The following is a 144179-nucleotide window of genomic DNA, read 5'->3' as shown; positions in this document are numbered from 1 at the left end:
CATCAGAAGACTTAACAAATAGTGTAATGTCAATATAACAAGATTTAAAACCAAGTTGAATTATCATACTATTGAAACGATCATACCAAGTCTTAGGAGTTTGCTTTAGGCCATACAAGGTCTTTCACAAGTGAAAGACTTTTCCATGTGCCAATCCTAATCATGAGGGAGTTTCTATATAGATTTTTTCATTAAGATTAACACTTAGAAAAGTATTTTTAACATATATTTGAAAGATTGATTATTTTTTAATAGATGTTATAACAATGAGAGCTCTAACCGTGGTCATTCTAGCTATTAGGGCAAAGGTTTCTTAATAATTTATTTAATATTTTTTACTATGACCTTTAACCACAAACTTAGTTTTGTATTTTTTTAATATTTCATCACTTTATAAACTCATTTACACCCTATGATTTTCTTTTTTAATGGTAAATATTGATTTTATTAAGTTTTTCCTTTTTTAATGCTTCTAATTCATTGTTCATAGTTTTAATTCATTTGTAATGATTCTTAGCCTCATTATAAGTGAATGGTTCTATATTTAATGAATGTCCACAATATATGGGTTATAATTAGATTCAAAAGACTCATATGAGACAAACCTACTAGATGTTTTGGATATTCTCATGAACCTCCTAACACTGGATTGATCCATGTCTTGAGTTTGAGAATATATTTCTAATGCATATAGAGGGTGATCGTTGGTATAATGAGTGTAAACTTGTATCTCATTGTAAGGTTCAACAAGATTTTCATGGACATCATTGTCACTCTCATGCACATTACGAATATTAACATCACCACTCTCATGCATATCAACGTCATCATTATGTTTACTAACTAAATTAAAAAGGAAGGAGTTCTCATAATATCTCTTGGACTCAACCTTATTAAATCCTATTTTTTTTTAAAAGTGACATTTAGAGTTTGTCATTTTCAATTTCACAACACCTATATCTCTTTTGATTTTTGGCATATCCCAAAAATATACATGGAATAACTTTCACGAAAAGTTTATCATTTTTGTTGGTATGAACAAAACATTTACAACAAAAAACTCTTAATCTTTTATAATCGGGAGAAATTTTAAATAATTTGTTTATAAGATAAATATTTTCAAGAAATAGTTGAAGATTTTTCATTGATTAAATAAACCATCGTAAGAGCGGCTTCAACTCAAAAGTTTTTAAGAAGATTTTTTAAAATAAGTAAAGTCTTAGTGATTTCAATAATATGCCTATGTTTTCTTTTAACTAAACCATTTTGTTGTAGAGTGTTGGGACATGTTCTTTGATATATAATTTCATGATGATTAAGATATTTGACAAGAATTCTCCTCCAAAATTAGATATAAAAATCTTGATGGTTGTTTTAAATTAATTTTTAACATAGTTATAAAATGTTTGAAAACAATCAAATACTTTAGATTTGAGTCTAAGAAATATATCAATGTATGTTTACTATAATCATTCATAAATATAACATAGTATGATACACCCTTTTTAGACATAACCGGTTTAACTAAAACAATTATTTAGAAAAAAAATAACTAGATGCAAAAGGTAAAGATTTCATTTGACCAATGATGCAATATTCACAAACAAAATCCTTTTCATTATAATTTTTAATAAATAAAAATAAATACAACTTTGACAAACTTGGATGTCCTAATCTCCTATGTCCATTTTTTCAATAAAATTATAAAAAGCTTGATTTGATAACTCTAGATTGTCCATGAAGTAGAGATCTTTACTTTTATGACTTCTCCCAATTGGCCTACTGGATTAGAGATCCTGCACCAAGCAACCACTAGATGAAAAAGAGATCCTACATCCATGATTAGTTATTTGGGGAGCAAATAAAATATTCACATTTAATTTTAATACTACTCTAATATTTGGCACATAAATTTTTTGAATATTTTTAGAAAAATCTTTTAAAGTTTTATAAAGAAGACCCATTAATGATTAAAATATAGGAGTTGTTATAGTGAATATGTCATTTGAATAATATGAACTTATTAGGAATCATATGGAATAATGCATGAAAATAAAAAATGCAAGAAGTCGTATCGAGATCAACACATGAAAATGATTGCATCGGAGAGGAAAGAAGATTGATTCTTAATTAGTGGTTGAAATGCCTCCATTAGTTGAACACGTGACATAGACCCAACACTTTTGAAGCTTTCATCTCCACCATTTTTTTCAAATGATGGTCCCACGAAAACTACCTTATTTTTTTCTCTTCTATATTTTTTCTCTTCTTCAGGCAAAATGGCTTGATGTGACCTTATTTATTGTAGAAGTGGTATATGATCTTATTTTTAGATTCATAATCACTGAAACTTCTTCTAAAATGGGGAGGCTTGTAGCACAAAGTCTCCATCTTTGAAGGAAGTGGACATTTTTAATCTATTTTTTCTATAGTTAATTCTTCTAAAGTTTCAACTATGAAAGTAACACCTCCTCTATGAAGAAGAACAAACTTAGTACCCTCAAATTTGCGTCTAAAATCATTAATAAATTGATAAAATACTTTATTTTTTATTTGTTTTTATTGAGCTCTATATTCATAGGATGATGGCTCTAAGAGAGATAGCTCATTTCAAAGGAGAGATAAAACATTATAATATTATCTTATGCTCATGTCGCCTTGGATTATGGTTCTCACTTTATTTTGGAGATTATAAACATAGGTGGAGGAAAAAACTGGGTTTTACTTGTGCTAGCAGGGCACTTCTCCGTTATGATGTTTAGGGAGGTGGCTCATTAAGAGACCTGATTCTCGGCCAAGGGTTTTACTTCATCATAAAAAAAAAACATTGTTTTACCCACAACAATTTTCCAGTAGGCTACATTTTGGCCTCATGGAGTAGAAATAATGACGTGTGCGATCAACAGGCTGGGAATGACCCGTTCCTCACCCAGATTAGGTCCTATAGGACCTGGGTTTGATACCACTGAAGTAGGTTCGATTAATTAGTTGGGTTGGCCTCATAGGATTTTAGTGGCACATGGACCCGAGTCTGGTTTATGAAATTTTAAACGAGACTCATGTCTGACCTACGTACTGATTATGATTCACAATTTTTCAATGTACAAAGCATAAAAACTTGACTGGATCTGATATATGTCATCTACATCCACACCCAGGTATGGTTCTGCTGAAGTTAGGTACCGGAACCACACCAGGTATTGGTAGGAGTGGGCATCGGACCGGGTCAGGCCCTTTTAGAGCTCAGCCCACCGGGCTTTAAGTGTGGCCCGGCCCGGAGATGGCCGATCTGATTGCTAACGGGCCCAGGCCTAAAACCTTGACCTAAATTTGGCCCACGGTGGGCCGGGTCAGCTTGGCCCATTGCCCACCCCTAGGTATTGGTACTCCATTGTCAGACCCAGTTATGGACCCACCAGGTCCAGTGCAAGTCCAACACGTTGACAGGCCAGTGGAATTTACTCAGGTGTATCCGAACAATATGGTTAGAGTCAGGAAGTCTGGTCAGCTGCACCAGGCTTTGGATAGGTTTAGTAAGCCACCGAGTCGATCCGATCCATTCAGCATGAATACTGGTGATACTGTTTAGCTTGACAAGGCCTATAAAATGGATTCTAGTGGCCAACATTTTTTTGCCAATTGCCCACCCCGAACAAGTATCTCTCATGGTTTCCCATGAAAGCTCCATTCAATTCATCGGGTAGGGGAGACCCATGACCAAGTTGAAAGGACCTCACAAGTTTGAAACGCATATGTCCATCTGTTGCTTAAGGGTGTCAATGGGTCGAGTTTAACCTGGACCTGACCTGTACCAAACCCTATATAGTCAAGTCAGGGTTCGGTAATAAAGGAGGTCTGATTAGAATCCGGGTCGAACCCAAAGGGTTCAATTAGCATATGAAGCCATGTATGGTTTGTGAAATTTCATACGAACCCCAGGTCCGACCTGAGTTCCGATTAAGATCTATGATTTTTCAATGCAAAAAAGTAAAAAAAAAGAAATATTATTTTTGTTGGTGCTGGTTCATTTAATCATTTTATAACCTGAGTATGGTTTTTCTTATGGAAGACCAGAATGGACTTGGGTCTGGATCTGGTACCAGCACCATAAAGCCTGATCTGGGGTTAGACAGAGTTAGGTACCAACCAGATCCGACCCGTTGACACCCCTTGTTGTGTGATGGAAGCCCGGTATATTCTTAGGTGAGCAAAGTGGGGGAACATGGGGTTTTTACACCAATGAGCTTGCGAGTGAGTGAGGTCGTTTTCTAAATTACCTAAAACACAAAAATATGTCTCTCCCACGGTGGAGGACAGTCCAGCCAGCTTCAGTAAACCTCCAAAAGGGTTCAAGATGGAGACCCGATCCGATGGTATCGTATCCTCTGGAGTCTGATGCTTCCTAAAAACTGAAAGAGGAACGCTTTAGTCATATATAGAAAAAGATTTTTTTTTAAGTCATATATGAAAAAATATTGGTCGCTGATTTGTTCCCTTTCCTCCGAACGATATTTGCTCTTTCCTGGTCAGCCAATGACAGGCCCTACAAATTTAATTTAAGGGTCAACCTTTTGCCTCTAATTTCCAATATAGAACAAATGTTTTTGAAATTCTAATTATGGCTAACTTTTTCTGAAAACTGTCAAACAAGTGCTTGCATTTGTTATTGTTTTTAAACTCAGGTTTAGATTATAAATCAAATTACAAAGTGACCTTCATCATAAAAACTTCACACTGTTTACTTTTTTTATTTTTTATGAGGATAAGTACTTTTCAGTTTTCAAGAGACACAATACAAGAAACCAAAAAAAACTCACGTTTTCTAGTATGATAGGTGTTTGACTTGAGGTCCTTATTTGATAATTTTTAAAAATAATTGGTAATATTTAAAATTTCAGCAACGTGTGGCCGATATTTGAAATTAGGGGTAAAAGGTTGCCCCTAATTGAAACTTTCCCATATCCATAAATCCATGAATAAGGGTAGTTGTGAATTCCCACCAATCGCTGAGCCTTCCCCCATTCGCTCGCTCTTCCTCCTCCTTAGACTCGCCCGGACGCCATTCTCTCTCTCTCATGGCAGAGAAGCATTTCAAGTTCATAATTCTTGGGGGAGGAGTCGCAGCTGTACGGTTCAATCTCTCTCTAGGTCTTGATTTCGTTTTGGTTTGGGGCGGGGGGGGGGAGGATTCTTTTGCACTACTGTGGTGATGTCTAGTCCATTTTTTTTGGCTCGTAAAACTAGTTTTTGTTTGGTGTTATTCAGGGTTCCTGTTTATGTGAGATCTGATTTATGGGGAAGGTTTTTTTTAATGCTCCAAATTAAATTCTATGGATGTTTAGCCATGTGATCTGGAAGAATGTTTTTCCTTTTAGTCCTTTTGAAAGGTGATGATCTTTGTTTTTTTTCTTTTTATTGCTTTGGAAATGTGATGATTGTTCTGAGTCTTTCTGCTGTGCTAGTCGTGTCATCACAATGGTGTTGATGTTAATGCATAAAAATTGTTACTGCTACTACTACTACTACTACTACTACTACTACTACTACTATGAATTGGATTTTGTGCGGAGCTGCTTCGCTTGCCACTACTGTTCTTCAGTTTCCATCCGCGCATATCCACATCTTTGCTAGACACCAACTTGCTCAGGGTCAGACTCTTAGCTCGCGCAACATAATTTAAGTTGCGTCCTTCACCAAGATTAGATTTTAAAAACTTTCCAAATTTTAATAATGTTTTCGTGTTAGTCATGTCATTGTAACGGTTTTGTTACTAACACAAAGCTTGCTAGTTTTTATAATTGTTTACAACTTTATAAAAGTTCAAATGCTTTAAAGGTGCAGATCAATGTTTAAGGGGGACAACTGCAACAAAAAAACAACAATATTGATGTTCTGGTTCTTTTTTTTTTCCTCCTTTTTGTTGCTATTGTTAATATGGTAGTTTATGTTGTCATTTGGAGGTGGTGGTTATTATGGTGTCGATTCACCTTCACCACTAGTTCTAACAAACAATTTGTTGTTCGTTAATGTGTTATAATAGCCATATTAACCTCCCTGGCATGGAATCTTTGAAAGTTGGAGGATGATAGTGTAAAAGTATCTTCAACATGATACCAAGGACAATATTACAATATTCTTGGAAACAAATGTGAACACACACGCAAAACAAAAACACTTGTGCACAATACAAACTCACAAATGCGAACCCAAAAGTCATAAGTTCCACTAAAAGAGCTTGGGCTATAATCCCACAAGCTTACAAATACAAGGGAAGAGGCCCTCATTTATAGGGCAAGAGAGAGCCTTGGGAGGGGCTCCACTCATAGTCGTTGGAGCCCCTCCAACGGTCACAAATGTGACCGTTGGAGGGGTCCAACGACTAGTGTGTTGGCCCCCCCAAGGTAAAGTACATTGTACTAAAAAGAAATAAAAAGATTTAAAAGAAAAAGAAAAAGAAATTGCAAAAATAAATTACAATCATATTCAAGAAATTGAATATGCGTAAAAAGACCAAACTACCCCTACGACTATTATTAGAAAATATATATATTATATATATAAAAAGTATATACATATACATATATATTAATATATGTATATGTATTACCTTATATATATAAAATATATATAATAGGTTACATGGTTTGAATACATAATTTAACACCCCTCCTCAAACTTAGGGCAGGATGACCGAGAGTTTGCTAAGGAGGAAGTTGAAGCGAGAAGCACACAAAGCTTTAGTGAAGAAATCTGCCAATTAGTATTCTGACGTGACATATGGAAGATCAATGATTCCTTTGAGATACGCTTCACGAACATAGTGGCAGTCCATCTCGATGTGTTTAGTCCGTTCATAAAAAGTGTGATTTTTGGCAACATAAATTGCACTTTTGTTGTCACAACACAGCTTGGTAGGCCCTTCTATTTTGATTCTCATGTCTTCTAGCAACTGATGAATCCATACAATTTCCATGGTAGTAGTTGCCATGACACGATATTCAACTTCAGTCGAAGATAGGGAAACTTTTTTTTGCTTTTTACATCTCCACGAAATCAGTGAGTCTCCTAAGAACACACAAAAACCAGTGGTGGAGTGACGGTTATTTGGGTCACCTCCTCAATCACAGTCAGTATAAGCAATTAACTTTAAATCTGAAGAAGAGGAAAGAAAAACTCCCTTGTTTAGAGTGCCCTTTATGTATCTTACGACTCGCAAGATGACACTCATGTGAACTGAAGTTGGTGCATGCTGAAACTGGCTTGCAGTATGGACTGCATGAGAGATATCTAGTCTGGTAATACTCAAATACATCAAAGATCCTACAAGCTGTCTGTAGGGGGTAGGATCTGAAAGGGGAACACCATAATCAATTTTCATTTTTGCTCTACTATAGCAGGAGTTTCACAAACCTTTTCATCTATAATGCTTGACCTGTCAATGATCTCAAAAGCAAGCTTAGTTTGAGATAAAAAGTACCCTCTATGAGAGTAAACTACTTCAATACCCAAAAAATAAGTTAGAAAACCCAAATCGGACATTTCAAATTTATCTTTTAAAATTGACTTTATACTCTTAACTCTACTGGTATCAATTTCGGTAATGAGCATATCATCCACATGCAACAACAAAATTACAATCCCTGTATTGGATTTTCTAACAAACAAAGCAGTGTCAGTAAAACAAGAAGAAAAACCATTTTCCAACATCACAAAATTAAACCTATCATACCAAGCCTTAGGGGCTTGCTTTAGGCCATAGAGTGCTTTCTTAAGACGAAGCACTTTCCCTTTGGGAGTCTCCATTCTAGGTGGAGCATCCATATAAACTTCCTCATTCAAATCACCATTCAGGAAGACATTCTTAACATCCATTTGATAGATGTTCCAATTGTTAATGGATGCAACAATAATAAGACATCGAACAGTGACCATTCGGGCCACAGGTGCGAAAGTTTCTTCATAATCAATCCCATACTCTTGACTATAACCCTTGACAACTAATCGAGCCTTATATCTCTCAAGAGATCCATCGCTCTTAGTTTTAACCTTAAAGACCCATCTACACCCTATTATTTTTTTTACTCTTAGGAAGATATTGAAATTCTCATGTCTTAGCCTTTTTTAGAGCTTTGAGTTCATTTTCCATCACAACTATCCGTTCAGGGCTTTTACTAGCTTCCTCAAAGTTTTTAGGTTCTACATAAGAATGAATAGCACTAAGACAGACTCTATATTTGGGTGAAAAAGAGTCATACAATATGAACCTAGATGGAGCCTTTCTGTGTCTTTCGGTTCTACGAAGATTTTCCTCTTCATGAGGAATAGTCTGACTATCATATCTTTCAAGAGCACTTCTAAAGGTGCTTCTATCTCTATGAATATAGGTGATGAGATCTCTAGATGGTCCTTCATTGATAGGTTGTTGTGAGGAGATTTCCTTAATATCAATATCACTTGAGTCATTTTGATTTGACTCATCATCACCAGAATCATCATCTTTGGCTAATAGTTCAAATAAAAAGGAATTGTCAACATTTTCATTATGTGATTCGGAACTTTCAAAACCACTAAGATTTTTCAAAAAACTCACATTTCTGGAAACATATAGTTTGTCATTTTTAATGTCATAACACCGAAAACCCTTATGGGTTTCTGAATACCCAAGAAAGGTACAAGAGATGGCCTTTGGCGAAAGCTTATCATTTCTATCTGTAAGGACAAAGCACTTACATCCAAACACCCTTAACTTGCTATAATCAGGTTCTTTTTCATATAACTTTTCAAAAAGAGAAATTTTGCTTAAATTTTTCGATGAAAGTCTATTTATGAGATATACCGAGGTAAGGGCGACTTCAGCCCAGAGTTTCTTTGGAATGTTTTGCGAAATAAGCAAGGTTCTAGTAGTCTCTATAATATGCCTATGCTTCCGTTCGGCTAACCCATTTTGTTGCGGGGTTTTTGGACAAGATTTCTGATAGAGAATACCATAACTTTCAAGATAACTCTTGAATTCATTTGAAAGATATTCACCACCAGAGTCAAACTTAAGAATTTTTAAACTTCCATTAAATTGATTTAAAATCATCATATGAAATGTTTTAAAAGTTGAAAAAACTTCATGTTTATGTTTAAGAAAGTATATCCAACAAAACCTAGTGAAATCATCTACGAAAATAACATAATACGAGAATCCTCCTTTAGATATTACAGGAGCGGGACCCCATACATCGGAATGAACAATTTTAAGGGATTTTGTTGAAAACATGGATCTTTGAGAAAAAGGTAGACTTTTCATTTTCCCAAGAATACAATCATTACAAACAAAATCTCCTTTACAAAGATGTTTAACAAAAGGCAAATAAGAGATTTTAACAATGTTGGGTTGACATAGTCTCTTATGCCATACATGAATATCTTTGTTTTGAACAACATTAAAAAATTGATTCAAAATTGATTCTTGGAGACTTGAAGAAAGTCAATGTAGTAGAGGTCGCCTCTCCTAGAGCTTTCCCCACTCAATCTCCCAGACTTAATGTGCCCCGGTTCTTTACAAAAATGACATGTAAGCTTGCTATAGTCTTTCTTCAGTCCTTGACCACTTGAGTTTTGATTCTTGAAATGAGGAGGCTTGTTAGACTTTAAATTACTCCCCGGTCTTGATACGACATTAAAACCTTCATTCTCTTAAATGTGAGGAGTAGCAAGAACACTTAGATGGTTCTTGCTAATCTCCATGCGAGTCTCTTCCCCACTAAGTTTAGTAATTACATCTTCAAGAGAAGTGAAAGTGAAAGCTGATGGAAGGAAAGACCGGATTTGTTCAAATTCGGGCTTAAGCCCATTCAAAAAATTGAAGAACCTATCTTCTTCCAATTGTTTGTGGCGAAACTCTATTGCTTCTCCACTCCATTTTGGTTCGAGCATAGCAAACTCGTCTTAAATAGAAGAGAGCTCGACAAAGTACTCTCTTATAGACATCTCCCCTTGTTGAAGCGTTAACGCCTTCTTTTGAAGATAATATTTATGGGATAAATCTCTAGACGTGTACATCTTCTCAAGATATTCCCAAGCTTGAGAGGCATTCTTGAATTTGATGATATTTGCATTAATTTTTGTTTCTACGGAGGAAAAATTCCAATAGAGGATCTTAAAATTCCTCATTTCCCATTTCCCATGTTTTCATATTTTTTTTAATATTCTTCAGGAGCTTTGATTCTTTCTTCTCTATCGAGAATTTTGATTTCACCCTCATTAACAATGGTAATTTTTTGTTCCGGTTCGGGGATTGTGCCTTGCACATAGCCCCATAGACCCTTCCCCTTTATGTGAGCCTTCATGTTCCCGGCCCAAACATGATAATTGGATCCATTTAGCTTAAAACCGAGAGCAAAATGAGACTCTTTTTCATCCATTAAGGACTAAAGAGAGAGGGAGAAATACGCACCAACACAAAATTTAAAGCTCTTTCTTGCACAAGATTCTTCCAAAATATTTGAGAAGCAAGCTCCACCACTTCAATCTTCAAATATCCGAAGGCACGCTTTTCGAGGCACTCAAAAATCAAACAAATCCACGATCCTTTATCACTAACGTGGCTCTGATACCATGTAAAAGTATCTTCAACAAGATACAAAGGACAATATTACAATATTCTTGGAAACAAATGTGAACACACACGCACAACAAGAACACTTGTGCACAGGGAGCACAATACAAACTCACAAATGCGAACCCAAAAGTCATAAGTTCCACTAAAAGAGCTTGGGCTATAATCCCACAAGCTTACAAATACAAGGGAAGAGACCCTTATTTATAGGGCAAGAGAGAGCCTTGAGAGGGGCTCCACACACAGTCGTTGGAACCCCTCCAACAGTCACAAATGTAACCGTTGGAGGGGTCCAACGACTAGTGTGTTGCCCCCCCCCCCCAAGGTAAAGTACATTGTACTAAAAAGAAATAAAAAGATTTAAAAGGAAAAGAGAAAAAAGAAAAAGAAAAAGAAAAAGAAAAAGAAATTGCAAAAATAAATTACAATCATATTCAAGAATTTGAATATGCGTAAAAAGACCAAACTACCCCTACGACTATTATTAGAAAATATATATATTTTATATATATAAAAAGTAGATACATATACATATATATTAATATATGTATATGTATTACCTTATATATATAAAATATATATAATAGGTTACATGGTTTGAATACATAATTTAACAGATAGCACTTGCTTAATGTAAAGTATAAGTCCTTTTGACATTATGAATCTCATATCTAGCTTTCTTTTGTTTCAAGTATACGGAAGACAGTTGTCAAAGGCCTGGTTATGGAGGAAATTTTGTGCATCAAACATATTTTCATTCCTTTTCCTTTTGCTTTTATGGGAGCAAGAGAGAAGAAAAACTTTATTGAAATCATAGTCACAAAGCAATAAATTTATAACTTATTGATCTCCATACCGGATATTGGTTATTATTGGCTATATATCATAACATATTGACAAATAAAGGATAAAACTATTTAAGGCCAAATCAAAAGGAACAACTTCAAATGCACATTAAAATCTAGCCCCATATTCTAAATGTCCTTTTTTTTATTGAAAAGTGTTTTACAGACAATTATTCTTTGCTTTCCATATAGCCCACAAAAATAAATAAATGATTCATCAGTGATTCACTCACAAATGTCGGAAGACTACTGAATGTTCAATTATTACATTTGCCTCTTTTTTTACTCTAATCCGGTTATATCATGACCTTCTAGCTTTGACCTCATAAAATTCTATATTCATGGGAACATGCCAGTTTACTTTTTGTTTTCTTTTCATGTAAATTGGACTCAGATGTTCCATGCTTTCAGGGATATGCTGCCAGGGAATTTGCTAAACTTGGTCTCCAGGCTGGCGAACTAGCAATCATATCCAAAGAGGCAGTACGTGATCTTCTCCACTTTTTTCTCCTTTCATTAATGAAGATGTCTTACTTCATATAAATTTACTGCATATTAAGCATATGGAATTATGTAGTGCTTGAGGCAATTCTTTTAATGATACTAGCCTTGCTTTTTATTTTTCCTTGGAATTTTTTTTGGTGCATTTGAGAGTCTCCCATGTCAGCCTGGTCCCTAAAACATATTCTTGGCTCTTTTTACACAAAGCTATTTTATTTATTAGACTAGGTTAATCTATATGAGGGTGCAGTTTCTGCTGTGTGTGTGTGTGTGTGCATGGATAAACTATAAAGAGTTTAAGCTGCAGGAAATCAGGATAAATAAAAACTTAAAGATTAAAACATCTTTCACTTGTTCCACAAATGGATTTCCAAGCCCCACGACTGTAGAAATGTCTAGCATTCATTTGTGTGTCATCAGTCATATCTATTGGTAAATGTGATTGGTTCTGAAATTAGAAACCGACTAGTAATATTATGATGCATCTTTAATATATTGAAGCCTTCAAAGATTGTATCTTTAATATATTAAAGCCTTCAAAGATGAACTGCCATCACTTATGAAAACATGCCTTTCTAAAGGCTTCTGCTAGGTTGATGAATACCAGCTGTTGTAATCTTCATATACATGTACCTTTTCACCACAAGAAATCTTGAAAGAAGCTGATTCAAGTTTGTTCATTTGCAGAATTTGCATATTTTCTGTCTATCTTTTTTTGCTAATTAATATTATGGTAAAGCATGATTTAAGCATACTATATTGTTTGTTTTTCCTCAAAAAAATGATTGAAACATGCTAATTTGGAGCTTATAAGTGTGTTAATAAATGAGGTGTTCTTGGTATGAATTCAAGAAATAGTTCTGTTGCTGGCTATGTCACAGGGATTCGGCTAACCAGGTGCCGCACCTGCATCGACGCGACGCGACTCGGGTGCGCGTGAGGGTGCAGCACCTGGTGCAGTCAACCCGATATGTAAAAAGAAAAAAGAAGAAAGAAAACCCCATTGAGGGAGGCTCGCCTGAAGAAGAAGAAGAAGAAGAAGAAGAAGAAGAAGAAGAAGAAGAAGAAGAAGACAACGGGGAAAGAGAGAGGCGAGAGGGAGCTCACCTGAAAGGGGGTCGTCGCATCGCTGGCACGTGGGGCTTGCCGGCGTCAGGTGTCCGAAAAACGAACGGGAGAGAGGGAGCCTGCGACGGGGGGGGGGAGAAGGCGAGCGAGGAGAGAGAGTGAGCAGCGTGGGGAGGGTTTCTCGAATAGAAACCCTACCCTGCACGCTTTAAAGCACACAGTGATTGTTTTAACGGGTTTGGATCTGGGTTGGATCCAAATCCGACCCAGGTCCATTTTTTTTGCCGCACCCTCGCACCCATGTTTTTTTAAAGTGCCGCATCCCCGCACCCGCACCCACGTGACATATGTTGCTGGCTTGAAAAGATATGCTTATTTTCCTTTGCTTGAGTCATCTTATATCAATACATGTAACGTATAATACTTGTTTTGTTTATCTGCAGCTTGCTTGATCTTTTAAAGGAACTTTTGAGGCATTAATTGCATGATTAGTCTATTTTCCATTTCATCCACTGTAAAAAAGTTTTTGTTTGGGATGACACTGACTCCTAATCTGCTTTTCAGGTGGCTCCTTATGAGCGCCCGGCTCTTAGCAAAGGATATCTGTTCCCTGAAGGTATGCCATCACTTGAGTTTTTGGGCGATTGCATGGGCACTTCGTTCCCCTTCCAGAAAAATGTGCACATTCTCAGGCCTATATTCTGTGAACATGTTGCATCCCTTGTAAGATTTGTGAATATATGCATTAGGTGCATAAGCATGTAGAGTTCATTTAACGTTAATGCAAGATGTGGGCAGCATAAGTCATTCATTGAACCTGGATGTGTTTAATTGATCTAATAGTGGTCACAATGACCGTTAACCATATTTTGGACTTCAGAATTCATGTGCATAGTCATGTCTTTCTCTTCTTGAAATTTGCACTCTATAAATTCTACCAGTATCTTATTTTGCGTCCATAATAATAGTCCTTCACATGTTTTCATGATTTGTATAATTCATTATGTAGTATTCATCTATTACTGTTGCATTTTTATGACACAAAATGGCAGACAATAAAGATAATACATTAAGGGAATTTGTAGATTTATTTGGAAATTATGAGCTTGTGATGTTAAATGTGGATTTTAAGACCCACTTTGTTGCTTGGTTCTTAAGCATGGGATCCTTTTATAATGTCATCCTTGCTGCTCGTATTCAGAGTTTCCGACAAGGATTTTTGCAATTGGTATTTGTTTTAGTAACATTTTTCATCACTTTTAATGGTTTCTGTAGAAAGAAGCACCGGACCCTAGGGAGAGAGAGAGAGAGAGAGAGAGAGAGAGAGAGAGAGAGAGAGAGAGAGAGAGAGACGGCTGCACAATAAGAGAACTTGTCAAATGTTATTAGGGTTAATCTCTATGTTAAATAGAGAGAGGCCAAACAGCGAAATTACATATAAGCCCCTCATTAAACTAAAATATCAAATAACCTTTAATCTAGAAAAAACTTAGAACTTAAAACCTCTTAATCTCAACACTCCCCCTCAAGCTGGAGCATAGATATCAATCATGCTCAGCTTGTCACAACATTTTGAGAAATTTGGTCTCGCCAGGGCTTTTGTAAAAACATCAACTACTTGATCTTCGGAAGATACATGATCGGTGCAGATATACCCAGCCTGAACCAAGTCGCGAACATAGTGACAGTCAACTTCAATATGTTTAGTCCTTTCATGAAACACTGGGTTGTTGGCAATATATGTAGCAGCCCTATTGTCACACATCATCAACATAGGTAGGGATACTTTCTCCTGAAGCTCGGTCAAAACTGATTTTACCCACATAATTTCAGCTATAGTCTGGGCCATTGCTCGGTATTCAGATTCAACACTCGACCTTGCTACAACGGTTTGTTTCTTACTCCTCCAGTTAACAAGATTTCCTCCCACAAACACACAAAATCCAGATGTTGACTTCCTATCTTCAACAGATCCTGCATAATCTGCGTCAGTGTAAGCAACAACGTCCAAAGATGGATTTCGTTTAAACAACAGACCTTTACCAGGAGATGCCTTTAAGTACCGAAGAACCATCATAGCTGCATCCCAGTGAACTTTTGTAGGTTTGTCCATGAACTGACTGATTTACTCACAGCTAATGAAATGTCAGGTCTAGTAACAGTCACATATAACAACTTACCCACCAAGGATCTAAAGCTGACACTATCCACATAGTCAGACTTCTCATCGAACATGTGAGTTTTGGGATCCATTGGAATATTAGTTGGCTTAGCTCCTAGCATTCCAGTCTCTTTTAATAAGTCCAACACATACTTTCTTTGAGACAACACTAAGCCTTCTTTGTTTCTTGCAACCTCGATACTCAGAAAATATCGAAGGTGACTAAGATCTTTAGTAACAAAGTGCTTCTGAAGATGATCTTTTGTTGCAGAAATATCTTGGGCACTGCTCCCTGTTAATATGATGTCATCGACATATACCACCATAACAACAATTCCAACACTGGTTTTCTTGATAAACAAGGAGTGATCTGAAGCTGACCTGACAAATCCAAAACTCGACATTACCTCAAATAATTTGTGAAACCATGCCCGCGGACTCTGCTTCAGGCCATAAATAGCCTTCTTCAACTTGCACACCTTCTGACACTCCCCCTGAACCTCGAAGCCTGGGGGTTGTTGCATGTAGACAGTTTCATGCAAATCCCCATACAAAAAGGCATTCTTGACATCCAACTGAAACATGGGCCATCCATGGTGCACAACAACAGAAAGAACGAGACGAATAGTGCCAAGACGAGCAACTGGGGAGAAAGTTTCAAAAAAGTCAACACCATAAGTCTGAGTGTAGCCTTTTGCAACCAACCGGGCTTTGTACCGTTCAATCGACCCATCCGAGTTATATTTAATGCTATATACCCATTTGCAACCTACAATATCTGCATCTGTGGGAGGATCAACCAAGTCCCAAGTGCGTCGAGACCATAGGGCATCCATCTCATCACGCATAGCCTGCATTCAGTTGGAGTCGACTAGAGCTTGACTGTGATGAAGCGGAACAGAGGAGGCAGATAGAGCAGAAATAAAATTCTTCATAGATGCCCCAAGATTAACTTCTGATACAAATTGCGAGATGGGATAAAGAGTGCACTGTCTCTTTCCCTTGCGCAGAGCAATGGGAAGATCATCATAGAGGTGATGGCGGCATGGAGGTAGGAGGTACCCTGTGAGTGTATACTATGGGAGGGTTTCAAAAGCGAGACACACCCGACGCTGGAACCAAGGACTGAGGAGGAAGCGACTCTAACGGAAAGGGAGGAATCGGCAGAGGAAGGATATCACCAAGGCTCTCCTGTAGTCTTGGAGTAGTACTTGAAAAATAAGGAATAGACTCAAAGAAGGTAACGTCCGCACTAACATACTCTTTATGAGATATAGGGTCGTAGCAACGATATCCTTTTTGGTTCTTAGGATACCCAAGGAAAACACATTTAATAGACTGCGCAGCAAGTTTATCTCTATCAGGACCCAGCTTATGCACAAAACACACACATCCAAAAACTTTAGGGGGGATAGGGAAGAGAGGAGCCTCTGGATGGAGAATTTGAATTGGAATCTAGTCTTCTACAGAGCTTGACGGCATGCGATTTATAAGAAAACCGACTGTCAAAACCGCATCGCCCCAGTATGAAGCAGGCATATTGGATTGAATCATAAGGCACCGAGCAACATTAATGATTTGTCTATGTTTCCTCTCAGCCACCCCATTTTGCTGGGAGGTATGGGGACATGTAAATTGAGGTTGAATCCCATTACCAGAATAGAATTGAAGTAAGTCTTTGGATTTGAACTCAAGAGCATTATCAGTGCGAACAATTTTAACACATACATCAAATTGAGTTTTTATCTCTGCAATTAAAGATTTAAGAATGACAGGACCTTGAGACCGATCTTTTAACATGAACACCCACGATAACCTTAGAAATCATCAACAATAACTAGATAATAACGACACTGAGACCTATTCGGAATCCTACTCGGACTCCACACATCGACATGAAGAAGATCAAACAATCCTTGACTTGACGGACTCTGACTGGAGGGGAAAGAGCTTCGACAATGTTTTCCCAATTGACATGTTTCACACTGAAAAGAAACTGAGGGAGGTATATGAGGAATGACACGACGAAGTTTAGTCACTGGAAGGTGACCCAAACGATGATGCCACAATAGAGGACTTGAGGATGATGTAACAGCAGAATAGGCCGAAACTTCTGGTTGGTGTAGGTAATACAGACCACCTTCCTCATAGCCGCCACCAATCCTTCTCCCCGTCAGCAAGTCCTGAAAGGTGCACCCCATAGGATAAAAAATCACTCTATAATTCAAATCTTTTGTCATTCGACTGACGGATAATAAATTCTATGGGAACGAAGGAGCATGAAGAACATGCGACAATTGAAGAGTAGGGGTAATAGACATGTTTCCCTGCCCTACAATTGGGGAAGAGCTACCATCAGCAAGAAGTACCCCTTTTTGACCAGCCACAGGTTTTAAACTCAAAAAGTTACTCAGATTTCCGCACAAGTGACCAGAGGCTCCAGAATCAATGATCCACCTACCACCTTGACCAGATAGGCCATCACCTGCCGAGCACACAACCTCCGCAACAGAAGACTTCGAAGTAGATGATCGTAAAGCAAGGAGCTCGTCATATTCAACACTGCTAAGAGTTACATAATCATTGGAGGAATCTGCATCTGAACCACTTGAGCCATAATATAAACTAATGGGCTTGATTCATAAAATGCAGGAGCAACCACACGCGCACACCCACAATCAACTACGAACCCGACTATATCAAGTTTTGACTTCACCAATGAAATCTGAGAAACACGACCTTCGACTATTCAGATCCAAACTTCAAAAATAGTTTTAAAGAAACTTGACCAAAACCTTCCACCTCAACCAAGGATGGCTATAGGTTGCAAATCAGGATCACACATCCAACACGATATAGCGTGTGTTACCATCACCCATCAACCACTACGAGTAGCAGTACTCAACACAGAATCCCACGACAAAAGAAAAGGTTTCCACAAACAGAATATTTTTCAACACAACAGGGAATCACGCTTGCTGATTCCACAAGAAAAAAAATTATATTAACATGCAACTTTCACGTCTGCTGAAGAGGAGTCAAAAAGATCACGACACAACACCCAGATGCACGACCAACAAAAATATGAGCACGCAGAAACTAGAAATCATGACAGCTGCTCACCAAATAGAATCTGAGCTGAACTCAACACTCAGATTCACAACCAGCGATAACATGAGCACACAATTTTTTTTAACTCACGACAGCTCCTCCCAGCAAACCAGCTAATGCAACACCAACAGTCAGTCATATCTCAATCACGAACAAGAGCACAACCAGTGCAATTTCTGTTTCTCCCAAATAACAGGAAGTCACGAAAACAGAAGATACCAAAAACCACGACAAGGAGAGTGGCCCAAAACATTAGGATATCACGACAATAAAAGAACTCGGCAACAAAACAGGGCAAGAAATCACGGCATCACGACAAAGATGAAACTCGGCAACAAGGAATCACGGCAGAGAATCAGGGCAGAAAATCACGACAGGGATAAAACTCGGCAACAGGGAATCACGGCAAAAAAAAATTGAGGAGCTACCAGACCAGCAGCACGCATCCTGCTTCCTTAGATCTGATGACATATCTGGGCCATGACCTTGGTCAAATCCTAGATCTGTTATCAGATCTTAAACAGAAAACTAACCAGCTGACCTTATTAACAAAAGCTTTTCGTTCACGCTCCCACGATAGTTTGATCACGATCGATCACGCTCCCACGATCGATGGCTCTGATACCATGTAGAAAGAAGCACCGAACCCTAGGTAGAGAGAGAGAGAGAGAGAGAGAGAGAGAGAGAGAGAGAGAGAGACGGCTGCACAATAAGAGAACTTGTCAAATGTTATTAGGGCTAATCTCTATGTTAAATAGAGAGAGGCCAAACGGAAAAATTACATATAAGCCCCTCATTAAACTAAAATATCAAATAACCTTTAATCTAGAAAAAACTTAGAACTTAAAACCTCTTAATCTCAACAGTTCCTAATGTTTTCTATCAAAGTTCCTGATGCAATAAATGATATGATTGGGGTCTAATGAGATAGCTGGATGGTTAGGTTACACTATCATAACCAATGGGTCTCAGGTTCAAATCCCACGGTAATTATTCCCCAAGTTTGCCTGTCAAAAAACAAAAAAACAAAAACAAAAACAAAAACAAAAACAAAAAAAGACATGGCCAATGCGAAGAACCTGAAAACCTATTTCAGCACTGGCAGGACTCTTGGTTAAGCAGCTTGTGTTCATGTTACAGGATTTGATTGGAGCATCTTTGCATATAATACCTCTTCTTAACTTGAAACTTCTTGTAGAAAATTGTTTATTCAAGGAATAAGAGCCCATTGCTTTCATTTTCTTTTTTCACTATACACTATACAGCAATGCTTGTCTAACGATTTCTTAGCCACCACTGGAGCTGTTTGTCTGAGATTGTCAACACAGTAACACATGTTGATCCGTAATATTTGTAGCATACGCTAAATTGTTTGGTGCTTTGTATTCATGTGTAGAGGTAATTACAAAAGGTTGGTTGCACTGGTCATGTTTTAAAGCATGATTATGTTGATGTCTTTTTACTTGCTAGCACCTGTTGAACGAATCAGCTCTACCTCCATATAAATCAACTCTCTCCTATCTTTTGTTACTCCAGCCTCAATGGACTGAGCATTCTTTCAAACATTTTGTTGTTTCTTCATGAGACTTCGCATCCCACGGTTCCCACCATGTGGCTTAGCCGGTTGAGGCTTCAGTTGGCTTCTTGGATGAGTTTTGGTAATAGATTAATTGCAGGTTACTTATCTTTTAATATGCCTTTTAGGAATTCAAAGATTTGACTTTCAATGAGCTTTTTCATGGATCTTTTTAGTTAATCATTGGAGCATCTCAAAGGAAGTGCAAACTTCTCATTGTCTAGATGTAGTTATTAGCAAGTTGCATTGCCAAGGATCTATGTAGTCAAAATCCCCGACTAGTCCGCCTAGTTGGTCAGGCATAAGTAAAACGCCTAGGCTTTGCAATTCCTAGGTGGATATCTTAAAAGGTACCAATTTTGCCAACTAGGCACCGACTAAGGTGCTTAGTCGGCGACTAAGCTGCCTCCGCCTAGGCACGAGGGCAGTTTAGCCATTTATTATTCTTATATATGTTGTTATTTTTTTGTATATATATAATTATATATACGTGTGTATGTTTGTGTGATTTCTTTTGTGAAATCATGAAAACATGCTTAGTTATTATATTTATATATATATGTGTGCGTGCTACTTTGCTTTTGGGATTTTTTCCATTCACAGTTAATTTTAATTGATTATGTTTTTTATATATGTGTGTGTTTGTTTCTGATGAATATTTCTATAAAATCCTGAAAGCATGCTTAGTATTATGAATTATGTAATATGTTATTTATATATGTATGTGTTATTGTGTATCCGTGAAAGCTTGAAATCATATTTTGTTGATTATACTGAATATGTCATGAATAATTGAATATATATATATTTGTGTGTGTGTACATATGTATATTAATATATTTTGTGAAAGCATGTGTTATTTTGTACTTGTGTAATGAAAACATCTTATTAGTAAACGAATTAACCTTATTTTTATGTATATTTTGTGTATTTTTTTAATATTTTAATTGAGGTACCGGCTAGTCCTGCTTAGTCCTTGACTAGTCTTTTTAGGTGTCTACCGACTAGGCACCACCTAGCGCTTTTGACTACATAGCCAAGGATATGATTTTATGTATTAACTGTTCTCTTGTTCATTTTTTCACCCGCTTGATCTGTCAAATTTCTTGTGCATCTTTTCTTTGCATTATTAAAAAGAATTTGAATGTAGCTGTTTTATCTTGAAACACACCACCTTATGAGTTCATGTTTTTTAGACAGATTAGAAAAGGTATGTATTTATGACTTGAAGATCAATGAGTTTTCTAGCTTTCCTTTATTTCCTAGGACTGAAACAAGATAGACTATAAATATATGTATTTATTTCCTGTTTACCAATTTAGCGAGTTATTGCACTTTGTTGTCTGGTGCTGTCACAATCTTCTTCTTGTTTCATACTCTTTATAGATACGAATGTCAGGTGATGGCATACATGCATGTGCTGACTGTTTCTTCTTATTAACAGCTGCTGCTAGGCTTCCAGGGTTTCATGTGTGTGTTGGAAGTGGAGGGGAAAGATTACTTCCTGAATGGTACACAGAGAAAGGTTGTTAATTCCTCCGTTTATACAATTGAACTGATTCTTTATGGGCATATACTGGCGACATATAATTTAAAAGTTCTAGTAGGATCATATCTTTTCTATTAGAACCATTGAACATTACTTGATTGAATATAATTTGTTGGTCATATGCTGTAACCTGCTTATCCCCCCTCCCCTACATCCCCAAGCACCCCCAAAAAAGAAAATCCTATTAAAAGGATATTCTGTAACCAGGCTATTTCTTTTGCTGCAATGTCATTAATTTCTGTGAAATCTGAACTATGTAATATATTTGATGTTGGTTTATTGCAAAAACTTCTGCCGATTTTTTTAATGCTTTTATATATGGCTACAGGTATTGAGCTCATTCTTAGCACTGAAATTGTGAAAGCTGACCTTGCTTCCAAGGTCCTGATAAGTGCAATTGGAACAACTTTTAAGTATGACATTTTGCTGATTGCAACCGGCTCCGCGGTATGTATGAGCAAAAGGGATTTTATAAAGTGAAGTCCCTCTCTTTTGAACATGATTGATGCATTTGTTTTGGGACACGATCTCATGTTCTTTTTTTTCCTGCTTGTGTGATTTTGGTAAACTTCTAGTCCATTATCTTCTTGGTGTTAATTGCCTACGTTATCATTGTATTTTCATCACAGAAAATAATCCAAATATGAAGAAAAAGCAAAACTGTCTGTTTTCTTTCTTGTTTGGAAAGGCTTGTGGTCCTTTCTCTTTTGACAGCAATGGGGTTTCTTGTGTTAATTTACGAGCTCGAATAACTTAGTATCTTTATAAGGCCTAATTAAACCACTTTCTTTGTAATATTATATCGAGTTGCCTCTCTTTTCTTGACCACGCCAGGTATCCATTTAGGTCACTGAAATGCAAATGCTGATCCCTATTAATAACTTCATTCATAATTCCCATAACTTCCCTGTCTTCATTGTTAGATCCACCATCACCTTTTCTGCAAGCTCTAAGATAAGCAATTTCTGCACTGGAGTACTAATGGCTTGAGGAAACTCTTTTCTAAGCAGGGAGGCGAGCACTTGACACTTCTACCTGATATACTCTTGTTCACCATGGTTGTTACCGATCTTTGTTTGGAGACTCACTGATCTTAGTTTGAAGGGCATTTCTCCTATTCTTCTCATTGTTGATCTTTACTCTGCATTTTTCAAGAAAACAAAGTGGTGATCATGGTCATTTGATTTCTTCATAGCAAGAGTGAAAGGAGCAATGGGGATTAGTGGAATACTGGAATTACAATTCTTTCCTTCAGTTACAGAAGATTCAAATGGGCAAGAAAGAAGGGGAGAAATTTTTGAGTGGTGATTGATCCTTGGCCATGTGGGCTTCATGCTGCTAGAACCCTAGCAGTCCTGCAGGATGAAACTAAATTACAGAGAGAGAGAAAATTGGGAGCCATGAGTTGTGATGGAGAAAAGGAGATGACACTTTCATGCCCTTGATAGATCCTTTCTGTTCTTATTACTAAATAAGAAGCAAAGGGTTAGAGGGGGAATAAGAAGGAGAGCAGTGGAATGTGAATGCTCAAACCGACCAGGCCTAGATCAGGGTCACTAGATGTGAGGACTGGTTGGTGTATGATAGCATACTGCAGGTCCACTGTTTTCTACAGGGTTGAAACTGAGGAAACAATTAAATTGAAAATGCAAGGGTATTTTTCATTGTTTGATTGAACTAACTGTGATATGGCTAGGCAGATCTTTGTTACAATTGGTGGTGTAAAGTTAAAAAAGAAAAAAGTGGTAGGTTAAGTGTAATTAGGTTGAAAGCCGGTGGGGTATATGCATTTACTCCTTTTATTTAGTGACTGTCTCTTGCCACATTGTTTCAACCAAATCTTATACCCACATGCTTCAAGCTTTTTTTTTCCTTTAATAAATATCATTTTTTAAGAAATATAAATGCAATCAAGCTTCTAAATTTTGTAGATATGAAGTGTCACATTTAGGCACCTCATTCTTTTATGTTTGTTCCATGTGAGGATGTGCACAACAGAAAACGTATGATATTTTCAAATTTTTTATAACGTTTAAGTATGCACCATAGATAACAAAGATTCTTTTTTCATTTTATTGTTCGAAGCTTATGTCACATGGACACTTCATTTAGCCTGCATACCCCATGTTGATATGACACAACACTCCAAGACATTTCATGGACACGATCAAATCAATATTTAATATAATTGTCATTGTATCATTAACTTTATCTATTTATTTTTATGATCTTGATTATTACTTTATATTCATTTGTGTTCTTTATTTGTCATCGATTACATTACATTTCAATTTCAACTTAGTTTTATTATTGGGATGCTTTTAATATGGTGATTCGGAATTGCTATTTTATATAACGTCCTAAGTTTTGAGAATTGCTATCGTATCAAGGATATCCTATATCATGTCCTGTTTTGCATCTGTATTTATTATCTAACATAGATCAAAGGTTATTGGTGCATATGGCTCTAAGTCACATGGGTGCGGGTGCGGGTATGGGTGCGGGGATTCGGCACTTCCAAAAAACCCGGTTGCGGGGGTGCGGGGGTGCGGCAAAGTTTAAAAAAAAAAAAAAAAAATATATATATATATATATATATATATATATATATATATATATATATATTTAAAAGGGGTCCGGGTTCCCCCAACGCGGGTCCTGGGCAAGGCATATTTAAAAGTCGTCCCGCGTAATTACTCGGGCTTTAAAATCACCAGTCAATATTTTATTAGTTTTGACCTCTGTTTCCGTGACCGTACCGCCTCCAGCCATCTTTTCTACCTTTACATTTTTAGATTTCTTTATGACATATAATAAGATATTTGGAGATTTTTGTGTTTTGCGCTTTTTCCTTCTGGAAGTGGAGGTGAGACTAGTTGGGGGCAATTAGTTAGTGCATCACGTGAAGGAACTTTGGTTAGAGTCCCCAACCCTGGTTGGGTGCAACACTCGAGACATGTAAAGGGTTAGTGTGATGTGATTTGAAGTAATAAGGGGCAGCAGCGTTAGCTTTACTAATTTGTCCCAAAGGCCGAATGTTGGAAGCAGCAAAGGATGAAAGGGGGAGATTGGTTGCGCATCAGAGACAGGGGCAGTAGTAGTGCAGGCACAGCAGGGAGCTTTGCAGGCGCAGCAGCAGCCTTGGCCGTGAATGATTCCGGTGAAGAGAGGGAAGGTATTAGTCCGGCGCCTCAAAAGCTGTCTCGCACCGATGCGTTCCCCTTTAGGATGTCTCCCTTCTCCCATTGTAACAACAGCCCCACCTTTTATAACAGTGAGGGCAGGTCGAGCGATTTATACGATGTCCCTGTGGTGCAGTTGCAGCAGGAGCTACTGCAACAAGGACTCTGCAACCTTTTCCTATTGCCTTCAAATTCCCAGGTATCAACTCTAAAACAACACCCTTCCAAAACACCCTTTGCATTTTTCCGGCACCTCTGATTTGTCCAAAGAATCACCCTTGTACCATTTCATAGGGCAAAATTTAAAAAAAAAATCAAAAAGATGTATCAAAATGACCCTGGGTGCGTTGACCGCACCCAGGGTCGTGTTGACCGCACCCGGTGCCGCACCCGCGTCGCGTCGCGTCGACGCGGGTGCGGCATCTGTTTTGCCGAGTCCCTGTGACATAGATATGGCTTTGATTTAGTATCATGTAAGAAACACAGTGACTATATGATACTTCCCAATTGTGTCCTTTTTAATTCGCTAATGTGGGGGAGGATCGAGAATCATATATAGTTCAGGACTTCAGGCATCACTTTAAAGCATGTGGGCTGTTGGATTTGTCAATTTTCTGGTGCTCGATTAAAACGCATATGGAAGTACAATATAGAGCCCTGTTCAAGTTAGATAATCTTTTGAACTATATGACATTAAGAGTGGATCTACTATTTGTATGCCAAGATCTGATGGGTAAGGGGAAGATGGTTTGCTCCATGATTCTGGGGATGCATTTCTTAACATGCCAAGGAATGTCTTGGGTGTGATCTGGCATAAAAAAATGTGTAAAGACCTTGTGCAATTAATACACATGTTTAAAGTACAAGATGGTAAGGTCTTCCAAAATTACAGTTAAAGCTTTTTGTGACATGGGATACATGGCACGGGATATGGGAATGCTATCTTGATTTTCTTAAGAGGTTGTGACTTTCCATAATCAGAAGATTGCCAATTTTTGTATTGACTTTGTTGAGAGATTGCGAGTTTCCATGATCAGAAGGTTGCTGACTTTTGTATGTTTTGTTTCCATCTTCTTATCAAGTATTGCTCATTTAGATATTTAAATATGAGGTGAAATTTATCTGAATTGCATAAAATTGTAAAAGTTTTTGCTGTAGGACCTTGTTTTTTAATATTCTGCAACTGCTGCTGATTGCTCGTTACCATTTGCAGGTTATTAAGTTGTCTGATTTTGGTGTTCGAGGAGCAGATGCCAACAATATCTTCTATTTGCGAGAAATTGATGATGCTGACAAGCTTGTGGGAGCAATTCGAGCAAAGAAAGATGGAAAAGCTGTGATTGTTGGTGGTGGATACATTGGTCTCGAGTTGGGTGCAGCAATGAGAATTAACAATTATGACATTACGATGGTCTATCCCGAGCCATGGTGTAGTAAGTACTGGTCTTCTATTCTTCTCAAATATTAATGACATATCATTGACTGATTAATATCAAGGTTTTAAAACTCGTCGAGTCAACTCGATGACTCGGCTCGGCTCGGTGACTCGGCTCGGCTCGGTTCGGCCCTCCAGCGAGTCAACCCGGCAAGCTAAACTCGGTCTGCGAAGACTTGGCTGTGACTCGGCCTGACTCGGGCGAGTTCTGGGATGTTTAAAATTTGATTTTTTGGGTATTTCAGAATAAAAAAAATTGTAATATTATTGAGAATATTGTTGTTACTTTCTTACTTAATGTCTTCAATATGTAAAGAAGACAATCTGTGACTATGATCTAAGGTAAATGTTATTGGATATGAATCTATTTCTAGAAGCATCAGGCAGGACAATCTTCAGATTCAACAGCAGCTAATTAATATTTTATGATAAAGTAGATTGCTGCTTTTATTCTGTTCTACACAATTATATTTTTTGCAGTTTCTTTGCATAAATGCATTTAATATTTTGCTTTAAACTTTACTAACATAACTATATAACAAGGAGGAATTTGGTTTTCTCCTCACACCTTTCCTCCTTGCCCCATCTTTATGAAGGCATAATAGACAAGAAACTGGAACAAAGTCATACATAACGTTGGCCTTAACATCCATAGAGTTCCAACATCTACTTGGTGCTTCTTTCTTGTCCTTTCAGACTTCATATTTTCTTTGTATCTCATATCAGCTATACCCCTTTAATCAAGAACCAATTGTCCTCACCTTGCCTTATCACATCCAACAAAAATTTCTCTTTTCTTTATAGGCATGTGCATTTTTAATGCATAAAGGCATCTATGTAACTGGAATAAATTGTGCTATTTCATTCCACATTTCCAACTTATTGCTCATTCGTGAACAATTTATCCACATGCTACGATCTCCTTATTTCAGTTCAACCCAAGATTCTGCATGGAGCCAAAAAACATCTCTTGTTTACTGAAAAACATGGTTTGAGACAAATTATATATTGTTTTTCTTTTAAAATCAAAAGTTAACAAAACCCGGTCCGAGTCACCGAGTTGACCCGCCGAGTCACGAGTCAATAAAGAACGAGTCGAGTCCCGAGTCACTAGGTTTTAAAACCTTGATTAATATAGCATGTAATTGTTAATAAGATCATGTTTTCTAAATAACTGTATCATAGTTGCATTGGTACTCGATACACCCTTGTGTATCATGTATCAGGTGTATCAGTATCAGCTACGTCACCTGGGTGTGGGTACGGGTACGGGTACGGGTACGGGTATGAAGGGTACGACCCAACAATTCCAAAAAAGATGGGTACGAGGACACAATTATATATACATATATATTGGACTTTGACACAGGTCTGATTCAGACCTAGGTTGAAACAAATCCGGATCTAGCCTGGTCCAAGTCTTAATAAGACTTGGGTTTGGACTTTGACACAGGTCTAGTTTTGATCTGGGTTAGCTTACTTAGGTTGAAACATATCCGGATCTGGTGTGACCCAGCTAAGAGTTCCTTTCTCTCCCTTCAGCACCGACAGAAGAAGAAGAGGAAGAGTTCTTTCTCTCCCTCCAGCACCAATAAAAGAAGGGGAAGAGTCTCTCTCTCCCCACCACTTTCTTCTTCCTCCTTCGTTTCTTCTTCTCCTTCTTCACTCTCTCGTCTTCCTCCTTCGTTTTTTCTTCCCTCTCTCTTTGGTCTCGTTTTCCCCCTCTCTTGCGTTCTCCTGTCTCTATTTTCCTTTCTCTCTATCTGGTTTTTCCTCCCCTTTCCCTAACCAGAAAAAGGGGAAGAGGGAAATCAATAGAGAGGGGGAAATGAGAGAGAGGTGGAAGACGAGGGTTTTGGGAGTGAGTGAGAGAAGGGGAAGGCGAGGGTTTCGGGAGAGAGGGACATTTTTTTTTCTGTTTTGGGACTGAATTAGACCCTACTCGGACTGGCGCAGTGCGGGACCCAACCCGTGGCATACCCACACTGCGTCAGGTATCAGTACCCGTGTAGGCCCTTGTCGGCATGGGTACAACCGCTCAAATGGCGTGTTGCCATTACATAGGGTACCATATACCGGTAGAAAACTCATATCCAAAATCATTGACAGGAGTATCAAATGTTTAAGAAACTCGTCTCAAGTTGAGAAACATGTACCATCTTATATAGAAACAAGTTTCTATTACATCATAAATGAGTACCAAGTTCGTTTCTATTAGCATTTATGCAAACAAACAATGATTTCATTTTATAGATACACTATTTTTATTGATATTTTTAATTAATATATTTTGTAAAAAAATATTATAAATAATGATTGATTTACATGTTATGTTTAACTATTCTAATTTGTAAGTATCTTTATAAAAATATATACTTCACATCCGCTGTTTAGAAATTCGTATCAATTCTTTTAGGAACCATACCGATGTTTATTAGAAATTCGTATCAATATTTTTTGGAATTGTATCGATATGTGTTTCAAATAAAAATGTACCTGAAACTTTTCAAGCCCTCACGTACCCATAGTAGTACCTTGTGTCCATAGCAGTACCGCACCCTTTTCTGGCAACTATGAACTGTATACACTTTGTAAGTAAAAGTAGTCACTGCAAATTTTATGACTACAACTGCAGTTGCAAGTCTGAGGGGGAATTTCTGTTACTGCCTGACTTTTTTTAATGTTAAAAGTGTGTGTGTGTAAACTTCTCCATTTCTTTACTAAATGTCTAGCAATAGTAAAAGAAGAAGACCAAGGGCATATTTGCAATGCCTTTTGAATTTTGGATCTTCTCAAGATCCTGTGACTGTAAATCACAATTACAACACTTTCTCAAAGTTGGTGAAACATGAGAAAAGTACTTGTAATTGTGACTACCATCTGTGATTGTTCTTGCCTTGAATCTTGTGAAAGTTGGTCACAAGATTGACCTTGTGACCAACAATCACAACTTCTACTTTCTCAGCTGTGATTGTTCATCCCCAGTTCCCCACCTGTGACCAAAACAATCATGCTACAAATGTCTTACATTTCTTGTTTGGGTAATCAACCCAGCTAGTGGTTTGATTTCTAAAGCAGATTCTCTTGTTCTTCAGTGCCTCGCCTTTTTACTTCGGGAATAGCAGCTTTCTATGAGGGTTACTATGCAAATAAAGGAATAAAGATAATTAAGGGGACGGTGGCTGTCGGGTTTGATGCAGATGCTGATGGAAATGTAAGCTCTCAATTGCTGGATGTTTCTTTTTTCTCATATGTTGTAATGGGCTCAATGCTAACATTCTTGATAATCTTGAGTTTTCATTTTCCAGGTAAAAGCTGTGCATCTGAAGGATGGAAGGGTGCTGGATGCAGATATTGTGGTTGTTGGTGTTGGAGGAAGACCACTTGCAACACTTTTTAAGGGTCAAGTTGAAGAAGAGAAAGGTGGAATCAAGGTGATATTGGGTTCCTAATGCTCTTTAACACCTGATTTTTTCATATCCCTTCATCTCTTTTGTTATTTCAACCCCAGAAAAGGTGCTATATAGCTAGAATTCATTACCATTAATCAGGTATAAGCATGATGTTTGTATTTATGCCATAGCTATATCATATGATCATCTTTACTACAATTTGTCTCTTTATACAGTTGTGACTGTCATACTTCTTTATCCTTATATGTTTATTGTTGCCATTTTTATGCCTAATCTTGCTCATCACGTTATTTACCCATGTCACTGCCATGAACATCTCAGTACCACCCTGACATGTTTATGGCCATGAACATCTGACAATTGTAATCTTCTGCATCATCATTGTCATGCATCTTTATTGGTCACCATGTCGTTGTCACAGCATGCTACATAATGGAGACATCATACGAACTGTACAACCAATATGCATTTAATATTTGACTTGAATCAAAGGGTGTGCATGTCTCTTAAAATAAAGCATTATCACTTTGTATAAGTATATATCCCTTGATATTATATATATATATATATATATATATATCATAGTCACAAATATCGGTATCGGCTATATCTTGGCGAGGCTATTTCTCGCTATATTATAGGTTTGGTGATAAATCTCAGGGCTTAAAAAAAATATAAAAATAACAAAATAAAGTAAGAAAATATCATGTTTAGATAATAAAATTCATATATAATAAAATAAATAAGTAAAAATGCAAAATAAAGAAGAAAAACACATTTAAGGTGTAGAAAATAAATAAAAACAGTAACAATGATTGATAATATCACGATATTTTACCTATAATATCGTTTGCTGAAAATACAACGATAATATTGTGATATTTTGAAAATATCGCTGATATCTGGGACTGATATATATTTGCTACCCTTGTGGAACCCCCTAGTTAGAACGCATAGGGGGAGGTTGTTTTGACAAAATCTGACCTCATGGATAAGTTCAACTTGGTCAAAATAGTAGGAATCAACTTTTGGATCATAGTTTTTGGACATAAAAAAATGTTTTTTTGAGTTTTGAAAATTTGGTACATTATAGGCCGTTGATTTTTCAACCTTTGTAAAATCTGACATATACATCAAAAACCATGATCCAGTGATAATTTCTACTAAAATTGATATGTAGATCACATCCGGAGGGTCAGATGTGCAAAAAACTGAAAAAATGAAAATATTACATTTTTTCACTAGAGGGTTCCTTACCCACGAGGGTAGCAAACATTAACCCTAAATATATATATATATATATATATATATATATATATATATATATATATAAAAGGTAAATATTGGCTACTAATGAAGGAATGAAAGCAGTGTTGTTAAAAGCACGCCTCTCCTTGAGGCGAGGCCCTTTGCGCCTCAAGGCGCCAGGGTAAGGCATGAAGAAGAATGTCATGATTTTTTCAAAGCTACATAGTTATATAATCAATTTTCTTTTACTTTTTTATAGTTTTTTTAATTCTTAATTATATAATTAGTTTTCTTAGTTTTTCAGCTACGTCACACAGATTCTTCTAACAGGGCACCGCACCCGCACCCAGGCGGGTGCGACACTTGGACACAACTTCCTTTGTGTTACGTGAAGTCAACCACATTGAGGTCCATTTCTATCCAAAAGTAAATTTAATTAACACTAATCAAGATCATTTTTATCTATATTATATATATAAATACATAAATGCACACAAATACACGTAGTGTTAACTTAAAACTGTTAAAAATTATATATATATATATCCTCCCCACACCTAAGTTTTTTTAAAGTGCCGCATCCACACCCACACCTATGTGACAGTTTCTTAGTTATATAATCAGTTTTTTTGTTATTTTTTTTAATCTTGTTGCGTTGTGTAGTTTTTTTCACAGAAGAAGAATGTTATGATTTTTTCAAAGCTACATAGTTATATAATCAGTTTTTTTTTTACTTTTTTATAGTTTTTTTAATTCTCAATTATATAATTAGTTTTCTTAGTTTCTCAGTTATATAATCAATTTTTTTGTTATTTTTTTATAGCTTTTTTAATCCTGTTATGCTGTGTAGTTTTTTTTACCGCTACATAATTTGTTTCTAAGTTTATATAATTACTGTCTCAATTATATAATCAGTTTCTCAATTATATAATTAGTTTCTCAGTTACTTTTACATGTTACTCTCATAGTTTTTAGTATTTATTGGTGTTTCTCTCAAGTACATTAGTATAATTAAAGATATGTATGAAGGAGTAGTAACCAATGTCCGCACTTGTGGAGGGGTGACAACCAATTTCCCGATAACGGTTGGGTTACATCAAGGATCTGCTTTAAGCCCTTTCCTATTTGCAATAGTGATGGATGAGCTTACGAGATCAATTCAAGAAAATGTACCGTGGTGTATGTTGTTTGCTGATGATATTGTTTTGATTGATGAGTCTAGAGCTGGGGTTAATGCTAAGTTAGAATTATGGAGACAGACATTGGAAGCTAGAGGTTTTAAGTTGAGTAAGAGTAAGACTGAATATATGGAATGTCGGTTTAGTAAGCAACGAAGTAGTGATGGGAGTGTAGTGAAGCTTGGTGAGCAAGATATACCGGTGAATGATTATTTCAAATATTTGGGATCCATCATTCAAAAGTATGGAGAAATTGATGGAGATGTAAATCATAGGATAAAGGTTGGGTGGATGAAATGGAAAAGTGCTACTGGAGTGCTGTGCGATCGTAGAATGCCATTGCGGTTGAAGGGAAAGTTTTATAGGACGACTATTAGACCCGCTTTACTATATGGTACGGAATGTTGGGCTGCCAAGAGACATCATATTCAAAAAATGAGTGTAGCTGAGATGCGGATGCTTAGATGGATGTGTGGAAATACAATAAAAGATAAGATTCGGAACGAAGAGATACGTAAGAAGGTAGGTGTTGCACCCATTGAAAATAAGATGCGAGAGAATCGTTTACGGTGGTTTGGACATATTCGGCGAAGGCCTAATGATGCTCCAGTTAGAAGGTTGGAGAAATGGGAAAATATATTAGTTAAAAGAGGTCGGGGTAGGCCTAGGAAGACTTGGATGGAGATGATAGGAAAGGATATGAATGCTTTGAACCTCACCGAGGACATGGCGTTGGATAGAAATGATTGGAGGAAAAGGATTCATGTGGAAGACCCAAAATGAATTTCTTTTTTGGTTCATATCGCTGACCCCAATTGTTTTGGGATGAAGGCGTAGTTGTTGTTGTTGTTGTTGTTGTATTGGTTATTGCTTCATCAATAAAGCATTTATTTATTTATTTGTATTTGTAGATATTTTTTTTATAGTTTTTTTTAAGTTTGCAAAAAAATTTCACAGCTACATAATTTGTTTCTAAGTTATATAATTACTTTCTCAATTATATAATCAGTTTCTCAGTTTCTTTTACATGTTACTCTCATATTTTTTAGTATTTATTTGAGATTTTCTATTTCTTATTGGTTATTGCTTCATCAATAAAGCATTTTATTTATTTATTTGTATTTTTAGATATATTTTTATAGTTTTTTAAGTTTAAAAAAACAAATTGAGGCTTACGATTTATGCCTCGAGGCTTACACCTCGCCTTAGTTTTTGGTGGAGCGCCTCTCTACGCCTCAATGCTTTTCACAACATTGAATGAAAGTAAGAAACTAATAAGTAAAAATCACACTTTTCTTCAAACATTTCCAATTTTTTGTAGATCAAAAGTTAAGAATGTGATCTACATGTTTTGTTTATGATAGCTTCACATTGAAAAGACATGAGCTTGTAACGCCCCAAAATTTCAACTTGTGATTTCGAAAACATTATCGAAAAACCTTTCAAAGATTTAAAGTTTTTACTTTTAAAACCGACAGCGGAAGACATTTAGAAAGGAGCACAAGTTAACAAATCCTAGGTACGTTAGCTGAAAAACCATCATTTCACATGAACAACTGCTTAAAGGAATTGAGGAAATAAAGCACTAGATCATTAATAAAATCTGCAGTTTATTACAAAATGAACAATTTCCCAATGTCCAATAATCTAAAGAAAAACTCTAAAAACTCAAAGCCAAGACGCCAGCAGAAAGAAGAGAAATCTTGAGCCATGTTGCATCATGCCATCGGCCGCTTGTTAAGTCCTACTCATCACCTGCCCATGAAATGAGTCAGTTTCATAACAAACCAGTAGGTGCACGAATAAATAAAGTAGAATAAAATAAAGCAAGACAATCATGAGATAAGCAGTTTGACAAGTATAATTGTAATCTATTCTAGCAAGTGTAACATATGCAAAGAGCTATTGTTTGAAACAGGTATACCGACAACATTTCAAGCAGTATAAGTCTCAGTCATCTACAACTATTTAAAAAGATATTCTTTAAGTTCTGATATTAACTGGCCAGTGGGTACATAGAGACGCGAAACGTAGAAACAACCGAGTCCGATCCGGGGGTTTATTATGTCAGGTGTTTTCTTTAACCCGGATGGTTGACTGAGTTCGCTTCTAAGGGGACAGTCAGTGACCAAGAGAGTAAATCCCCAAAGGCATTCGTGGCCCATGGATGCATCCAACTTCTTCAGAAGTACCTGAGAGTTACCACCTAGGATAATTTATGGTAATCCCATTTTCCCTAACTCCGATGACTGGGGAAGCCGAGTCTTTTGCCCGTGGGGTGGTTGTTAACAACTTGTCCATCAGAGTTTTTGTACCATCCATCCTCTCTCTTGATGAACCGTGAAGGTCGAATGGGTATGACGGGGGTTTCTTAACCGCCGCCCTATTCTACATGCTCTGGTCTGTTAGGCCCACTTGAGCATATTGCCTGTGAAGGCGAGTTGTCACCTTTTATGTGATCTCAGCATTGTGCTATATGCACGCTTCGAGGTTGCTACAACCTCATCATCCAAACATCGTAACATACATGAGACGTACTTGTCCAAAAGTACGGTCGTACCTACCTAGAGGTACGACTACACTGAGAGGGCAACATTTAATGTCTTGTGATTCTTTTAGTTCGTACGTGACATGTATTGCTCTTTGAGCATTTGGCCTCTGGAGGCCGACATTATTTCATTTATATCAATAAAGTGTTGATTGCCCACCTCGAGGTACTCACTGACCTCTCATACTACTTGTATCGTACCTGTCTTAAAGTCCGGTTACGATAGCAAATTCATGGGTTTCTCGATGGATAACCTATCACAGTATTTCATTCAATCAGTAATGTACTTGGCATGCTCAAATACTAAGAAACAAGAAGTCTCAGACAAGCCCTGGAATCACTGTGGATCCAATCATTTCTTCCGAGTAACCGACTCAGGATACACTTAGTTGCATCTAGCAACACATAACTAACTCGCAAGCTTTATAAGCCGACATTCCTTCTCGAGGAGTCAGCCTTGCACGAGGAAACACCTCCTCCCAAGCTTTTAGTGTTCGTACCCCATTTCACACCTTTCCAAAAGGACAAAATGTGATACGTACACCTGCACACCCTACGAGGCTTGCCTGAGGGCGGCTATAAGTTTCATCATGAAATAACAACACGACATATATAGAAAAAAAATCACAATAGTGAGCAAGTACATAGACACAGTCATAGGCATTTCTGAAAAAATGAGTCCACCTGTATCGCATACATCAAGCATTAAATTCCACATGAATAAGAACAAGGACAATCCAAAACAGAAAATCACAAGTTAGATAATTCTACATGTAAGCAGGTATGAAAAATAAACCATTCTATCTCAGCATCCTTATATTTTATTTCATTTATACAAACTCCTCGTGCGACTTTCCCCTACCTCGGGATGTCGTGCAACTGCGTGCGTCTACGAGTGTAGATAATACGAGGGTCGGGCCGCGGAGCACGTACGGGACCCGTTGCGTAAATCTGCAAGAGTGTGAAATATTCAATTATGCTAATATAATTTAATGGTGCGACGAGGGATGGGTAGGATCCCTACCAAACGAGTAAGCCTAGGCAGCAGAGGTGTCACCTCTTTGGCCTGCTAAAAGGACCGAGGATGGCAGGGGCTCTACACTCGTCGATCCCAATGGTAGGTTTAGGCGATAGGGGATCTCGGTCCCTTCCTGACTGAACAACAAATGGCAGGGGCCTCAGCCCCTACTTGGCAAAACAACTGACAGGGAGTGAGCTCCTGACTGCCGACGACCGCGATGCGACAGCGGGCGAGCCCCTGCCAACAACAGCGAGACGGCAGGGGGCGAGCCCCTGCCGACAGCATTAAGGCGGCAGGGGGCGAGCCCCTGCATGTCGGGAACACTGAGGCGGTAGGGGGCGAGCCCCTGGTGATAGCAACGAGGCGGCAGGGGGCAAGCCCCTACCGACAACACTGAGGCGACAGGGGGCGAGCCCCTCCCGATTGCAACGAGGCGGCAGGGGGCGAGCCCCTGCCTGTCGGGAACACCCAGGTGGCAGGGCGAGCCCCTAGCCGCCGATGATCGAGCGATGGCAGGAGAACGAACCCCTGGCGGAGAGAGAGAGAGAGAGAGAGAGAGAGAGAGAGAGAGAGAGAGAGAGAGAGAGAGAGAGAGAGAGAGATCGGGGCAGCAGGAGCCACCAACCTCCTGCCTACCCCTTGACAGGTCACAGAGGAGAGGGGGTGTCGCAGGGGCCATTGCCCCCCCCCTACCGGCACTCTGGCAAACCTCCATAGAGAGAAAGAGAAGGATTAGAAGACCGGGGGGGGGGGGGGGTACGTACCTGGGAGAAGATCAACGGCGATGGTGACAACGAGGTTTGCAAGGGGCGTCGGTGCGAGGTGGAGGAGGCTCGAGAGGGAGGTGTGCCTCCCCTTGCCCTCCTGCGGTGCTCTTAAAGAGCTCGAGGGGGCAAAAAAATTGGGGAAACTCCGATTGGTTTACCTTATCGGGTTGAAGGCGCGGGTGGGGTGCGACGCTCGGGAAGGGGATTTCTTAAAATCCTCTTTCTGAGTCGGGTTTTAAAACCCTAATGAGGACGGGCCCGGGTCGGGTCCGGACCCAACCCGGCCCGAGTCCGATAATTTTTTTTTAAACCGTGGGTTTTACATCCTACATCTCTTAAAAGAATTTCGTCCGCGAAATATTTATCGCCTTCAAGAATCAAAATACAGGTCAGTATATTTTTCCCTGATATCGTTATCAGGTTCCCGAGTACATTCGTCAATTCCATGATGTTGGCACCGAAACTTTACAAAGGAAATGGTCTTTGATCTTAGCACTTGGTCACGACGATCGACGATCTCTACTGGTCTTTCTTCGAATGTCAAGTCCCCTCTAATGTCCACATCATCGTAATGAATGATGTGCGATGGGTCGTGAACGTACTTCCTCAACATGTTTATGTGAAAAATATTATGGATCTGGGCATACTGAGGAGGTAACGCCACGCGATAAGCTGCTTCTCCAATCCGCTCCAGGATTTTGAACGGTTCGACGTATCTAGGACTTAGCTTTCCCTTCTTCCCGAACCGAAATACGCTCTTCGTCAGAGATACCTTAACAAAGACCATCTCGCCAATTTCGAAGGTAAGCTCTCGCCGGCGTCTATCTGCATAGCTTTTCTGTCGACTCTGAGCGGTACAGAGTCGTTCACAAATCATTTGCATTTGTTGAGTATACTGTTGTAGAACTATGGGTGCCTCCGGCCTTCGTTCACCGACTTTATCCCAGTAGACAGGTGATCGGCAAGGCCTCCCATACAAAGCTTCGTATGGGGCCATCCCGATGCTCGCATGATAGCTATTGTTATACGCGAATTTCGCTAGACTGATGTGGGAATCTCACTCTCCCTTCCAGTCCATCATACAAGCTCGAATAATGTCTTCCAAGGTCTCAATCGTATGTTCCGACTGCCCGTCAGTCTGAGGGTGAAACGCAGTACTGAACTTCAACTTTCTTTCCAAAGCCAGCTGAAGTTGTCCCCAAAACCTCGAAGTAAATCTAGGATCACGATCGGAGATAAACGCAGTACTGAACTTCAACTCTCTTCTCTCTTTACCTCATCTCTAACCCTTGCAGGTGGATATTTCTGACATGGTATCAGAGCACAAGCGCGGAAATCAATCATCTAGAAGGCCTGTAAAGACCAACATGTGCTGCTAAAGAACGTAGGTTTATTTCTGTCCCTTCTTCCTTAATCAGTTTTGCTTCTTTCCTCCTTTTTCTTATAAATCTTTCACGTCATTCCAGTTTTTCTTTTTTGGTTCTTCTCATTCTCAATATTTCTGGTACGCACGTCTTAACATCTTGTTTCAGTCTGCCGAGTTTTTGTTTTCTCCCCAAAATATTTCTGATTCTTTCCCTTTTTCTGGTTTGCACGTTACTATTCTCTGTGTAACGTGTGTGCTGATATCTTTTTCAGCACACAGCAGCATTCTGCTTCCTTTTCTCTGTGTAACGTGTGTGCTGATATCATTTTCAGCACACAGCAACATTGTTGTTTCTTTTTCTCTGTGTAACGTGTGTGCTGGTATCATTTTCAGCACACAGCAGCATTGCTGTTTTCCTCTTTCTCTGAATAACGTGTGTGCTGATATTATTTTCAGCACACAGCATTGCTGTCTCCTCTTCAATACACTGTTAGAACAGTTTTGGCTTCTCATTCTTCATATAATCCATGGATTCCAAGTTGAACCCTAGTTTTCTTACTCACCTCATGACCCACAAGTTATCTCATGATAACTACTTACTTTGAAAACGTCAGATTGTGCCCTTTATTCGCAGTCATGGTCTTTATGGGCATCTAGATGGGCGATCACCCGCCCGACCTACACATATCATGCAAGAAATAACAGGTGAAGATGAGAAGGTGAGTCAACTTCGAACCGCCAATCTTGCTTATGACATATGGGTACAACGGGATCAGACATTAGTTGCTTACATAACTTCCACACTTTCTGATCGTGTTTTACAAACTATTTCTGATGATCAATCTGCTGCCGAGTTGTGGAATGGACTAGCTCATTCCTTTTCTCAGGTTTCTGAATCTCGGGCTTTGCAACTCAAGTGGCAATTCCAATCTATGCGAAAAGGAAACAAATCTATTACAGAGTTCATGGGGGATGTCAGGGTTATTACAGATCAGTTAGCTGCCATTGGAAGTCCTGTATCAGATAAGGACATGGTACAACAAGTATTAGGTAGCCTTGGACCTGAATATCGCATGTTTTGCACAACACTCCAGGTTGTCTCAGTTCTTTAATGTTTTGATGATCTTCAATCTAAGCTTTTGCAATATGAGGTCAGTTTAAATCAGGAACACGCGTCAGATGATACTCATCCTGTGATGATGGCACATACGCCTATTCAAACAGGAGCCTTATTTACTCCTTGTCCAAATGGAACAACTATAAACAAAGGAGGATTACTACCTACACCAGCTGGAGGAGGCCTTGGCTCAGGCAGTGTACCACGAGGGGGACGTGTTCCTACCTGTTTTCTATGCAACAAGCGGGGTCATGTTAAAGCAAATTGCTGGTACAATCCTCAGAACCGGAACAAAACAGGGAGGTCAGGGCAGAGGGCAACTCAGACGTTTGCACGCACTCCTCAGGGATAGGTTCTTCCACAGGACGTACAAAATATCCTTATGACTACTTTCAATCAGATGAACTTGCGTCAAAATGATGATGGTATATGGTATATTGATTCAGGGGCAGCAGCACATGTTACTTCTGATGCAGGTAAATTTTCTCACTTGACTCCTTACACTGGAAATTGCACTATAGTCATAGGAGATGGATCTCACCACCCCATCTCTCACACTGGAAATGTCTCCCTTTCTTTGCCTGAATCTCAATTACCCTTGTCAAATGTCTTACTCACACCTGCTATTCAAAAGAATATTCTATCTGTGTCTAAATTAGTTGATGAAACAAATTCTTCCGTTGAATTTACTCCTTCTGTTTATCTTAAGGATCTTCACACCAAGAAGACGCTCGCTAAAGGTGAACGGCGCGGGAACATGTACGTCTTTGAAGAATCTAATGTGCCTTTGAAGACGTCGTCTTCCGTAGCCGTGGCTTCTTCAGCTCCTTCCTTTCCAACATTTTTGAGTCGATCCACAGATCATAGTTCTTCATCTAGAGTCTTGAAACTTAATAAGTCAGACTTATGGCATCTTCGTTTGGGTCATTGTAGTCAAGTTTTTCTTGACAAGTTGTCTGCTAAAGGTCTAATACCCGCAGTCAGTTTAGAGTCAAAATGTCCAAGTTGTCATTTATGCAAAAGTCATGTACTTCCTTTTCATAGTATCAATAAAAGAGCAACAAAACCTTTTGAGATTATATGCTCAGATGTTTGGGGTCCTGCGCCCACTGCCTCTCTTTCTGGATCTCGATACTATGTACTCTTTCTTGATTCTTACACTCGTTTTAGTTGGATTTACTTCATGAAAAACAAACATGAAGTTTTCAAGTTGTTCAAACAGTTTCATGCACTAGTCCAAAACCAATTCAATACCAATGTTGTATATTTCCAGTGTGATGGGGGGGGGGAGAATACATATCCCATGATTTTAGTGAATATTTGAAGGAGCATGGCATTACACGTAACATTTCTTGCCCTCATACCCCTCAACAAAATGGAGTAGCTGAGAGAAAACACAGGCATATTGTTGAGACAACCTTGAGCATGATGCACACTGTGGGTATTCTCTTCTCTCTTTGGACCGAGGCTTTCCATACATCTGTTTATGTTATCAACAGGTTGCCCATGACCATCCTTGAAGATAATTCTCCATACTTTGTTCTTTATAATTGTCATCCATCATATGAAGAACTACATCCTTTTGGTTGTCTATGTTATGTTCACATTGATCATTCATTGAGAAATAAGTTTCAAGACAGAGCTGTACAGTGCAAGTTTCTTGGGTATGCAGATGAATATAAGGGATACAGGTGTTATGATCCTCATACAGGCAAAATTCGGGTATCTAGAAATGTTGTTTTTGATGATAAAAATTTTGACACTTTGGGTTCGTCTTCCACAGATACACAGGACAGTTATGATCCTTGGCTCAGTGACTCACTTTTATATGACTCGTTGCCTTATGAAGATTCATCTTTATTGACAGACAATGAACCCTATGCTTTCGATGTGGAACCGCATATGGAAGACATTCCTCCTACAACAACATCCTCACATTTTTCTGGTCTTGTTTATTCTCGTAGAGCCCATCCAGTCAATGATGAGACTCCTCTACGACGTTCCACTCGGATTAGACATCCTATAGATCGCTGGGTAAGTTATAACAATTTCTCTTTGGATTTTCAAACATTTCTAACCAGAGTGTCCAAAGAAACAGAACCTTCCTCTTTTCATGATGTTGTACATTCCCGTGCCTGGGTAGAGGCGATGAATGAGGAAATGGAAGCATTGCATGAATGCAATACATGGGAAATTGTACCAAGGCCAGATAACAAGAATGTTGTAGGGTCCAAATGGGTGTACAAGATCAAGCACAAACCAGATGGCAGTGTTGAGCGCTATAAAGCTCGTCTGGTCGCACGAGGCTTCACACAGCAGTATGGGCAGGACTACGATGAAACGTTCAGCAAATGTGTTTTATTGGGCACCGTCAGGATTATCATTGCATTGGCATTACAACATGGATGGTCACTCAGTCAACTTGATGTTAAAAATGCCTTTTTGCATGGTGAACTAAAGGAAGAAGTTTACATGGAGCAGCCACCTGGTTATAGTATGCATGATTCATCCAATTGGGTATGTAAACTTCGACGCTCTCTTTATGGCTTGAAACAAGCTTCTCTATCTTGGTTTGAGAGTTTTTCCACGGAGATCCAGCATCATGGGTTCACTAAAAGTGTCCTAGATCATTCATTGTTCATATTCAAAAGTGATTCAGCTATTGTTTGGGTGCTTATAAATGTTGATGACATCATTATTACCGGGAGTGATGAGGTTCACATATCTTGGGTTAAGTCTATGCTGATGGCTAAATTCAAGATGAAAGACTTGGGTCCCTTGCGATATTTTTTGGGTGTGGAAGTTGATAGTCGACATAAGACTTACATTGAGCCAACATAAGTACACCATTGATATTTTACTTGCTACAGGGATGGAGAATTGTAAACCAATTAGCACACCTTGCCTTCTAAATCATAAGCTAAGTGCAAAAGAAGGCACTACTTATCATGATCCTACTTTGTATCGTCGAGTTGTAGGGATGTTACAATACTTAACATTCATTAGGCCTGACATAGCATACTCTGTCAATCAGGCTTCACAATTTATGCATGCTCCTACAGATGTACATATGGAAGGAGTAAAAAGGATCCTTCGGTATTTAAAGGGTACGATTGGAGATGTCTTGATGTACACCAATGACACAACTTATATGTCAGGGCATCGACTATTCACCTACAAAGACGCGGACTGGGCGGGTGATCCTGACGAGCGAAGATCAGTTTCGGGGTATTGCATTCTTATCGGCAATAATATTGTAACATGGAGTAGCAAGAAGCAAAAGGCAGTGACGCGATCTAGTACTGAAGCAGAATATCGTGCAATGGCAGCAGGAACAGCCGATGTTACATGGGTGAGACATCTACTGCAAGAATTACAAGAACCAATCTCGTCCTCTATGCTTCTTTGCGATAATCAAAGTGCTATTAATATTGCCTTCAATCCCATCCTTCATTGTCGCACAAAGCATATCGAGATCGATCAACATTTTGTTAGGCAAAAGGTGGAAGAAAAAGAAATTGAACCTGCATATGTTCGGTCAGATATGCAAGTTGCTGACATCTTTACCAAGGGATTATCCACTCATCAGTTTTGGGCACTCAAAGGCAAGTTGAGTATGATCAAAGACCATACTCAACTTGAGGGAGGCTGTTAGTTTTGGATCATGGATCCAACCCACACCACATTCCAAGGATCCATCTTGGGATGCGTGGGCGGTGGCATGTTTGTAATTAGTTTTTACTTCTTGTGTAATGTCATACTATGTACAACACTTATAAATATTAAGTAAAAGAGGGAAAACCCTATTGCCGCCAACCCCTCTCTTCTCTCTTTACCTCATCTCTAACCCTTGCAGGTGGATATTTCTGACAAGAGAGACATGGTTGCTCAAGATCGTCGAAGTCGCTGGATTCCTTTAGTTGTCAGAGAATGAGAGAGAGAGAGAGACAACCACAAACCCAAAACACTCAAAAAAGCCTCCCTATTTCCCTCCCCTTATCTTTTATTTTCACGAAGGACAATTTTACCCTTTAAATAACATAAACTTTCCTTTTTTTGGTGAAAAACAATGAAGGGAAAAAATGGATGAGCCACAAAATATTTACCAATCTAAGGAAATGCAATTCCTAGAGTTGGGAATCACGTTTCTCCCAAAAGAGAGTTGTGCTTTCTATTATTGGGAAGCTTCCTTCCCTTTAAAAAAATGTGCTTCCTCGAACATTTTGGAAGCACTTTTTTTGCACCTCCGAAATGCATTTTGAGGGAGCGCGCTTTCCCATGCTTACTGGCTCTTTTGATAATCTGTAAGGAACCTCTAAAGAAAAAGGTAATATTTTTAAATTTTGTTGCAAACCTGACCCTTCAGTGTGGTCGTGTGGTCGACATATTTGGGTTAGTAGAAATCAGTGCTTGGATCATGTTATTTCAATAGCCTACAATGTACTAAATTTTCAACTCAGAAAATCATGTTTTTATGCTGAAAATGTATGGTCTAAGTGTCGAGTCCTACTGCTTTTTACCATGCTGAACACATCCATGGTGTTAGATTTGGTCAAAACAACACCGCACTATGAGTTCCAACTAGTGAGTTTCTTACCTACCAGAGTACAAAATATTTCCAAACATATATATATATATATAATGGGAAATGAAAACCTACAAAATGGGCACGGTGCTAAATGAAACATGCTAATGGATTTCCAGTGTTTTTTTAAAATTTTGGCCGTACATATGTGATCTGTATGCTTGTTTTTATAGGAATCGCTTCTTCGAGCATTTGATTTCGATGCATGGATAGGTTTTTATAAGATTTCAAAAAAGAACGACTACAATTTTCATAAATTTTCAAGGCTCCAAATACCATTTTTTCCATCTAAAATGCATGATCCAAGTGTCAATTTTTAGTAAATCAATCATGTTGAACACATCTATAGGGTTGAAATTTCGAAAAAAACACCAGAAATCTAGTAGCATGTTTCATTTAGCACCGTGCCTATTTTGTAGGTTTTCATTTTTCATTCCCATATATATATATATATATATATATGGTGGTTTTGCACCATGATACCATACGGTGGTATGCATTTTTATGGATCTAGCCACCAAATGGCAGATCTAACCGTACAGATGTGTTTAGCATGGTTTATTTACTATGTTAGAAGGTTTTATAATGTCTAATACATCATAAGATCTTATTTTAAGACAATGAAAATCAATGGCTCACAAAACTCATGAAAATAAGGGTGGTTTAGAAATGGTATAAAACATTGTATTTCAGTCAATCTTAACACATGAAAATATTAAATAGAACATGTTAAACATGATCCAAAGGTTAGATTTTGCATTTGGTGCTTAGATCTCTGGAAGTGAGTGTGTATCACCATAAGTTATCGGTGGTGTGGTACCACTTATATATATATGTGTGTGTGTGGGTGCTTCTATGGTGGTACCACACCACCGATAACTTATATATATAGATAGTAGTCATGTTCATGCTAGAGAAAACCTTTGTGCTTCCATGCCTGCACGTAAAGGCTCTCACATAAGCTTGCACAGAAATTTTCCGAACAAGTGTACTGTGACATGTTCAACATGGGTATATATGGAGAAGCAGAAAATACTGGCATGATAGTTTTGAAGCCATATTGGCATCAGTACTGTTCTGGCAAAGTAATTCATAGTTTGAGAATACATATGTAAATTCATATATGTGATAACTGGTTATGGAAGTATGAACTTGAAGACATCTAAGCTTTTGTGATATAATTTGATCAACAGACGGATGGTTTCTTCCAGACTAGTGTACCTGGTGTTTATGCCATTGGAGATGTGGCAACTTTTCCCTTAAAATTATTCAATGAGATGAGAAGAGTGGAGCATGTTGATCATGCCAGAAAATCTGCAGAGCAGGCTGTGAAGGTAACTTTCTTTCCTATAATTTGTTATTCATTTCTCTCACGTATGTATATATGTATGTATGGAAAATTCTCACATGTTTTCATCATATTGTTTTATTCACTGACATGCTGTAGATGCCAATTCTATTTTTGTAAATTTTTAAATCGGTGCAACAGATGGGCTGAAGAATGTCAGTGCATGCATAGGGATCATATCTTTCTACCATAAAATTTTTGTAAATAAGAATAAACCGAAAGTAAAACTTGTTTCCGTTAAAATGTGTGAATGTTTTTTTTCCTTTGGATACCTTTTTGGAAACGTTAAGAAGTGCATCTTCTTAGAATTTCCAGAAGCATACTTTTTTTAGATAGCTTTTTGCTTGCCTAACTTTGAGTCTCATACAATTTAGAGTTGGATACAGAATAGAGTCTCAAATGTTCTCAACAAGTTATGAAGATTTCATTGTCTTGATTTGGTGTTCATATCTTTGTAATTCTTTTTGTTGCAGCACATAAAGGCAACTGAAGAGGGAAAGCCAATTGAAGAGTATGATTATCTTCCATACTTCTACTCCCGCTCCTTTGATCTTTCATGGCAGTTTTATGGAGACAATGTTGGTGACACTGTCCTGTTCGGTGACAATGATCCTGCATCTCCAAAGCCAAAGTTTGGTACATACTGGATCAAAGATGGGAAGCTTATAGGTGCCTTCCTTGAAGGTGGCACACCAGACGAGAACAAGGCCATAGCTAAGGCTGCTAGAATCCAACCTCCAGTTCAAAGCACAGATGAACTGAGCAAGGAGGGTCTTAAATTTGCTTGTAAAATTTAATTGAATTAGTCTTCATTTTTCCTTTGTATGGACATAAGGGATCTCTGATGAACTGATGGTCGGTGTTCACTGTGTTTGTTGCGGCGATGTATTTGTGTAGAGGTGCATTGCCTTTTCAGCTTCCTGTTAGTTCAAATGATAATACATTAGCAAATTTTAGCCATTCTCTTGACATTGATCAGAGTCGAGTATTGCTGTTGTTGTAGCCTACTATTTCCACTGTTTGTAATGTTTCACTTTTGTTCAGTTAGGTCCCACTTGTTAACATACGAATTTATGTTTTGTAGTTTATTTTGAGATGTTGGACCGCCCTCTGAAACTATTTTTTCTTGATGAAAGAATCAATATAGGAGACAATAGAGATAAGAGAGTGGAGCTGCTGCAAAAATATGCACACACATTTTTCTTCTATAAAATATATGGAGTATGCAGTGCAACTTGAGAAATACACCCTGTCAAAAGGCATACAATCTGGTCCTAAACATTGATGGAGCTATTGGGTCACTTTTCCTGGATCTCCTTTCTATTCAGGCACATGTTTCACCAGAAGAGATTGAAGCAACCACGGTACCAACACCCTTAAAAAGGCGTTCTTTACACAAAGTAACGACGAAGTTTTTGTCAGCTTTATGCTATTGCTGCTGCAGTTGGTTTACTTTCCCACCATTTTTTTCTTGTATTTGGATTTTTGTTTTTCCTGTTGCATGTGAAATTTATTTTGTTGTGATATTCTAGTGCAAAGAACAGTTTTTTTAACTAATATATTTGGTTGCTGCTGCTAGAAATTGAGATGAAGTATTTCAAGTTAAACTCAACTATCTATTATTGGCTAATAAACTTCTTTTTCTTATCAATCATGCAATGTTAAGGCTGAAAATGATTTCGAATGGCGTGAATTTAGGGTTCATCTTTTGAGAGAGATTTTTTATATGCACAATACATGAAATTTTTCATAAGAGATTTCATAGGAAATTTAGACTATCCTTGATGCTATCATGATTAGGACTTGTTTAGGAAATCTAGACTATCCTGAGTTTGTTTTATGAGATTGAACGAGCTCTTTATGAGCTGAGCAGTGAGCTAACTCGGCTTGATTCCCAACCCTAGTCATGATTTATAATAATTTGAGCGTTTTTTAGTCTGCTCTTGTGATAACAAGAACCACACAAAACAAGATTTGGTTCACATTCAAATTCATAACCCAGGCTAACCTAAATGTTTTACAAAGTCACTATTGTACTAAGACCCAACAAAACCCATGTTCAAATTGAAGAAATATCAAGCAAGAGATAACGTGGTTCGGTTTGTAATAAACCTACGTCCATGGCTGAAGGAGCACAACGGCTATCAAGCTTTATTCAAGAGCTATATATATTGTTTCACGATGGATACAAAACAAAATAAGAAAAGTGAATCCCATGATTTATTCAACAGTTTTCGATAATCATGGAAGAGGGATGCTAGCTATATGTTGTTGCCATCTTTATCTGCCTTTCAATAATTCCATCGTGATCTTTAATTGACTGTTGACTATTATCTGGCGTAACATCATTAACAATTCCATCGTGATCTGGCTTTCCATGGTCATCACATACCTGCCGAATGGTACCATCATGGTCAATATCCCCCCTCAAACATGGCAGTCTCCGGACGCCAAGTTTGGTTGTAAGTAAAATGACTATCCTTGGGCAAAGCCTTTGTAAAGAGATCGGCAAGTTGTAGATGAGAGGGAATATGCTTGGAAATAATATGACCTTGAGCAACCTTTTCTTGGATATAATGATAAGTCAATTTGAATGTGTTTGGATTTCTGATGACAAACTGGATTGTTACTCGTATGAAGCGCACTGAGATTATCACAAAAGATGATAGGCGTGCGAGGAAGTGAGATGCCAAGATCTTGAAGAACAAAGGAGATCCAGGTGAGCTCTGCAGCGGTGGAAGCCATAGCCCTATATTCGGCTTCAGTGCTATTTCGAGCAACGGTGCGTTGCTTTTTAGCGCTCCAAGAAATACAATTGCTCCCTAAGAAGGTGCAATATCCAGTAGTGGACCGATGAGTCTGTGAGCATCCTGTCCAATCTGCATCAGAGAAGGCATAAAGATCCACTGTGCTGCGAGCAAGAATGTGCATGCCATGATGGGGAGTGTCCTTAACATGTCAAAGAATTCGTTTAACGAATTGGAGATTTCCATATTCAATGATCGTAAAGGCAATCAGTTAATTAGAAACACAACTGTGGCAAAACATTCGACCCATAGGTATGAGGGTATGTTGGCGTGGAACATCATAGTTATTTCTTGCGAGCAAGAATGTGCATGCCATGATGGGGAGTGGCCAACAGTAAGGGCATGCATAAACTGACTAACATAATTGATACTATAGCTCAATTCAAGCCTAGTGATAGTAAGGTATTGTAATCCACCAACCAAACTGCGATAGTACGTGGCATCAGATAACAACTCAGAATTGTTTTCAGCAGCGCAGAATTTTTTTGCCATGGGGGTGTGAACAGGTTTAGCATCCAGCACAGTGACAAACGTTTTTATTGGAAATTTCTCATTTTTCAAAAACTCGCAAGAAATTGAAAAAAATCATAAATCTTGCATTTTTTGGCAAAATCTTGACAATAAAAAAATAAAAAATTTATTTTTTATAAGAAAATATTAATAAAAATCATTTAAAAATAAAAAGACATGATTTTTTTGTGATAAATAGCCATTTAAAACGTAAATATCACATTTAAATCACAGTATTTATGTTTTTTTCATAAATCTCGCGATATTTTGAAAATCTTGTGAGAAATTGTCGTTTTAAACTTTCAGGCAATTTCTCACAAGATTTTCGTAAATCTTGTGATATTTGTCACTATGGCATCCAGTATCTTGGCCTTGGCGAGATTATCCCGTGCATATTTTTGTTGAGAAAGAAATAAGCCAGTGTCTTCATGTTTAACTTCGATCCCAAGGAAGTAATGTAAACGCCCAAGATATTTCATGGCAAAATGAAGTCCAAGTTGATAAATGAACTGATGAAGTATTTGAAGATTACTTCCTCTGAGAATAAGATCATCGACGTATATGAGAATGATTAAGATACATGAATTCTCATTTTTTATGAACATTTAAGGATCGATTGTGCTGCAATAGAAGCCTTGAGTTAGAAGGAAAGAACTTAATTTATCGAACCACGCACGGAAAGCTTGGCGTAATCCGTAGAGGGCCTTTTGAAGTTTGCAAACTTTGATTGGATGATGTCGATCTTCATAACCGGGCGGTTGCATCATGAAAACTATTTCATTAAGTTCTCTATGTAAAAATGCATTTTTGACGTCAAGTTGTCGAAGGTGCCACCCTCGAATGCTAGCAAGATTAAAAACAATCTGAATGGTTGTAGGGCGAACGACGGGAGAAAAAGTCTCAGAAAAATCTATGCCTTCAATTTGATTAAATCCCCAAGCAACTAGACGAGCCTTGAGTTTTTTGAACAATTCCATCTGCATTGATCTTCGTTTTGAACACCCAATTGCAAGTGACAAGATTCATGTTAGGTTGATGATCGACAAGAACCCATGTATGATTATGATGAAGAGCGGCGATTTCTTCATCCATGGCCCGTTTCCATCCTAGATGAGATAGAGCAGATTTTATGGACCGTGGTTCCTTTGGAATCTGATCATAGAGAGTTTGAGATAATGCATATTTTGGATTGGGCTTGTGAACGCCAACCATACTCCGAGTAACCATAGAGCGCATGGGTGGATTTTGAAAGGCAGGCATTATGGTATCAACAAGGGGTTCGGCTGCCGAAGATGTAGAATGATTGTTGACATGTTCAGCTACATCCTGTGAAGAGTTATTGCTGATGTCAGGATGCAAAACATCATCATGGCATGGTCCTCTTCATGAGTAGTAGTATTGATGGGGGAGTCATCTCGACGACCTTGAAAAGGCTCCAACTGTGATGCATCATGTTGATCAAAAGAAGTGTCATGCCAAGAAAAAGTAGTGGCGTCTCCTTTAAAACTTGGTTCAATTAAAGAATTCTGCTTCTTAAACCACAATATGCTTTTATTAAAAATAACGTCTTGAAAAGAAGAATTTTTGCGAGGGTGGAAAATAACATTTATACCCTTTATGCTCATTGCTATAGCTGAAAAACACACACGGAAGTGACTTAGGATCGAATTTGGTCTTCATAATGTTCTTGAGAAGAGGGAAACATTTACTCCCAAATATTCTTAGGTTGCTAAAATCTGAAATCTTGCCATAAAGTCGTTGAAATGAAATTTCCATATTCAATGATCGTAAAGGCAATCTGTTAATTAGAAACACAACTATGGCAAAACATTCGACCCATAGGTATGATGGTATGAACATCATAGTTAAACCAAGCTCAGTGATATTCCTATGCTTTCTTTCTGAGATACCATTTTGCTCATGCGTGTGTGGACACAAAACTTTCCTTTTAATTTCATGATCACTAAGATATGCAAAAAAATTCCTTGCTAGAAAATTCGCCCCCACCATCGCATTGAAAAATCTTTATGTTCTTCTCAAATTGACAGGTGACATATTTATGAAAATGTTTGAACGCAGAGAATAAGTCAGATTTATGCATTAATGGATAAAACCATGTAAACCGGGTATGATCGTCAATGAAAATAGCATAAAATCTGAATAGGTTTTTAGAGACGACAGGTGTTGACCTCGAAAGATTCGAATGAACTTTCATGAAAGGTTTGGCACATATTTCATTGCTTGAAATAAACGGAAGATGACACACTTTACCCATTTGACAACTAGTGCATATATGGGTTTTATTTTCATTGCCGATAACACCAATGAATTTATTCTTGCTAAGAAATGAAATGGTACTCATTTGAAGATGTTCGAGTCGCGCATGCCAATTTTCTTGTGAAGTAGATCTGAATCGATGAGCAAAGAAGACAACGAGTCCAACATCCATGGTGTAAAGGCTCCTTCACCTACTCCCGGTGGCTAGAACTTGTCGAGTTTTCCTGTTCTTAACAACGCAACTAGATGATGTGAATTCAAATCTACATGGAAAATCCTTGGTAAACTGGCTCACAGAAAGTAGATCCTTCTTAAGATTCAGCACATGGAGAACATTATTTAGAAAAACTGAATTTGAATGAGCCAAGATTTTTGCATCACCAATATGACAAATCGGAAGTCATTGGCCATTTTCTACAACAATAGAGTCATTTCCATTATAAGTTTTGACATTAAGCAGCTTACTTGCATAATTTATCATATGAGAAGATGCCCCGGTATCGATAAACCATTCTGAATCTTGTGAGTCTGCAATGGAAAGAGTAGCTAGGGCATGAGGAGCATCATCAGATTGATAGAAGTGGTTGAATCGATGATAGCAGTTTACAGCAGAATGGTTTCTTTTCTTGCAAATTTGACAGGTTATTCCATGAAATTTTCCTCGTCCAACTCTTGTTTGAGAGTTGGTATCGTTGGCCTTTGGAGTGTCTTGATGTTGGTTCTTGACTCAATCTTTGTTGCCTTGATAATATCCTTTCCTCTTTGAGTTGTTCTTGTAATAAAATTGCTTTTGCTTATTATAGTTGCCTTTACTTGAGAAGAATGCAGTTTGAGGCGTAGCATCACCAAGAGATAGGTTGTTGCAAGTCTCGTGACTTTGAAGAAGCGGCACTATTTTTCTATAAGCAGGAATTAGAGGCTTTAACATGCTAGTCACAAAAGATTCATAACCAGCTCAAAGGCCTTGAAGAAGCCAAAAGGCCTTCACCTTGTCTTCAACAGATTTACCAATGGCAACAAGATCATCGCATAAATTTTTAATTTTTTGAATATATTCATTCAGGGTGTCACTCCCCTTTTTGATAAAAGATATTTGAGGAATGAGACAGAACTCCCTTTCTTGAGAATCCTGAGCAAAATAATCAACAAGAACACTCCATATTTTTTTAGAAGTGTCGAGCTCGACTACAATGCCCAAAACAGATTCAGACAAGGTTGCCGTTATCCAACCTTTTAAGAGTATCTGATTTTTTCCAAGAGGTATATGCTGTATTGGAAATGAGAGACTTATCTGGTGTAAAGTCTTCAACAAGCTTTGGCGGCATCACCGTCTCTTCAGTGAGAAATCCGAGCATGTCTTGACTTTCAACGAGCAAGAATTTGAGTCGTTCATAAACGGAAGTTCCCATGACTCAACTTCAAGGAGACGAAGTTGGATATGTTCAAGGTGATGGGATAAGGATACGTAGACTAAGCCATGAAGAGGAATCAATTTGAGAAATGGTTGTGCTCTGATACCACGAAGAAATATCAAGCAAGAAATAACGTGGTTTGGTTTGTAATAAATTTGCGTCCACGGCTAAAGGAGCACAACGACTCTCAAACTTTATTTAAGAGCTATATATATTGTTTCACTATGGATACAAAACAGACAAAATAATGAATAATAAAAGTGAATCCCATGATTTATACAACAGTTTCCAATAATCATGGAAGAGGGGTGCTAGCTATATGTTGTTGCCATCTTTATCTGCCTTTCAACGATTCCATCATGATCTTTAATTGACTGTTGACTATTATTTGGCGTAACATTATCAACAACAATTCCATCGTGGCTTTCCATGGTCATCACATACCTGCCGAATGGTACCATCATGGTCAATACAAATTGCAAGAGAACTCAGACAAAAGTCTTAAACTAACTAAACAGAAATAGAGGCTAAGATAAAATCAATGATGACAAAAAAACCATACGCCCTCCAACTCTTGAATACTTTGGCTCTTACTGACGAATTTTTGCATTCTTCTTTTGCCACAACCTGTCCAGAGCACTGTCTGCATCCCCCTACAATACAAGACTCAGCATAAAAACAATCGGATGAAATTTGCAATTGCATTTCTTCAATTTTGCAACACAATTTCTCAGGACAAGATTGTAACACTACAAGACTAGAAAGATGATATTTTTCTTTTGTTGGCACATTGAGCCCTTCTCTGCTAGAATAACTCAACACCCAACTTTTCACGGGATAACAACAAATGTGAAAAATTCACCCATCAACTAATGCCCCTTTTCAAACAACCATTCTATAATAATATTAGTTGATGATGTTCGAATATACAAAAGAAATGCTGACAATGCCAAAGGAATTGTTTCTCTTAGCCCATCAACTGATGCAGTTCACAAATAACTCGGTTAACCTAAAACAACATCAATTGATCAATGTGGGAAGGAAGGAGAGGGAACGAGAGAAGGAGAGAGAGAGAGAGCACGAAAGGGGAGGAGACGGCGAGAACGGAAACAAAGGTCATAAAGCCACTTTAAATACGGCTTAGGCTGGTCGTTGGATCTTATCAAAATCCAATGGCTAGACTGATTCCATCCAGTTTGCACTGCTACACACTGCTTTATATATATATCAAGCAGGTGACTAAGATCAACTCTGCCAAGTTAATCACGAAGTTTAACAATATAGAAATATAGTTTTGCCCTTCCTAACCATAGTGACAAACGTTTTTATGGGCAATTTTTCATTTTTCAAAAACTTGTGAGAAATTGAAAAAATTTCATAATTCTTGCATTTTTTTCGGCAAAATCTCGGCAATAAAAAAATAAATTAAAGAATATAAAATTTATTTTTTATAAGAAAATATTAATACAAATTATTTAAAAATAAAAATACATAATTTTTTCTTGATAAATAGCCATTTAAAACGCAAATATCACGTTTAAATCACGGTATTTATGTTTTTTCATAAATCTCAGGATATTTTGAAAATCTCGCGAGAAATTGCCGTTTTAAACTTTCAGGAAATTTCTCGCGATATTATCGTGAGATTTTCATAAATCTTGTGATATTTGTCACTATGTTCCTAACTCACTTGGTTTTTTTTTTTGAAAGGCAAGTTGGGGTTAGGCAGACCCCTACAAGACAAATATCTTTTAAGGCCCATGTGGTAGAGGATTCGAACCTGGGCCTTCAGGACCCCGCTTACCACATGGGATAACACCTCGTTGTAACTCACTTCATTCTTACTGTAGTTAGTGTAGTCATTTTTTACCCTAGACTTTTGTTTATCCTCCAAACCAATGAGATGCCCGTGGCTGAACAGATTCCGGTGACCCACATTCCAATGAGTCATCACTGGCTGAGCATATTTTGGCTACTCAGAGGGCATATTTTAGCGAAGCAGGTTATATGCCCCACCCGAAGACAGTCGTTAGCTATACATCGCGTGTTCGGGGGTCCCAATGAGCATCGCGTATGTAAGCACGTGTGGCTCGTATCCCCATGTTTGTCAGCATCAGTTAGTGTCGGAGTCCGATGCAGTTGCAAAGACTTAAGTACCCTTTCCTCCATTGGTGCCATAAAAACGATGATTCTAGAAAAAGAATGGTTGCAAAGACTTAAATACCGCGAAGATGGTTATTTAAGACCCAGTCTCTGCACTGCAGGATTATCCGAGAAAGGAATCCCCCCTGAAGAAGGTTATGAACATCAACCCTCTCTCACTCTCTCCCTTCTCTTTCTGCCTTTATGCACATCCAACAGACAATCCTACACTGCTCCATCAAGCACCGACTGACCTGCACACTGCCTCTGTGCACATCCAGCAGACAATCCTATACTGTAGCATGGTTCAACTTGATGAGTTATGGAGTCTGATTCAGAGTTTTTGCCCTTACAGGAGGGGGGTTCGAGGGCTCCCCCCGGTGCGGGTCCCGCTGCGCAATCAGCGGGTGGGGGTCCAAGTGGTCGCCCCTGGCAGGGTCTCTGGGGGGCAGCGCCTCGCAAAATAAATTTTTTTTGGGGGCCTTGTATAAATTCTTTCTTTTCTTTCCCTCTTGTAACTATCGAAAAAGAGCAATAAAGTGTTTTGTTTGATCGTGACACTCATATGTTTCCTTCCGTTGTTTCTTGCTCAAGGTTTTCGTAACACCCTTTCCCGTGATTTTCTATTTTTTTTTGCTACGCGATTTTCGTAAATTGCTACTCGATTTAGCGATTTTCTATTTTTTTTGCTATGCGATTTTCGTAAATCACTACTCAATTTAGCATTTTTTGTTTTTTTTAGCTACTCGATTTTCGTGAATCACTACTCGATTTTGCGATTTACAAAAATCGCATAGCGATTTGCCATTTATTTTTGCTATGCGATTTTCGTAAATCGCTACTCGATATAGCGATTTACGAAAATTGCATAGCGATTTGCCATTAATTTGGCGGGGAGGTGGGTCCTGTTGGAGAGCACGATGCCAGAGGTCGAGATGAGGACCTCGCGGTGCCAGAACTCGATGAATGCCCGCCAAGACTTGAGGGTGTGAATGCCCGTGTTGAGCAGCGTCAGGGTGGCTTGGAAGGCATAGTTCTGATCGAAAGTATTGCCAACGTAGGGGTAGACAAATTATACTTTAAAAGACTCCGCTGTAGGTGTACTGGAGGAAGATTCTGTTGTAGGTGTCCCTCGAAAGCGACAGAGGGCTCACCGCAGTCGGTTGCCCGCTGGACGAAGGTAGCATTCCGGCCACTGCTAGCAGAAAGAGGATGACGATCACCATTAGATCGCCGGCTCTTTGTCTCCCTTAATACTGTGTTTTACGAAGATGGAAGAAGAATAAGATGACGACAGAAAGTTCAAACAGAAAAGGAAGAGAGAGCGTTTGAGGTTTGTTTCGCTATTTGGACTTTGAAGAGTTAGCATCATCATCGACTTTTTGAATGAAGGATATTTTTGACTTTTTTTTGAACCGTCGTTTTCTTTTTTTTGAATAGATGACATTTTTGTTATTTTCTCGAATCATCGTTTCATAGCAAGAATAACAAGAAATGATACTCAAGTCTTTGCAACCGCACTGGACTCCGACGCTAACTGATGTTGACAAACATAGGGATACGAGCCCCATGTGCTTACATACGTGGAGCTCATTGAGACCCCCTACAAACACGCCATGTAGCTAACAACCGTCTTTGGGGGAGAACACACACCACCCTCTCATGTTTCAGTGACCCGTCTTTTTTTTTTTATATTTATAACGTGAAGAAATCGCACGCCGCATGAAGCAAGTCCTGTTCACTCAGTCTGCAATATCTGCAATCGCTGTGCAAACGATACAAAACTCCGAGGCTAATATCTCTGCACTCGGGGACGTCGGCTTTTGCAGAAGTGGAACGCTCATGAAAATCAAACCTTTACCACCCGTCTAGCGGCCAAGGCTTCACCCAGCTACACCAACACCCTTGTAGCTGAGCAAAATCTATAAGAGCAATCCCACACCAACAAACAAACGTCTTCTTGGCGGTGCCATGTTTGTATATATTTCTTTTCTTTCTCTTTTTTGGTTTCATCCAACATTATTGATAAACATTCCATACCCTTTGAACATATTTTTTGTTGGGATTGATATTTGTTACCTTCTTTGTTCTTTGTTTCAAAATGTTGGGGTGTGGTTACGAGAGTTATGATAGTCTGTGAAAGAGTGAATCGATTCAGAGATGATTAATGGAGAGGCTTTTCATGTTTGGTATGATTTTCAGCAAACTGTAGCACAAAATGATGTTAGAAAATGTCAAAAACATTGTTCTGTGTGTCTGTAGAAGCGACTCTCACCGGGTGCCGTCTAACTTTATCTAGCAGGTTAAACGTAATTTCTCAAAATGTTGGGCGAATTTATGAATACTTAGAATACTAGCATGCTTTTTGTAAATGACCGATTCTATCAGGTACCCCGTCGGATTCAAGCCTGTAGGCATAACAAATATCATGTGATTTATGAAAATCTCGCGTTTTCTTTTTTGCAATATATATTTGTTTAAAGTGTCATTTTCTCGTGATATTTACAAAATCTTGCCGTTTTATAGTTTATGACAATATATCTCAAAAATATCGCAAGATATCGCCTGTTTTTTTGTAAACTTATTTTCGCTTTTAACAAATGCCCCCCCCCCCCCCCCACAGCCGAGCCCTGACCCGTCTCTCTGACTCTCGCAGGCACAACATCCTCTCACCGTGCCTGAAGGATTTCTGGCGTGAAGGATTCCGGCCAATCCATCAGTGAGTCTCTCTCTCTCTCTCTCTTTTCTTCGTCCTTCCCTTCTCTTCTCATTTTCGTCGTCTTCTCATATTCTTCGTTTTTTTAACAGAAGCCCCTTTGAGCTGAGCCCTAACCCCTTTCTCTCTTAAACTCTCACAACATCACTCTCACCGTGCCTGAAGGATTCCGTCGTGGTGCTGCTGTCCGGTCAATCCATCGGTGAGTCTCTTTCTCTCTCCCTTTTCTTTTTCCTTCCCTTCTCCTCCTTCTGTTATGTCATATTTTTCTGTGTTAACAGGAAAAGGGCCTCAGGCTGGGCCCTTTTTTGGTCGGATACCTGTGTTATGGCAGGAAAAGAGCCTTCCCTGAGTCCCTTTTCGGTCATCTGTCCAATTTGGCAGGGAAAGAGCCAGATTAAAGACCTTTTCTGACTATTTCTCTGCAATTGGACGGTGATGGAGATTTGCTTATGTTATTGTTGTGTACAGAAAATCTTATTTTTGTGTTTTGGTGTTATCTGCTGACATTATTCTAGGATTTATATGGTTTGAAGTTAAATAAATAAATTTGTGGATTTGGTAGAGAGACATGAATGAGATTTGGTATATAGGAAGTAGAGTCGATTGATTGAGTGATTGGTATTTTCCTAAAACTTAAGATAGGTTATGGGACTTCTAGATTGGTCTACTTGTTTCATAGTTTGTTGATCATGGAAACATAATATCCAATTTCTGTTCTTGGCCATTTTTAGTGTTCTTTTGCTGATACGATTTTGATATATATAGTTTGAAATTGGGTAAGTAAACACGTGGACTTGACATAGAGACTTCTATTATTTTTTGCACTTGTCTGATGCTCTGTTTGATGGTTTAGTTGATACTTCTTACATATTTGATGTTTGATATTTAAGTAGATATGGTTGGTGGAATTGAAAATAGATTTATATTTTTTTCATGTCAAATTTAATTGTGTAATTAGTATTAACATACGGTTCTAGTTATTACATGGTTAGTCTGCAGTAGGTTTTAGCTCCCTTAGTTGCTATAATATAGTCGAAGTTAACCCTCTTTTTTGTTTGGTCCGTCCTGAGACCACGACCCTCCCTTCTTCCCTCATGGGCTTATGTTGTTTTTTTCTCAGGAGGCATTCCAAGTTCCTCTCCTTTGAGCTCATCTTTCTCACTCAACGTCACTGTGTTTTTTCATTCATGGCGGATCCCCAAGATCCCAATCAGCCCGAACAAGGTTCTTCTATCTCTCCTCTTTTTGTTTTCACGTTTGTAAATCTCAATTTCTTGACACCCATTTTTGGTTTCATTATGAAACTAACACAATCTCTTAATTTTGTTTTTTCTAGTCTGCAATTACTTTAGGAAACCTTCCAAGAACCGAAACATCCGAAAGCGAGCCTTAGATGATGGTGATGATGATGATGGTGCAAAGGAAGATGATGGGGAGAGCTTGCCTGTTGTCAGGCCAAAAGAGAAGATTGTTAGAAAAGCAGACAACAAGCTCCATTTTTCCACTGCCACCACCAACACTAGGACCTCCAAGCCCACCACCGGCACCGATGTTGATTCAGAAACCCCTGTGTTTCATTTCGAGTCATCAAAAGAGATACAAATCCACCATGATAGCAAAGCAACAGCAACACTTGAGACCGAAACCGAGTTCTCTCGAGATGCTCGAGCAATAAGGGAGCGAGTCCTAAAGCAGGCTGAGGAGTCGTTGAAGGGAAAGACCTCCACAGAGGATGTAAAAGTCTATAAGGGCATCCATGGATACACTGATTTCACTGCCGGCTTTCGGCGGGAGCAAACTGTGTCCAGCGAGAAGGCAGGAGGCTCCCATGGGCCTCTTCGGGCATCGGCACACATTCGAGTATCCGCAAGATTCGATTACCAGCCAGATATTTGTAAAGATTACAAGGAGACAGGGTACTGTGGGTACGGAGACGCGTGCAAGTTTATGCATGACCGTGGAGACTACAAGTCAGGGTGGCAGATGGAGAGGGAGTGGGAGGAAGCAGAGAAGGAGAGGAAGCGAAGATTGGTGGCTGGAAAGGATGGCACTGATGGGGGCGAGGGAGAAGGGGATGGTGGCGATGGCGACGATGATGAGGACGAGTTGCCGTTTGCTTGTTTTATCTGCAGACAACCGTTTGTGGATCCTGTTTTTACAAAGTGCAAGCATTACTTCTGCGAGCACTGTGCTCTAAAGGTAAACCAATGTTGATGTTCTTGTTGTATAATTAGTGGTCTTCTTTGTGTGGTTTGTTATATTTTTTTTCCTTCGAAAGAGACATCATTTAATCATGTCTTGGCATGGCCATGCACCTGATCCAGCAGCTGTATTCTTCCATTTATGTATATGCCTGCAGGCTGCAGCCTTGTAGGAAACCCATAAACACATGTGAACATGCATGCTTACACGTGCAGATGTTATGCATATGCAAATAGCATGAAGAACATGCACATGTTCATACTCATGAAAATTTACGTTGACACCATACAGGTGCATGTAAATATGTGTTTGTATGTTTATGCACACTAACATGTATTTTATCTTCAGTTATGTATTTGTTTATTGATGGTGGTTTCTGCATTTGTTTGGAATATGATAGCTTTTTATGTGCTTGTTGTTCTAATAAATGAATTGCTCATATTTTTCACTTTTGGAGACAAGAAAAAGCATGACATATTTCAAAAACCATCTATTATTATATTAACATAGAAAATTACACAATGAGTATAGAGACAGTCATGTGGATCTTCTTATGTTAGACCAATACATGCATGTGACTTTACCAGCATTTGTTAGAATTAAGATGACGTGTGGATCTTCTTATGTTAGTAACTAATACACATACATGACATTACAGCAAGATATAAGATCACCTTGTAAACAAATAGCGTTACATACTAGGAACTCATAATTTGTTTAAAGCATTTATTTCTCTTTTCTTTTACTGAAATTTCATTAAATAGAATGTGGCAGTATGAAATGGAAAGCTGATGAGGTACCACCAAGAGTATATTGATGCATAAGGCGGTAGTACATTGATGCGTAAGGCAGTGACTGTGTGATAGTAGCTGCCTTTTGCTGAAGTTGGTGCAGAAGACATTATAGTCTTACTGATAAGCTTAGAAGAATTATGACTTTAAATTCAAATAGACTTTCAGGGTCAATGCTGCAACAGGTGGACTTGAAACCTTTTTTTTTTTGCTTTAATATTTTATGGTGCACATCATCTTTTTACTAGTTTATGCTGAATTTAACCTCTTTCCTGGTCTGAACCTAATGGATGGGCCTTTACTATGAGAAGAAAATATTATGCTATAAACCTAGCTGAATGTGATGAATGGCATTATATGCAACATGATAAATTTGTACTTGTTTTCATGTAATTTTGCCTTCAAACTAAATTCTGATTTGTGCTTTTTTTTAAGCATGTGCGTTCAGTTTCTGGGCCTGGTGCTCTTCAGCTGTTGTTTTTTGTTTCTATTAGAACTTTTGTGGAACATGTTCAGCTTATTATATTACTTTGCTGGTTTTATTAATTCTCATTTTTTAATTAGCATCAAAATAGTTATTGCTTTTCCTGGTGCAGCACCATTCAAAGAACAAAAAGTGCTTTGTTTGTAACAAGCCAACTCTTGGTATCTTCAACACAGCCCATGAGATTCGGAAGAAGATGTCAGAGGGAAAATAGAAGGTTGTTTTCTCACCTTTTTCACTGTTTTCTTTCTGAAAGGGATATCTTATATTTGGAAAAGATTGGTCTGAGATTCTATTCAATGAACTGCTGGTGGAAATTAATTGTAACTACAGGATTGCATATAGTGATGAATTCTGAATGATGGCAAATTAGCATATGAAAATAATGCAAACAGAATTTATTTTAATTTTTTTACAAGGTTACAACAAATCCATAAACAAAATGATAATTAACTTCTGTTGTTTCTATGACCACAACAAGGCTTCCTAATGGGTATCATTTATTCATTGTGGTCTACAGGCAGTGACTTCCGAAGTTGATTATGGCACATCTCTAAGAAGGATAACATACATTATGGGGCTAAACATGTTTCCCAAATGGTCGTGTACACCAATACAAATTTCATCTGTATCCATTTTGAGATGGATGGAGGTCACACATTGTGTGCCACCATTGTTTCACATTTGATTAAAGTGCATAGGTTGCATTTAGTCTTATGTAAGGGAGGGATTATTGTATAGTTCCTGATATTGAATAACTTATGGACTTTGTGGAATGGATCCAGAGAGAAGTGGGAGGGAAAGGAGTAGGGTTGAAAACCATAGTTATCTGCATGGCAAAAGCAATTAGTTGTCAATCATGTGTTATCCAAACAAGATTTCTTGACTTGAATGGGTCAGTGGAGGAAGTGGTAATTACTATCACTTCTATGTATCTTTCTGGTTCTAAGGAAATAACATTATAGTTATTGCTCCAAAGAAACAATGTTAAGAGTGCAGCCATTTTTTATATTTCCTGTTGGGCATCTACAGCTATGTGGTCATTAGAGAAGTCTGCTTTTGGTCAAGGAAAATTATTGAATTCCTCAGGCAGAGTTGACCAGAGACCTATTTAGGATCATATTGGAGATTAAGTCTATGTCAGACATGGATCTTGAGATGCTATAATTTATTTTGCAAGGAAATTCGTTTATAAAATGGCCAAGATTTTTTTCTGTCTATTGGTAAGTACTGATTGAATCTATGCTTGAGGCTCATAAAAATCTGAAGGTGGTCCTGCTATGCTTTTTGGCCTTGAGTTTCATTACCTTCTGTATGGATGCAGTGCATAGGCATTCTTAGGAATATTGGGAGCTGATGGATTGAAATGGAGGCAACATATCAAGTTGTTGATTTTCAAGAGCTTGGTATCAACTTGGATGTAGCTGTTTGGTTAAGTCAAGTATGGGTTTTTGTTGGTAAAGAGTAATCAAATGGATTAAAGGAGACATTTATAATGTATTAAGTATCTAGAGCCATGTTACGGGTATCTCATGCCATAAATAAACCCGTATACTTGAGAAATCTGTTGGACAACCCGATTCACATCTCTTACAACCTACAAAGTCCTCCATTCTTAGTATGGATAATGGAAGCAATTTACTTAGCTTTACATTGTCCAGCTTGTCAAATGGATTTAGGGGAGTTTATTCTAATGTGTTAATAAGCTAGACGCATGCTACGGGTTGTTCATGCTAACAAATCCATTGGATAAGTAGGCCCATCCTATGGGTGTTCTCATGCCGCGAGTAAATTTGTATATGTAACAAATCTGTTGACCAAGCAGATTTAACATTTCTACAACATGCACAATTCTCTATTCTTGATGTAAGAGCAATTTGCTTAGCTTTACATCTATATCATTTCCAGGACATCTATAGTACACGCTAGCGTACACATTCGGTAACAAGGCACATGTTGCAATCTTTTTGCTGCCAAGCCGAAATTCCTGGGCTGGTAAAGGTGAATGGGGAGGACAGTCTGACATATCTTGCCTAATCAACTTTGGAGTCTTGAAGGAAAACATGTCATGATTCAACCAACGAAGATGAGTGGATAGGACTTAACATTACTTGCCTGATTGACATTGAAGTCTTGAATGAAGAGAAAGAGAATGATTCATTCATGACTTTGAGTTTGAGAATGTGCTTCATCATTCTCTGTCCATGAGTAGGCTGATGCCACAGTTGTGAAGTAATAAGAATAAAGAATCCACAGGGGTGAAGCATTGTGTAAAATGACAAAAAATGGGCTTGTGAAAAACTACAGATTCTCAAAGTAAAACGCGGAAAATTCCCATTTAAGATAAGCCTTCATATTGCTATGCAGTGTACTTTAAAAATGCACATTGAGGCAAGTCTTTGAACATAATAAAAGACCTAATCACATTTTTAAAATTTTAGCTCATCTTTTAGCTAAGGGTGCCTGGCAAGGAAAAAGTCCCTTATCAATATGTAGATTAAGAATCACATTATTTATAACTGTGTTGCATCTTCTATTCTTTTTTTTTTCCTTTTGATAGAAGAAAATATATAAATCAGTATAAATGGAATGAGTTGCATAAATGATATGTCTAATTGGTTTATGAGTCATCTCCAAAGGAGATCTAGAAAGGAAAATATAGTTGCCAAAGAATGGGTTCATCCATGATATATCAGAACTCTGCCATTTAACCACTACCATGGCATGAATTGATTAAATTAGGGTTCCTGAATCCTTTGTAGGAAGAAAAGAAAACAACAGAGTTGTGGGCTGAACTCACATGATTCCAAAAACAGGAAAATCGTGCCCTCATTGAGACTATTTATATTCTCTTTTTACAATAAAATATATCTTTACTAAAATACCCTTATTTAAAATACAAGAACAATGATAAAGGGTAGTTTAGGAACAATATATATTGTAAAATGCAATAGAAAATGCAGGAAACGTGATCAATGAATCACAACTGACGTGATGGGGTGTGACGGGTTTGGATCACGTCATGCGTGATCCAAGATCTGGACCTCACACACTAATAGTCTCCCTCAAATTGTACATGGTTATCAACCATGGACAACGTGCATCCTAATTTTCAAAATCTATTCTTTGTGAGGCCTTTTGTAAATAAGTCAGCAACTTGATCTTCAGTCTAGACATATTTGGTCTCTATCTCTTAATCCTCCATTTTTTGACGAACAAAATGTTGATCAATCTCAATATGCTATGTTTCTCATGATGAATATGATTCACTGAAATTTTGATAGCTCCTTCCAAGTCATTTCAGTAGTGACTGCGGCCATAGACCAATATTCCACCTCTGTACTAGACTATGTCACATGGGTGCGGGTGCGGCTGAATTTCAAAATTTTTGGACATGGGGACATATATATATATATATAAATTATATCTAATGCACAGTCTTTAGCGGTAAAGACTGTGCTCAGCACAGTCTGGTAAAGGCTGTGCAGCACAAGTATATAAAAAATATATAAAAGTTTTTTTTTTAGTTTTTATACATTTTTGTCCTAAAAAATGGACAAAATTAGATTCGGTCAATGTTGACCGAGTCCAAAACAAGGACGGACTCGGCCTTAACTCGTTGACCGAGTTCGACTCGACGTTGACCGAGTCCGGGCTGTGTCCGAAGCCGCACCCGTGTCAGGGCGTGTCGACTCGGGTGCGGCGCCTCCTTAGCCGAGTCCGTGTGACATAGGTACTAGACCTTGCAACAACCTTTTGCTTCTTGCTATTCCATGAAACCATATTTCTTCTAAGAAAAACACAATATTCAGACACAAACCTTCTCTCATCAGGATCGCCTGCCCAATCAGCATCTGAATAAGCTGTAACCATCATCATATCTTCATGTGTTGCTCTTTTTCTATAAAGCAAAGCCATCTTCAACAATCCCCTTTAAATATCTTAGAATTCTCTTCACACCCTCCATATGTGACAATCTAGGTTGTTGTATGAATTGCGAGACTTGGTTCACAATAAAAACAATGTTTGGACGAGTAAATGTGAGATACTGCAACATCCCAACTATGCTTCTAAAATGTGTGGGATCATGATATAGTTATCCTTCATTCGCTCCTAATCTCTGATGAATAGGAACTGGGGTTGCAGTCGGTTCGCATTCCTTTATGCCCGTTTTATTTAAGAGATCCATCATGTACTTATGCCGAGTTAAAATGAGTGAATCATCTTGTCGATCTACCTTTATTCCAAGGAAATATCTTACAACAACAACAACAACTACGCCTTCATCCCAAAACAATTGGGGTCGACGATATGAACCAACAAAGAAAATCATTCTGGGTCTTCCACATGAATCCTTCTCCTCCATTCATTTCTATCCAATGCCATGTCCTCGGTGAGGTTCAAAGCATTCATATCCTTTCCTATCACCTCCATCCATGTCTTCCTAGGCCCACCCTGACCTCTTTTAACTAATATATTTTCCCATTTCTCCATCCTTCTAACTAGAGCATCATTAGGCCTTCGTTGAATATGTCCAAACCACCGTAAACGATTCTCTCTCATCTTATTTTCAATGGGTGCAACGCCTACCTTCTTACGTATCTCCTCGTTCCGAATCTTATCTTTTATTGTATTTCCACACATCCATCTCAGCATACGCATCTCAGCTACACTCATTATTTGAATATGATGTCTCTTGGCAGCCCAACATTCCGTACCATATAGTAAAGTGGGCCTAATAGTCATCCTATAAAACTTTCCCTTCAACCGCAATGGCATTCTACGATCGCACAACACTCTAGTTGCACTCTTCCATTTCATCCACCCAACCTTTATCCTATGATTTACATCTCCATCATTTTCTCCATACTTTTGAATGATAGATCCCAAATATTTGAAAGAATCATCCACCGGTATTTCTTGCTCACCAAGCTTCACTACACTCCCATCTCTATTTCGTTGCTTACTAAATCGACATTCCATGTATTCTGTCTTACTCTTACTCAACTTAAAACCTTTTGCTTCCAATGTCTGTCTCCATAATTCTAACTTAGCATTAACCCCAACTCTAGACTCATCAATCAAAACAATATCATCAGCAAACAACATACACCACGACACATTTTCTTGAATTGATCTCGTAAGCTCATCCATCACTATAGCAAATAGGAAAGGGCTTAAAGCAGATCCTTGATGTAACTCAACCGTTATAGGAAAATTGGTTGTCACCCTTCCACAAGTGCGGACATTGGTTACTACTCCTTCATACATATCTTTAATTATACTAATGTACTTGAGAGAAACACCTTTCTTCATCATTGTCCACCAGAGAACGTCCCTAGGTACTCTATCGTAAGCCTTCTCCAAATCAATAAAAACCATATGCAAATCTTTGTTCCTCTCTCTATTTCTCTCAATAAGTTGTCTAAGAAGATGTATAGCTTCCATAGTAGATCTTCCAGGCATAAAACCAAATTGATTCTCCGATATCATGACAACCTTCCTCAACCTAGACTCAATCACCCTCTCCCAAAGTTTCATAGTATGACTCATGAGTTTTATACCACGATAGTTTGTGCAATCTTGTATATCACCCTTATTCTTACATAGAGGCACCAAAGTACTCTTCCTTCACTCATTAGGCATCTTATTTGTCCGCCAAATCTTGTTAAAAAGATTTGTCAACCATTCTAAACATTTCTCTCCCAAGCATTTCCAAGCCTCGATAGGTATACCATCTGGGCCAACTGCCCTTCTTGATTTCATTTTCTTCAAAGCCTCTGCAATTTCTTTCTTTTGAATCTTGCGCATGAAGTCACGATTCATCTCATGAAAAGGAATGGAAAAGTCTCCAAGATCCTGAGCATGACTTTCATTAAATAACTTATCAAAATAATCTTTCCATCTCTCCTTAGTCTCCTCATCTTTGACTAAAACCCTTTGCGTTTTATCTTTGATACATCTAACCATACCCAGATCCCTCGATTTTCTCTCTCATTTTTGCAATCCTATAAATATCCTTCTCACCCTCTTTTGTATCCAATTTGTCATAAACCTCCTTATATACCTTATCCCTCGCGTTCCGAACTACTTTTTTAGCTTCCTTCTTTGCTATCATATACTTCTCCAAATTCTCATTATCACGACTTTTACTTAGATTTCTATAACACTCTCTTTTACTTAGATTTCCAAGAAAATATCTTAATAGGCCAATATCTTTCATCTTGAATCTTTTATTTATATATCTCTTCCCTTCTTCAACATGCTCATAACTACATAACTACAGGTAACAATTATGTCATCAACATAAATTAGTAGCACAATAATAAAGTTGTTACCTTTGTAGACAAAGAGTGAATGATCTAATAGTGATCAATAAAAGTCATAGCCTTGAATTACAACAAGAAGCTCTCAAAGCAAGACCTCAAGGCTTGCTTTAGCTCATAAATTGCTCTTTTTAACTTGCAAACATACTCCTTTGGATCATTTGTTAAAATATTGTCTCTTTTAACTATAAACTAAAATACCCATCAGGGGTATTTCAGTCCTTTTACTCAATAGGTGTCAGCCACCCTAATGGGCTAACATTTTTACTTTTTTATTTTATTTACTTTTGCCTTTTACACCTTTTTCTTTTTACATTTTTTTCTTTTTGACTGTTGTGAAAGGGACAACTTCATATAGCTGTTGGAGCTGCCCCAACAGTCACAAATGTGACCGTTGGGTGCAGCTCCAACAGTCATATTGAGCTGCACCCTGTGGCTTCTTTTTGCATTATAAATAGGCCTTAGTGGCCCTTGTAAACACATCCTTTTTTGTGAGTGCATATGCACTAACAATGCTTTTGTAAAGCCCCTCTTGGGAACTTATGAATTGAAGTTCATTTTGTTTCATGCTTTTGTGCATGTGTATCCGTGCCTTCGTGCACTTGTGAGTGTTCTCCTTTGTGCCTTTGTGCACTCTTTGTATTTCTTGTATTGTGGTGCTACACACAATCTCTTTTTGTAGAGATTTTCACATGGTATCAGAGCAAGGTTGTTTGGAGAAAGAAATTTGTATGATTCTTCTTAATATCAAGTGCCTCGGAAAACGTGCCTTCAACTTTTTGGTGATTGGAGTGGAGACTCTTCTTCATTCAATATTTTAGAAGATTACTACAACAAGAAAGATTTAAAATCTTATTGTGGTACGTATTCTTTTCTTTCTTCTTTCCTCTCTAATGGGTGAGAAAGACTCCCATTTTTCTCTTGGTTTCAAGCTAAATGGCTCAAATTATCACGTGTGGGCCGGAAATATGGAAGCTCACATCAAAGGGAAAGGGCTTTGGGGTTACATTCAAGGCTCGATTCCAGAACCAAAGCCTAAAATTACTTTGGTTAAAGTAGGGGAAATAAAAATCCTTGAGGGAGATGAAAGAACTAATGCTCTTGAGGAATATAATAGGAAACATGAGGAATGAGAAATGAAGAATTTCAAGATCTTGTCTTGGATTTTCTCTTTCGTTGAGACAAGGATTAATGCCAACATTATAAAGTTTAAAAAGGCTTCTCAAGCGTGGGTGTATCTTGAGAAGATGTATACTTCTAGGGACTTGTCCCATAAGTATTATCTTCAAAAGAGAGTGTTAACTCTTGTTCAAGGTGATATGTCTATAAGAGAGTATTTTGCGGAACTCTCTTCAATTTGGGATGAGCTTGCTATGCTTGAACCCAAGTGGAGTGGAGAAGCCATAGAGCTTCGTCATAAGCAATGAGAAGAAGACTGATTCTTCAATTTTTTTAATGGACTAAGGGCCGAGTTTGAGCAAATAAGATCTTCTCTCCTATCCTCTTTTACCTCTCCCTCTCTTGAAGATGTCTTAACTAAATTAAGTGGAGAGGAAACCCGTATGGGCATTAGCAAACAAAATCCTAGTGTGCTTGCAATGTCCACAAATCAAGAAGAATGTGATGGTGTTAATGCCGTTTCTAGACCCGGTAACAATTTAAGAGCATATAGACTTCCTCATTTTAAGAATCAAAATCAAGGTAATCAAGGAGGAAGAAGAGATTATAGCAAAATCTCGTGTCACTTTTACAAAGAACCGGGTCATATCAAACCGGTTTGCCCAAAATGAAAGAAACTTCTAGTAATGGCTACTACATCTCAACCATCCAAAGAGGAATCTTCAAAAGAAGCTCTTGTTAAAATGTAATCTGTAATATATATATATATATACATATATATATATATATACATATATATATTATTTAATATTATTATATTTTCTTTTATTATTTTCTTTTATTATTTTATTATTTTTCTTTATTTTCTTTTTTAGCATCTAGTTCAATAGAAACTAGATATTTGATCCAGTCAAGTTCCTGTTGGAACTTGACTGTGCAAATAGTTGTTGGACTGTAGTCCAACAACTATATTAAGAGATGTTGGAATCCAACGTCTCTTTTGGAGAGCTCAAAATGAGCTCTCCTCTCTCCCACTTTTTTGTATATATAGGGGTGAACCCCTTCAATGTATATTACTATGCTTCTTAAGCATTTTGTTCATGAATAAAGTATTATTTATTTTTCAAGTGTTTTTCCTTTTATACCCTTTCAAGGGTCATGCTTGTAGTGTCTCCAATAGACACTTGTTTGTGAGTTATTTGTGCATTTGTTGAAGACCACCATTTCATTACAACTCTATCTCTCAATCAAATTGTGGAGGCTCTTCAACCTCTTCTAAAGGGAGCTATTTTCGGTGCCGCCGTATCCACCTCTTCTCCTCCAGGTAAAACTTCTTGGCTCTTAGATTCAGGTGCATCCTTTCATATGACCCCAAACATTTCATCTCTTTCCGAGTATTCTAAAAATGTGTCACCTTCTTTTGTTTCGACCGCGGATGCTACTTCTCTCGAAATTAAGGGAATTGGAAATTTTAAAACCCAAAACTTCTTTATTCCAAAAATTAGACTTATACCAAAATTAAATTTAAACTTGCTTTCCGTTTCTCAACTCACGGACCTTGGGTGTAACATTCAATTCTCATCTAATAAATGTTTAATACAGGATCACCGGTCCGGGAAATTGATTGGGGAAGGCTCTAGGAAAGGAGACTTGTACTATGTGGACTTTCTTCAAATTCCTAAAAACACCTTTTGTAATGTGGCCCAACATAAAGACATAAATGTTTGGCACAAGAGACTTGGTCATCCCAACATTACCAAGTTATCCTATCTACATTTTGTTAAAGATCTTTGTAAAAATACTTTCTCTTGTAATGATTGTATTCTTGGAAAAATGAGAAGTATACCTTTTGAACCAAGAACTATGTTTAGTACTAAACCTTTTAAAATTATTCACTCGGATGTTTGGAGACCGGCACCTTTCATATCCAAAGGTGGTTTTGCTTACTATGTGATTTTTGTGGATGATTTCTCACGATATTGTTGGATATATTTTCTCAAACATAAGCATGAAGTTTTTTCATGTTTTAAAACATATCATATGATGATCAAAAATCAATTTAATAGTAATTTAAAGATATTTAGGACCGATTTGGAAGGTGAATATCTCTCTAATGAGTTTAAGAAATATCTTGAGGATTGTGGTATTGTCCATCAAAGATCGTGTCCTAAGACCCCACAACAAAATGGTTTGGCCGAAAGAAAGCATAGGCATATCATTGAAACCACTAGAACCCTTCTCATTTCCCAAAATATTCCTAATTTTTTTTTGGCCGAAGCGGCTCTTGCTTCCGTCTATCTTATCAACCGACTTCCATCCAAAAATTTAGATAAAATTTCTCCCTTTGAGATTCTATATGAAAAAGAACCCGATTATAATAGGTTGAGAGTTTTTGGTTGTAAGTGCTTTGTTCTTACCGATAAAAATGATAAACTCTCACCAAAAGCCATTCCTTGTGCTTTCCTTGGCTATTCGGAAACTCAAAAAGGATTTCGATGTTATGACTCTAAGAATGATAAATTATATGTTTCAAGGAATGTAATTTTTTTGGAAAATGATAGTGGTTTTGAAAAAAATGAATCTTATTTAGAAAATGTCGATTACTCCTTTCTTTTTGACCTTTTATCTAAGGATGATGATATCTATAGTGATGATGAATCAACATATAATAGTGAAAATGAAATGGTTGTGATCAACAATAACTCTAACCCTTCTACCCCTCGAGAAGAAAATGTATCTAGAGAACCCATCACTTATTCTCATAGAGATAGAAGCACCTTTAGGAATGCTATTGAACTATATAGTGAACCTAGTGAGACTATTTCCACTCATGATTCTCATCCTAGGAGAACTGAAAGAACTAGGACTCCCTCTAGATTCGTATCTTTTGATTTTTTCTCTCCTAAATATCGAGCTTGTTAGAGTGCCATTCACTCTTATTTTGAACCAAAAATTTTTGGAGAAGCCAAACAATGTACTGAATGGAGAGAAGCCATGGAGAGTGAACTCAAAGCTCTTAAGAAAGCTAACACTTAGGAATTTCAATCTCTTCCCAATGGCAAGAAAACTATAGGATGTTGATAGGTGTTCATGGTCAAGACTAAGAGTGATGGTTCTCTTGAAAGGTATAAGGCTCGTCTTGTAGCTAAAGGGTACATTCAAGAATATGAGATTGACTATGAAGAGACATTTGCTCCAGTAGCTCGTATGATTACTGTCAGATGTCTTATCACCATTGCTTCAATTCGAAAATGGAATATTTACCAAATGGATGTCAAAAATGTTTTTTTAAATGGAGATATTAATGAATAAGTTTACATGGATGCTCCACCTGGTATGAAAATCCCTAAAAATAAAGTTCTTCGTCTTCGTAAAACTCTTTATGGACTGAAACAAGCACCCAAGGCTTGGCACGATAGGTTTAACAATGTAATAAGTGAAAATGGTTTCACTTCATGCTATACTGACACTGCATTGTTTGTTAAGAAATCTGATTCAGGGATTGTTATATGTTGATGATATGTTAATAACAGGTGATGATATCAAAGGAATCAAGAGCATTAAATCTATTTTGACTTCAAGATTTGAAATGTCAGACTTAGGATTTGTGACATATTTTTTGGGAATTGAGGTTGCCTATTCTCAAAGAGGCTATTTTTTGTCTCAAACTAAACTTGCTTGTGAGATTCTTGATAGATCAGGAATCACAGATGACAAGGTCTGCGAAACTCCTGAAATAGTAGGTTCAAAGATGAAGATTGATGATGGGATTCTCCTAAAAGATCCCACACCTTACCGGCAACTGGTTGGATTCCTAACGTATCTCAGCATTACCAAGCCTGATATTTTTCATGCAGTACATGTTGCTAGTCAATTTCAACATGCACCTACTACAGTCCATATGAGCGCCATCCTTCGCATCATCAGATACATAAAGGGTACAGTAAACAAGGGAGTATTTCTATCTTTTACGTCTGAATTAAGTTTAATTGCTTATACTGACTCTGATTGGGGAGGTGACACAAATAACCGTCACTCCACCACTGGTTTCTGTATTTTTTTAGGTGAATCATTAATCTCTTGGAGATGCAAGAAGCAACAAAAAATATCGCTTTCATCCACCGAAGCTGAGTATAGAGCCATGTCATCTACTACCATGGAGATTGTTTGGATTCACAACTTCTTAGAAGATATGAATATTCAAGTTCAAGGGCCCACAAAATTATGTTGTGATAATAAAAGTGCAATCTACATTGCCAAAAATCACACATTTCATGAGCGCACGAAGCATATCGAGATGGACTGCCACTATGTTCGTGAAGAATATTTAAGAAAAACCATTGACCTTCCTTATGTTATATCAGAATATCAACTGACAGACTTCTTCACCAAGGCGTTGTGTTCTCCAAGATTTAACTTCCTTCTTGGCAAACTTTCGGTCGTGACACCCTAAGTTTGAGGGGGAGTGTTAAAATATTATGTCTTTTTTAACTGTAAACTGAAATGCCCATCAGGGGTATTTCAGTCCTTTTATTCAATAGGTGTCAGCCACCCTAATGGGCTAACATTTTTACTTTTTCTTTTTTTATTTACTTTTGCCTTTTACACCTTTTTCTTTTTACATTTTTTTTCTTTTTGACCCTTGTGAAAGGGACAACTCCATGTAGCTGTTGGAGTTGCCCCAAGAGTCACAAATATGACCGTTGGGTGCAGCTCCAACAGTCATATTGAGCTGCACCCTGTGGCTTCTTTTTGCATTATAAATAGGCCTTAGTGGCCCTTGTAAACACATCCTTTTTTGTGAGTGCATATGCAATAACAATGCTTTTGTAAAGCCCCTCTTGGGAACTTATGAATTGAAGTTCATTTTGTTTCATGCTTTTGTGCATGTGTATCCGTGCCTTCGTGCACTTGTAAGTGTTCTCCTTTGTGCCTTTGTGCCTTTGTGCACTCTTTGTATTTCTTGTATTGTGGTGTTACACACAATCTCTTTTTGTAGAGATTTTCACATCATCCTCATTATATCTCGGCGGTTGCTCCATATAAACCTCCTCCTTGAGATGCCCATATAAAAAGGCATTTTTTACATCTAACTAGCTTAATTTTCACCCATGATCAATAGCTAGAGAAAGAATGATCCGAATAATACCTATTTTGACAACATGGCTGAAGGTCTCATCATAATCATGTCCATACTTCTGGGTGAAATCTTTTGCCACTAATCGAGCTTTGTACCTTTCAATAGTGCCATATGGTTCATACTTTATCTTATACACCTATTTTGAACCTACAACATTTTTATCGGGCGGTCTCTTCACTATCTTCCAAGTTTGACACTCATGTAAGGCTTGCATTTCTTCATTCATGGCTTCTATCTACCTATTCAATTGCACTGCATGCTGAAATGTTTTTGGTTCCTATTGCTTCCCAATTTGAGTGAGAAAATACTCAAAATCAATGCTAAAATTTTCATAATTTACTCATCTTTCAATTGGATGTCTCACACTGCTAGATCTTGTTATTGACTCGGGTTGAGTCTCTTGATCGAAAGACTAGTGATTTTGCAGGGCCGGCTGCTGATGGTTTTGATTGCGTTTAGTTTAGACACATCCTTCCATGAATCTTCCTGATACTATCCCTGCATTGTTTGAACTGTCTTCCCCATCATAGCATGATTCAGCTGATTGCTCTTCTAAAACATCATGAACTTGTGCATGTTATTGTTCATGGGTGTAAATAGACCATCATCTAGCCATGGCTGATATACTTCGATAGTGCTCTTGTTCTGCAAAACATCTTGGCTTCATTGATCATTAAAAAAATTACATTTATCAAATACAACATTCCTAGATATTTTTATTTTTCTTGACTTGGGATCATAGCATCTATAGCTTTTGTAATCATCTTCATACCCAACAAAACAACAAACATGCGCTTTATCCTTAAATTTATTTCTTAGTTGACTGTCTACATGAACATAACACACACAACCAAACGCCTTCAACTCATTATAATATGGATGCTTCCCGAATAACATAAAATAGGGAGAATTATTTTGCAAGAGTTTCATGGGCAACCTGTTTTTATGGGAATTTTGCTTTCATAAATCATGGACATTGCACTCATAGTAACAAAAGTTAAAAACGGCAAAATCTCGACAGGAATAAAACTTGGGAGATTTTGAAAATTTTCATAAATCTCACTTTTTTTTGGCAAAATTTTGAGAATAAAAAATAAATTAAAAATATAAAAATATTTTTTTATAAGAAATTATAAATAACACATTTAAAAATAAAAAATTTGGGGGTTTTCACGATAAGTATCTTTTAGAAATATAAATATTGTGATATTTGTCACGGTTTGAAAATCTAGCGAGAAATTGTTGTTTTAAACTTTCAGGCAATTTCTTGTGATATATCTCGTGATATTTGTCACAGAGATTGCACTCTCTACAATATGGCAATGCTTGCTCTTGGCAATTTCATTTTGTTGAGGTGTCCGCGGGCATGAAACTTTTTGACTAATTCCATTATTATGTAAAAATACAATAAATTCTTTTGACGAGTACTTACCAGCACATTGGAGATTTAGAATATTCAATGAAAATTGAGTACCAACATAGGCACACAAATTTCTAAACACACCAAATACTTCAGATTTGTGCTTCAAGCAAAATATCCAACAATAACGAGAGTAGTCATCAATAAATGAAACATGATATTGACTACCAAAAGAAGAAAAAAGTGAAGATGGTCCCCATACATAATAATGTCAAAAGGTTTCGAAGCCCTCTTATTATATGAATTAAACCGTAGAAAATGGTTTTTATAGACTTGACAACTAGGACACAAACTATCACGAGACTCTTCATTCAAAACAAATTTAGGCAACAATTTATTTAAGACTAACCTTTCAATAAAGACTCCACCACAATGACCTAACTTACTATGCCAAACATTTGGCTGACCAAACTTTGAAATACTAAAGACACATGCAGGGGACTCAGGCTTTGAATGACTATACAAAGTAGCATGTGCAATTAAGGGATATTATCTGAAGATGTACATGTTGCCACATCTTTCTTCTTCAGCGAAAGTCTTCTTCATTTGAAAGTCCTTAACATACACAGAAGATGAAGTAAATTCAACATATGAATTGATACCATCAACAAGTTTAGAAATAGACACGATATTTTTTTTTATGTTGGGAGAACACAATACATCGGACAACTGGATGAGATGAGATTTAGACAAAGGAACAAGAACATCTCTAGAATGTGTGATAGGGCAGCGTCTATCATCTCCGGTAGTAATGTTATTTTTTTTAGAATAAGGAATTAGTTTAGAGAATTTACCTTTGTCACCTATGACATGGTTGACGGCTCCTGAATCAACGTACCAAACACTCTGATCATTCTATTTGAAGCTCAGTCCCGAAAGTGCAGCCAACAAAAGTTTCTTGTCAGGGCCACTTTGCCCTTTGTTTTGCTCTTGATCTCTTGGGAAAGGCTTACCTCTAGCTTTAGGATTGTACCTCGGATCATCCTTGAACCAACACTTTGCCTTTACGTAACCCTTCTTCTTACATATATAGCATGTAGGAATGTTATTGTTAGAAGAACCTCTTCCTCCTAAAGGCATATTTGGAGTAGGGAGGATTCTCTGTCCTCCCTGATTGTAACCTCTGCCTCTGCCTCTGCCACGTCATCCTCTATATCCACAACCTGAAAAGGATCCTGTGAATAACACATTATGTAAATCTACTTCAGTTTTCACTGTATTTGACATTTCCTTTAATTATGTGAATCTACTTCAGTTTTCTCTATATTTGACATTTCCTTTAATGGCATCTCATAACTGAGTAGTTTGGCCATCAGATCATAGTCAGAAATGGTCTCGGTATATTGAAGAGTTGTGGACAACACATGATACTTCGGTCCCAAACCAATGAGGGCTTGCTGAATTTTGTCTTTTTCAGATATTTGTCTCGGTATATTGAAGGGCTTCCCAAACAATAATCTATCACGTTTTTTTTAGGAAAACTTGATATCAGCAGTCAAGGGAACTTCACCATGAATGAAAATCTTGCAATCCAATATATCAATAAAGATTTTGAATTTGATGTTTTGATTACTATAAATTGAAAAACTAAGATGACGTCAAATCTGGTTTTCAACTTGATAAACCATATCTGATAAAAATGAAATAAGGGAAAATAATCGAAATCGTGACCCAAGCACGATTCAATAAGAATCTATTTGAAACTTCAAATCAAGATTTTAGAGATTTCAAGAAATAGGGCTCAGCCAAACACAGATCTGATTTAGAGAAAGAGAATAAGAGAAAAATGAATCAGATCTAAGAGAGAAAGAGGAACGAGAAGAAACAGAAATCTAAGAGGAGAATATCAGGAGAAACAGATTCAGATTTGAAGAGGAATGAAGAACTAAAAAGAAGAGAAGGATTGAAGAAACCCAATATCACCTGGAAGAAGATCAGATCTTGAAGTTCACCAAAATATCGGATCACGGCTCTGATACCATGATAAAATTAGGATTCCTGAATCTTTGTAGGAAGAAAAGAAAACAACAGAGTTGTGGGCTGAACTCACACGATTCCAAAAACAGGAAAATCATGCCCTCATTGAGACTATTTATATCCCCTTTTTACACTAAAATACATCTTTACTAAAATACCCTTATTTACATAAAATACAAGAACAATGATAAAGGGTATTTTAGAAACAATATATATTGTAAAATACAATAGACAATGCAGGAAATGTGATCAGTGAATCACAGCTGACATGATGGGGCATGACGGGTCTGGATCACGTCATGCGTGATCCGGATCTGGACCTCACACGCTAATATGAATATCAACAATAATAACTCTGTGATTAAGTGCTGAACTATGGGAATGATCCCAGAATGCATTGGTTGTTCCTTTCTTTACAAATTTCCTGTCAACTGGTTATAAATCTTTTTATGTATTCATTTCGTCTTGCTGCAATGTGATATGCCCTGGTTCTGTAGCCTTCAAAGTCTGTTCCATTCTTCTTATTTTTAACTTATATAAATTATTCACATTGTATTATGTGTTCAAAGAAGCTTTAGGTAATCATTGTTTTTTGTCAATTTCTTAGTTTTGAAACTAATTTCCCCCCTCATACTTCTCTATCCTTAGGTTCATATGCCGAATACATGAACTCGTCCTTCTGAGCTTTCTTGTCTGACTATGGGACTTTTTACTAGTTATTATGTTTGCGTGCATACGAGCTATAGAATGAATACAATCTTGAACTAAAGGAGCTTCATTGCACTCCATATCCTGCTCGATGAGTTTTATACTGAAGCGGCACTTTTTGCTTGTCTTGTCAACAAATTTTATGTAAAAATTCTCTGGTTATACTTTCTTCCAGACATCTAGTTTCCACCTTACTGCTTAACTCTTTGTGGATGAATGATGTATTTCTTAGTTATGCTGGACAGTGATGTCATTTTGGTGATTAAGTTAAATTAGTATTAGGGTCAATACTGTTCTTCCCAGATCTAATAATTTGGATCCAGGCTGGCTTCCCAACCCCAGATATGACCTGCTAACTGCCTTAGTTAAACTACATCCGAGAACGTTTGGAACATGGAGGCCTTTTGGTGGACAGTATTATAGACAGGTCCAATGCATTGCTGATGCAAAAATGCAAATATTACCAAGAACCTAGAGTTGCATGAGAAGATGAAGTATATTGAGATTGACTGAATGATTGCTAAGGCTCTGATAAGGGCTGCAAATGGATCGGATATGGTCAGATATCTGATCCAAGTCTGACATGTTATTTCTGGATATGAATCCTTTAAGTAAAATCCAAATGTGCATTCGGATCGGATTCGGATCTGTTCAATCAGATTATTTTTTGCATTCGGGTTGGATTCGGATCAACATTTCAAATCGGATTTGGAATTGATCCAAATCAAAATCCAACTTGATTGCGCTTTTTACATGTAAATGGTTTGTTTTGTTCTATTTTTTCTGGATCCAGTATTACCACATGTATTCCGGATTCGGAGTCAACCTTACCTCCTCAGATCTTATTAGGATCTGGATTCAGATGAATCAGATCTACTGTTTACATTTTGGATTCGGATTTGGATCTTGTAAGATAAGGCCTGAATCCGACACTTTGTCACCCCTACTCTTGCTTGGTTGGGATTATCTCTTATACTATTGAAGTGGAACATATTTCATGCCCTCTCTTTTGTCTTCAAATTCAATGATTTGTATTGATATGTTTAGGGTTCAAGAGGAGTATGAAAGTGATTGCTTGTGTATATGTATATCAACCAACATGTGGAAGGACGGACATTAATGTCCTTTCTTTTATATAAACAAGTATAGGTTGGGGTATTTCCTTCTATTTTCATATTTAAAGAATGTAGCATATATTGATTCATATTCTATTGAGTGATAATGAGAATTACACAAGATTTCTCCTCCAGCAATTTTCATCATTATGCTTTCCTGCTAAACAACATAAGTTTAGATATGTTACTATTTGTCTCTCACAACTGTATTTTATTTTGGGGTGCGTTTGATTACCTCGGATCTAAGATTCAAGGTTTTTTAACTAGAGATCCGAGGATCTTTGCTCCAACCCCCTCCCTCTCCAACCCTAACAACTCCCCCCCCTCCCTCCCCCGCCATGTTCTTGGCCCAGTAAAGTTAGTGTTGTGTAATTTGTTGCCAAGGTTGAATATTGGAGTTGTGCATGTTAAGATTAATGTAATATATATATATATATATATATATATATATATATATATATATATATATATATATATATATATATATATATATATATATATATGGGAGTCAAGTCAAAGCTAGTTTGACTTGCTCCCAACGGCTAGAACTCTAACCGTTGGGAGCTCTCTCTCATTCTTTAATGAGAGAGGACTTCCCCTCTCCATTCCACTTCTTCTCTCCTCTACTTTTCTCTAGAAATATGGGTAAGGTGAGAAAGTGATGGGTAGTTCTAGATATTTTTGAGTGTTCTCGAGTGCATTTTGTAGTGAGGTTTTTATGTATTTTATTGTTCATTATGAATGAAATCATTTACTCACAAAACTTGTATTAGTTTGTATCTTGTTAGTATTCAAATGTATTTTGATTTGGCATTTGGATTACGATTTGGAATGTCATGGGTTCCACGCCATTTCGTGACAGTGCAATCCAGAAATCTTGTTATATGCCATCAGTTGTAATTGTTATATATATATATATATATATATATATATATATATATATATATAATCAAACAATAAGGATAGATACACGAGCACAGTAGGCAACAAGCCAAAACACAAGCTTCTATGGGCAATACAAAAGCCACTATAGGCAATACAAATGCACTAAGGCACAAAAGAGTGAGAATAAGAGAGCAAACACACATAAAAATATATAGTTTTATTAATATGAATGCTCACAAGAAGCTTGAATGTCATCAGTTGTAATTGTTAAATATATATATACACTTGAATGTGTGTGTGTGTCTATATTATATAAAATCAAACAATAAGGAAAGATACACGAGAGCACAATAGGCAATAGGCCAAAACACAAGCTACTATGGGCAATAAAAACCACCATGGGCAATACAAATGCACTAAGGCACAAAAGAGTGAGAATAAGAGAGCAAACACACATAAAAATATATAGTTTTATTAATATGAATGCTCACAAGAAGCTTGCATACACAATGGGGATCAGCACCCATTTAAATAGATACAAGGGGTTAGAACTAGCCATTGGGAGTACCCAATGGCTAGTTCAACAGCTACAAAACACAAAATAAAAAACATAGAAACTAAAAATGGTACATTATTATATACAATATTATATATATAATATATATACTACTTCAATAGTATATACTAACTAGCATATATATATATATATATAGTAATGCGCTCCTTCTGCTCACCTTCTCCTTCTGCCCCCTCAAAAATCATCTTTTTTGGCATTTTTTCTCACATCTAACACCATAGATGTGATCTATAGGCTTTGTTTACTGGAACCGGCTTTTGGATCACCGGAACCTGACCTGTATACAGGTTTTTCTGGTGATCCAAAATCAATAGCTATGAAGGTACCAGTTTTTTCTGGCTCATAAAAGCATGTTTTTTTGTCAAAGAAACATGATCCAAGAGTCGATTCCCATTAAATCGAGCATGCTAAACACATCTAATGGTTCATATCTATCATAAAACACTTAAAAACTATGGGGCAGGATGAGAAATGGGACCTAATATGTTCAGTTCTCATATATATATATATATATATATATATATATAACTGTATATACATTTAACAATATATATATCTTAGAATAATAGTCAAAATATCGGTCTCGGCAAGGCAATTTCTACCGATAATATAGGTTTAGTTGATAAATCTCGGGAAATCTCTGGAAAAACTCTGTGCTTAAAAAAAAATAAAAAATAGTAGGAATAAGAAAAATAACATGTTTAGATAATAAAATATACATAATAAAAGAAGCAAGTAAAAAATATAAAAGAAAGAAGAAAAACATAGTTAAGATATAGAAAAGAAGTAAAAAAGTAAAAGGTAACTTGTAATATCATGATATTATCACGATAATATCGGGACATAAATTTCTGATATTTTCAAAATATCATGATATTTTGCCTTTAATATCGTTTTATGAATTTACAGTTTATTTTCAAAATATTGCCTATATCTGTGACTATGCTTAGAATGTATTTTAGGTCTTATTTGTATTTCCATTTTATTTATTCTTGTTTTGTATTTAGTAATGCACATTAGGGGCACTTTTCACTTTTGTATTCTAGCCGTTAGGTCCATCTAACGGTTAGTTGAGCTCTCTCTCTTATCCCCTCATGGTGTTTATATATGGGGTTTCATCCCCCTCTTGAGTATGCTTCTCTTGAGCAATTTAGCATTATATATATATATATATATATATATATTGTCTCTTTTGTGCCCTTTGAGGCTTGTGAATGTGTGCACTATTTGCCTTTGTAGCGCCCTTGGTGACTTGTGTGTTTTGCCCATAGTGACTGTGTTTTTGCATTCTTGGAGGAATCTCATTACAGTAATATCTATTACGGAATTTTCATTTACTTTGCCAACACCAAAGAGAGATGAAGAAGCCTCAGATCTTGATGCTAGAATTCTTTTTATGCTTGAATCATGATGATATTGCCCTTCTACGTAGATATAAGTGACCTTTGCATCCCCCCTTTAGTTTTATAGCACAATGGCCATTTTATTAAATTAGATGTGTTACTTCACCTTTGGTTGATGAATTCTGTCTCATATGACTTGGAATATCGATTTTGAGAACGAGCAAAGGCGTGTGATGCTTAGACATATAGGATAAAGTATTCCTTTCGTTATGTATTTTGCTATGAGCTTTTGACTTTGTCCATCATAGGTGCAAAATTTTTTTTACTAATCAACATGAATAAGAATCCATAATTCCTTAAATGGTGATAATCGATCCAATCCTGGCTTGTTTGTCCGGTTTGGCAGTATTAAATATTCTTATCCCTTTCCTTAATGGTCCATATTTGGAGTCCATTTATTTTTCCCTTTCTCATTGTTAGGATAAGATTCTGTGTTAGTGATAGTGGTCCATGTCCAAATCTTACAGTTATATGGTTGAATGAGTGTTGGACTTTTTTTTTTCCTTCCCTTTAGTGTGAGGGACACTGGAAGATCTAGGATTAGAAAATTTTTATGTGAATTCTCTTCCTGCATGCTGGTTGAAGATGGGTTATATAATTGGAATGTTCTCCAAAATTTCTAGCTTGGCTTCCTACAGCTTGGTGAATTGTGTCAGTCTTGATTCAGTCAAACTCCGCATCTAAACCAAATGCAAGTATTCAAATATGAAAATGTTTCGGATCTAATTCAACCACTATTAGATTGTATGATAAAGTAACTTGCTGCCATTTTCATTTTGGAACAAAAGACTTCAGCAGCATTGCTACAGGGTGCTGTTACAAATTTCATATTAGATGCCAAAGCACGTCTTTATGCTATTAAAAATTAAATTCGTTTTTGGCCTTTGATCTTTTGAGTTGATTGTGTTTGGTTTCAATCTGTTGTCTACTGCTTTTCTCATAGTAAGTACTATTTTTGTGTTTTTAAAAGGACTTTCTTGTTTATGTTTATTCTAAGTGGAGAACTATCTAATTTCTGGAATGAATGTACTTTGCTATCTGCAGGTCACAGTTCTACTACCAAGAGTGCAAAATACTGCAGTTGATGACAATTTTGCAGCACATTTTGATCTCAGTATCACAAGGTCCTAATTGTGTAATTCTTCCAATCACCAACTTGGAAGTCTTTTCATATTGGATGATGGTCGACCGATGTATAAACTCCAGCATCATTATCAACAGTTGTAGCTCTGGAATTCCAAATGTGTCTTACGTTGATATTTACCAGCATAGCATAAAATCTTCTGGATGTACAGACCACCTTGTTGATGTAGAGGCATGACTATTGTGCCTCATGTATCAGCTAACCTTAGTCCGAGCCCAACAAGTTGGTTATCACAGTTTTTGGGTGCTGGCAGAAATTCTTTCTTTAATTGGAGGAGGCTGTTTTTGTTATGATGTTGCTTTATAGTGTCTGATGTATAATGATCGTTTAAACCAAATTCTTTCTTTCCTTAACATTTGGGCCTTCTTATCATGGCCATCTATTTGATCAAATGCATCCTCTGAGAAGGGTACGAGAGATAATGGATCACATAATGCTTAACATAATGTGATTGTGATTTTGCAAGAGCTCTGGGCATTTTCTTGATGTTACAAAGGAAATTAGTAATCTTGTTGCCAGTTTTTTGTTAAAGTTCATATATTTGTACATACTTTTGCTGGGAATGGACATTGAGCTGAGATTTTCTGGATTTTAGTAGTTATCTAGCTTGACAAAAAAAATCATACCATGCTTGCCTCAGTTGGCCCACAAAGCTACAGGGCCAGACCTAAACTTTATAAAGTCAGATCCAGATTTGAAACAGACTGTCAGAATTGGAGGCGGCTCTTGGTTGATGCTGACAGGGTTCTTGGTAGGGGGGGGGGGGGGCGCAGATGTTATTTGCAAGGTGAAGTTGAGGTTCTCTGTCAATGAGTACGCAGAGGCAGGCGTTCTTTGCCAAGGTGAGGTTGCTCGAAGTGCCAGTGTTGCTTACGTAAATTCCATGAAGAGGAAAGACAAGAAGAAAAAGAGGGAAGTATGGTGCAAAGCAGAAAAGCCATCCTTATTGCAATGGTAGGGAGAGATTGATGGTGAAGTGAAACAATATGGTCGTCTTCATCATTTGATTGATTTCCGTTAGATGACCCGTGTTAGTTCCAGATATCTTGCACCTCTCTCTCTCTCTCTCTCTCTCTCTCTCTCTCTCTCTGCTGCTGCTGCTAGCAGTGTATGGTGTTTTAGTCAAGACAAAAGGGAAACACATTTATATACAACCAAACGTCAGTGAGGCAATAGCCCACAGAATTAAGCCAAATGAAGACAAAACTGAAAAAAGAGAAAGACAACAAAATAATTGATTTCATCTAAAACTACTTACGTTGCAGAGAAAAGGAACACGCAAGCCCAAACCACCGCCACTGACAATCCCTATCCCTTCACGCAGAGCCGCATTGATCAATGCATCTTAAGAACACGAGGATGCAAATTTACCTTCAGACTCAAACAAGAGGTTTTCTTAAAGTTTTGCAGCTCTCATTTTTTTCTTTCTGCCAAAATTCTTGAGTTTCAGAGTTCTCTTCATCAGTTTCCCGAGATTTTTTAAGCTTTGCTACCAGGACCCACATGTTTGCAAGCTCATTTTCAAGGTAAGCTTCTCGTTCTTTCGATTCCTCAACCATCTTTTGAAGCTCTGCCTCCCTTTGTTCCTTTTCAATAAACGCAGCTTCGTAAGAGAGTTCCCTTTCATGGCTCAAGGCAAGTTCCCTTTTTATCTCTGTCAAGGATGGCCCCTGATTTTGGTGCTGCTTGACTTGACCATGCTTCTTGGAATTGATTGTTCCCCCGTTGACTCGGCGCTGAGCCGGAGTTTTCAACAATGCAATCTCAGCGGTCAACTTTTCATTGGTGTGCATTAGTTTGGTAACTTCTTCAGAGAGTGCCTTGAGTTCTACTGCAGCTGCAGATGCTAATTCCTTTGCGTAGGAGCTTTCCTCTGCTAGCTTCTGATTTCGGGCTTCAAGTTGGTATTTTTCTTCGTTCAGTTTACTTATTCTCTGGTTTAGTTCCTCAGTGATCTAAGATAGGACATAAACTGTGAGAACAAAAATAAATGGTATATATGGTGAGCAGCGGAATGAATGCTCATTACGATTAGGAGAGCCATAGCATATAAAATGTCTAATGCAGGACAAAAGCATAATCAACAAACTTAACTATACACTATAGTTACAAAAACTGAAAGTGTAATCTGAGACCCATCAAGTTTGCACGAATTCTTTGAACAGTGTGTTTTGTCTTAGGCTTTTATCAGGAAAAATTTGAGGAAATATAATGCTAGGAATATTAAAAAGGATAGGAAACAAATTCAAACTATCTCATATATTATAATAAAGCATGTAAACAGTAAAAAAAGTCGCAGATTTACAAAAGATTAAGAGTTGTCATCACATGACCAAACAAACAATAATTTGGATGCAAAACCCTCGAACTTTTATGGCTACATTGAATGTATCAAAGAATTAATGGATAAAACATAAAAGTTATTGTTGTTTATAGTGGTTCCAAAGGTCTATATATACTCATGGTATTCTAAGAAGAAACATTTGTCAGAATAACTATAAACTGAATATATCATAATATCAACGGGATAATATTCAGAAAAAAATTAATGACATTAGCAATTCTATTGGAGTTGGAATATGGGCTTCCAAAGTGCTGTTATACTGACATGATAAGAAAACTAGACATTTGTCAGCATGACAGAGAACTACAGAGTGCTTTCACTTCTATGAATTCAGACAACCTTCCCGAGCTGTACTTTTCACCAATGAGAACACATTAGCAGCAAACGATTAGTAGCAAAAAAGTATCCACCATTGTTCAATTCAAGCTGCCAAAGCAGTTGAGATGTCCATTATCATGAGAAACGAAAACAATGCTTCCTAATCTAGAAAGCACAACCAAGAATATGGCATCAAAACACAGGCAATTGATTAACTACTTACAAATAGTTAAGGCAGATTTGTAAAAGAGTGATGGTAAGATTTTACAACGTGCCAGATGGCATGGACTCTACATAAAACAAATTTATGACGAGAAACCCTCGCCGAAAGCGGGGTCACATGAATTCATTTTCATAATATATTAAATTTCCAAAGAGCATCTTCAACCAAGAGACTAGTCAACTAGCAAAATTAAACCAATACTTTATTGCCCATAAACAGTAGAATCCACTTTGTCAAAAATTCAAGTAATTTACCTGTGATTGGACAACCAGTTCTCCTGTGAATTCCTTTTTGAATTCATCAAAAGTATTAGAATCTAAATCCGTTTGACAGATAGCTTCGACACTAGGGCAGTGAGTCATCATCACATTAGCATCTTTTGCTGCCAATGCATCAGACAGCTCCTTCTTTAGTGAAGCAACCATTTCCTGCAGTCCTTCACACTCACGAATCTGATCACAAAAGGAAAGTGGCAGGAACTGACAATTAGTAACAACTTGGTTTATGCTTCATAGCTAGATCTATGTACAGTTTGTAAATGGTTAGTCAAACCTTTTCCTGTAACTGCTCTTGCATTACTCTATTATCAGCAGATTTTACCTGAAAATATAATCGAACATCATCAATAGAGTAATAAAGCATGACAAAATATAAATGGAACAGCTAGTATTTCAATAGCAGCATATCAATGAAACTATTAAGGATCTCCTAGTCATGTAACACTGAGTGAGGAAATCTGTTGTGGAACACAGTGGTGGTGTAGCAGGAAGTCACTTGAGCCAACTCATGCATATGAATGAAGAAATAATTCACCTCAAGTTCAAAAGACTTTTCAGTGAGTTGCACAGCAAGATCTGCAAAAGACTGCATGAAAAAATGGTGAGCTAATATGCTATCAAAGGGAACATCTCACCACTTGTAATATACACAAATCAACAAGTCATTCCTTACCTGTGATAGTTCCAAGGAATCCATATTATTTTGACTGGCCTGAATGGAGTCAATCATTGATCTTTCAAGAGCAGCCATTTGCTGCTTTTTCTCCAAGATTTCATCATTTAGCTTTTTCATCTCAATCTTCAGCACAATGAACATCAGGAATAAGCTACTTCATACCCAAAGTAACCAAATCGAAGACTTGATGAAAAAGAATCACTCATACTTACTTCAATCTGCTCCTTTTTTGGATTATCTATGGCATCTTCAGAATAACGCTTCAAAGTACTTGAACTGAGTGCAACTTCTCCAGATAAAATCTTCACTTGCTCCATAAGCAGATCGATTTGATCAACAAATTTGATAGCAGGCTGGCATTAGGGAAAATATTTGAAGTCGTTAGAAGAGGATGCTAAAAATACAATAAACCAGATTCCAAAAACAGAACAGCAATTAGTTCTAGCATATGCCACATAATGCTTACTCTAACAGAAAATAATAAATTCTCATTTAGCATTAACCTTCCAAAGTTTTGATGATAATGATGAAAATTGGAAATTTGGAACACGATGAGATCTGTGATTGTGCACGTGTGTGCACTCATTTTGAACAGAGGAAAAAATCTTTGTAGTTTGTAGAATGAAACGGGCATTACTTTCCAAGCATGAGGCAAGTGGAACCTAATACATGAATCAGTTAATAAGAGAACAAAAAAACTCATGCTGAGGAGATCAAAACTTCATTGGGACAAGCTAAGCCAAGATGTGGTGTCCAATCAGAGGCGCTCGACTTGGAAGTTCTCTCAAATAAGTTAAGCATATCACACATCTCAATTGTCAACAAACAAGAAAACCATCATTTTTCAAAAATCTCCAAGCCCATCAAGCTAATAGGAAGAGGGAAAGAAATAGGAAAGGATGGATCAAATCCTGCTACTCCAAACACTACTTGAAAGCTTGGCATCGAGAGGTGATTATGGGCTAGAGGAATGAAATCTTCAGTAACGAGGCCAGGTGAAAGGCCAGGGGTGAAAAAAACTCCGCATTGAAAGGTGATTATGTGCTAGAGGAATGAAATCTCCAGTAATGAGGCCAGGTGAAAGGCTAGGGGTGAAAGGAAGGAGTCAAATGCACCCTTGTCCGATATAGTGAGCAAACCATACCCACCAATAGAGCAAAGGGACTGGTCGACAACAAAACATCCTTCTTGTTTGATGCCACACATACTCGTCCAACTTCATGTTCCTGAGTTGCAGAGAACAATCCAAACTCAGGCAATATTTTCAAATTCACTCCACTTCGTCTTGTTTAGTAGAAAAGCAAAGATATAAACACAGGCCTTCATCATGATGGTGCAATGAACAAGTACCTGTGCTCTCGTAGAAACCATGTATGGACTGGAAACTTCTTATAGTCTATTATTTGGTTCCCACGGTGCTCAAGCAAGAGTTGTGTACTTCAACCAGAACAAAAGGATTCCTTAAATAATCACAATCAGAATATCGCTGCCATGATGACTGACCAGTGATCTATGAAGAATGTGTTGGTTGCTGGGGTCTAAGCCTCATCGGATACTTCTGCAGACCATGGACTGAAGGACGCCTAACTTGTGAATCCTAGATCCATCACGAGTACAATCTAACTTGTGTAACCCTTGCACCAGCAAGTGCAATCAATGGGGAGCAAAGTATACAACAGAACAATCTAAAAAACATCAACTTCCTATATTTTCATTTTTGCAAAAACAGAACATGGATGCAGGAAAACATGACTTTCTTCTTATCCTGTAAATTGTTTCAAAGCAGTTTCATTGCATGCCCATGGTACAAGATTACCATATTTGTTTTTTTAAGAGATTATGACTCTATAGAGTCGCCAAATAGGAAAAGTACCTCAAGGATCTCATGCCCTGAAAAAGAGAACATTGGAGATAAGTCCAGGTTCACCCTAGATCAGTTCACCTTTTTTCGGTTTTCCCCAACTATGAATCTCCCCCTTTCCTTTCTTGGGTGTAACCAGAGTTACCGGAAGCGCCTAGGTAAGTGGGGAAGCGCGCTTCGGAAGCACGAAACATCGCGCTTCCGAAACGCGGGGGGAAGCACCATTTTTTAATGGGAAGCGCACTTCCCTTTTATGGGAAATGCGCTTCCCTTTTATGAGAAGCGCGCTTCCCATCACGCTTTCCCCTCGCTTCCCCCATTTTTTCAAAATTTTTTGTATTTTTTGTTTTTTTATTTTTTTTTTATTTTATTTTTTTCGCTTCCCCCTCGCTTCCTAGGTCGCTTCCGGTTCGCTTCTTAGGTCGCTTCCGAGACGATTTCCGATTCGCTCCTAAGTGGTCCCACGCTTCCCACTTCCTAAAATTTTGAAAGTGCCTCGCTTCCCGCTCCCACTTCCCGTATCGCTTCCCGCTCCCACTTCCTCAACTGACAACCATGGGTGTGACACACGCATGGCCCCTTTTTTGGCTCTTTCTAACTTTCTTGCATGTGGCCACTTTGGCTCTTTTGTTTATTGGGGACCATTGCGGGTGATAATTTTACGCAGAATCACCAAGCCTAGGGGTATGCCAAAAGCCTTTTCTCACTTTTTGGGTATACAATTTCCACACATTGGCTCATTTTTTACCTTATTCACAAGAGAAGGGTCCAGCAGATGTCTTAGACTGGCAAGTCTATCACATGCATTTTTGAAATTTAGCAGAAGTTTTCAATCTTTATTTTATAAGAGAATATAGCATCCAGACATGGAACTAAGATCACAATAATCTACAAGCTCAGGCACATACCACAGGCAGCCCTCTTACTGACATTTGTTCATTGGTAGCTTCTGCCTCGTGCACAACCTTCAAAAACTGGTCTGTTGAGGGTATATCACCAGTTGGATTCACACGATTTGACACATGATGTTCCGTCTGGCAGATCATGGTCTCCGATTGACGGGTTGAAGGTGCAATAGTTGATCTAGTTTCACTTGATTTGTCACCATCAGGGCTTGTAGTCAAGTTGCTTTCACGTTTCTAGAAAAGAGAAAATACCATTAAGGATTGACATAAAAGGGAAGAGTATGACAATAAAAACAAAGAGTATATGCCCTTTACAAAACATATTAAACCAGGGCTATACAGATAGCAAGGGTTATAAATGCAGAAGCAAAGTGGCAAGAAAAAAACAATACTTTCCCGAAAGAAAGATACATGTGTATGTGTGTGTGTGTGCAAGTAATGCATGTATGTGAGACCAAGAAAAAGACCACTAAATCACAAGTACCAAAAAATGAATGAACACAAAATTATTCATCAAAGAATTATATAAGCAAGTGAATCACTGACTAGAAGTGTTCTTTTGTGCATTGGTTCCTGAATGTACACTTGTTTTTTCTTGTGTATGCGGACATTCAAGGCTGCAAAAAGAGATCTATAATCACGTAGGCCTTTTACTTGTATAGTGATAAATCTACGACTTATTACATGCCATCTAACCTCAAACCCAAGTTTAATTTAAGTTTAAGCAACATTTTAACCACAAAAATGTGTATTCATTAATTATAACCATGAGTTCAACAAATGTCAAAACACACATTCTATACTCTCTCTCTCTCCATGAGATATAATTTGTGAGATAAACTTGCATCTAATTGGAAGTGATCTCCTATCAAGTTAACAAGGGTGTCAGAGTAGGAAATAGCTTTATATTTGCAAGACGTGAACACAGAGCAGGATTGCCACCGAAAGAGAAAAGTCCAACTAAAATAATTTTCTCCATGATTTTCAAAAAGAAACTATAAGTAGAAAGTGCTTTCCCTGAAATATTCAGAAAGAATTAAGTGTGGGATAAAATGTGTAAGAGATTTACCCGCATCTTAAACCAATTCAGCAGACCATGCTTCCTATTCCTCTTCTCCTCTTTAACTATTTCATCAACAATATCACTTCTTCTATCTGGAGATAAATAAGTGTCGGGTGCATCTTCATCCATAACAAAATCTCGCCTTTTATATGGAAGGTAAGCAAGCTGCAAATGAAAAAGATAAGACATCATATACTGACAATCCATAACAAAAAGTGTGTATAAACACCATCAACAAAGTGAACTTTTTTTGACCTAATGAGATCTAGTAAATGATCTTTTTCTGTGAAAGTAAATTGAAGATAGTAATAAATCGCTAGAATTAACCAGTCTATGTCCAGAATCATTTATAAAAGCAGGAGAGAGAAAGTGGATAAGGTGCCAACCTCCTCCTCTCCAAATGAGTGCCTTCTCCTTGGACCAGGTCGTTGAGGAAACCTTGAAGGGTGTGAAGCTTTTGTAGAGACCAAAATTAGTTTTGTTAGTCGCTGAATTCTTCCCAGCAAAGCTGCTTTAGCTTCTTCTTCTTGCTCCAATCTAGACTGAAGCTTGAACTGACCATCTTCTAGCTTTTCAGACAACAGCAGGACACAGTTGATCAGACACAATTCAAGAAAAGGCTAGGTCCTCCATAAACAGTCAGCACAATTAAAGAATGAGATCATTATAACTCAATAAGTCAAAAGATTAATAATTTGAAATAGCTGCTTTGTTACATAGACATGACACAGGAACATTATGTGTCTGATTGTGATTTTTTTTGTGTGGAGAGAGAGAGAGAGAGAGAGAGAGAGAGAGAGAGAGATGATATCACCTTAAAGTGAAACTTTCTTAACAACATTACTAATTCATGGAGACCCAAAAGGATAGATTAGTCATAAAACTGTATGAACAACTCTACATTGATTCTGATGAGGGCCTTGGACCTCAGCTTTAGAAAAAAAGTGAAGTATAAATGAAAAATAAAAAACGCCATATGGATAAACAAATGACCATGAAATAAAACCTGTCAAAACAACATTCATATAAAGAGAAGGAACCTAAATATGAAAGAGACCGATGACAATGAAAATCTTACAACATTTTCTTCAAGCTGTGCCAAACACAATTTACAAATTGCAAACCACATACCTTTTGCTTTAAAAGGATGATATCATCTTGCTCTGGATCTTTCAAATTTGGCACATTCACAATGCCCCTTTTCAAATGCTCTAACTCCTCCTTTAAGCTGCTTATCTCATTTTGGTATTTCTTGATAAGTGATTGCTCATCAATTATCTGAAAATTAATAGGGCGAAAGCTTCATAATTTTCCTACCAAATGTCAAGACGAAATATCACACTGTTACCTTATTTTGTGATGCTTGAATTTCTATGCATTTTGCACGATGTGCAAACTTTAGTGTGTTATGTGTCTCCTCCATATTTCTTGATGAAGGAGTAACAGTGCAAATAAGCTGTAACACCAAGATTAGAAACAGTGAGGCCCTTTCTAGATGTATCATGTAATTATATTTACTATTTATAAATAAATAGAAACAATACAAAATTTAAAATATTGTTGTTTGGATGAAAATTTGTTTTAGAATATAGTTTCAACATAAATGTGTTTTGGATGTATATGGATTGTTGTAGATTGGATTCAATTGGGCTAAAGTGGGTTCGTTATAACCAATATTGACACCATGAACCAAATAGAAGCCCAAACCATGTGTTTGGATGTATGTGGCTTCATGTTTGCTCCAGTTTGAGGTCAAAAGGACCCAATTCAGGCCCATGTAGGTCTTTGTCTTGGATCCTTTGTAAATTGATGCAAGAAAAATCTAGGATCCATATAGGATTGGCACGAGATTTGCGACATTTGACCTGATTCAACCCATGAATCGTAGTGATCCGCAATTGAATCTTAAATTGTTTTCTGTTAACTCAAGACAGCTTCTACTCTTGGATACTTGATTGGATCAAGAGTGAGTTTATGATAATATTACAATAAAAAACAAACAAATAAAAATAAACACCTTCTCTATTAAAAAATCTACTTGTTTTCTTGAACAAAAACAAATAACCAATGCATGCAGACAACAACCATCTTGTTTAAAATGAACAAAAAGAACCAAATGAACATTAAAGACATCCAAAGTCCAAATGGTACCTAAGATAATCTACTTAGAAGGTGCAAACGCCTTTATGTTTATGCTGGGGTAGGTAACAATGCACAATAATCCATTGTTTGCAATATCTCCATCATGCAATAAACTAAAATCCAAGATAACACTTACAGATACGAGACCATGGCCACTAAGAGAGGATTGGAGTAGCCGAGTAAGCTTTGAATCCCTATATGGTATATGGCTTGCTTTCCCATTTGTTAATTTTGCTATAACCTGTAAATCTACATTTCAGACATTAGTTAACAGTTCTGCAAATCTGTCCAGTATCATCTACCAAATTAGCCCACAACAGACATAAAGAACCCTATGTAAGCACATTAATCTGTAGAAACATACCACATTTAAATAAAACAATAAAATGCCAAGTAATGTTTGACTGGTAGTAGGTTTTCCTCATAAATTAGCAAGTTAAATCAGTCTACTGTCATGCTTACTATAGGTTTCCATTATATCTGAATCCTACCTGTATTTTATTTATCCACAACTGGAGTATGAGAACAGGTATTTGCAATCTGGATGACTGAAATTCCAGCCAGCGTTATCCTTATCGGCATTTTCTTGATGAGGAAACTTCTCGGGAGAAGCTAAAAATAGTTTTTTTTTCTTGGAAGGATTCACAGAAACATCAATTTAAAAATAAAAAGTCACTGCTAATCTTTTGAGAAAACATATTGCTAAATTTAAAATAATCTAGTAAAACAACTAAAAGGTTTATGAGAATTGGAGAATTGCATGATCATACATATGGGCGGTGGAAGGGAAATATTTGCTACCTCATGGGTACGGGAACCCCTAGTTGGAACCTATAGTCAGAGGTTGCTTTGACCAAATCCGACCCCATGGATAGTAGGTATCGACCCTTGGATTGTATTTTTTCAATGTAAAAACACGATCTTTTGAGGGTTAAGAATTTGGTAAATTGTACAGAGTTGATCTTTCAATCCCTGAAAAGTCCAACATACACAATGAAAAAAATGATCCAAAGAGCTGGTTTCTACTACATGAAACATGTAGATTACATTTGGAGGATTAGATGTGCAGAAAAAAAATTTAAATTACAGTTTTTCACTAAGGGAATCCTTACCTACAAAGGTAGAAAACATTATCCACACACACATAATATATATATATATATATGAGAAATTGGTTCCTCCTACAGTTCATATGGTGTGGCCAGTGCTAATTTTTAATGTTCTTAGTCATGTTTTGCAAATCAGACCACAAATGTGTTCATGTTTTATTTGCTAGGAATCGACTGTTGGGTCATTGTTTTTCTTATATATGGGTTTATCTAGCTTTAAACTGGTTATATTAATACTTTCAGCATTCAACTGAATAAAGCGGCCAAAACACCCTTAAAAGTGATGTCATTTTTAAAATAAATAGTTATTCTTTGTGGTAGAGTAAGTCTTTTGTTCGAAAGAAACAAAAAGTCAAACCAGTGTTGCAAGTATCATACTGTACGTATCATTACTATTAACAATTTCGATATTGTACGATAAACCTTTGGCGCACATTAAAAAGGGTTGAATCTTATTTTTTTACTTCTTGGGTTTTAAAGACCTCTTGAGGGCTTACTTCCTCATTTGTATAGAGGCCATTAGAGGGGAACCCACACACTCTAAGAGCCGTGAGAGTAATTTGGGGGCCAATTCGTGCACAAGGGAGAGGGATTTTGCGGTTTGCTCAAGTAGCAATGCGTTTTCACCCTTTTTCCACTCAAGAAAGTAGGTTAAGGTAAAAAATCCCTTTTTTTGCTTATTATTAAGTTTTTTTTGGAGGAAGATGGCATCAAATGATACGGCATAAGAATGAGGCACTCAAGTACCGAGTGAGAACCAACTGAAAATCGAGTGCAAGTTTTGGCATAATACTTTTTCTGGTAGTATCTCTCGGTTGAAGCAACATTTGGCTGGGATACACACAATGTTGCCCCATGCACGTCAAGGAATTTGCCGAAGGCCGTGAAATGGTAATGCCACTACTTGCTTACCACTTTGAGAGAAAAAAAAAACAAGAGAAGATGAATGAAGCAAAAATAGGGTATGCATAGCCATGAGATGATGTTCATGATGTAGATGAGCTTCCTACTTTTGATCCTACAACCTCTAGCATAGCATTAGAAGTAGAAAGCTCTGCAGCGGCAAACAGAATATGTCACCTCTGAACCTACAGGCTACAACTTGAAGCATGATCTATGCAAGTTATAGAAAAATCATTGTAGGATCTCACTGTGATTCTAAGCAGTCATACCGTGAACTGTCTATTTGGTACCATATATCGTCAAATTAGAACTCGAGGCCTAATCTTTACACATCATGTTAAGGGATCAGTCCCTAAATCTGGAGCTGCTCATATGATTCATAGCATGATTTTCAACAGCAAAGGTTTCTAATATTAGATTAGAAACAGATATGTAACTGGAACACCTGACCACCGAATTCAGATTGTTTGTTTGATATTCATTCCATGACATTGTACAATACACATCATTACTGGCACTTGTCTCTAACTTAATTTTCTATACATCATGAGATTGTTTTAATCCTGTACCAAGACAGAAAAAATGGTTTTTTGTGAAGATAACATTAGACTATTGACAAACTAGAAAAGGAAGGAAAAAATACATATTAGAAAGCTAGAATGGAGACTGAGAAGTTGAAGTTTAAATTCTAGATGCATACTGAAGGTGCATCACATAAGCCTTTGAAATGAGTATTTCGGGATGGTTTACTGGGACATGGATTATCTTTTTCTGCAGTCTAAAACTAGTCAGAGCAGTTGCCAAACATAAGATTTTGGGCATCAATTTAGTCGGTAGAATGGCAATGTTTTAAGGAAACTATGAAGCTACTGAACAAGCAGATGCATGATCAAATTTAGAAAATGCAACTTGCTTAAAATGATCAGCAGTGCCTTTGGGTGGTTTTTAGAAACAAGGAAATGTGACATCCTACACATGTAGCCAGTGTTGTGAAAAAGCGTTGAGGCGTAGCGAGGCGCTCCACCAAAATCTGAGGCCAGGCGTAAAGCGTAAGCCTCAAAATTTTTTTAAACTTAAAAAAGACTATAAAAAATATCTAAAATTATGAATAAATAAAAAATGCTTTATTGATGAAGCAACAACCGACGAGAAATAAAAAATCTCAAATAAATACTGAAAAAAAGAGATTAACATGTAAAAGTAACATTAATGCAACAACTTGATCTATGTAAGTATCTAAGAAATAAAATATGAGCATTCATTCAATTATATATAAGCCAATATGTTTATGTGAAATTCATCAACTATTAATAATCGATGAACTTTTGGATGTTTATCAAGTTTATTAACCTGCACGAGCTTTTAAAAAAAAACACCTTTGGATCTAGATCTCAATAGGAGATCCACGAGGATCGACCTCCATGAAACCCAGTTCAAATCATACATTTGACATGTATAGTATCCACTAAATCTCCTAATTAAATGTGTTGGGATCCAGTAATAGGTCCAAAATTGTGAAACATCATAACAAGGACTTGGATCCATTCAATGAACCCAATCCGGGTTTAGAAGAATATATATAGCCGGATCTCTTAAGAGACCCGGACCACTCAAAACCTTTAATGTCATAAAACCATATCCATTTGATAGATCCAATCTCTAAAACAGGTTGGATCCAAGCTAGGTCCATATTGATAAGAACTATGGGTCTAGAATTGGATATGGACTCATTGTCAAGACATGCAAAGACCTAATTGTAGATGATATATATATATATATAGTGTAGGTGTGGTTTTGGATTTGGATACAAATCCAAATCCATTTTAAAAATCTATTTCTACGTTATATTGCATTGGATTGGATCCAATTCCAATTCAATGCAATTGTGTTGTATTTAGAATTTGGTTGGGTCCGTTTGGACCCAAACCCAAAGCTATTCAATGTGAGACTCATTTTGGGTTTTGTTCGGATCTTGGATCCAACATGACCAATCCAATCTGAAATAACAACACCCAATCTTAAATAAATATGTAATTAGATTGAGTTGGGTCCAAATGGGCCCAACCCAATCCGACCTCATTAACCAATTTCCCCTCTCTTAAGATGGTTTGGATCAAGGTTCGACCCACTTAGATTCAACCCAAATCCAAACACTCTAACCGACCCTCTTAAAACAAAGGGTTTAGATCGAGGTTGGATCCAACCCTGATCAAGACACTAGCCGACCTCCACCCCTGACTCTTCCTCTTCATGACAGTCTCTCTCTCATTCACTCCTCTCTATGTTTACCCCCACGCTCCCTATCAGATCCCTCTCTCTGCTCTGCCTACTCCACTACCACCACCAAGAGCGTCGTCGCCGCCGCCCACTGCGCAGGTGAGTCCCCTCCTCCCCTTCTTCTTCTTCTTCGTCTTCTACTTTTCTTTTTTTTGCCGCTGGCGACAACTGCAGGGTGAGCTTACGCAGACTGTTTGCCTCGCAGAGAGACGAGCAGAGAATGAGGGCCCTCGATATTAACCCTAATTTTCAGTCAAATGGGGGCTTTGACCCCCATTTGACCAAAAATTTGACGCGTGTACGCCTCACTTTGAGGAGCGCCACGCCCAATGAGGCGTACGCCTTAGGGTATTTACGCTTTTATGCTGCGCCTCAAGGCACAAAGGCCCTCGCCTTGAGGCGAGGCGCGCTTTTTGCGCCTTGAGGCGCGTTTTTAATAACACTGCATGCAGCTATTGCAATAGTATAAAGATGCATAAATAGAAAATAGTGAAGGGATGGACCTTACAGTTCCAAGAGTCAACAAGCTTTTATTTATGTAGGAACCCTCCTTCCGCCTCACCCCAGTGGTTTCAGCCCTTGAGCTCTCACTACCTGCCAGATCGATGAGGTTCTGCAGGCAAGTCAATGAAAATCTGTAAGAGATAAATAAGATAATAGAAGTGTTTATCAAGAGAAGACCATTAATATGGATGAAGAAAAAAAAACAATTTTAACAGAAATCCCACAAATTATTTGTGCCACAAAAGTTGCATGAGAAGGGAATGACCAAATCTTAGCAGCAGGAGGAAATTTAAATCATTTTAAAAGTTGACCTACCAACTGCGACAAGGTAACTGCTTCACCTTCATTGCTCTCACCACAAGGACTGCTCTCTATTGTCTGTAGCAGGAACAAAAACCAATGTCATCTGTTTTCTAGTAGAATGCATAAGTGTTATTTTAATACACCTTTCTTTCCCACGAAAAAAAAATAGAAACCTGAGTGTGCAATAGCAAACTTATGATCCAATAGTGATGATTTAACTATAAGAATGGAGTTATAATAGCATCCAGAAGGCAGTAATAAAAAAATTACCAGTGTAAATATTGTATGGCTTCTGCTGCTGAGTAAATTGAAATTGTTTGATCCCACATGCCTGTGTTCTGTCACCAAATTAGATGAATTTTAATTAAGAAAAGTTAAAACAAAGATACACCACGAATGAAAAATTACAAACCAAGAACAGAAAAAAAGAGAAAAAGAAAAGGAAAAAAAATTTCTTGATAGAAAATTAACCAAATCTCAAGAGAGGGAGTTGACTATGTGCTATACAGAGTCATGAGCTTTTTAGAGGAAATCATGGGGTTTACTTCTCATTGTTTATATATGCAGATCATCAAGCATGATACAGTAATCTAGTATTTAGTTTGTTAAGGATAGTATGTTTGTATTTTGGGTTTACTTGTAAGGGTAAATCAGGATTTCAAGTTATAACAGGGATCACAATTCTCATGTAATACTATCAACACAAATCCCAAGGCAAATCTTCACATATTATCAGGACAAGGCAAGGGCAAGACCCCTATGTCACAGGGATTCTTCAACTTGCCCTCGTGTCATGTCCCTTTGTATACTATTTTAATAGAAAATTGCACAAAAAGTATCGTGTCCTTTTACTCGTGTCTTTGTGACATATCAAGACCCCCTAATCAAGTTTGTATTGTTTTCTCTCATCTGCTTCCTCTTTTGAATATCCTTTTCCTAGTTTTTATTCTTCATTTCCTCTCCTTCAAATCTTTCTCTTCTTTTGAATCCCTTTCTTAAACCCTACCTTCCCTATTATTCTTTCTTCCTAGTCTATCTCTTTTCTTTGGCATAGATCATCCTCGCATATGGGAGCCAAAAAAAAAGAAGAGAAGAAGTGATTCTTAAAAAGAAAAGGAACGATTTGTGAACGTTAGGTCTGTGACCTATCAAATCTGAATCATATCATAATACATCACTACTTTTGGTGGATGAAATGAACATGAAGCAAATAAAAATATGTTCAAGCACTATTGCCTGAAAATTCAATTTCCTTCTCATTTCTAATGTGATAAAGAAGCACTAACAAATCAACATAGAAGTTTATTGTTTATTTAAAATTCTTTAATTAAACATCCATTTTTCATTTAAAATTTGTTTAATTAAACATCATTTTTCAAGTAGCTTACATAATATTTTTCATGACATCAAAACCAAAGTTGTCAGAACGGGAAATGGTTCGGGAATCGGAAGTGGGAAGCGATCAATCCAAATTTTTGGAGGATTTGGGAAGCAGGAAGTGGTAGGGGAATCGTTCAGGAAGCGTTATAAGAAATTATGAGAAATAATGTGAGTCAAAATGTTCTTTGAAGAAAAAAAAGAAGTGAGTCAAAATGAATAATTAAGAAATGATGTCCACAATGGACAATTATATCATCTTATTGGAAAAACTACCTAAGATAATTTAATAGAATAAATAATTAAGAAATGATGTCCACAATGGACAATTATAGCATCTTACTAGAAAAACTACCTAAGATAATTTAATAGAATAACTAAATAACACATATAATCAATACAAATGCAAAACCTTTAAACTAAAAATTCATAAGTTTATTTCAGAGTTTGGATACAAAACATTGAAATAACAAAAAAATTGTGCAGCAAATATGTGTAACACATCTAGCATATTACAATTTTAAGAAACTTCAACTAAGCCTAACACTATAATCAGCTATTGTATGATACCTTTAAACAATATGAAATGTACAAGAGTGGACAATGTTATATATATTGCTAATGTTTTTATATTAATGTAGGTACGAATATAGTAATTGTAATATAATAAAGCTGCATATAAAATACATAAAAGTTACTTATTTGTTGTGCAAAAAGTAATACAAATTAGGATGATAAGCTATTTCTCCACTGTTCAAGAATTCAGCAATTTGAAGTTTTATGAAATAAAGAACAAACAGCTGCAATCAAGAGAGAGCCTAACAGTCCAACATGCATATAGAAACACATATCAAACTAGATATGGTAAATCAAAAAAATAAAAGGAACTGGTTTTGCAATCAAAACAATAAAACTAAAATCAAAAGTCGTGCATTTATATTCTATATATTATGTAAATTTGCGCATTTATTTGAGATGAGCAAGAAAAAAAGAGGGGTATGTGGCTGTGTTAGACAAAATCACACTACAAATGGTGAGGAACTAGAATTCCTATATATGAGAAATATAATTCCTCAACTTGGGAATTAGAATTCCAATGAAAATAAAAATTCAGCCATGGGAATCGGGATTCCCATCACACGAGAATCGTGAATCCCTTGTTGAGGAATCATAATTCCCATGCATAGGAAGCGTGATTCCACACCGGTTCCCACTTCCTAGAAATCTGGATTCCCACCTTATAGTAGCGCTTCTGGCAATTATGGGCAAAACTAGGTTTGTCAAAAACCTAGTTTTCCCTCAAAACCAGGTTTTTGGTCATCCAAACCAGGGTTACCGGAAGCGCTTGCACAAGCGGGGAAGCATGCTTCCCCACAACATGCTTTGGAAGCGCGAAACGTCATGCTTCAGAAATGTCAGAGGAAGTGCTACTTTAAAATGGGAAGTGTGCTCCCCCTAAATGGGAAACTCGCTTCCTATTAAAAGGACATTTTAGCCCTTATCAACATGTTTTTTATAAAAAAAACATAATAATGAAATACCCTTTTTAAAGGGTATAATAATCTTTTGGGCATTATAAAAGGGGAAGTTGATGCACTATTCGACTTTCCCAAATCTCTCTCTCTCTCTCTCTCTCTCTCTCTCTCTCTCTCTCTCTCTCTCTCTCTCGATCTCGACCGACAATGTGACGATTCAGATGACTATCAGCAAGCTCCGACGAGCATGGGTGTCTTCAAGATCTTCAGGTATGCCAGTCTCTCTCTCTCTATGTGATATTTTTTGATGTATTATTATTAAATGATTACAATAGAATCTATTTGATAGATGGTTGCCTTGCATACATGATTCAATTTTGAGATTAATAGATTTAATGTTATTGTCACGGGCTTACTTTTTCCAACAAGCCAGTGTGGCGCGATGGTCCTTCCTTATCGCCGCAAGTCTTTCTATCGCTTTGTCACGGGTATAGAATGTTTTGCAAACCTGCGACGTGCCAAGCTACCCAAGCTAGCCAGTCTAACGGCCAAAGGCCACGTACCAACACGTTTTCATGAAATGAATCATTTTCATTGGCCCTGCACACCATCCCGTGCGCAGCTGCCTAGCGGAAGCTGGTCAAACACATTTTCAAATGCGCATTCCATGTAGTCCATGCCGCTTAGTGCATAGCCGTCCCATACTAGATATCACTTCCGAAAGAGGCACAAACTTTGTCTTAGCCTTGCATGCCAAGAAGTGTATTGCAGCTCCATGCGCACAACATAGCAAAACCTCACCACTAAAGGAACAAGACCTTGCGGCCCCCAGTCCGAAGACCAGTTGATGATTGAACACCATAGCGAAGAGCACCACCCAGACTCATTCGCAGGCGCCTAGGCATTCACTCGCTTAGCCCCGAGTCACCATACTCTATTGAAATCACCTAAGGTGATTCCTGGGGGAATTAGCCCTAACCCATGCTATGCGTGGGACACTCTTGCAAGCCGATAGGTCCTTAACCAAATTTCCAAAGGCAACATCTTCTGATCCGCTAACACTGCTTAACCGAACAACGCTCTACGTCTGTGCTGCCACACAACGATGCACTAACGACCATACTGATGCCTATCGCATGCCATGCCACCACTGCACGTCACTGATCAAGCGAACGCATACCGTGCATTCCTACACTCACATTTTTTACTCAGTAGAGCTCCACACTGCACATGCCTCATTCCGAAAGATCGGTCTGGGACATTCTCCCCCACCCAAAACCATTGTCGTCCTCGACAATGCTGGTGCAGGTAAGAACACAGTCTTCACTAATATGTCAATTTCTCTTTGTACTTATTTTTTATTTACTTTTTTTCTTCAGCCTGCTCAACTTGTTCTGGTTTACATCCACCATCACCGCAACCTTTAACACGTCAAGTCTCATACCTTTAACACATCTCCGATCACTTAGACATCGGTCTTCTGTTTTATCAACATCGAGCATTTCTCTGCTCGTGAGACTCCAGTGCAGTCTCAAACACAAATGGATCATCCTCGCCCGCACGACAAACTTGTCGTCTTCATGCTCATGGCTGGAGTGCCTTTCAACCCCAGCAAGGGCAAATCCAAGCCCTTCGTGGTCCTCATAGAGAAAGACGACCACCAAAGCGTGCCGCAGGGATATTAACTCCCTTAAGCACAAACTTACAATTTTCCAATGGTCCAAACTAGTTCTCAAGTGGGGGACGCGTAAACGCCTTCTTACGTATCATCCCAATGCGGTCCTTCAAAGTGTCTTCCTGGGCACTCATCTTCACAAGGGCACTTTGCCCTAATACTGCACTCTCCTCCCGAAGTCAGCATGTTGTACTCTCTCTTAGAGTCAGCAAAACGTTTCCGCAGAAACCAACAAGCCACAAACAACAACTTTTTCTACACGCGCAATCCATTGAAGATTTGCCAACTTAAGGGATCAAAACAACGAGTTTTCTGCTCAACATGGGCACTCCGCTAACCCACAATCTTGGGAGAGTATCTAGAAGTTTAGTCGAGTCTCTCATACCCAAATGTGCAAATCCATCCAGCTGAATCCAACGTGCATTTTCTGCATGCACAAAGCAAACATTACGTTCCACCTGTGAGCCTAACACACAACTGGTAGGAATCTTTGGTTTATCTACGTTCCTTTAGCCAACTGAACAACAACCTTACACTTCTGCTTATCATCGACAAGATGTCTCATATCATCCTTCCAGCATCTTGCTTCTGTACTCAGCCAACCACACTTCAGCTGCGCAAAATTACGTAACCAAGATAAACCATCGATGTCCTCTACAGTGTCACACACAATGAAGAACAAGGTCTCCGTGAATCTTTCTACTCTGATGCCAATTTGTCACAGGTTACTTTTTTCAATAAGCCAGTGCGGTGCGACGGTCCTTCTTTACCGCCGCAAGCATTTCTATCGCTCTGTCACGGGCATAGAATGCTTCGCAAACCCGCGATGCGCCAAGCTGCCCAACCTAACCCAAAGGCCGCGTACCAACATGTTTTCATGTGCTGAATCATTTTCATTGGCCCTGCGCACCACCCCGTGCGCAACTGCCTAGCGGAAGCTGATCATGTGCATTTCATGTAGTCCATGCCGCTTAGTGCAAAGTCGTCCCATACCCGCTATCACTTCCGAAAGAGGCACAAACTTTGCCTTAGTCTTGCGTGCTATGAAGCATATTGCAGCTCCATGCGCACAACATAGCAAAACCACGCCACTGAAGGAACAAGACCTTGCAGCCCCCAGTCCGAAGACCAGTTGATGATTGAACACCATAGCGAATAGCACCACCCAGACTCATTCGCCGGCACCTAGGCATTCACTCGCCTAACCCCGAGTCACCACACTCGGTTGGAATCACCTAAGGTGATTCCTGTGAGAATTAGCCCTAACCCACACGCACCCCCGTGCGTCCAACCGCTACGCGTGGGACACTCTTGCAAGCCGAGAGGTCCTTAACCAAATCTCCAAAGCCAACATCCTCTGATCCGCTAGCACTGCTTAACCAAACAACGCTCCACGTCTGTGCCGCAACATAACGATGCACTAACGACGATACCGATGCCTATTGCATGCCATGCTACCACTGCACGTCACCGATCAAGCGGACGCATACCGCGCGTTCCTACACTCAATGCATTTTCCACTCAGTAGAGCTCCGCACTGCACATGCCCCATTCCGAAAGATTGGTTCGGGACAGTTATCTAGTCATGTTTTATTTTGTCAATGATAATATAACTCTTATATTTTGATAAATTAAAAATATATACATTTTCCCCCCTTTTGATTCCTAGTCACTTCCCTTTCGCTTCCCACTCAAATCCTAGGTCGCTTCTCTCTTCGTTTTCACTTCAAATCTTTGTTCGCTTCCTAGGTCGCTTCTGGTTCGCTTCCCCTCTTGCTTTCAAGAGGATTCCTGGTTTGCTTCTAAATTGTATCATGCTTCCTAAAAATCTAGAAGTGTCTTGCTTAACACTCCCACTTCCTCGACTGGCAACTATGATACAAAAAGCTTACCGAGGTAGGCTTTTGGCAAACCAGTGGTTTATCTAGTCACCAAAAACTAAAAAAATGAAGCTATTTTCCGACTACCCATTGGCCGAAAAATGGCCAGGATGGTGCCACTTTTTTTGAGAGACACCAGTCCGGCGATTTTCTGGCCGGTGGGTGGCCGGAATATTACCGAAAACAAAAAGAAAAATAAAAAAATAAAAAACAACCAGCCACTCATCGACCGGAAAATGCTTCTATGGTACTGTTTGCACGACACCCAAAACCAGGTTGAAAACCTGGTTTGATGGCATGGCTGTTTGGGTGCCACCAAACCAGGTTTTAAGTAAAACCTGGTTTGGCAAAAATGGGTTTTCAACCCAGTTTTACTTTTACCAATCCCCCTCCCCCCAGTTTTTTCAATTGGGTTTATTGCGGGGAGGGGATCACAAACCTCAATTCCTCCCTCTTCTTCTAAACGTCTCACAGTCCCCTCCCATCTCCACTTACATCTGGCCTTTTCCTACCAGCATTCAACCGGAAAATGGCCAGATTTCAACCCTTTTTTTAAAATTTAATGGACACCCACCATTTTTCAGCCACCCGCCAAAGAATGACCGGCCATCTTTTTTTATTTTTCCTTTTTTTTGTTAGTTACATTCCGCCACCTACCGGCCAGAAAATGGCCTTGATGAAAAATGGCATTTATATTGAGACCCATCACATCTTTAGAGCAGTAATTTTGGTTAAAGCTTAAAGTCAAATGGTTACGCAATGCAAATATAAATATTGTCATGAAGAAAAATTCAACCATTTAAGGAAAGAAATAACAGCACCTTCACCAGCAGCTATAAGGGATAGTGCATGGGCGGGGGATAGTACAACTTCTTCTGTTAAACCTTCAACAAATGTTCCCTGCAGCGAAACATAACCAATAACACAAACATGAAACAGGTAACACTAACTTGGAAAGCTGAAATATTGGCCAAATAGATCCTATAATCTTTGAAAACCTGTCATATAGGTGCGAGTGCAGACGCGAATACGGGTGCAGGGTGCGACACGGCAATTTCAAAAAAACTGTGGTGCATATATATATATATATATATATATATATATATATATATATATATATATAGATAGATAGATAGATAGATAGATAGAGAGAGAGAGAGAGAGAGAGAAATTGGTAGCTGCTCACACGTTAGTTGCTAAATGATACGTATTAAATGGGTTTTTCTAATGTGTTGGGCATGGTCGATTTATGAGGAATCCATTCAATGAAAAAAAATGATATTTGGAGCCTCAAAAATTTACAAAGTTTTTGGACCATTGATTTTTCGAATATAAAAATCCACCCATGCGTCGGAATTGAATGCTTCAAGAGCAGATCCCTATAAAATCAAGTACATAGATCACATCTGTACGGTCAGAATTTATAAATAAAATGAAAAAAGATTGAAAAACCCATTTAGCACGCTCACTCATATATATATATATATATATATATATATATATATATATATATATGTGTGTGTGTGTGTGTGTGTGTGTGTGTGTGTGTGTGTGTGTGCATTTATGTATTCATATATATAATAGAGATAAAACTGGACTTGGTTAGGGTTAACTGAATCTACTTTTGGACAGAAATGGACTTCAGTGTGGTTGACTTCACTTGACACAAAGGAAGTTGTGTCTAAGTGTCGTACCCACATGGGTGCGGGTGCGACATGGGTGCGGTGCCCTGTTAGAAGAGTCTGTGTTACATAGTTGAAAACATACTCTCCCAAAACTAGATTCATTACTGACAGTCTGACAGGCTATTTCAACTTAATGAGCTAATGATGTTCTAGTTTTTACTAGTTTATACTTTCAAGAACATGTCATATTGCACCATTTCATTATCGCCTAAGAACAGCCTGTTTCATTCTAATTGCCTCTAAATGATGCTATTGATTGTGGAAGCAGCAGAGGATACAAAATATGATACTATATAGTATCAACTATATCATTCAACTTCCATAATCATAAACAAAGATTACTATTTTGATACCATTTGCATTGACATTAGAGTGGCATGACCGCAACCTTATTGAAACTTGTTGAGGCAGAGAAGGAACAAAAGTTGAACATGGTAGATAAGAAAACGAGTAATGCATAAGAAAGCCTTTACATGGATATCACATTTTCAGTCAATTAAATTTCTGAATTCATGATAATAATTATCAAACTCTTGTATTTATGCCACATTCTGGTTTTTAATTCATGTTTTGATGGATCAGAACATGACCCAATGCTGAGCTCCCAACTAGGTGAAAGCATGTTATCGTGATTTATAAACTTGCATCAATCAAATGAATGCTTGTAGCCATTCAAAGAGATATGAATATTAGCAAACTTAGTCTTATGCATGTCTATTTGTTATGTTTTTGACACCTCCATACTGATGAAAAGGGAGACAATACGCATATAAGCATAAATACTTTATAAAAGTGTACGAAGACACTCTCACAATACTTGAACAAAATACGTGAAAAGCGTAAAAGTGGCAAACATGCAATAATGCATGTATTTCATAAATAAGAACAAATGCTTGAGACTCTCAAGCTTTAATTATGCAATTATATGCTTGATAAATGCAATTTAAGACAAAGAAGACCATATTATGGCCAATGTAGGCATCCTTAGAGATACAATCAAGAGGTTTTGAAACCTTATGTGAAAAATACAAGCAAACATGTTTATAAAGTTGCATCATTAAAAGGAAAATAAAAAATTAATGAAATCCTTTATACCAAAGGATGCAATAGATAGACTATGCACTCTATATAGTGTGAGAAGATTTTTAAAAGATCTTTCCTAATGAACACAATGGTTCATACAACATATTTATCACAAACAATTTTTCAAAAATTCTTTAAATAAACAAAAACCATTGAGAGACTTTTAGGAGTTCATAAATATTTATCATTAACAAGAGCTACTTAGGGTTCATAAAAAAAGTAAACAACAAAGATTTAGATGTGAGAAATTCTCATACAATTATTATATCAAAGTATATTTTTTTTTCACAAAAAATGCACTAAAAACCATACACACGAGTTTTTAAGCAAAGATCATTAATTTAGCAAGAAATCATATATAAAAAGTTAACTTATAGGTTAATCACGAAATTCTTATGGAAAAATCATAAATCTCACATAATTGAAAACAATTTTGCAAAACATAAATTACTATTATATGTGATGAGGAATCGATAAATATATAAACAAGAATTATATATAATAAACAAGTTTGCCAAATTTAAAAAGAGATATTTTAAAAATATACGAACACGCAAAAAGGAAATGATTCAACTATCAAAAACACTAAATGTGCAAGAAAAATAGTTTCATAATGCATAATATGTTAAGAAAAGAGATACATACCGAAAACTTCTAAAAAAAGAGAGGAACAATGAATACTTCACCATTTCTTGAGCATCACGCTTTCCGTTGTACCAAGAGACAACCCCATCGTGACCTTGCTCTGATACCATGTTAGAAAATGTCTTGAAATACATTAGGTTCAATAATGAACCCATACACATGCACATGAAGTGCGAATATACCCACTAAAGGGAACAACACAAGCACATAATGTGCTAACACATAAACCCACAAAAAGGGAAAATGACTTAAAGTCATAAGTTGAATATTATTGAAGAAAGAAAGAGAAGGGTGAAAACCCCATTACAATGGAGCAAGAGCTCCTCTAAGTGACGGAAAATACAAAGGGGAGAGCCCCTATTTATACACTCTCCTTTGGGAGCCCCCAAGGTGGTCCCTTTGAGAGTGTATAAATAGGGGCTCTCCCCTTTGTATTTTCCATCACTTAGAGGAGCTCTTGCTCCATTGTAATGGGGTTTTCACCCTTCTCTTTCTTTCTTCAATAATATTCAACTTATGACTTTAAGTCATTTTTCCTTTTTGTGGGTTTATGTGTTAGCACATTATGTGCTTGTGTTGTTCCCTTTAGTGGGTATATTCACACTTCATGTGCATGTGTATGGGTTCATTATTGAACCTAATGTATTCCAAGACATTTTCTAACAGAGACCACATGGAAATGGAGTTGGACTCTTTCAAGACGAACATACCAATGGGGGGCAAATAATCACGGTGAATTGGCCTTGGTCAAGTTGGAAACGTTGATTGAAGCTGAACTAGCAATTACAATGCTCTAAAGGAAGAGACAAGTACCTGAACATCCTCCCTGATTCTTAGGTTCTGTCCAGCAGAATTTAACAAGTCATTAACAACCTGGAATAAAAGAAATATGTTTTAACTTTTAAGTTTTAACAAAAGGATGAAACAGAAAATTAATGTTGATTATTATAAGCAACTGCAGTTTAACTTGCAAAGCTATGACAGAAAAAAAGAAACTAATAGTTCTCCAAGTACCAAGTTTCTGCTTGAAAACTTGCTAGCCATTTATCCACATATAACTTATCCCCAAATGGTTATTTTATTAACATCCATGTTGAGATCATAACCATAAAACCAATTTCATAGCCTGATCTTAACAGAGAACACAGCATAATTTGTAAACAAGTTTCCATTGTTCAGCAAATGGTATCAGCACTAACTTGGAAGTTATCCTCAAATGGTTATTCTAGTTTTTGTCACATAAAAAATTAACAGCAATCTTGTTATAAATAAACTCAAAGGATTTCATGATAGGGGTAGAACCAATGTGATTTTAAAGAGTGGAAAGACAAATCAAGGAATCTGTAGCATGAAAAAGGGAAATCAGAAACCGCTTCATGCAACAAAGGTTAAAATTCAATAGGATTGAGTTTGCATAAACCCTTATCAGGCCAAGCATTACAATCATTTAAATAAAAGAATTGAATCTAGATGTCAAAACCATTCCTTGACATCAGGGGGACCTACAAACCTTTAAATGGAAAGAGATACAGATAACAGGATCTAGCAAAATAAGAAAATAACTTTTTTTTCTTTTAACTTATTAAGTAAAAGTAGATAATGTTAGAACTAAAAGTAAGCAAACAAGAACATTCTATGTTACTTACATGCAGAACGTACAGACATAATCATGATGTGAAGAACAAAAATGAACAGATCATGATTTAATATGTGAAGAAGTACAAGCTCACCTCATTATAGATCTCCAAGTATGAGATGCGAAGAAGAAATTCCCTGATTGGTGTCTACAAAAAACAGAGTTATTTAGATAAAAATAATTCAAAATTTACCTACATGAAAAATATTGGCAACATAATACCTCTTGAATGATACTGAATACATCTTTGACTGCCAATGGTATGATACCAGGTGATCTCTGATCTCCCTGCAGTACATGTACAGGTAAGCATAAGAGATAAGGTTGCTAAATACAGGGATACTTTGGAAAGAATACCAGATCTCACACAGTTGAGCAATTCATTAAAACAAATTTCCACATGGACATAGAAAGTATACTTTTCTCATCAACCTTTCCCACTGATGTGGCAGGTCTCTATGCAAACACATAATTAGAACACATACCACAATATTGAAGTCATCATACAATCCATTAATTGCTAATTATTGTGATGTGAGACACAATAAAAGAACAAAGGCAATAAAATGTGCCAAATTAACTACTAATGTAAAAACTAAATGAATATTGCAACATAATGTACCACAAAAACGACATAACTTGTATTCTTAGTTTACAAAAATATCTGAAAATAGAAAATATTAAAGTTCATGAAAATAAATTAAAATGTTTATGATGTAATCAAACTAGATAAATCATTCGAGTAGGACTCTATGTTTCTATTATTGCATTTTATAGAGTTTACAACATTAAAATTTCAATAATGTGGTAGAGCATAAAAGCAACTAACAAGAATTAATTAAAATAAAATGTTGAAATATCATTTTAACGACACTATGGTGAGTAGATCCAATTCCATAATAAAACTAATAAATAAGAACCAGGATTTTAAGAAGTTCTTGGATCTTTTTCTCCGAGATCTAAGAAGGATATCCAAATGTGAAAATGAGCCCTTGATAGACATGGTGGACAAAAAGGATCAATCAAAATGAAAGGCCAGAAATGGAAATGAGATCAAGGTGTTACATTGCACCCCCTTGCCATGTGTATCTTATATGATATGGTACATATTCGGCATGATGCATTTGATTTGTTTGATTCAGTCAAATTACACCTTTCTAACTTTACATGGGTGTATCACAATATTTTACTACCATTATACAGACATATTGTAGCATACCATATCACGGGGTTTACTGCCAAAATATGTCAGTTATAAATAGTGTCTTGTCTGAAAATAAGATAAAATCCAAAAATAAAAAAGGATCCAGATAAAAAAAAAGTTGATAGTACATGCAAAGATTCATAATCTAAGAGTTAATTCTCATCATCCATAGTTGTACAGATCTGATCAGTAAGAGCAAAACCTCGTCAGCTGGCTCAGTATTGGGAGACTTACAGCATAGCTAACACAATCTATGAAAAATAAACATAAAAATTTGACCAATTCCCTATACATAAAAGGTGATTTTTAGATATTGGCCATGAGAAGAGTTTCAAAAGACAAGATTGTAAGCTATAATGATTTGCACAATAGGAAGAAAAAAGCAATCTCTAAGTCAAAATTCATGAAAAAACATCTAATAATATCTAAAGTAACCTTTTCAGTGCAAAATATCCTTCAGATTAAACCCACTGCTTAACCAGTAACATTGTTAAGACAAGGCAATTTTGACTTAACACACATCAAAATCCGAAACAATAAGATAATCTAACAATTTTTAGTATAAATATCATAAACCCAGTGCTCAACTAGTAACATAATTAAGATAAGACAATTTTAATTTAACACAAGTCAAAAGCAGAAAAAGTGAAATGATCACGAATACATCTATACATTTACACTTGAAATGAGAGAGAAGTTTTGATCTGTACATGCATCGTGTGGGTTTTTCCACTGCTTGTCACACCATAAGCAAAGACCGTACCTGTAGTAACCCAGTAAACAAACTCTTCTAGGTAAACACCAACACAAAGCCAGAAAAATCAACAAAACATATAATAAACTATAGGAAATTTAGCACAATGATTATATTGAAGACCATTAAGAAAGTATTAAAGATACAAGAAAAAATACAAAATACTCAAACATGTCAGTCTGCAACTGTATTAATTGAGCAACAAACTATGAAAAAGAAGAATCAAATGCACATTAAATATCACTTGATGATAACCTGCAAATATTAAACAAAAAAGGAAGAAGAAGAAAGCTCAAATTAAAGGTATTAACCAATTGAAAAAACAAATTAGGATCATGAAAAAATCTATCATTAGAAACTTCATTATGGGAAAGAACAACGAATTTTGGAAACCAGTGACATGCAATAATACCTATTCACATGAGTACATGTACATAAATGCAGTGCCACATGGGCATATGCAGCAAGATATGGAAGGTTTTCTAGAGAAAGGTAAGACAGTCCCTGCATCCATGTGCACACATATATTGGTGTTTGTGTGCAGTTAAGGCATAGAAAACTTTACTGGAGTTTGAAGAAAAGTATGCACAAGTTATAATATACAATCATTCAGTGTTTAAAAAACCGGCAAGTCATCCAAGTTACTCAGTTGAGTCGGTCCCTTACTGAGTCAATTTATTGAATGACCTGGAAACTCACAGAACTCAGCCAAGTAAACTGAGTTTTAGCATGACTCATATATGTATATAGACACACATATTATATATTTTGCATATAATTACATATATTATGTGAAATATAATATACATATTATGTATATTATATATAAAAAGATGGTTATACATATATTAATAAATTTGTACAATAAACATATTATAAAAATATCATATAACACATATTATATAATATATTAGTAATATACTATAAAACTTACACATTATACACATATTTTTTTACATATTATATAAAACACAGAACTCGGCCAAGTCAACCGAGTTTTGGCATGACTCGGCTGAGTCATACATATATTTGATATATATGTATTATAGACACATGTAGTATACATTTTATATATAATTACATATATTATGTGAAATATAATATACATATTTTGTATATTATATATAAAAAAATGGTTATACATATATTAATTAAAATTATGAAATTGTACAATAAACATATTATAAAAAATATCATATAATACATATTATATACAATATATTAGTAATGTACTATAAAACTTACATATCATATACATATTTTAGATAAAATATTAAGTTTACATGACCCGGTTGAATCAACCCATGATGAGTCAAGTCACAAGTCACTGGGTTTTAAAACTATGATTTCATGTGCAATTGTCGGCCTCTTTCTTTTCTGGGTAGGCAAGATTATTCTAGCCTCGCTGGGAATTGTAGGCTCTCTGTTCTCAGGAAAATTTTAACTAACTTTACAGAATAAATAAGTAAAGAAAGGTTACTAAAGAACCATACCATTGATGCCCTCCATAGCACTACTCACAACATGTTGAGCAGCAACATCATAAACATGGCGCGTAGTAGTTGTAGGACCAAAAACGCGATCTGCAAAGCGAAGAAGAAAACGTCATGCAAAATATAACCCACTAAAAAATAAGTGTTCAAGGATTAAAGTGTGTTTTTATCATCGACATACAAAAATTGAAGTACTTAGTATCTACTTTCATCAGAGCAGGGTTGAAATATAACCACAATTCAATAAAAAGAAACTTTCATGTTCCAAATAAGTTTCATAAGCAATACAGTAAATCTCATTAGAAGAGCAAGGTTGAAATGTAACCAGAATTCATTAAAAGAGCCATTCAAGTTCCAACAGAGGTTCACTAGCAACAAAGCAAATTCTGTAAGTAAACATTGCCACAAAGATCAGCATGTAAGATGACATTTTTATTTCTACGATCTGAAAAAAATAAAACAAGATTACTTTATTTTGGTCAATGTTATAAATATTGTATCGTACGATACGATACAACGTATCGTAGTATCGCTAACCCTTGTGTTTTATTAGTTGTTTGTTTGTTACAATATCGTTTTGCATGTTATAGTAGTAGGCGTGTATGCTTAATTGTTCATAATGCTTAAATTTGATTTTTTTTTTGTTTCATTCTATGTTTTTCTTGATTTTTTGGAAAATTTTCTGATTTTCTGTGTTTTTTATTTTTTGTGATTTTTAAAATGGGTTGCTGTACGATACGGTATGGTACACCCATATTGCAGCCCTTCTGATACAGGCTCTGATACAATAATTACAACATTGATTTTTGGTGTTCCCTATGGATATATTTAGTGAGTTTTCCCCACTCAGTTACTTTTCCTAATATGCACTTCTTCACTTTTATCTTTCACCACTAGATTCCTAACTGGATGCCCTATCTTTCACAGCCAAGAAGACAATATGCTCCAATTCCTCAAACATGAGGTCTTGAGAAGGCTCTGTTATGATTTCAGGTGCTAACAGTTAAGTATGGTTCCTCAATATTGCACTTAGTATTGGGATACAATTGCTGCTCGAAGCATGGTCAGATATTATCTTGGCTGTAACTTAGCAAACAAAATGTCAACAAATCCAAATACAATAAGATGTTGATAACCATCAGGTTATTTTGCATGTGAACTCATATCCCATAGGGTTAGAATGCTAATCGTTTTTGCATCTAGTAACAGGTCTCCTAACCAAGGCTGAATTTGAACTTCAGTCTGCTCAGATTATATTTAGTTTATATCCAGTTCATTTCTCAACTTGCATTTAGAAGAACAGAGCACTAGAGTCTAGAGAAACCCTCGATAGTCTTGCTAGGCGGAAAGGAAAAATCAAGGTACACAGCCAATTGAGAAGAGAATTATTTATGAATATTTTATAATGGTAAACTGAAGCACAGGATATAAATATCTACACGCATGTATACATGTGCGTGTGTGCATGCTTTTTGTATGCACGTATAAACTAGAGAGTAGAGACATAGTACAAGAAGACAAAAGGCTCTTCATAAAATAAAGAAAAAGGAACCTAGGGCTCACAATGAGCCAGATGGGTCAACAGAAGCACAGGAGATAAATACTGACATGCATGTATGTATATATGTCTGCATGTGTATGTGTGCATGTATTTGTGTGTGCGTGTAAACTATAGACAGTACAAGAAGTCAAAAGGCTCTTCATAAAATGAAGAATAGGAACCTAGGGCTCGGCAATGGGCCGGATGGACCAACAGGCTGCCCAGTCAACGGCCAAGTCGGGCCAGCACATTGTTGGATGCATAGTCCATTACCCTCCCCGTTAGACCCATATACATACATACACATATATATAGAGAGAGAAAGAGAGTTACCAACATAGCTGATATTTTGAAAATATTGTGATATTATAGATAATTTAATGTAAGCCGATATATCGGCAAAATATTGTGATAGTTTCAAAATATCACAATATTATCACCATATTTTGCAATAATTTTATCAACTTACCTTAAATTATCTATAATATCACAATATTTTCAAAATATCAGCCATGTTGGTCTCTCTCTCTCTCTCTCTCTCTCTCTCGCTATATATATATATATATATATATATATATATATATATATAAATAACTGAGGGTAATGGGCCATGCATCCAACAATGTGCTGGCACGAACCGGGTGGTTGACTGGGCAGCCTGTTGGTCCATCCGGCCCATTGCCGAGCCTTGGGTTCCTATTCATTTTATGAAGAGCTTTTTGACTTCTTGTACTATCTATAGTTTCACACAAATACATGCAGACATATACACACATGCTTGCAAGACATATATACATACATGAATGTTGGTATTTATCTCCTGTGCTTCTGTATGACGAATTTTGAAAGAAAAATGACCTAATTGAACATGAACATGAACATGAACATGAACATGAAAAGAAAATAAATAATATTAATGGCATGTTAACTGTGACCGACACATGTTTGACCATGTCCACAAAGTGTTAGTGTTTTAAGTGTCGTGTTGTGTCGACAAGGGATACACATTGTAAATGAACTGTTTGTCCATATTTTGCAATAATTTAAAAAAAAACTTATTTTTACATATTTTAAGCTCAGTTTTTCTATTTTTTTGGTTTCTTTTGTATTTCAAAAACTTTTCAAACCTATATCCTTATATTTTTACACGAAAAATAATACAAAACCTATTATTTTCTTATCTTATTATTTTTTTGTATTTTTCAATTTTTAAAACTCCTGAGATTTTCTCAAGAAAAAACACTTATTGAAAAAAGCTCCCAAAAAAATCCTCTGCGAGAAATTGCCTTGAACAATATAGGTGACTATGGTATATATTTATACTATTTATAAAGGAGCAATGAGGGGCACCCGTGACCAAAAATAAGTGTTTTGAGATTTCTCTAATGACATACATATTTTAAGTGGGTTTTATGTCTTTTTCAAATTTGTTATAATTTTTGTGGTTTTAGAGTAGATTACCCCATCATGCACATGACACTTGTGAAATTATAGATTTTTTGGGGTGTTTCAGTCAATTATGGTGTAATAATGGCCTATTACATGTGTTTTCCATGGAAGTTGCGTAATCTATTTAGGAAGGGTACATCTTCCATTATTGTAGAAATAAAGGAAATGTTTTTATAAGGAACGACTATATAGAAAATATAGAAAATTGGCCTACTACATGTCTTTTCCAGGGAAGTTGCCTAATCTATTTAGGAAGGGAAAATCTTTCATTATTTTAGAATAAAGGAAATGTTTTATATGGAATTGTATAGGAATTATTTATTATTTCCTTACGTTTCTAAGCAAGTGTGGTTTAATTCTTCTCTTTTTGTGGCCCCTCTACTTGTTCATGCTGAAGAGGATTCAGTTTGTGAAATTTGGTTTTTTCAATTAGTTTTTATTTGTTTGACATGTTTGTTTATTTGGGATGTGGCACAGTCAATTTAAAATTGTCCCTCTTGTGAGGTTGGTTATCTTAGTCTTTTTTTTAGCCTAGGTCCTATTATGACAAAAACATGCAGTATTTTAATGTTAGATTTTTTTTTGTATTTTCTCTCCTTTTCTTGGAATTATTGATGTCAAAAATGGGGTTAATGATGTGTAAATGGGGATATACATGTTTTTGATCAATATACATGTTTATTCTTTTTGTATTAGTGACCCAAACGTCCCTAGATCTCTGTATAATTTCTTTCGTATATATTATTAATGGATTATGATTTTTTTTCTAAGTTTTTCCAATATTTTCAAAAAATACTGTCTTTTTCGAAATATTGCATTGATACTCTTTTGTTGAATATCCAACAAAATATGTGTGCCTATTGTTTATGCTAGATGACGTTATAAGCTAAGTAGTTGAAAGCACTAGTAGGTGCCTAGCGCCAGCCCCTTAAAAGGCTTAGTTGCAAGTTAAAAAGAAAAAAATAATAAAAAGTTACAATAAATTCTTAAAAATAATATAAAATATATATTCAACACAATTTATGAAGTTAAACAACTAAAACTTAAAAAAGAAAATTATGAGTGAATCTAAATAATTAAATCATAATTATGTTTCTAACATTCAACTTCATCCAAACAAATATTTGTTTAGTTGCGCCACCTAGTAGAGATGCATAAAAGAATAAAAATATTTAAAATAAAAATAAGAGAAAACATTGAAACACTTAAACATTTCAAAATACTTAGACAAAACATTATTATAATGTTTTAAATATTATAAAAAACAAATGTAAAATACCAACCTTGGTGCCCCTCCTTCAACCTACGTACTTGCCTAGGCACCTAGGCACTCCGAGGCGATAGACCTGCACCTAGGTAGCCCAGGCGGCCTAGTCAGGATTTTAACAATATAGGTTATAAGTCCATTCCTTTCATGCTACCTTATGAACTGATTGGAATTTAAGGTACTTATGCATTATGATTAGATAACAATGTGTTTCAGCTTTGGTAACTGTCTGGTCTGTAAATTTAAGGGTGCAACGTTGGATCGAGTCAATTTTTTGTTTGGTGCTGCCAGAATGTTGTTGGGCCTAACATATTTCTATGGTTATTACTTATTAGCAGGAAGTTGCTTATTAGGGATTAAAAAATATTCATTTCAAAATGTCATCCTGAATGTTTGTAATATTATATTTGTACAAATTCTTATAGGTTTTTAGTTTGTTTTAGTGTATTTGTCATTAATGTTAAATTTTGCACTTTCAACAGCTTGTGTGTATGCATGTGTGTTCGCCGTATGTAAGGACACACACTTATTGCTCTTGTTTTTTAAGTGAATCTAACCTTACATATATGGTCTACAAGGTCTATTTGGCGGGCATCAACTTTTGAATCGCCGGAATCCAGTGTGTGTGTGTAGGTTTTTTGGTGATTCAAAATCAATAGTCATGAGTGCACCAATTTTTCAAGACTTGAAAAAAGTATTTTTTTTGTTGAAAAAACATGATCCAAGGATCGATCTCTAACAAATTGACTATGCTGAACACATTTACATGGTCATATATATATACCTGCTAATTACATGCCAAGCCAGGCAGGCCCATGGACGAACCGACCTATTGTCCTAATGGACCACAGAACACTCATTATATGTGTATAAAATGATCAAAAGGATCAGCAATTGATTGAGAGGCTAGGCTTGTCAAATTTAAGAGAATTCAAGACAATCTTGTCAATCATCTGATACAATCTTTCATGAATGTAACTTCATGAATCCTAACAATATTGGCTGCATTTTGGCCCATTATCATTTCCAACGGCCAGAGACTAAGGAAAACCAAGACACACAGAACGAACTCCATAAGAATCCTAATCTCCCTCTTCTCCAAATTGTAATCTGAAGAGCTGCTAAAATCCGTAAGCAATCATAATAATTGAATCCTGAAGAATCAGCATTCAGTGTGTTTAGCTAGAACATTCAACTATTGGGTTATTGCTTCAAGGCTTTTAATTGTGCAGAAATAAGAGGTATTTTTACAGCAAGCACCCTGAATAACATGAATCTTGGAATCAAAATGCTTAGTGGGAAAGCTAATTTATTAGAAATCTTGTATTGAATTTTATTTTGTTGGTCAAGATTCGTAGGAGGTTGTGGATCAGATACCATGCAACTACCCAATACCGCAAAAGATGCTAAGGTGAAAAGAATGTGACGAATCAAGGGAAAGCTATGTTTGTAATCCAAGCATCACAAAGGAGTTCCAGAATATAAAATGTGTTACGCCCAAACTTTTTGCGCAGTTTTTGCCTTGTACTAAGCCTACCGAAAGCCCTGCGTGGCTCACACGGGCCTTTCGGCCTTGTAATGTCTGTTCAGCTTTACATACCTTTAATTTGCATTTTCCTTAATGAGATTGTGGTGCACGACACTATTGTATTTACCCGCGTTCAATGAATTGATTGTTATTGAACCATTATTCTCTCTCTATTCTCTCTCTACTCCGTGTGATTGTTGCCTCTTGTAATTGTGTGTTTGCATGCAATACTGTCTGCACACTTGTTGCTTCAAAAGACCCACTGTGTTTGCTTTTGAAACTCGTTAAAAGGCTTGTTAGATCAAGGTTCCCCAACGCCGCACGGGCATCTAAAATTTTGCCCGTGACAAGTGGTATCAGAGTTGTTTTCACCCTGGGCAAGGTGAAGTTTGTCGAGTCTCGCTCGACCAAGCAACAATCGTTGATCATGGCTTATGAAGATTCTGATATGGTGATACCGCCGAAGCCAAAGAGCAAGAAAGGAAAGAGGACAAAGATGTCTATTGTCGAACAAGCTTGGAAAACTCCTTCGGCAGACCCCACCAAGTTGGAAAAGATGGTGGAAAAACTCCTGCGAGAAATGCAGGAGATGAAGGCCATAGTGTGTGAAGCATCTCTCAGCTATAGAAAGCTCAATGATGAGCTCAAAATTGCGAATGAAGAACTCTAAGGAAGTATCGTGTTACTCGAAGATAGAGTAAACTCGATCATTGCCGAATTGGACACCGTGAGAGAAGGGTCAAGAATAGAACATAAGAACTAGGCTTTGAAATGCAAAATCCTAGCTTTGGAACATCGGCCAACGATCGGTGGTTATGGTGTAGTCGAGACGTCGACTACTCGTCTGAAGGTTCCCGAGCCCAAGAAGTTCACTGGTGCTCACGACACCAAGGAAGTAGAGAAATTTCTGTTGCAGATGGAGGAATTCCTCGAAGCAAGCTTTGTCAAGGATGAAGCAGTTAAGGTTCAAGCCGCCACAGCGCGGTTGGCTGATGACGCTATTGTCTGGTGGTGAAGAAGACGCAGTGACATAGAGAAGGGTCTCTACACAATTGATACATGGGATGACTTCAAAAGAGAGTTGTGAAGTCACTTCCTTCCAATGGACGCCAATTACTTGGCGTACAAGAAGATGACGGGCTTGAAACAGACTTGGTCGATCCATGATTACGTCAAGACCTACTCAGCGCTCATGTTGGAGATTACAATTATGGGGGAGATGGACCGCCTCCTCCATTTCATGATGGGATTACAACCTTGGGCAGAGCAAGAGTTGTGGAAGCAGAAACCTCGGGATCTTGATAGTGCCTTAACAGCAGCAGAAGTATTATCAGAATTTCAGCAAAAACCTGAGTTTAAGGGAAGACAACTGAAAAAGATAACTTCTGAAGACAAAAAGCAGAATGATAATCAGGAAGACAGACAAAATGCCCAAGGGCAGAATCATCAAGATAACAAAAACCTAAATTATCGAGGACAGTATGGCAGAAACAGGAACTACCGTGAAAATCATAGAAATGATGATAGAGCTGTGAACGCAGCTCTGACGAAAGACCTACCAGAGGACCAACCAAGGATAGGCGGGATACAAAGAGTATCAATGCTCAAAGAAGCGAGTGTTGGTGTGCCTTCATCAAACAAAGCACTCATGTACGCGGATGTCATCATGAACGGAGTGGCCACTCAGGCCATGGTCGATTCAGGTGCCACCCATAACTTCATCTCTTAGGAAGAGGCAAAACGAGTGGGCTTAAAGTCCACGAAGAAGGTGAGCCGCATGAAAGCGGTGAACTCGGAAGCGAAGCCAATCCTCAGCGAGACAAAAAATGTGACTGTTAAGGAGAGATTGGTTAGACACAACCAATATCTCGATAGCCCCATTCAACGACTTTAAGGTGATCCTCGGCATGGAGTTCTTGCGGGCGAACAAAGCCTCTGTCATGCCTCACTTGAACATGGTGTCTATTATGGATGAGTGATGCTCGTGCATGGTTGTTGCTCGTCCTGTTGACACTTCACAGATGTGAATGATCTTCGCAATTCAGTTGAAAAAGGGCATCAAGCAGGGTGATAAAACATTCCTGGAGGCAGCTAGATGATATGCTGGCCTCTGGCATTATTTGTCCCTCAATAGCACCCTTTGATACACCTGCGCTTTTTCAGAAGAAACATGATGGGTCTCAACGGTTGTGCGTGGACTATCGGGCGTTGAACAAGGTAACAATCAAGAACAAGTATCATCTGTAGTTGATCTCTGACTTGTTCGATCAGCTAACCAATGCCCAAGTGTTTTCGAAGCTAGACTTATGATCCGGTTATTGGCAGGTCAAGATCGTACAAGGGGACGAGCCCAAAACTACGTGCGTGTCGAGATATGGCACATACGAGTTCTTGGTTATGTCGTTCGGTCTGACGATCGCCCATGCAACCTTCTCGACCCTTATGAACAAAATATCCTACTCGTACCTTGACCAGTTTGTAGTTGTCTACTTGGACGACATTGTTGTCTATAGCAAGAATTTAGAGGAGCATGCGCGTCACTTGGGCATTGTGTTTCAGTTGTTGAAGGACAATGATCTATATGTGAAACAGGAGAAGTGCCTATTCGGAAAAGCAGAAGTGGAGTTCCTGAGCCATGTTGTTGGACGTGGCATGTTGCGAATGGACCCACAGAAAGTTCAAGCCATCGTAGAGTGGAAGCCTCCCTCCTCTGTGTTGGAGCTGCAGTCATTTCTGGGACTCGCGAATTACTATTGTCGGTTCATTAAGGGATATTCTCTAGTCTGTGCTCCTCTTACAAATTTGTTTAGAAAGGATCGAAGTTGAGATTGGTCGAACGCATGCCAAGCAGCCTTTGAAGAGTTGAAGAAGGTTGTTACTAGTGACCCAATGTTAAGGCTACCCGACCACACGAAGACGTTTGAGGTCCACACAGACGCTTCGGATTTTGCTATCGGTGGAGTGCTCATGTAGGAAGGGCACCCCATCACTTTTGAGAGCCGCAAATTGAAGGATGTCGAGCAATAATATTGCGTGCACGAGAAAGAAATGATTGCAGTAGTGCATTGCTTGCGGATTTGGCATCACTATCTCTTGGGATCTCAGTTCGTCGTTAAGACGAACAACATAGCCACTAGCTACTTCTGGACACAAAAGAAGCTTAGCCCTAAGCAGGCTAGATGGCAACAATTTCTGGTAGAGTTTGACATGGTATTGGAATATAAGCCCGGAAAGACCAATGTCGTAGCTGATGCACTAAACAGAAAGGCCAAGTTGGCGGCCTAGCAAGAAGAGGAAGCTTCATATGTTCAGCCTCAGAGCGACCTCCTCAACCGCATTCGGGAAGGCATCCAGCCTGATCTATCAGCTCAGCACCCGGTGACCCTATTTCAGCAAAGGAAAACTAGGAGATTTTGGATGCAAGACGACCTCCTTATGACTAAAGGTGGTCGTGTTTTTGTATCACGATGGGGATCATTACGGAGATTGGTAATCAAGGAGTGTCATGATACTCGGTACTCAGGGCACTCGGGGCAACATCGAACGCTCGCTTTAGTAGAGCAGGCCTACTACTGGCCTTTTATGCAGGATGATATTGAGGGTTACGTTCGCACTTGCCTGATCTACCAGCAGGATAAGCCGAGTAATCAAAAGCCCACAGGACTACTCGAGCCTCTTCCTATTCCAAGCCGTTTGTGGGAGAGCATCTCCATGAACTTTATTTTGGGACTACCAAAGGTGAACGACTGCAGTTCGATCTTTGTGGTGGTGGGTCAGTTCTCAAAGTATGCTATCTTCATGCCGATGCCACCCACCAGTACACCCGAGCGAGTCACAGGTTTGTTCGTGAGGCATGTTGTGACCAACTAGGGGATTCCAGAAAATATCGCTTTACAGAAAAGTTCTGACAGAAAGTGTTTCGATTGTTGGGGACAGAGTTGCACTTTTCAACGTCCTTCCACCCCCAGACAGATGGCCAAACAGAGAGAACCAATGCTCTCCTTGAAGAATATTTGTAGCATTTTGTAGGTGTAAATCAGAAAGGCTGGGTAGACCTTCTGGACGTTGCTCAGTTCTCCCACAACCTGCAGAAGTGTGAATTAACTGGTCATAGTCCCTTTGAGTTGGCAACGGGGAGGCAGCCCCAAATGCTGCACACCATCGCGAAAAATTATAAGAGCAAGGCGTCACTTGCCCATCGTTTTCCTCTAGACTAGCAGGATCAAACAGAGCTGGCCAAGGTGTTCCTGCACAAAGCTGCCAAGAGGATGAAGAAGTGGGCAGATCAGAAGCGTCATCATGCGGAGTTCAAAGTCGGAGACCTAGTATTGGTCAAATTGCATCCTGAGAGAACCAAGATCTTCCAGGGTCTACATCAGGGCCTCGTCCGCAAATACGAAGGCCCCTTTCCTATCATCAAGCGTGTAGGCAGCCGCGCCTACAAGCTCAAAGTTCCTCTGCACTTTCAAACACATCCAGTCTTCCATGTCAGTAACCTAAAGTTATTCTATGCCAATGAAGAAGACAACAGCCACAACTAGCCGACGCGAGCGTGAGCGCCAGCACCTCTCCGCACAATTGACGACAAAGAAGTAGAGTATATCATGGATTATTTGTGCAACCATCAAGGACATATCAAAGAGTATCTTGTCAAGTGAAAAGGATTGTCAGAAGAAGAAGCCAGTTGAGAGAAAGCGAAAAACGTCCACCAATTTCCCTCAGCAGTGAACGAGTATGAAGCATGGGCCCTGTCGTCGAGAACGTCGACAACTTAGGTGGGGGAGAATGTTACGCCCAAACTTTTTGTGCAGTTTTTGCCTTGTACTAAGCCTACCGAAAGCCCTGTGTGGCTCACATGGGCCTTTTGGCCTTGTAATGTTTGTACAGCTTTACCTACCTGTAATTTGCTTGTGGTATTAACAAGGAGTATACTGCTTCTGTTGGCCAATTTAGCTAGTTGGTCTCAACAACTAACCTTGCTTGAATTGGAAATTTTGTTGGTGAATCAAGAAGCAATTATGAGTCCAATGAGTGATATGGATGCTTCCCCTCGGAAAAGAGGATAAAATCTTGTTTTCAATGAAAGGAGGAAAAAAATCTCTTAATAGGTTTTCAAAAGATAAGCATGATAGAGGGTATTTATGGTAATAGGCAAAGAGGTTCTTATCAGCCACAATAAAGAGGAACTTGTTGCAAACATGTGAAGCAGAGTGATGTGAAGATTGAGCAGGGCATTTAAGTTTCTCCTAGTCCTAATCAAGGGGGAGATACAGGTAGACAGGTTCTTAATTTGAAGTCTTGAAATATGTGTTTTTGGCTTGTCAAAGACTTCAATTACTGTCTTTGCTAATGATTGGGGAAAAACAAGTGCTTCAATAATGGTATTGTACCACCATAACTTACGGTCGTACACATTTGATTTAAATAGATCTAAGCCCCACAAAATCTGACATTTGAGTGATGTTTAGCATGTTCTATTTACTATTTTCATGTGTTAAATTTGACTCAAAGGATGTTTTTTTATACCACTTCTAAACAACAGTTATTTTTGTGAATTGTGAGTTGTTGATTTTTCACCATCTCAAAAATGAATCGTATGGTGTATCAGATATGATAAAACCTCCTAACACATTAAATGAACCATGCTTAGATTTACCATTTGGTGGCTAGATTCATACAAACAAAAGTGTGTACCACCATAAGGTATCATTTCCAACTGTCATGTACTACTCCCATATACAAATTCATTTCTAATGATACCAGTTCAATTGCCTGTGCTTTCCTCACAATGTCTATTTAAAACCGGAGAATGCAGAATCCATCATATATATATATATATATATATATATATATATATATATATATATATATATATATATATATATATATATATAGATATATATATATATATATATATAGATAGATAGATAGATAGATAGAGAGAGAGAGAGAGAGAGGCCAACATCGTAATAAGCATATTATATTGTAAATGCATTTCCAATTGTCATGTACTACTCCCATATACAAATTCATTTCTAATGGTTCTAGTTCAATTGCCTGTGCTTTCCTCACAATGTCTATTTAAAACCGGAGAACACAAAATCCATCACATCTTAGAAACTAAAGCATCAAGTCATTCAGTTTCCAGTAATCTTGACAGGCAGGTGAGCGTATCACTTCAGCAACCATTCACTTCCATCTCTCCTATTAAGTAACGCCCTCCTGAAGTGAATCTACAATGTCCTCTCGGAAGAGAAACTGCCAGCCTGTGACAGCATCCATCTTCCAAGCTCACAGAGAATGTTAGCCTAGAATTTTCTACAAAAATGAAAGAGAGAGAGAGAGAGACCGTCCGCCTTTCTAAATTGAAACAAACACACCATTGCAACAGATTACTTTGTGTCAATATGCAAAGGGTGACCACCAACTAATGCATGACTCGCGCCAATATCGTACAACAATCATGCACACAACAGCGCATATTTCAAAGGCAGCCCGAATTCGCAATGCGCAACACCAAATTCGACCATTTTCTGAATCCATTAACCGAAGAAAAAGTTCAATCAAGCTTCACAAATTCTAGAACATACCGTAGGCGTATGCTATCGACGGGTTGTGCTCGCTTCTCACAATCGTATCTCCGTCCGCATACCACGCCACTTCCTCCCCTTGACGAATTTCTCTCGGACTAAATTCCACCAAGTACCACCACACAATTAACACACATTTGCACCAAATCTCACAAAAATCAAAAAACATGAAAACTGAAAGTTAAAGAAGCAGAAGAAAGCGTTCAACCTGAGAGGTCGAAACCGAACGGTAACAGTAACAGTCTCCTTGGATCTCCCTCCGTCCATGAGAACACTCTCCGAGTAGAAGCTCTGCGCGCCGGGCGAGCTTGGGCTCTGGATCGACAATGACGACGACGCGGGGGCGGCTGGCGCGGGTGGTGCCAAATCGAAGGAAGGAGAGAAGGAAGAAATGGAAGAGGTGGGAGAGCTGCCGGGCTTGGGTAGAGCCTGAGACGATCTCTTCGTTTTGGACGCCGATTTGGTCGCCATCGCAGCTCAAAAAGAACCTCCGACCCCCTCCCCCAAACGACAAACCCTCCAATCTCCAGTCGCACCGCGCGAAATAAGCTGATAACCACAACGCCTAAACGCGCATTCTGATCGTTGCTGAGCTCGAACTCCAAAGAAAGAAAGAGGACGCCATCGTCGTTAGAGAGAATGAATGTGCTTGAAGATTAGGTGGTCATCATCACCATCATCATGAGGAAGAGAAAGGGGAAAGGTTACCGCTCAGTCCACTCCACTGTGTGTCATAGAGGCTCAAGAGTGGAAGAGACGCATATGGCCACCGGCGTCTCTTTCTCTCTCTCTCTCTCTCTCTCTCACGGGCCTTTCGCAGTCGGGTCCCCCAGCCCCGGGAAAAGGAGACCTACTTTATTTTTTTCAACCCTAGCTGTCCCTGTGGAAAAGTGGGAAAGCGTGGGGGTGGGGGAGTTCCTTTTCATCCGTCGGAGATGAATATGATTCCCGCACAGGTTCATACAACACAAAGAAGACAGTTTTGTCCCTAAATTAAATGCGATACCATCACTATCCACTACCGCACAGTACTCTCTGTAAAGTTTGCTGTTGATGGGTTCGGGTCTTATCCAAAGTCCGGACCCAAGGAGCGCGGGATTAGGGGCTCGGCCTGTTCCCTAAGTTCGCTCAAACAAGTCCGAGAAAATAAATGAACCGAGCTTGAGCAAGCAGTGTTGTGAGAGCCTCAGAGGCGAGGCGCACGCTCAAGGTACTGAGGCGTTGCTGTGATGCGCCCCTCATCAACCTCCGACCACGCTGCAGCTGCTGCTCAGTCTTCTCCGACCACCGGACGACCGGCATATCCCTCGCTTCCATATCAGCTGGGCGGGTGGTCCTTCTCTTACTGCCTCCCCTCCCACCGCTTCACTTCCATTCCAGTTGTGAGAGGCGTACGCCTAAGAGGCGAAGCGCAAGCTCAACGCAAGCTCAACGCCTGGCAAGCCAAGCTTAAACCTGCAAGCAAAGCTCGGATAAGCCGGATTAAGCTTGGCTCACATAATATGTAAAGACGTAGTTGTCATGTATGGATATTTCATTCATCTAAGAGCAGCTCCGTCATACCAATTTTGATTTTTATAAATTTAAGTGGTTTCATAGTGAAAGTCAAAAATTAAATCCAAATCCGATTATGACTGGATATGGTTTTGGCTTGTTGAATCCAACTAAACAGAGTCAGTTTGGGTCGGATATTGGAGAATATAAGATACGTAGACATCCTTAGAAGGGCTGCTAGGTTGGATACAAGGAGATTGAGTTGGAGATAGCGTTGCAAACGGGTTGGATACAAGCAGAATTATAGTAGATCCGAAAATGAATCGGATGGTATTCAATAGATCTAAGTATGATTCCGCACTTGAACAAGGTCCCATATAGTGGAGTTGAATCTAGATCCAATAAGAAAAGTCTTATTTGAATCCAATCTGAATCCAAAAATGTTCAATAATGTAAATGTGAATCTGATCTGAATTAATAATTGGATCTTATCTTAAGATCCAAATCCTAGAATAATGTCTCAAATTCGGACAAGGAATCCAACCAAATCCGGTCCATTTGGATCTTGTTGGATTGAGCATTTGGATCCTAATACAGGTCTCATGCATGCATGTCGGGTTCTATACTTGGGTTTGAATAATCAAGTCAGGATGGACAAAAATGAGCCTGGTTTAATCCCGGACAGAGGTCTATTCAACACTGGGCCATCGGCTAGTTCGGTCTAAAATTCTGGTTCATTGACAATGTAATTCTTGCATGAAATGGACCTCGCCGCGTAAATGGGCACAAAACGAGCTTACTCAAGCTCGGTCCAAGTCCAACAGGTCGATGCCTTGATGCACATAATCTTCTACGGTGCTTTACACGCCAAATCTATGGATGCAAACGGGTTGGATCCAGGATAAGGGTTTTGTGATTTTTTTGGCTGTTCCCACTCCCTGGTGTATTTAGCTGTTTCGGATCCATCCGTTTGCTTCCTTATCCAATTCGCATCAAAGCTGGATCTGGATCTAGATTCCTTACATCTAACGTCCCAAAAGACCTCTGTCCCCATTGGCAAGATAGACGTGAGCCAAGTAACTTTATTGATGAGGATGACTACGCTAGTGTCACAGGGACACGTCATTTGGGTGGCATATTGATGATGCTAATACGGTTGGATACACAGTGTCAGAATACGCATTTTATTTTAATAGTGTATAATTATTTAATATTATTAATACTATTTTTATATTAAAATATTAACAAATGTTTTTTTATTGATTAAAATTTTATAAAAATCCGTGTCTTTGTGTCTTTTTTTTCTAAACAAATTTTCAAAATTGTGCATCTCCCAGTCGTGCATGTCAGGTCGTACCCTGTCTTCGTGAGACACAGGAACGGGGTGGTTCCTTATCCAACTGCGGTCGCACGAGTAATGAGGAACGGACAGGATTCCAATGTAGCCCTTAAACCACTCAATGAATGCGAAAAGATCAGGTACAATATGATTGCACAAATATTTGTGCATTAAGCACCTGATCACCCTCCATCTTGGGGGACAGGCCTGTCAGATGTGGGACGCAAGACCTGATGGAGGGTGATGGGGAGATTAATGCACAAATTTTTGTGCAATCATATTGCACTCGTCCGGACTCTCAATGAATGCTCTTCCAGCTCTTTATAATCAAGCCCCTTTTTCCCTTTTCCTTGTTGGATGGGTTTTCTACAGTGTAACTCCCTTAACCAACGGGCTCTCCTGCCTCTTGAAAATAGGGGCACAAACGAATCGAACATGGAATTTCTCATCCAAATCTGACATGTTATTTTCGGATTTTGATCATTAAATTAAGGTATTTAAAAAAAATTGAATGTTTTGTCATGATATTAACATGATAAAAACACTTTTTGCAAAGTTTTTTTACATTATTTAATGTATATATATAATCTAATGAATAATGTAAAATTTGTTTGCTAAAAGTATATATATATATATATATATATATAAACACTTTTTCACACTTTTTTCTTGAAAAAAGCTAGATTTCTCAAAATATATCTATTTATTTACACATCTGTGGCTACGGTTTCCCTCACAATAGAACGTCCCAAAGCTCAAGCTCCCATTATGTCATGCTGCCAGTTTCACAAAATCGAGATACCTCTGAAGTAAGTGGCAGCATGATGCATGGACCTATATTTCCAATTCACCATTGTAAAAAAAAAAACAAAATCCCCTTATAACAAATTGGGTATTTTTGAGAGATTTTTTTTTTACATAACCAAAGAAAAAATCACCTTGTTCATCATGCTCATAACCATAAAACTCCGCAAGTCATTGATCCTATTACATAATTTTTTTTTTTGAAATACCAGCTGGGTTAGGCAGACCCCTACCAGTTATACAATGTCACCATTGGGATTCGAGCTTGCAACGTCCCAGCCAGGGGCGTAGCTAGGATTCATGCGAGGGGGGGGGGCAAATAGGGGTGTAGAAAAAAAAATTGTGTGATAGTCGGGGGTTCGGGGGCAGCGCCCCCGTTTTTTTTTTTTTTGAGATAAAATAAAAAATGGCTACAATTATTAATAAAAATCTATTTCATGAACAAATCAAACTATTTGCTGCAGTCAGGGCTGGGCTAAAAAATGGATAAAAATCTATTTCATATGGAATCAAGGCTGAGCTAGGACTGGGCTTTTAAAAAAAAAATTAACTGTTTCCGGAGGCAGCCCCCCCTAGCCAGCAACACAAGGTGACGTGCACTAGCTGCTCTTACCAGACACGCTGATTCCCCCCTTAGAGATCCTATTGCATAATTTTTTTTTTATCCAAAAGCTGAGGTTAGGCGACCCCCACCAGTTATACATCATGCCATTGAGATTTGAACTTGCAACGTTCCAACACAAGGTGACGTGCACTAGTTGCTCTTATCAGACAAGCCGAGCCCCGCCCCGTGGAGATCCTATTACATATATTTTTTTTTAAATCCAAAAGCTGAGGCTAGGCGACCCCCACCAGTTATACATCATGCCATTGGTATTTGAACTTGCAACGTCCCAACACAAGGTGACATGCACTAACAGCTCCTACCAAACAAGCGGAGCCCCAGTTGGTTCTATTACATAATATGTTAAGCAAATATAATGACATTTTAGGTAGCCAGTTGTTTCAACCCCACATGGCATTATTGCAACCACTCACTTCTGAATCATTCACCACCAACAAGAAACACGTAGTAGTTAATTAGGTCAATAATTAAGAAATGACAAGAAGATAATGACACCCAAACCTCCTTCACCAGTTTCTTATTATTATTATAATGAATGATTAATTAATAGGGAGAATTTTCTTATTTTTTCACTGAAGCACGCAAAATATTATCATTCATGATGCAGTGATAGCATTCTGCACATGGTAATCCACTTTTAAAATGCGCTCAATTCTCTAACATGTGATATTTAATGAAAACCATATCGGGGTTTTACCAACTTCGTAAGCATAACATTACTGATATCATTAAAATATAACTCACATTTGCACAAATGATTCTTTAAACCTTTGTAATCCATCCACCACCTGTTTTTTTAATAGAAATTTATTGATAGTTAATAAATAATATACTGAAAGCTGTCCAACATATCAGATATTTGCAAACAAGCTGCTTAATGTTTCACTTATTACAATCAGCGGCATACTTTTATAATTTCGATATACACTTTATTGTTGAATCATTCTGTCGACCCTTGTTTAGTTAAACAAAACTAAAACACCCTGATTGTTGATTTGTTCAATATAATAACTTTATAAACACCGTGTGCATTTCTATAAATAGCTAATAAATTAGGTAGCTTTCTATAAATAGCTAATCCATCATTTACTTTTGTTTAGGGATGGGGGTGGACTTGGGGAAAGCGGGGGCCCGCCCCGTTTGGACCGGGGATGAAGGGTATGAAACGGGGATATTAAGGCGGGGATGGAGGCGGGGATGAACGTACACTTTTCCCCGCCCCGCCCCGTTCCGCCATGATCCTCGCCTCATCCCTGCCCTGCCCTGCCCCGTCCCCGTCACTTTTCCCCGCAATATCCCTGCTCCGCCTCATCCCCGTTTGAACCGGGGATGGAGGACATGAAACGGGGATGGAGGTTCTAATCTTGAGGCGGGGCGGGGGTGGAGACCTTGTCCCCCGCCCCGCCCCACTACCATCCCTACTTTTGTTGTAATTAATAAAAGGACCACAATGAGCCGGTGGCGCCCTGGGGTCATAGTGACAAACTCGCGCGAAATTAATTTTTTTTCATAAATCTCACATTTTCTGGCAAAATCTAGGCAATAAAAAATATAAAAATTGTTTTTATGAGAAAATATTAATAAAAATTATTTAAAAATAAAAATACATGGTTTTTTCATGATAAATAGCCATTTAAAACATTGCAGTATTTATGTTTTTTCATAAATCTCATGAGAAATTGACATTTTAAACTTTAAGGCAATTTCTCGCGATTTTATCGGGAGATTTTCATAAATCTCGCAATATTTGTCACTATGCCTGGGGTTAAGGGGTGTGCCCGAGTTTACAACCCTCTCGGGTGGTTTTTCCGTTCCTATATGAAAAAGGGGATCACAATGAAGACTCCGCAGCAGGTAAACTTTTGAGCTCCCACTTATCAAAATGAGCTTAATTTTGAGCCTTCATATTTTCTCGTTCTATGAACTATTCATAGAAAAAGTGCATATCACTTAACCTTTTACATCTTTTACTTTTGATTTACGTTCTTTCTTCACATCTTTAGCTTTTGATTTACTTTCTTCTTTACATCTTTTACTTTCGATTTGCTTTCCCCTTCACATCAGTTACTTTTGATTTACTTTTTCCTTCACATCTCTCACTTTTGATTTACTTTCTTGTTTTTTTTTTTTTAAAGCAATATGGGGTTAGACATACTTCTATTTACCTACTAGCAAAGGTGTGGTTACTTTCTCTATTTGCTAAAAAGAAAGCAAATTCTCGGTGGCTCAAACTACATGACACAAATGGAAGAATAGCAAATGTCTTTTGATGTCAGCCAAGGTTCCCTTCATTTGGTAAGGGCGATTGATAAGTGTCACTATACATCACAAGCTTAAACCTGTGGATGCATGTTTTTTTGCCATGAGATTGAAGCTGGGTGTACTTTTTATTGAACAAGGAGTCTTAAGTTTGCATTTCTTTTTCTGATTATCTAAAAAAAAGAAAAATGAACTCCGCCTGTGTATAACTGTTTAGTTATACACTGCCGGTCCCAAGCCCGGATAAAGGATGAGGGTTGCGGTAGGCCTATGACAGACAGCATAAAAACTTAGTCATACCCTATGAAAATGAACCAAGACCCCAATTGTTTTGGGATGAAGGCGTAGTTGTTGTTGTAAAAAAAAGAAAAATGATCGTACTATGCCTAAGAATAATGTTATTTCACAGTGTAGCCATAAAATATCACAATATTCCTCACATACCCATCCACCTGATTTTCGCTATAATTGAGATTCACCTGTACACCGAAACAACAAAAGTAACAATGGTTTCTATAGAATAGTGAAACTTTGATGCGACAAGATAGTGAAACTCACTGCGATGGAATAACGAAACTTTGATGCAACAATATACCAAAATTCATCAAGATAGAATTACAAAACTCAATTCTGTTAAAAAAAAACTACTTGTAACATGTATATATAGAGCTGAAACTTGCGACAGTGATGGGACTAGAGAATCTCAATGCAATAGGCTAGCAGAACTCAGTTATGTAAAAAAAAACTACTTGTAACATATATAGACAAAACTGAAACTTGTAAACAATAATTATGGAAATGTTCATACATATATAACAAATACACAATATAATCAATAATTATTGAAGTCATCTTCTAAAGCATCATCTGAGTGATTTTCAACCTTACTATCACCCAATTGCCTGAACTGAGCTTTGACCTTCATCGTCATTGATTTCAATCATTTATGTTTTTCCTAAAGCTTGGAAATCTTCTGACATTTGAAATTTTAGAAATATCACATGAATGTAATATACTGAATAAATACAAACGTATAAACTTAATCTTGAAAAAATATGCAGTATTTCAAAACCTACAATGCTAGAGTGCTTGAGTACATTCCTGTCACTAGGGTTGTCGTGAAAAATGACTCCAAAAGACTGTTACCTATACGCTTTCATGTACCCTTGTTAAAGAACTTGTCCATCCAAGACCTTGATGGATTCACATCCAACACCCCAACTCAGAAGTTCAGACCCAAATATGGTGTGAAAATCACGTTGGTCTTTTGTATTGCCTCAAACACAATTTCTAGTTGTGCATGACATCATTGCTAATGGATGGCTGACATATTCTAATAAGTTGTCTTACTACTCAAATGACATCATGTTATTCATCCACACATATCTCCTTGCCAACTTCATGCACTTGATTCATCGTATGTACAACTTCATACCAATTTTCTTCTAATATTGGTTGCTTTTCCTATATTCTCTTGTGGTGACTTGGGTTGGACTGCTCATCATTGTTATATGTACTCCACATCCTTAAGCAAAGAAACTGATGAACTGCAGAGCATTGTTGATGTCAATGTGCTCTTGCTAGAAAAGTGAAACCCAGTCGCTATAGGATAGCAAAACTTGGTTATGATACCTAGTTGTCATAGGACTAGGAAAACTTACTTTCGATAGAACTGACTAATCACAATTGTGATAGAACTGAGAATCATAGTTTTCATATAATAGTAAAACTTAGTTGCGAGACCTACTTGCCAACGAACTAGCAAATTTTATAAAGCAATTGAGTACACGTAAACATGTTTAAGAGTTAATATTATACAAAGCAAAACAAAGTATCCCTATAACGAGATTAAGAGTTAATATTATACAAAGCAAAACAAAGTATCCCTATAACGAGATTAAGAGTTTAAATAGTTTAAGAGTAGACAAAGTGAAACATAATCCATAGTTCATAAACAACAAAAAGAAAATAGAAAAAATGAAAAAACTCATGTTGTTTCTATGCCATCCTTTTCCTGGTCTTGGTTTGCTTTCTCCTCCATTTTCTTATGTTCATTCTCTACTTTCTTGCTATAACGAGAATAAAATTGAATAGTCAACATAAATACATGAAAAAAATACAACTACAAATAAATACATGCATGGATACAACTAGGAAACCATACCATTAACATAAATACATAAGTTTGTTTTATATTTACCTCTTTTTGTATATATATTCTCCTATATTACATGTTTGCTTGTTGTCACTATAATTTTTTCACGTGATGTATGGAATCTTGTCTGATACATTTATTTATCTTTTTTTGATTTTTTGGTTGCCCTGGTCAGACAATATGACAACCATGAGTTAATCAAGTGGAGCCTCATAAGGAATGTTATTTGGCATTTTTATAAAAGAAAAACTATTGTATATCCTTTTGTACTTCTCAATTGTAAAACACTCGTTGCAATAATTTTTTGGCCGTTCATGCAATTTAGATATGCAAGCAATAAAATCTCAGTGTACTTTCACTCTAGACATATATACTTAAGTCAATCAAGGTTGACTTTATACTTGTGAGGACCCATACATGATTTAAAGCATTTTTCTAGTATAGGTATATCATTTACACACAATTCTCTAGCATTGGTCTTTAATTCCTTTAACTTCTACACCACTTTTGGTACAATAATGCCTTTCATTTTATTTTCATGTGTATTCTCTTAACAAAAATCATCATCAAGTATGCTCAATATATGTGATGAACAGTTTATCATGGTTATCTTTGATCTATGAGTAGAAACTCTTTGATACAATTTGTTGTCAAATGATCATATTTTTTCTCAAGAAAATGAGAGTTGACACAAAGTTTGAGGTCAATCGATGCAACATAATCATACTCGGCCGAATTGTGCTCATTTATTCTCTCAAAATTTCAATTGCATTGTGTTTTAGTATAAGCCTTAGCTATATTGCACCAATATCTTACAAGTGTTGAAATTGTTTTTGAAGTTATCTGTGAGATATTTCATGCAATAGCCAGCATGAACATTTTGGAATACCTTAGGCACAACATTCTGCAAGCCTTTCGATCTATTGGATAATATAGTCAATCTTTTCAACTGGTGATGCACACCAAGTTGGTGCAATTCTTCTTTTAGGCACTCAAAACACTGTCTCTATGATGTAATAACCTCTTTGTCTACAACCTCAATTGCTACGATAAACATCTATCTGCAAGCATTAAAGACATGTGAACTAAGCATATGCACATGTACTTTTCCTTTAAGAAAGCACCTTTGAGGAAAAGGGGTGGCCTATAAACCCTTTATTGTAGAGTCTTAAAAAAATAAATAGATACTTAAACTAATATGTCTTAAATTTCAATGATTCCATATGAGCCATGATTTGTGGTCATCAACTAATGAATATATACATGAAGTTCTTTGAAGGAGTTTTCGAAAGAACGATAAAGCCCCACTCGTACATTTTCTTTTTCTTGCCATGCTTGCTTATAACTAATTTTAACGTCTCAATCATGAGAGAGATATAGTTGATAATTTGTCACAGAGTCACTAATTGTTGGTCCTGTAGTCAATAATGTATGAACCACCACACGTGTAAGTGTTTTCATAGGTTCTAACATAAAAGTAATTGGTACTACACACCCTTGAACAATGGATCTTTTATGGCTCATACACACATAACTATCACTCTAGCATTGCAATTCCTCTTAAATTTTACCTTGTAATTTTATTATATCACATAAATTTTCAACTACTTGACAACTTTTCACATCATCAAATTGACAATCAATACAAGGAGCATTAATTGTTGATGACTTGATTGTTGATGAAAAAACATGTGCTTCTTCGTATTTTTTGTCACGTTCATCCATTTTTTTTTATCAACTCATGAACTTGCAATCAAAATATTTTATAATCTGCTTCATTGCAAAATTTCTATATTATATTTATGCAAAACATTAACCATATTGAGAATTTTTATGATTTTTTACAACACAAGATGTTCACATGTATCATACAATCATACTACATGGGTTGGGCTACTTGGTTTCCATTTTGCACATTCCTTTCATCTCCATTATCATGACCTTCATCTTCATTATCATCTTCATCTTCACATGCAGTTGACATATCATCATTTAGCATATCATCAAAACTTTGGGAGAATGGATCACTTATGCATGTAAACAAGAACTTAACATGCATCAAGATGTTGAATGATATTGAATGTTCAATCCAATTATAAAAGGCATACCTTATACTTGCTAGACCATTGACATCATTTGTTAGTTGACTAGCATTGTAGCCATATGTTTGACTTGCCACATTTTCCACGTGCACATATGTTTTATTTGTAAGTGGCATTCAAAATTTATGACTCATTATACAATTATGTTTGACATGCAATCTCATCCACAATTAAGTTACCCATCTCATGCATCTCTTCAATGTATAAGAGTTTTTATCACTATTATCACTTGACTCAAAGCTTAGGTACTTGGTTGTACTCTTATGCACAACTTTTCTTGCTTTGGGCACAATTATGGCAGCCATGTCACAATAGATATGTATCATTGGAGACTTCTGCTTCTTCGCTATATCCATCCATGCTGACATGTCTTCATCATGTGCAATCGTTTTCATGACAGATGAATCTTTATCAGCAACACCATCTCTTGATTCAAAGCTTATATGCTTTGATGATGCCTTTTTCAAGCAAAAGTTTTCTTAAAGTGTGCAAGCTCACTAGATTGGCATCCTTGTGCTTCCTTAACCGGTTGTCTATATATCACGTGAATTTGCATGATAAACATCGGTACAGTTCAGTATGAAAGCCACATCATCATCTTCAATGCATGTCAACCTTATATTATCATCAAAATCCTCGCTTCAAAAGCTAAAGTGAAACCTCATGTCTTCCTCGACCAATCTAGTTTTTTGTTTCATTAATTCAATAACATCATTAAAGCTTCTTAACAACAATAAACTTTGCAAATCCTCATCATCAACACAATGATTGTAAACCCTTACATTTTGTGGATCTATCGTAACTTAACCTAATGACTAAAACCATTTATTCTAGAGTCCTTGACACTACAATCTTAAGCAACAAGTACACTTATAATACATAACATATATATTCCTAAGTCTTGTTAACTGAAATAACATGGCAAAAATGATCAATAATATCGTAGTAAAAATGAAAATACACAATGCTATTATATTCAAATACACATAAATGTAGATAATCTAATTTTACATGATTGCAATGAGCAATCCACACGTGTACATGCAAATGGTGATGTTATTGCACATCCTTGTCAGATAGGGCCATTCAAGCATACATGTACATCACATTCAAGCGGTATAAAATTTTCGACTTCATAGTTTTCACATTGACAATAATAAGAATAATTTAAAGGTATAAATAAAATAATGAATATCTTATAACAAAGGCCAATTAAATTTGGTAAAAGAAGGTTGACAACCAGCAGATAAAACAATGCACACAAACATGGCAACAAAACGATGGAATTCATAGGAGTAAACATTTCATGAGAAAATACCAATGTATATTTTACAATAAATGTCGATCAAAATCCCACGACAAAATAAGGTTGACAATATGATCGGATGAAACAATGCACAAAAACTTGAAAATCGAACGTCGAAATCTATTAGAAAAAAGTTTTCCTTGATTGTGTCAAGGAAAGCCACTTTTATGTTTTAGCGAAAGGGTATTATTGTCATAAACACACTGTCACCTCATACTTTCACTAATTAATTCGATGTACAAGTGAATCTCATTTATACTAGTGAAAGTTGAGTTTAGTTGAAACTTTAAAGTCTGGAGAGTTTCACTGGATTGATAACAATGAAAGTCACAAATATCGCTGATATTTTGAAAATATTACAATTTTATCATGATATTTTCAGAGGCAGATATTATAAAAAAAAATGATATTTCAAAGTGTAACCAGCTATTATTCAAATATTTCATTTTTATCTTGATATGAACGTGACAAAAACACTTATTACAGATAATTTATTGTTCATATTTTTATTTATATCATACATATATTATGTGTTTGTATTTAAAAATATACCAATAATTTTTTGAGAAAAGCGGATTTTTTTTTAAAATTTCATGATAAATTTCCTGGCCGACATTTTCCTTAGTTGACTGTGTTTCAAAATTCCAAAAAAGTTCTACTCGGATGTAGTAGTTTGGCAGGAGATCGGATTTGATTTGGTTTTATTTATTTTATTAGTTAAAGAAGAAGGAGAAAACAAAAAAAAAATCGAGAAAAAGTGAAATTACAATAATTTTTAGATCAAACAAGAAGTTAGGTTGGGGATTCATGAGAAAGTTAATGTAAAAAATCTGAGTATAATCTGGAAGGTACCTAACCATGAGACAACCAATTGTCCCTTTTCCTTTAAATACTTTTAATCTTTTGCCAATAATTAAATAATAAGAAACTTCAGTATTTGTTTGAGTAGCTGCTATACAATTATCTGACAATGGCTCATTTTATTTTGATGAGCCCAGAATTCCAAAAAGGGTCTCATTCTTTGACATAGGATAGGTTCCACCATATCCTGATCCTAGCCATCCAGCTGAAGCAACTGGACGGCTAGGGTCAGTCCACATCCAAGTGAAAATGTAGACCAATCTTAGTCGTAGATTGGACGGTTAGGATGCTAGAGAGGCGTTTGCAACAAATGGAATCTCGGGTCAAGCAAACAAAGAATTGGGAATGTCAATGGATTGTATCTCAAGCTTGACAAAGGTGATCAAACCAATGTTGTGTGAGTAACAGACTGTATCGGCCGATTCAGCAGAAAATCGATACGATACTATACTAACCTGAATCAGCTATTTTTAATAAATATAAAAAATGTAATTTTTTTATATTTTTAACACGTCATTTTTTGATTGACACGAAATGTTTTTTAACCGGAACGACTCACTTGAGAATCGGAATTGGCCGATTCACCTGAATCGTTGGCCAAACTATTCAGGGCTGATACCGATACTGACAACATTGGATCACACAGTTCACGCTCAGCACGACATCCAAACCTGAAACAACATGCAGGTCCATGATGCTTTACATTAAGCGGAAATATTTGCAAATATTATAAGCGAGGGCCTTCGGGGGCAGGGTTTGAGTGTCATACAAGGTGCATGTGCCTACTCCCCTAGCTTTTTCTTTTGGATAAGCACATTGAGAAAGAACCCTGTTGGATTCGAACCCGATACCCCTCAATTATGATAGTGCGACTTAACCATCCAGCTATTTCATTCAATCCCTGTGCCTGTCTTTTTAGTTTTTAGTTTTTAGTTTTTTGTTTCTCTCTTTTTGTTTTTTTTTAAAGCTAAGCCAAGGGAACCCTGTTTTTTTGCATGGATCAGGTCAGGGGTGCTCCTTGAATGCCGTTCATCCACTAGATGAATGGCAGTGGATCATTATGGCTGAAGCTTTTTCTTTAATCTAGATGCGGTTCATCCAGAGCATCAATGGTTCTAAAGAATTGTGTGGGTCCCATATAGGTCATAAGGGGTCGCAGGTTATATGTTACCCCCCTGCCCCGAACAGGGCCGGTAGCTCCATCTCATGTTCGGGGGTTCCCAAAGAGCGCCACGTATAAGATGCAGACCGGCTAGTATCCCCATGTGTGTCCGCATCACATAGCATCGTAATTTGATGTTGTTGCAAAGACTTAAGTACCCTTTATCGCCATTCTCTTTCTTTTCTTGAAACTGACATAAATTCTCTCTATCTAGAAAACTGAGTGGGCGGATCTGATCCGCACTCCACTGGACTCTCGTGTGAGCGTCTCATGCCCCCATATTGTTGATGGTTTGTTCCAGCACTTGAGTGCGGGTCTCACAAGTGTTGCAGCACCAAGTTATGCAGTGGGCCCGTTCATCAAATGATGACAGATCCTTGGATCCCAACTTGCTTTGCTTTAAAATGGTGTTTTTATCATTGTGAGCGATTACATGGTACACCAACTCTCTCTCTCTCAAATAAAACAAGTGGGGCTATCCTTGGATCCAAAAAAATGAACAGGAATGCACTACTTTGTGCATCCAAAGAAAGGCCCCACTTCACCAACTTACCAAATCCTAATCTTTTATCAAGAACTGACAAATTTGCCGATCCAGTTTGGATGAAGGGACATCACAACAAATGGGAAAGGTGTTCTTTAATTATTCCCATACATGGGAGCCATAGAAGCAAACAAATGTTATTATGAAAGCAGATGGACATGAACACCAATTCATTAATTCCATTAAACGTGGACATAAAACAGTACACCAATAATCAAACAAAATTATCTGCAATAATGAAAGGCCATCATAACCACCACTAGGACCTACAACAATGAAAGGGCCATGCTAACCACCGATAAGTCCCACCAGTACCAAAATCATGTAATTCCAATAATAATCCTCACCTAATACTAATGAGCACCACTAATTACTAGGGGGATGCAAACGGACCAGATATGCCACTTTTATGATTTTTAGTTGTTCTGACTCAATCCCGATCAGATCCTTTAGTAGTTACAATCAGCTCCTTCTAGTCTCTAGTCTCGGGGTTTTTCATTCCATCACTAGCTCTTGACCGCAGTGGATCGGGGAGAACAGGGCCGTGCCCCCACCTCGCCCCGTTTGATCGAGGGGATGAACTTACGCTTTCCCCCGCCCCACCCCGTCTTCATCCTCGATCCCCACCCCACTCCGTATCCTTCTTTAGAGATGGTAGTGGACCGAGGGAAAAAGGGGCCCTGTCCCACCTCACCCTGTTTGGATCGGGCATGGAGGACATGGAACGAGGATGAAGGTTAAAATCAAAACCCGTGCAGGGATGGAAGCGGGAATAGAGGGCAGGATTTTGAGACGGGGGTGGAGACCCTGTCTCCCGCCCCGGTCCACTGCCATCCCTACAATTATGTTGTATCTGGCTTCACCCCCTAACCTCATGCTACTGAACAAGCACAGTTCACAGCTAGGGGTGTCAACGGGTCAGGTTTACCCAGACCAGACCCGTACCAAACCCTATAAGGCCCAGGTATAGTCATAAATAAGAAGACCTGATTAAAACCCGGGTTCAGATCTGCAGGTCCGATTAATACACGGATCCGGGTATATTTTGTGAAAATTTATATTAGACTCGGGCCCAACCCGAGTTTCGATTAAGACCCAGAATTTTTCAATGTAAAAATGATAAAAATAGTATTTTACCGGGTATGACCCAGATCTGGTTCATGTAGTTCTTATCCGGTATGGGTATAGTTTTTCTTATAGTAGGTTTGATTAGATCCGGGTCTGGACCTGATACCATACTCGAAAGTCAGGGCCGGGTCTAGTTCTACCTGGGTCCGAATCAAACCCAACCTGTGGACACCTTTATTCACAGCCAGATTTACACGGATCCCAAAATCTTTGCCAACAAACCTTGCTTATCAACTCAGGTTCGTTTGATTGGCGGGATGGGATGACTGCGTCCTGCCAAGTATGGACCTCACATACTCCATCAAATGCAAGACGGTATCAAGTTGTGATGGAGGGAGCACTTAATTGCTGACTACGTGGCATTAGCCAATCACATGAGCGTATTACATGAGGCCCACATCAACAGATTGTACGGCTCACATGGAATACTGTCATGTGATTGGCTGCGTCATATAGCCGGGCACTTAATCACTCCTTGGATCCCAACAACTCAGTGGGTGTCCTGTTTGGCAGGTACACAGGTTGTGCCCTGTTTGGCAGGACACTTGTCGACAAAGGTATCCTGACTGCATGCATCCAGTGATGCAAACGTGCCCTTAGACAATGTTTAGATGTAAAAGTGAATTCTCAGTGAGGTGATTGTGAACTCTGGTATCTTTGAAGAAAATGAAAAGCTATTATATATATATATATATATGATAGCTTTAATTACAATAAGAGAGGTCCACATCTGTCCTTGTTTTAAAGAAGTCAAGACAAATATGAGGAAGTACGATTCTCATGAAATGAGCACCAAACAAAGAAACTATGTGACCCAGTGAGAATTCTCAATCACAAGATTTTCACCTACATATCCAAACACACCTTTGGAATAAAAATGAATAGTGGAAGCATAAATTTGGGGGGAAAAGGCAAAAACTAATGATGCTATGAGCCACCAAAAGCTGGAGGAAAATCACAGGTCAAGTTTGTGCAAAGGTCATGATCGTTAAAAGCCTGGCTCCAACCTGCCACAACAAGGTGTGTCCAGGATATGTAAATGGTTCGGAGTTGGATTGGATGTGGCCAATACCATATTCGACTAATAGGATGTTGGCTAAACGGATTCAAAATTGGAATTGGATTTGGATGGCACAAGCTCATACTAGATCCGCTTTTTACATGTAAATGAATTCGGATATCTATCAAATTCAGATATTCTCAAATTTGGTAGCAAAAAATCAAAACCATATCCACGTCCAATTATAATCAGATATTGTTTTGGCTAACGGAATGCAACTAAACGGAATCAAATTTGGCAGGATATCAGATAAAATTGGGTTCATTGATCTCCCTGCAAGGATCAGCCTGTATATAAACTTCTGCAAGGGCTTCAGCTTCAAGGTAACAGGACATATAGCTGATTTTAATTTAATTGTATCCTACTTTAACCAAAATTGTTGATGTCAAAATATCATTTTGCCCCATTTCAAACATGAAACACGCTGCTATCCTAATCATAGAAAACATCAACGCTTGTAAGTTGGTTTAATGGGAATCCCAATGAGAAAAGTTGTATCTTATTAGCTAGATCAGTGAAGATTCTTTCCACTTACCAATCAAACAAGAGAAAAAGAATCAATATTCACATGAACATAAGATAAATAACCATAACGGAAAATGATGGTACCACGCCTCACAATAATGATATTTCACATAATAGCCAAAAGATATCGCAATATTCTTTGCATATCCACCCACCAGATTTTTGCTGAATTTTGGGTTATTTTTGATGATTTTACCCTTTCGCTAAAATGTTTAAGTGAAACTCACAATTTTAGCACAACTCGACTTTTGCCAGCGAAACTCATAGTTTCAACAAAACTCGATTTTCACCAATGAAACTCACAGTTTCAACAAAACTCTTCTTTCGCTAGTGAAATTGAGATTCTCCTTTAATCAAAATAATAAAACTCAGTTGTGAAACCCAATTGCACAGAAATAAATGAATCTCAGTTGAGACTTACTTTTTCTATTTTACAACTACTTCTTTTCTTCCGCTCTATCTCCATTATCTCTATCACCACCACCACTTATCCATTATATGGCCTTGCATAACTTTTGATGAAATCCATGGATATTCAAATATTGTTGTGATTATGTGCATGATCTTTTATTCTAGTATTGCATACAACTATGGCTTATGCAAGATCTTATCATAATTTTACTAGTTTTTGTTGCAAAATGAGCTCATCTGAAAACTTATATAAATTGTTTGGATACGGGAGAAAAACCCCAACCTCAAAACTTTGGATATACTGCCTTTGATGTCTCACAATTTAGGTTAGGAGTACATGCTTGAGTGAGTTGGGGTGTTGCAGTGTATCTTATTTTTTTTTCTGCAGTAGAGTCTCTTAAAAATGAAGCTTTCAAGAGATAAATCTACTAATGATGCCAGTATGAGAAAATCACCTGAGAACCTGATAGAGATTGTGGAGTATGTAACACACATGCTTGCAGTAGACCCAACATTGTCTCTTTGCCGGTTAGGACATTTGATATGCACTAAGGCATATATTTCTATTGAGAGACAATTGTTAATAAACACACTTGTTAGTATCCTTCGAGAAAGGATTGGCTACACGAACTTTGGTCTTAGACAATCAACGTGTCCTATATTGGTATTGTATGTTTATGTACTAGGTGAGCAAAGCTTTTCTGATACTTGTAACGATAACTAGCGTGAGCATAATATATTAAGGTTAGACCTCTAGTATGTCTTTCAATATGGACTTAGATAATATACTAGTAAATAATGATATATTGTGTAAAAATTATGTTTTATTAAACAAGTTTTTTTTGTAAATCTTGTTTTGGGGACATATTTATAATTATTATATTTGTTAAATTTTATTTTTGGTATTCCTAAAATCTTTACAACTTTTAGAGACTTATTTTAATTAAAAATATGACCTAATAAGGGATGACTTTATCAATTAAGAAAGTGTGGTTGGAGGTTGGCATCAACTGAGACTCATTTTCTTAATAAGAGACTGAAGACCTCATACTCTATAAATAGAGATCTCGCTCTAGGGAGGAGCAATGAAGAAATCCTTATGAGTAGCCTTGTACCAGGTAGTCAAGAGGCAAGCCCAGGTCTGTCCAATTTGGTGTGTTCTTAAACCTAGGGTGGACATAAAAGCTTGAACCCGATTTTATTTTGATGATAGTTCAAGTTAACGTAAGTTGATTTAGCCTTGTGCCTTATTTTTTCTTTCTTTTTCAATCAACATAGATATGTAAGTCTTTCACTGGTGAAAGATATACTTTCGCTTCTCCTCTTTCTTAATGTTATTTTATGTATATTATTTATTTAAATATGTGCTTGAATCCTATATATATATTTGGGTCAGATCATACCCGAAATTGGATAGTACTTGATATAGTTAGCTTGGAGAAGCCATAACTTTGCAACGTTATATTATAATTCATTTATTTTTGATGTGTTGCAAAGCTTATTCAATTATCTAAATTTTTTCTATTTAAGTCAAAAGCAAATTTTATTATTTTATGTCCAAAATTATATGACAATCAAACAGTTTCTGTTTTGGCAGATTCGATTATTTATTTAAATAAGCTCGATCTTATTTATGGTCTTAGCTAAAATCATATTTATGATTGTTAATTATAATTTATATTTGTTTATAATTGCAAGTGTCTATTATTTTAAATTTGATCCATCTAGATAAGCTTAGATATTTCAATTGATTATTTATGAGTATATATACTAATTTAGAACATTAATTTTTTCATAGAAATTTCATTTGCATATTTAAATTGAGATGTCATATGGATCATGTGTAGAAGTATATAGCTAATATCATTACTATGATTATTTCAAATAAAATATAATAAAAAGAGGATATGATTGTTTCTCGTAAAACAAAGTAATGAAATTTTATACTTAATTGTAATCATATTGCATATGTTATACTCGATTGATAATATTTCTTATAATATTTTAATTTTATAAATTTTATAAGTTATTTTTTAATCCTATCCTACCACATTTTTCAACATTGGTATCATAGCTTGATTTGATAATATATAAGAAACTTTAATGATATTTTGTAGTGGTTAAAATTAGCCTATGTTATTTATCAAGAATGCAAGTTGTAAGAGTCAATTTTTAGTATGGCTCAATCAACCATGTCATGTAATGCATATTGGATGACATGATGTCACCATCTTTTATCTTTTAAAGATAATTATTTTTTTTACTGGTTCTTAAAAGGTATCACTATAGTAAAAAAGGGTTTACTGGCACAACTTTTGCATGGTTGAAATTTATCATCATATTTTAATATAAAAAAAATGCATGGTTGGAAGGGTAAAATATTTACATGGTTGGATGAGAATGACCAAACTCTTACACATACTTCGCTCATCGA

At 37.4% G+C, this 144179-nt stretch overlaps 3 protein-coding genes across 4 annotated transcripts; 2 read left to right on the top strand and 1 right to left on the bottom strand.

The window, feature by feature from the left end:
• Nucleotides 1-4997: 4997 nt before the first annotated feature.
• Nucleotides 4998-45585, top strand: LOC149816549 (monodehydroascorbate reductase 3, cytosolic-like). Its single transcript, XM_089987280.1, has 10 exons — nucleotides 4998-5126; nucleotides 11863-11934; nucleotides 13585-13636; nucleotides 21313-21393; nucleotides 21746-21864; nucleotides 25813-26032; nucleotides 29130-29248; nucleotides 29343-29468; nucleotides 44471-44611; nucleotides 45099-45585. Exons 1-10 carry the CDS (start codon nucleotides 5076-5078, stop codon nucleotides 45420-45422), a joined length of 1305 nt encoding a protein of 434 aa, XP_089843406.1. The 5' UTR covers nucleotides 4998-5075; the 3' UTR covers nucleotides 45423-45585.
• Nucleotides 45586-56388: 10803 nt separating this feature from the next.
• Nucleotides 56389-82225, top strand: LOC149816548 (zinc finger CCCH domain-containing protein 1-like). 2 transcript variants are annotated; one of them, XM_089987278.1, is made up of 6 exons: nucleotides 56389-56492; nucleotides 56582-56691; nucleotides 57613-57716; nucleotides 57829-58691; nucleotides 60082-60186; nucleotides 81684-82225. In XM_089987278.1, exons 3-5 carry the CDS (start codon nucleotides 57680-57682, stop codon nucleotides 60181-60183), a joined length of 1002 nt encoding a protein of 333 aa, XP_089843404.1. In that variant the 5' UTR covers nucleotides 56389-56492; nucleotides 56582-56691; nucleotides 57613-57679; the 3' UTR covers nucleotides 60184-60186; nucleotides 81684-82225. The 2 variants fall into 2 exon arrangements, with proteins under 2 accessions (XP_089843404.1, XP_089843405.1); XM_089987279.1 differs by lacking the exons at nucleotides 60082-60186; nucleotides 81684-82225 and adding an exon at nucleotides 59469-59547 and having other exon boundaries at nucleotides 56391-56492.
• Nucleotides 82226-82894: 669 nt separating this feature from the next.
• LOC149816547 (kinesin-like protein KIN-7K, chloroplastic) lies at nucleotides 82895-124810 on the bottom strand. The gene is made up of 23 exons (XM_089986761.1): nucleotides 124179-124810; nucleotides 123971-124068; nucleotides 111597-111686; nucleotides 110060-110112; nucleotides 108368-108433; nucleotides 108240-108293; nucleotides 107323-107382; nucleotides 103918-103996; nucleotides 96960-97027; nucleotides 96702-96764; nucleotides 96391-96495; nucleotides 91730-91834; nucleotides 90800-90907; nucleotides 90583-90729; nucleotides 89838-90020; nucleotides 89458-89616; nucleotides 88392-88622; nucleotides 85835-85975; nucleotides 85620-85745; nucleotides 85482-85532; nucleotides 85221-85268; nucleotides 84923-85120; nucleotides 82895-83738 (listed from the first exon to the last, which is right to left on the bottom strand). The coding sequence occupies exons 1-23, from the start codon at nucleotides 124439-124441 to the stop codon at nucleotides 83163-83165; spliced, it is 3072 nt and encodes a 1023-aa protein (XP_089842887.1). The 5' UTR covers nucleotides 124442-124810; the 3' UTR covers nucleotides 82895-83162.
• Nucleotides 124811-144179: the final 19369 nt, after the last annotated feature.

This window comes from Nuphar pumila, chromosome 14, assembly GCF_984573655.1.
Source record: "Nuphar pumila chromosome 14, dmNupPumi1.hap1.1, whole genome shotgun sequence".
Taxonomy (NCBI): Eukaryota; Viridiplantae; Streptophyta; class Magnoliopsida; order Nymphaeales; family Nymphaeaceae; genus Nuphar; species Nuphar pumila.
Note: the sequence above shows the minus strand (reverse complement) of the source record. Positions and strands in the feature narration are given on the sequence as shown.

Bases quoted from the DNA above. Each gene is read 5' to 3' on its own strand.
- LOC149816549 (XM_089987280.1), top strand. From the start codon at position 5,076: ATGGCAGAGAAGCATTTCAAGTTCATAATTCTTGGGGGAGGAGTCGCA. The intron at 29,249-29,342 runs GTAAGCTCTCAA...TTCATTTTCCAG, and splicing joins ATGCAGATGCTGATGGAAAT to GTAAAAGCTGTGCATCTGAA. The intron at 29,469-44,470 runs GTGATATTGGGT...TTTGATCAACAG, and splicing joins AAGAGAAAGGTGGAATCAAG to ACGGATGGTTTCTTCCAGAC.
- LOC149816547 (XM_089986761.1), bottom strand. From the start codon at position 124,441: ATGGCGACCAAATCGGCGTCCAAAACGAAGAGATCGTCTCAGGCTCTA. The intron at 108,434-110,059 runs GTACAGATCAAA...CATGTACTGCAG, and splicing joins GAAAAACCCACACGATGCAT to GGAGATCAGAGATCACCTGG. The intron at 96,496-96,701 runs GTAGGTCAACTT...ACTTGCCTGCAG, and splicing joins CAGTTACCTTGTCGCAGTTG to AACCTCATCGATCTGGCAGG.
- LOC149816548 (XM_089987278.1), top strand. From the start codon at position 57,680: ATGGCGGATCCCCAAGATCCCAATCAGCCCGAACAAG. The intron at 57,717-57,828 runs GTTCTTCTATCT...TGTTTTTTCTAG, and splicing joins TCCCAATCAGCCCGAACAAG to TCTGCAATTACTTTAGGAAA. The intron at 58,692-60,081 runs GTAAACCAATGT...TTCCTGGTGCAG, and splicing joins GCGAGCACTGTGCTCTAAAG to CACCATTCAAAGAACAAAAA.